Source organism: Balaenoptera musculus, chromosome 1 (assembly GCF_009873245.2).
Source record: "Balaenoptera musculus isolate JJ_BM4_2016_0621 chromosome 1, mBalMus1.pri.v3, whole genome shotgun sequence".
Classification (NCBI taxonomy): domain Eukaryota; kingdom Metazoa; phylum Chordata; class Mammalia; order Artiodactyla; family Balaenopteridae; genus Balaenoptera; species Balaenoptera musculus.
The window spans coordinates 32,170,695-32,288,920 of NC_045785.1; the positions used below are offsets into that span (position 1 = coordinate 32,170,695).

At 48.0% G+C, this 118,226-nt stretch overlaps 4 protein-coding genes across 7 annotated transcripts; 2 read left to right on the forward strand and 2 right to left on the reverse strand.

Moving 5' to 3' along the window:
• The first annotated feature begins 24,172 nt into the window (after positions 1-24,172).
• On the forward strand, positions 24,173-24,894 carry LOC118879982 (polyadenylate-binding protein 4-like). The gene is made up of 3 exons (XM_036823305.1): positions 24,173-24,279; positions 24,394-24,524; positions 24,787-24,894. Exons 1-3 carry the CDS (start codon positions 24,237-24,239, stop codon positions 24,874-24,876), a joined length of 264 nt encoding a protein of 87 aa, XP_036679200.1. The 5' UTR covers positions 24,173-24,236; the 3' UTR covers positions 24,877-24,894.
• Positions 24,895-28,497: 3,603 nt separating this feature from the next.
• On the forward strand, positions 28,498-47,768 carry PPIE (peptidylprolyl isomerase E). 4 transcript variants are annotated; one of them, XM_036872868.1, is made up of 10 exons: positions 28,498-28,527; positions 29,582-29,680; positions 31,600-31,643; positions 32,344-32,370; positions 33,838-33,919; positions 34,398-34,498; positions 36,736-36,859; positions 43,044-43,229; positions 44,271-44,413; positions 44,589-47,768. In XM_036872868.1, exons 4-10 carry the CDS (start codon positions 32,368-32,370, stop codon positions 44,655-44,657), a joined length of 708 nt encoding a protein of 235 aa, XP_036728763.1. In that variant the 5' UTR covers positions 28,498-28,527; positions 29,582-29,680; positions 31,600-31,643; positions 32,344-32,367; the 3' UTR covers positions 44,658-47,768. The 4 variants fall into 4 exon arrangements, with proteins under 4 accessions (XP_036728763.1, XP_036728778.1, XP_036728754.1 ...); XM_036872859.1 differs by having other exon boundaries at positions 28,500-28,535; positions 44,589-44,742; XM_036872883.1 differs by lacking the exons at positions 31,600-31,643; positions 32,344-32,370; positions 33,838-33,919; positions 34,398-34,498 and having other exon boundaries at positions 44,589-44,742.
• Positions 47,769-51,197: 3,429 nt separating this feature from the next.
• Positions 51,198-78,777, reverse strand: BMP8B (bone morphogenetic protein 8b). The gene is made up of 7 exons (XM_036872844.1): positions 78,438-78,777; positions 63,294-63,483; positions 62,707-62,855; positions 54,800-54,994; positions 53,934-54,013; positions 53,266-53,376; positions 51,198-51,347 (listed from the first exon to the last, which is right to left on the reverse strand). The coding sequence occupies exons 1-7, from the start codon at positions 78,775-78,777 to the stop codon at positions 51,198-51,200; spliced, it is 1,215 nt and encodes a 404-aa protein (XP_036728739.1).
• OXCT2 (3-oxoacid CoA-transferase 2) lies at positions 59,174-61,031 on the reverse strand. Its single transcript, XM_036872831.1, is given in 4 exon segments — positions 59,174-59,289; positions 59,579-60,203; positions 60,205-60,752; positions 60,755-61,031. Coding segments are annotated over 4 exon segments (1,566 nt in total).
• Positions 78,778-118,226: the final 39,449 nt, after the last annotated feature.

A 118,226-nucleotide genomic window follows, 5' to 3' on the forward strand; every position in this document is an offset into this window, starting at 1 on the left:
CATCCCCTGCTCGCCCCTCCTACCTTCTGCCTTTTTCCCTTTAAGTTAGCCAGAGCTAGTTCCTATGGCTTGCAGCCAAACCACTCTCAACTAATGAAGGACATGTAAGGTGAGAGACAGGAGGTGCAATGAGAAGGAGTGCCAGCAGAGGACACTCTGGGCTCACTTTGAAGGGGCCTTTGAGTGGTCTCAAAGGTTCTGGAGGCCTTTGAAGGGAAGATGGGTGGCTCTTCCTTTATGTATTTATTCTAGCAAGGACAGGGAGGGTGCATGAGGAGATGGTGAAATGGAAGTTGGGGCCTCTGTTTCAATCACATCTACATCATTCACTTTACTCACTGTGTGACCTTGTGCAAGTCACCTAACCTCTCTGGTTTCCTCATTTGTAAAACTGAGATAAAACTAGAACCTACCTTACAAGGTTGTTGTGAGGATTAAACGCAACAATGCATCTTTTTAAAAAAAAATTTAAGTATAATTGATTTACAATATTGTATTAGTTTTAGTTATACAGCAAAGTGATTCAATTATACATTATATATATATATTTCAGATTCTTTTCCAGTATAGGTTATTACAAGATATTGTATATAGTTCCCTGTGCTATACAGTAAATCTTTATTGTTTATTTTATATATAGTGGTGTATATCTGTTAAGCCCATACTCCTAATTTATCCCTCCCCCCACCCCCTTTCTCTTTTGGTAACCATAAGTTTGTTTTCTATGTCTGTGAGTGTGCAACAATGCATCTTAAGTGCTTAGGAAAAGGCCAGAGATAGAGCCAGAAAATAACAAGTGACAACAAAAGAGGGTGACTGGACAGTGGTCACTGACTTCAGATGCTTCTAGAGAACAGAGATGTTATGCGGGGGGGTGGGTGCTTGGTGCAGAGGAGGAGGATGGGAAGAGGTGGAAGATTCTGAGGTCAAAGTTTGGTGGAACAATCTGGAAAAGAAAATGGGGACACCTTCTCCTTTGAGGTGATGGGAAGGGCAATTAGGACAAACACTGGAAAAATTATAGGTAGGCATGTAAGTCAAGAGACTTCCTCCCCTCACACAGGCCTCCAGTCTTTGTGAAGCAGCCCATCTGCTCAATGAGGGGCTGGATGAGGAAGGTTCAGCTCCTCCACATTCACAACCCTGGGCCTCCTTTTTCATGTGAGTCCTATGTCATTCTTCTCTTAACTTGCATCATTTATTCATTCATTTAATACATATTTTTGGATTAAATGTACTAATACTAAGTACTAAGCTCTGGGTATACAAATGTGAACCAGACTGTATTAGCCAGGGTTCTTGAGTGAGACAGAACTAAAAGCATTTATCTATCTGTCTATCTGTCTACCTACCTAGAGAGAGAGAGAGAAGGGAGAAGGAATGGCTCCCACCTTTATGCAGGCTGAGAAATCCCAAGATCTGCAGCCAGCAAGCTGGGGACCCACAAGAGCCTATGGTGTAAGTCCCAGTCCTAGTCTGAGCCTGAGGGCAGAAGCAGACCAATGTCCCAGCTCAGAGATAGTCAGGAGAGAGAGCAAATTCTCCCTCAGCTTTTTGTGCTATTCAAACCTTAGTGGATTGGATGAGGCCCACCACTATGGGGAGGGCAATCTGCTTTACTGAGTCCATTAAGTCAAATGCTAACCTCATCCAGAAACACCCTTGCAGACACACCCTATGGACCTGTCAAGTTGACACATGAAATTTACCATCATGAAGACCAACATGGCAACCCCTCTCACGGAGTTTACAGCCAAACAGACATAAAGTAACCAATAATTATGTAATTACACATTGTTGTCACAATATGCCATGAGGGAAATGACAGGATGCTTGACCCGAGTAAGGGGGTGCGGAATTCGGTGCCAGCCTGGAGGTGTGGGGAAGCGCCTCCACGAAGATGGCATCTAAAGGACTGGAAGTGGCCCGCTGCATGAGAGAAGAGGAAGCGTGTGCCAGGCAGAGGGACTGCATGGGCAGAGACCTTGAGGTGAGGAAGAGTGGCTTCCCACATGAGCTCAGAGGAGACCTTCATGGCTGGAGAGAAGTGACTTTGCTGAGAGAGGACCATGGCCAGGAGTTTGGATTTTATCCCAAGTGCCATCAGACTGTTTTGTGGCTGGGGGTGAGTAACACGAACAGCCTGAGTCACACTTTTAAGGATTACTTGGGCTTCTAGGTGTCGAGTGGGTTGGGGGCCTGAGAACTGGAGTGGTTGAGGGGATGGAGGTCTGGACCGGAAGTGCTGGCACCCGATGGAGACGGGTGAGCAGATAAGAGCTGTCGGGAGAAGAGTCTGCAGACCCGCTCCCGCGACCTCCCACACCTAGAACATGGGAGGTGACCGGGAGCCTGGCCCATCATTCCAGATATTGGGGGCATCTGGGTGCTGGGTGCAGGGAAGGTGCCTGTGCATTAGGGTTCTGGCGGTGAGTGGTGAAGCCTGAGGGGAGCCAACCCATGGAGAGTGAAGTGCTAAGCTCATTCCCCTCTTCCCGGTAGACAATAGGTAGCTAGACTGAGCTTCAAGGTCACTTCTGGATCTGAGTTCCAGCCCCTGCTCTTGGGTGAGCATGTAGGAAGGGGAAGAGCCGGCTTCAGAAGGCCTCAGCACAGGTCTGAATGGAGTCCCGACTCTGCCCTACACTCCCTACTGGGGCTTCACTGATGCCTGGTGTCCTCCTCTCAGAAGCAGGATTAATCATGGTCCCAGGACCCTCCTACACTGCTGGTGGAAATCTAAATTGGTGTAGCCACTATGGAAAACGCTATGGAGGTTCCTCAAAAAACTAAAAATAAAGTTGCCATATGGTCCTGCAATCCCACTCCTGGGCATAAACCCAGACAAAACTATAATTTGAAAAGATCTATGCACCCCTACATTCATAGAAGCACTGTTTACAATAGTCAAGACATGGAAACAACCTAAATGTCCATCAACAGATGAATGGATAAAGAAGATGTGGTACATACATACACACACACACACACACACACACACACACACACAATGGAATACTACTCAGCCATAAAAAAGAATGAAATAATGCCATTTGCAGCAACATGGATGGACGTAGAGATTGTCATACTAAGTGAAGTAAGTCAGAAAGAGAAAGACAAATACCATATGATATCACCTATATGTGGAATCTAAAATATGACACAAGTGAACTTATGTATGAAGCAGAACCAGACTCACAAACATAGAGAACAGACTTGTGGTTGCCAAGGGGAGAGGAGGGATGGATTGGGAGTTTGGGATTAGCAGGTGCAAACTATTAAATATTGGATGGATAAACAACAAGATCCTACTGTATAGCACAGGGAACTATATTCAATATCCTGTGATAAACCATAATGGAAAAGAATATGAAAAAGAATGTGTGTATATATATATATATATATATATATAAAACTGAATCACTTTGCTGCACAGTAGAAATTAACACAGCATTGTAAATCAACTATACTTCAATAAAATAAAATTTTAAAAAATTCCAGGCTCATAAGATTTGTTGTCAGGGGGACTTCCCTGGTGGCACAGTGGTTGGGAGTCCACCTGCCAATGCCGGGGACACGGGTTCGAGCCCTGATCCGGGAAGATCCCACATGCCACGGAGCAACTAAGCGCGTGCGCCACAACTACTGAGCCTGTGCTCTAGAGCCCGCGAGCCACAACTACTGAGGCCGCGTGCCACAACCACTGAAGCCTCTGCGCCTAGAGCCCGTGCTCTGCAACAAAAGAAGCCACTGCAATGAGAAGCCCGCGTGCCACAATGAAGAGTAGCCCCCGCTCACCGCAACTAGAGAAAGCCCGTGCACAGCAACGAAGACCCAACACAGCCAAATATATAAATAAAATTAATTAATTAATTAATAAAGAAAAAAAGAAAAAAAAAGATTTGTTGTCAGGATTAAGTGAGGTGATACATGAAAGAATACAGCATGGTATCAGGCACGTAGCAGGAGCTCCACAGATGGAGGTTGCTTCCCAGTGCCTAAAGAAAGTTCTAGTTTCTGGTTGAGACTAGGGGATGATCAGCCTGGGGCTGTGTGATCTGGGTTGGGTTTGCAGCCTCAGTCACCCTCTCTTATTTGCAAACAGAGCCTGGATACTTTGGGCCATCCAACCCTCCCAAATGGGGGTAAAGAATCGCCAGATCTGCAAGGCAGAGAGGTAGCCTAGGGCCAGAGAAGGGCAGGGCTCGAAGTGACCTGGAGAAAGTCTTACTGTCTCAAAATTGGAAACTCAGGAGTGACTCCTGGGAATCTGCATTTGTGTACCATAAAATTTGAGAATTGCTGACTTGTCCATCTTATTTATTTTCAGTTCAGGGAAACTGGAGGCCAAAGGAGGAGAAATAAAAGCAGGGTAGTTGGTGCCCTTGGGTGAGGAGCATTGGATGGGAAAGAAAGGGCCCCAGAATAAACCAGCTGTGCATGGGGTGAGGACACAGGGTTTGCCTGCATCCAGGAAGTGTTTTTCCCATTAAAAAGAACAAATGAAATGCTTCTACAATTTGAATTCTGAAAGGAGAATTTGCAGGTTGGAAGACCTCCAACTAAATCACCAGTTCACCCTGCCATCCGCCCCCCAAGATGGCAAACACTAACAGGACTGTGGGACAGGTATGCACTGTGAAGCCTGTGACAGTGGATGAAATATTGAAATACTAAGATACCAGTTGGCAAATGGTAAGCAGCAACTGAAATAAATAGTACAATTAATTATTTATAAATATGTTATAATATAAGCTCATCCGTTCATTGGATACCATCATGACCATTGATAAACGGGCCTCTTATATAGCCACTCTTGAGAAACACTGATGGCATTCTGCTGCTTCGCTCACGTCCCTGCCCACAGCACATGCCGCATCGCTCATTCTTTAGGAAGAACTCTGCTCTGTGCTTTACAGGAATCATCAGTTTATCTTTATCCTCAAATTACTCACTTGTTAGTGATCCTAAATAGTTTACCCTTTACTTTGGTTTTATTGTGGGTGTGTTCTTCTAACACTGGTATAAGTAGTAAGTTAGCAGGGTTTTGTTTTCTTAAAAGATCCAGAACCAACTAGTGTGTCACTTGTACCATTCAAAATGGCAATTATGTTCAGTTCAAATCCAGAGTTGATATTGATCATGGTTGGATCATACAAATGGAAACACGATGACTAATATAGGAAAAGGAATTTATTAAGGGATTAGAATTTATGCAATTGTTGGGATTCGTTCAGGGCAGAGTGGGGGAAAATGTATCTCTGTTCCTCAGTGTCTGGGGCCTCAGTTGGGAAATTTTGACAGCCGAGGGCTAAAGTCATCTGGAGACATCTTCACACACATGTTGGGTACTTGATGCCGGTGTTGATGGGGATCTCAGCTGGGGCTGTTGGGGGTGGACATGTGACTGAGAACTGGAAGTGATATGCCTCACTTCCTCATACAGACCTCCCAGGCATGATCCTTTCTCTTCTCCATCTATCAGATGAATGGAGAGGATTTCAAGGACCTAGAAGAAGGCAGAACCCTAAGGTGGGAGAAGTCTGGGTCTCTGAATGACTGTATAGAGCAAAGTCCTCACCATTCTACATCGGATGGTGACGTGAATGAGAAATATCTTTCTATTAAGTTCAGCCATTTACATTTGGAGATGTTTGTTCCCGCAGCTAATGTTACTCACCCTAACTAATAACCATCTCCGATCATTTATTGAAGTTCTGAATGACTGGAGATGTTCAGCTGGTGAGATCTGGTGTTGGGAACATCCATGGTGGTTTTTCTCACCATCACAACTGTTACATAAGCCCTGTTTATAGTCATAGGTTGGTCTTGTAGCTTGTATTACTTAAAATGTGTTTGATGGCATTTTAATGATCACATATGCCTTTTTTGACTAATGGTCACAGCTCATGAGGTCACTATATTGGCATTTTGTTAGGAAAAAAGAGGAATTCCATTGTCTTTCTATCACCAAGTTTACAAACCACTCATGTCTGGATCCATCTCTTCTGCCCCCATGAAAATGGAAAGTGTTCATCTCCTATCTAAAGGCAGTCCAGGGTACAAAAGCCCTCCACTCTACCAAATCCAATAGCAATTTTATATTCTTGTCCCTCTTAATCCCTTCAACAACTTTCAATGTGGTCGAACAAACTCCACCTTGAAAAACTTTCCTCATTGCCTTCTGTAACAAACCTTTCCTGTAACTCACTGGCCTCACCTTGGCCCCGTTTGCGGGCTCTTCAGTTAGGTATCTAATAGGAATCTCAAATCACACACATCCGTATTAGAACTCTTGATTAATCCTGCCATGTCCATGCCTCCCACAGACATCCCCATATAAATACATGGCACCACTATTTATCTGGTGGCTCAGGCCAACCACCTAGGAATCATTCTCTTCACTTCCCTCTAATACCTCCAAACTCTAATCAATCAACAAATCCTATCAAGTCTACCTTCAACTGATATATATTAGAATCAATCGATTTCTCTTCATCTCTGCTTTTACTACTCTAGTTCCAACAAGCGTCATCTTTTACATGGATGATGGCAATAGCCTTGGAATTGGTTTGCTTTCCTATACTCTTGTTCCTATATTGTCTATTCTCCACACAGAAATGAGAGTGATCTTTTAAAAGCCAAAATTGTGCTTTCACTTCCCCTAACGTACCAAGTTCTTTCCTGCCTCAGGGCCTTTGCACTTGTGGGTGTCTTTTCCTGGAACATCCTTCACCTGCTTGTTGAACGGCTGACTATTTCTAATCCTTCAGGTCCAGATCTAAATGTCACATCCTCAGAGAGCACTTATCTCCCTGTAGAAATTAGGTTCTCCCTCTCTACTATTCTCTATCACAGCACCCTGTTTACTTTTTAATAGGACTTGTAATTATATTTTTGTTTACTTGTTTATATTGTTAAGTTGTCAATCTTCATGAGACCATAATCTCCATGAGGGCAGGGGCCGTGGACTGAATTTCATCCCCACAAAATTGATAAGTTGAAATCTTAACACCCAATATGACTGTTTTTGGAGACAGGGTCTTTAGAAAGTAATTAAGATTAAATAAAGTCATAAGGGTGGGACTCTAATCCTTTGATAGGTCTGGTGACCTTAGAAAAGGAAGAGAGAGGGAATTCCCTGGCGACCCAGAGGTTAGGATTCCGCACTTTCACTGCTGAGGGCCCAGGTTCAATCCCTGGTCGGGGAACTAAGATCCCGCAAGTCGCATGGCCAAAAAAAAAAAAAAAAGAAAAGAAAAGGAAGAGAGGGATCTCTCTCTGTCTTCCCCCTCTGCCACAAAATGTACCCACAGAAGAAAGTCCACGCAAGAACATAGAAGAAGAGAGCACAGAGAAGGTGGCTGTCCAAAGCCAGGAAGGGAGCCTTCCCCAGGAACTGAACTGGACTTCCACCCTCCAGAACTGTGATAAATAAATTTCTGCTGCTTACACCACCCAGTCTGTGCTATTTTGTCATGGCAGCCCGAGCTGACTAAACAGCAGGCTTACAGAGTAGGCTTGTTTCCACTTTTTCATCCCCTACACTTAGCATAGTAACTGCTACGTGTAGGCAGGTAAAAATTATTTGCTGAATAAGTGAATGGGCTGCACACAGGCTTCTCCCTACTTGCACCACTGCTTCAGCTGTCTCTACCACCCCCAGGCCAATCCTCAGATACTCCACCTGGGCTGCTTTGAGGGAAAGACAGAGCTAAATGTCACACTCATGTCACAGGTATTTGAAGAGCAGCTCTTCCTTTCCCCTGCCCCACCCACCGATGCTGTCTGAGAGATTCCAGATGGATGACCACACTCCTTCCCTCATGTTAAGACAGCTCTATCCAGAGCCAAGTTTAATTAATCAAGATTGGCACATGAGATGAAACCTGTTTGCCTTCCCTGGACTAACAGAAACCAGCTCTGCTGAGAAAACCAGGCCTGTCTGCTTGGTCCTCACTCAGGGCTGGGTTAATAGAACACTGGGTTTGGGGTTTTCCAGGCTTGTTCCTATTTTCTGTGAAGAGCCGTGGCCTGCAGTGCAATGACCTGTGAACAGCGGGGAGGAGGCCTGGTGTTACCCACCCCGCCTCGGGCATGGAGGTTGGTGCTTCTGTTGGGAGCCCCCGTGTGGGGAGCTGGGGGCGCTGCAGCAGCCTCCCTAGGACACAGGCCACGCTTGAGGTGCTGAGTAGAGAACTCAGGCCCTGGCCCTGGGCAGAGCTCCGCGGCCTCCCTGTGTGGTCATGGGTGAGGCCGGCTCAAAGCTGCCAGAGTTACATCTCCAGCCCAGACCGCTGAAGTCCAGATCCGGAAACCCAAGAGCCAAATGTCTCAGAGGTATCTCTCTACTTCTCACCACCTGCACTGCCACCCCCCTTTCCCCCTGACCCCTCCACGTCCTCACCAAGTGTCCATCCCTGCAGTGACCTCTCTGCCTCCGGCCTTGCCCCACAGTCCATTCTCCTCACAACAGCCAGGAGAAGCTTTGAACACACAAGTCAGATGATGTCACCCTTTTGCTCAGAACCCTCCAGTGACTTCCCAGCCCACGTAAAGGCCAAAGCCCTCCTGTTGGCTACAAGGCCCTACACCATGGGCTCTTCCCTCCCACTCCTCACCTCTGGCCCCATTTCATAGGACTCACCCCGCTGTTCACTCTCTTCTGCTACCCTGGCCTGTATTCGTCAGAGTACTTCAGAGAAACAGAACCAATAGGATGCATATTATAACTATGGTGAGAGAGATTGATTTTAAGGAATTGGCTCACACTGTTGTAGGTTCAGGCCAAGTCTGTAATCTACAGGGCAGGCCAGCAGGCTGGAAATTCAGGCAAGAGCTGATGTTGTAGTCTTGAGTCTGAGGGCTGAAAACTCAAGCAGAATTTCTGTGTAGTCTGGGGGCAGAATCCCCTGTTCTTCAGGGGCAACTCAATTTTTGCTCTTAAGGGCTTCAGCTGGTTGAATGAGGTCCCCCCACATTATAGAGAGTCATCTGCTCTACTCAAAGTTGACTGATTTAAGTGTTCATCACATCCCCCAAAATGCCTTCATAGCAACAACTAGACTGGTGTTTGACCAAAGAACTGAGCACCATGACCTAGCCAGTTGACACATAAAATGAACATCACGGGACTTCCCTGGTGGCACAGTGGTTAAGACTCCATGTTCCCAATGCAGGAGGCCTGGGTTCGATCCCTGGTCAGGGAACTAGATCCCACATGCACGCTGAAACTAAGAGTCCACAACTAAGGAGCCTGTCTGCCGCAACTAAGACCCGGTGCAACCAAATAAATAAATAAATATTAAAAAAAAAAAAAAGAACATCACACGGCCTCTTTGTCATTTCTTGAAGACAGGGTCATCCTTTCTCAGGGCCTTTGCCCTTACTATTTTCACTACCCAAATGATCTGCTCCCAGATATCCACATGGCTCCTAGACAACCCCATAGCTCATTCCCTCCCTTCCTTTGGATTTTGCTCAGTGTCACTTCTGGAAGCCTTCTTTGACAGCCCCATCTGAAGTTACAAGCCCTCCTCCGGCCCTAGCTCTCGCAGGCCTTCTCTGCTGGCCTTCCCTATGTGGTGGTCTCAGGTGAGGCACGTCTCTAAGGTGCAATTTTCTACTGTTACAGTCCAGTCATAAACAATTTTGTCATAGACTAGAAGCTCCTTCGTAAACAGACCTTATTTAACATGTACACTGGCCAGAGCGTCTGCTGTTATCTCTCTGCTTCAAACTCTCCTTTCTGTACTCTCCCTTGTGAGGCTGGAGCTGGGACTCTGACACCTACATTTCTGCTTTGTGAACTGGCTTCCTGTTAGGCTCTGTCATGAGGGAATGCTACAGGGTGTTTTAAGGGTACCTGGGATTTGGTTAATCTGTGTGACACACAGATATGGAATTGACCATCACGAAGGAAGAAGTTTGCTCAGTTCCCTAGAAACAGGAGGCATGGCACACCACTCAGGGTCACACGGCGAAGCACCAGGGTGGGTCAGGGGGCAAAAGGGGTGAGGAAAAAACATGGGCAAGAGTTTGTATTGTGGTTTTCACTGGAAGGAACAGGCAAGGCAGGGTAAGCAGGCTTAGGGTTGGCTAGTTTGAATAATTTCAGTGGTCTCTGGGGTATAGGGACTGTCCTTAGTTGTCTGGTACCCGGCCTTGGGGTGATTAGGGTGGATGGATAGTGGCCCAGAGTGTGAGAGCTCAACAGAGGAGATGGTTGGGATCATGGGCTCTGGATCAGTTGGTTTGCATATGAAAAGAACGCTCTAAGGCAAGTTGTTTGCCATCTCTAAAGGGGATGTTAGCTAGCCTTGGAAGAAGCAATCCCTCCAAGGTCAGTAAGGCCCCAGGATGCCCAAGCATCAAATAACAGGAAATTAAAAGGCATGATTAATACACAGGGAGAGAGAACATGCAAGGACGGTGGTAGCAGAAGAAACTTGCTTCTGGTTTCCTATGGGCTCTCTGATGGCTTACACTTTCTGAGTATCACCCCAGGGATGCTTCTAATCCCTGGTAACAGCAGTTCCTTCCTGTAGCAGCAGCTGCATCCAGTCACAATCTCCATCACTTGCAGAGACAGCTCCATGGTGCTCTTCTCTGAGATACCAGCATGAGCTGGCCAGTGCCCTGTCCCCGAGAGGTCTGGGTCTCAGCCCCGTGGGACCCTCTTCCAGGTTCAGAGACACCAACATCATCTAAGCAGTGACTCATCCTTAGGGGTCTGAGTTTCAGCTCTGCAGTGCCCCTCTTCCACGCTCAAGTGTTTTGATTATTCACACTTCTTCTCTTAGTTCCTTCAACCCTGGGGGTGGTAGCTGCTTCCTCCAATTGCTATGTCTATGATAAATTGGTGTATTTTTTATTGCTCTTTTACTTACCTCATTAACAACTCTATACCTAGTTTGCAATGATTTATAATCAGTTCTCTCTGTTCAAATAACTGGTGGGGTTCTGTCTCCCCATTGGACCCTAGCTGATTGAGAAATTGTTACCAGAAGAGGAATTTTTTGACAATGCTTTGGTTGTGTTCTTGGAGTTGAACTCAGTGCTGACCTCCTTGACGATGGGGAATACTAGCAATCCATGGTATGCAGTGACTTCATGATGGATCAAATTTTCACCTGTGGTTGGTTGTGATGAAGTGCCGATTGAAAGGGCCATTTGACAGAGTGGCTGTTTCACTTGGTCTTAGGGCAGTAATTACAAGGACTATGGTGTGGGATGAATCCTTCTGAATGCCCTAGAGTGCATATAGAGAGGAAATGACAAGCTCAAATGAATAATCAGTTGGGATTAAGGCTGAAGTTGAGGAGTAATTAACATGTTTTAGAAATGGATGGTGTGACTCACTCAAAGATGATTTGATTATACAATGATTATACAATGATTATTGCAACTTTGCATCTCCTCATTCAGGGTAGAGAATTAGATGTCTTCGTTTGAATGAAGGACAGTTGTAAATTGTTAGAAAGAAAAATAGAGTGTTTTTAATTTTCTTATGGAAGTTCAAATATGTGAAGAAGGTACGTAGGGATGCTGAATAGCCAAAGGGACGGATTGTGCCATTAAATAATCTGTTTTCTATTAGCTCCAACCCACCCTTCTATACTCTACATTGTGATGCTGGGGCAGGGACCAGAGTAACCATATTTCTGCTTTGCCAAAAGCAATTTCCTCTTAGGCATTATGAATAGGTGGTACGTGAGGGGGCTACAAGATTGGAGGAGGAAGAAGGAACTGGTTTCTTCCCTTGGGCTTCCTGAACTTGTGATCATCCTCCAGCAATGCTTCTTCACCCTGGCCGCAACACTTCCTTCCTGGGGAGGATGCTGAATCTAGTTTGCAGTATTTCCAGCACTTGCGTACCAACCTTATTGTGCTTCAACCAGAAAATCCAGCAACAGCTGAACAGTCCCCCCTCCTCAGAAATCTGAGTTTCAGCTCAGCAGGGCCACTCCGATAAGCTTGAGTTTTAATAATTTAAATACCTTCCATTTGTTCTCCCAGCCTAAGGGGCAGTAGAAGCTTCCTTAATTGCTGCCTCCAAGATACCTTACTGTTCTTTTCTTGAATTGTCAGTTAACCAGTTAATTACTTTATACCTAGGTAACAATTCTTTATATTGAAATCTCTGCTCAAATAACCAGTGTAATTTCTATCTCTTGATCAGACTCTTCCTGATACACACACACATTTCAAAGTGTCTTTCGATACTCTGGTTTCTCTTCAAAATGCATAAATTTTTCACTTTTTACAAAGTGTCTTTCGAATGGAAAATAGTGCCTGACACCGTAGGCACTCAAAAAAATATTTGTTGAACTAACAGCAATAGCACTTAATGAGTTCTTACCACCTCAGGCTTTGTTCGAAGTGCCCTACATGTATCATTTCATCATCAAAATAATCTCATGAGATAGGAACTCTAATTCCTAATAAAAAAATAAATACTGATATGTGTTAAACTGACTGTAAACTGACTGTTAAACTGACTGTACTGCTGGGTAAGGCAGGGAAACTGGATCTAGTACAGAAGTTAGACCATGTAAGATTGGGTCTTCGGATGAAACGTTAGCAAACAACTCAGGATGATTAGCTAAAGCATAGAGGGTTTACTCTCAGGTAGGTAATCTACAAGGAAGAACAGGGCCCATGAAGACTGACTCCCAGTCCAAAGACAAGGATGGGCTTCTAAGAGCAAAAGGCACTGTACAATATAAGGAGAGGTGACTGGCTGGTTAAATAAATCTTTAGCTTGTCGGCACAGGACTGCTTGGCTTGTAATGAAGCAGAGCCCCAATTCCATTTGTGGCTTTTAAGGACTTTATTGACCCAGTAGGTCCAGTAGGTTGAGTCCAAGTAGTACATCTGAGACACAGATCACAAACATAACAAGTTCATCATCAGGCTGGCTTTTGTTGTTGTTGTTGTTTTGTTTTCTGCTGATTCTGATCAGTTCTCCAAGAGGGGTGCACTTTGGTTCCTTCTTTTGGGACCCTGATTGATTGTTTTCTTGCATTTTATTAGCAATACAGGCTCAGAGTCACGCAGTATACCGCATATGCTCAAGACTCAGCAAAAATTTCCTTTATCACCTCATTTTTACTGATAAGGAGCCTGAGCCACAGAGCAAGTAAGTAACTTTCCCTTGGTCACACAGCTGGCAAGCAATAGAGCCAGAGGTTGGTAGGTTTGCTAGGTGACTTTTACTCTTCATGGGACTCAATTTCCTGATGCCATTCTGCCCTGCAGGTACTCACTGAGGCCCAGCCTTCCTAGTCAAGCAGACTGACTTTAGAATTGTTAAGAGTTGGTACATTTAACCAGTGTGGTATACTGTTTCTATTGGGAAGAGAGAGAGGTGAGGGGGGGTGGGAAGGAGGAAAGGAGAGAGAAAGAGAGAGAGAGAATGAAAGAGAGAATGAGAATACAGTGTGGTTAAGAGTATGGATTTTAGTGGTAAATAGATTGAGGTTAAAATCCCAGATCTGCTTTATGCTGCTTACAACTGCTGTGAAATAAGCAAATTACCTAGTTTTTCTAAGGCTCAGTTTCCTCATCTGTAAAGTGAGGGAAATAATACATACCAAAAGGGGCACTCAGTTTAATCTATTTTTAGGTAATGGTTTTTAATAACAGCCCTACCAATTTATGATCTGTGACTGCCCTCTAGAGGTAAAATTAAAACTTTGTCTCCATAACCATGCTAAATACAATCCCTGAAAGCCTTTTTCTTCCCAAATTGTCCAGCCAAAAAGCAGTAGTTTCTGCAAATCAAATTGCCCAATAACAACTGGTCTTTAGCAACTCCAATATTTTTGAACTGCAATATCAGACTTTCTTGAAGAGAAACAGGAAGGCTTGGCCCAGTTGGGTAATGCAGGGCAGAATGGCACCAAAGAATTAATTGCCATGAAAAATAAGTTACCCGCCACCACCAATAACACACACACACACACACACACACACACACACACACACGGCATGAAACCCAGCTGGCTTCACAAACAAGTTTTCCGCACTTTAAAGAAACAAATTATCCCTATCTTATGCGAACTATTTCAAATACACTGCTTCCCAAACACCCGCCAAAAAAAACCCCACAAAAAAACCAGGAAATCTGACCAGTTTATTACGGTAAAATGGTTCACTATCCTCATCTTAAACTTTTTGGGGTTTGGAAGTTTAGAAAGATGATGCAGTGTGTAACTTGTGTATAAACACCCTCAGCACAGATGGGACCAGTCCCCTACGATTAAATATGTTAATATTTCTGCCATAAAACATACTAAGTGGGACAAGTAAAAACTAAATAGTCTCACAGATGAAGTTTAGTGGCCAGGTGAGTTTGCTGAAAATGTACCCCCTCCCCCCAAAGAAAACCTGTTGCTAGTTTTCAGAACTTTTTGAATTTTGGAATTGCAGGTAAGAATTGTAGACTTATATAACTGATGCCAAACCAATCTGGGATGCTAGTATGAGAAAAGAAAATTTAGCCCAAACTCATGAATATATTTGCAAAAATCCTAAAATAAAATGCTAGCAAATAGATCTGGCAACTTATAAAAAATCATATATCACGACCACTGGAATGGAAGGTGCAGTGTCACCACTGTGATTATGGGTTCAAGTTGGTGATCAGACCCATGAGACACAAATAGATTTTTAAAAAATATTTATTTATTTATTTGGCTGCACTGGGTCTTAGTTGTGGCACATGGGACCCTCGTTGCCGCGTGCGGGATCTTCACTGCAGTATGCAGAATTTTTAGTTGCGGCATGCAGGATCTAATTCCCTGACCAGGGATGGAACCCGGGCCCCCTGCATTGGGAGCATGGAGTCTTAACCACTGGACCACCAGGGAAGTCCCACAAATAGATTTTAATCTAGAACACAAAGCAGGAGATATGGCAGACGCCATTTTCATCTTCCTGGGAGGCCCAGCAGCTACCCAAGTACACAGATTCTTTTGTCACTTACCCACAGGTCATGTACAGGAGAACCAAGGTGTGTGAGGGTCACCTTGACTTATAGAAGCTGCAGCCTCTATTTCCCACCAATAATTTACACCATTTTGGATGTGTAAGCCCATTGACAACCCCCCAAAACTTAAGCACACAACAAAGGAGGCGTACACTATAACCCCCTTTTATCTTAACTCTACTGTTTCTAAGGAAACATTATTGTGGAAGACCAAGTTCAGTGTCAGGCACATTTGCATCAGCCCAGGTCTGATATTAATTTTCATTTTACTCACAGAAAGATAATTTAACATTAGGAAATCTATCACTGTGATTTGCTAATTAACTGATAAAGGAGAAAATCAGATGATTCTTTCAAAAATTCAAAAATACCGCTCAACAAAATGAAACAGAGATTCCTTATAAAAATGCTTAGCAAATTGAGAATAGAAGGGAACTTTTAAAATGTATCTACCCCAAACCTAAACTTTATACTTAAGATGAAAGTTTGGAAGCATTTCCATTGAGTCAGGAACAAAGGAAGATTGCTGACTGTCACCTTACTAATCACCACTATCCCGACTTCCTAGCCAATGTAATAAGTGAAATAAATACGAGGGATAAGAATTAGGAGGAGACAACACTGTTTCTATTTTCAGGTTATATTACTGTCAATTTAGGAAATCTACAGAAAAACTATTTGAACTAATAAAAGAGTTTGGCAGGGCTACTAGATATAAGATCAACATACAAAAATCAACAGATTACCATACTGATTGTAATAGGAATAAGAAACTAGAAGATGTGATAGGCAAAAAGATACCATTCACAATGTCAGTAAAAACGATCATGTATCTAGGGATATATCTTTAAAAAAAAAAACATGCTAGACATTTACAGAGGAAAATACAAAGTATTTCCGAGTTATAAAACGAATATTTTAAAAATGGAGAGATATAACATGTTTATGCATGGGAATACTATCATAAAGATGTCACTTCTCCCTTAAAATAAATCTACAAATTCAATTCATTCCAGTAAAAATGTATGAGGATTTTTCATGTAACTTGATAGGTGGATTCTAAAATTCATATGAGGGCTTCCCTGGTGGTGCAGTGGTTAAGAATCTGCCTGCCAATGCAGGGGACACGGGTTTGAGCCCTGGTCCAGGAAGATTCCGCATGCTGCAAAGCAACTAAGCCCCTGCGCCGCAACTACTGAGCCTGTGCTCTAGAGTCTGCAACCCACAACTACTGAGCCCGTGTGCCACAACTACTGAAGCCCACGCACCTAGAGCCCATGTGCTCTAGGTGTGTTGTCCGCAACAAGAGAAGCCACCGCGATGAGAAGCCCACGCACCGCAATGAAGAGTAGCCCCCCTCGCCGCAACTAGAGAAAGCCCGTGCGCGCAATGAAGACCCAACATAGCCAAAAATAAACATAAAAATAAATTAATTAAATAATTTAAAAAATAAAATTCATACGAAAGAGTAAACACCCAAGAATATACAAGGTAATTCTGAAAAAAGAACAAGATACAAGATATAAAAATTTATCATTAAACTATATGTATTAAATAGGATAGAATTAATTCAGGATCATTCTAAAGCGGTAGGGAGCCCAGATACAGACCAAAAACACTGGAGACGATATATGACAGAAAGGGCACAATCCACCCTACAGGATGATAGAGTGGGGGCATTGGACCATGTTAATAAATAACATAAGAACTATAGTATGGGAAAAATCAGCTTTCCATCTGGAAAATCTCTATAGATCAACAGGAAGAAAACAACCTAACAGGGGGGAAAAAAAACCTAATGATATGTTCTAGCAAATCTCAATAGGAAAACACCATGGCCATCCTCAACATTATTAATATTCAGATAAATACAAATCAAAGCCACACAGAGATACCACTTCACACCAACTAAGTTGGCTATAATAAAAAAGACATACAATAACAAGTGTTGGCGAGGACGTGAGAAACTGGACCCCTCATACATTAATGGTGGGAATGTAAAATGGTGCAATTGCTTTGGAAACAGCAAAAATGTCCTTTATTGTCTCACTTTTACAGATGAGGAATCTGAGCCACAGAACAGTGAAACAATCTGCCCTTGGTCACACAGTCTGGTTGTGATACAACCAGACTTAGAGACAGTTCCTCAAAAAGCTGAATGCAGAGTTACCATAAGACCCAGAAATTCTATTCCTAGGTATATGCCCCAAAGAATTGAAAACATACATCCACACAAAACGTGTACAAGAATGTTCATAAAAGTATTATTCACAACAGCCCACAGTCCATCAACTGATGAGTGGATAAATAAAATGTATATTCATATAGCAGATTATTATGCAGCAGTAAAAGGAAATGAAGTACAGACACATGCTACAACATGGAGGACCCTTGAAAGAATTATGCATGTGAAAGAAGCCAATCACAAAAGACTACATATTATGCGATTCCACTTATATGAAATATGCAGCATAGGCAAATCCACAGAGTCAGAAGGTCAATTAGTGGTTGCCAGGGGCTGGGGGGCAGGGGTAACAGGAAGTGACTGATATGGGGCATCTTAGGGGGAGGGATGAAAATGTTCTAGAATTAGATAGTGATGATGATTGCACACCTTTGTGAATGTACCAGAAAACACTGATTGAGCACTTTAAAGTGGTGAATTTTATGGTACATGAATTATGTCTCAATAAAGAACATGTTAAGCACCTTTCAAGCAAAACAAAACAAAAACAAAAAACAGAATTGACCAAACTAACTACAGATGTCTGTCAGAAAATCCTGCCCAAGCATCTGGTTTGCCACCTCTGCCCAAGCCCTCCTCCTCCCCTGCTGGCCCTCTGCAGGCTCCTATCTTTTCTCCTCCTCCTCTGCTCGCCCATTAAATGCTGGCATTCCAGGGCTCCATCCTGCACCTTCTCCTCTCCCTCTGCTCACGCTCACCTGTCCACTTCCATGACGTCAGCTCCACAGACTCCCGAATTTCGGTCTCCATCTCCAACCAGCATCCATCCCTACTCCTGCACACCTGTTCCTTTACCACAGGAAATAGCACCGCCAGCCACCTAGTCATCAAGGCAAAAGCTGGGGAGTCGTCCTAGTGACCTCCCAGCCCCTTCTGTCCCACCTCCTGGCTCATTCGTCTCCACCTCTGCAGCCTCTGGCTTACTTCAGGTTGCATTGTCTCTTGCCTGCAAACAGGCAAGAGGCAGAGAGCAGAACTGTATACACATCATTCCCTCACCTCCATCTCACCAGTTCATTCACCACTCTGCAACCTGAGTGATTTTCTAAAAGACAAATCTAACCCTGTTACCTCCCAGTTTAGAACATAGCCTTTTCTTGACCAATAACAGCTAACAATAATTGAGATTCACTTGTTGCCATTTGCTAAGCATTTTGTATGAATTATTTAATGCTGCAAAGACCTTATGAGGTAGAAATGATTATTATTACTCCTCCATTATGGATAAGAAAACCAAAGCTGATTTTTCTGTACCTGTTGAATGCGATTAATGTTAAAACAACTTTATTGAGGTGTAATTTACATATCATGAAATATGCCCATTGTAAGTGTATAGTTTGAGGATTTTTAGTAAATTTACAGTTTGACAACTCTGTAAGTCACAATCCAGTTTTAGCACATTTCCATCATCCCCAAAAGTTCACTTGTGCCCATTTTCAGTCAGTCCCTTCTTCCACCCCCCGGCCCAGGCAAACAGCTGATCTACTTTGTGTCTATAAATTTGCTTTTTATGGACAGTTTATAAAAATGAATTCATACAATATGTAGCCTTTTGTGATTGTGTCTGCATTATGTTTTTGAAGTTCACCTATGTTGTAGCATGTAAGTTTTATCCTTTTATATAGCTGAATAGCATTCCATTGTATGGCTATACTATAGTTTGTTTATCCATTCACCAGTTGATATTCAATAGATTCCACTTTTTAGCTATTTATGAACAATGGTGCTACGAACACTTCATGTACAAATCTTTGTGTAGACATATGTTTTTACTTCTCTTGGATAGATACCTAGGAGGGGAATTGCTGGGTCATAAATAAAGTTTAAATTTTAGTAGTTGCCAAACTCTTCAAAGTGCTTGTACCATTTTACATTCCCATCAGAAATGTATGAGGACTCCAATTTCTTCACACCCTCACCAACATTTGTTATTATCTTTTTTTATAGCCATTCTAGTGACTGTGTGGTGGTATCTTATTTTTGTTTCAATTTGTGTATCTCAAGTGATTAATGATCTTGGCCATCTTTTCATGTGCTTGTTAGCTCTTTGTACCTTCATATCTTCTTCGGTGAAATGTCGACTCAAATTTTTGCCTATTTTTAAATTGGATAATATATTTTCTTATTATTGAGTTGTAGGAGTACATTTTATATTCTGGATATATATCCTTTATCAGTCATTGAGAGTGAGGTATTGAAACGCCAAAACTATAATTGTTTATTTCTCTTTTCAATTCTATCAGTTTTTGCTTCATGTAGTTTGGGACTTTGTTGTTAGGTATGTATAGATGTATAGTTGTTACATCTCCCTGATGTCTTGACTCTTTTATCATTATAAATATTCCTCTCATTGCCAGTAACATTTCTTATCTTAAAGCCTATTTTGTCATATTAACACAGCCACTTCAGCTCTTTTAGAGTTACAGTTTGCATGGTCTCTTTCCATCCCTTTACTTTCTACCTGCCTGTGTCTTTGAATCTGATTTGTGTCTCTAATAGATAGCATATAATTGAATCTTGCTTTTTTAAAAAAAATCCAATCTGACAATCTCTACTTTTTGATTGAATTGTTTAGTCTATTCACTTTTAGTGTAATTATTCATATGGCTGGCTTTATGCCTGTCATTTTGCTATTTATTTTCTATATTTATCCTGTTTTCTTTTGTTTCTCTTCCCTCTTTGACTGCCTACTTTTGTGCTAAAATATTTTTTAGAGTACCATTTACATTTATTTGTTGATTTTTTAAAAACGGTATTTTATTGAGTCATCCAAATTCACTCAAGAACTTCAGCCATTTTACTCACTCAAACTATATTCGTATGTAGAGTGGTTGCTCTGGGGACTGCAGTATTCATCCTGACTTACTATAATCTTCTTTAGGTTAATATTAGTTTAAAAATGGTTAAATATAGCAACTTTGCTCCAATATAGCTTAATTTCATACCCCCTCCTTTGTGTTATTATTGTTACATATATTACATCTATATATGTTATAAACCCAACATACAGTGTTATAATTAGTGGTTCATAAAATCTTATATTTTTTAAAGAAATTAACAGGAGAAAAGAGAATATGTATTTGTACAGTTTTTTTTAATTAATTGATTTATTTATTTTTGGCTGCATTGGGTCTTTCAGCATCTTGATTATGTTATTCAAATGCCTTCTGCCTCTATTGTTTCTGTCGAGAAATAAGGCTTGTCAGAACTGTACTTAAGAGTTCTTTTTTTTATTTTTTGGCCACACTGCTTGCAGGGTCTTAATTCCCTGACCAGGGATCGAACCTACCTCCTCAGCAGTGAAAGCACCAAGTCCTAACCACTGGACCGCCAGGGAATTCCCTTTTTTTACTTTTTTTTTTTTTTTTTTTGGCCTAGAACTCTACTTGTGAGTTCTGATGTGCTGTTTTTCTCTTGCTGCTTTCAAAATTTCCTGTGTTTTAGGCTTTCAACAGTTTGATGATAATGTGTCCAAATGTGGATTTCTTTATGTTTATCCTACTTGGAGTTCTTTGGATCTGTAAATGAATGTTTTTCCTTAAAATTAGGAAATTTTTGGCCATTATTTCTTCAAATATTTTTTCTTTCCCTCTCTCTCTCTTTTTTTCTTTCTGAATTGCTGGGTCATATAGTAATTTTATGTTTAACTTTTTGAAGAAGCACAAAACTGTTTCTAGAGTGGCTGTACCATTTTACATTCCACCAAGAATGTATGAGGTTTCCAGTTTCTCCACATATTTGCTGACACTTGTTTTCACTTTTATTTTCAATCATAGCCATCCTAGTGGGTATGAAGTGGTACCTCACTGTGGTTTGGTTTGTATTTCCCTAATGACTGATGACATAATGACATTGATTTTTTTTTAGCTTTATTGAGATATAACTGACCTATAACATTGTGTAAGTCCTAGGTCTACAACGTCTTGATTTAGTACACTTACATATTGCAAAATTATTACCACCATAGTTAACTAACACCTCCATCATGTCACATAATTGCCATTTCTTTTCTGTTGTGAAAACATTTAAGATCTACTCTTGGGACTTCCCTGGTGGTCCAGTGGTAAAGAATCTGCCTTACAACGCAGCGGACGCGGATTCGATCCCTGGTCAGGGAACTAAGATCCCACATGCCGCGGGGCAACTAAGCCCGCGTGGCACAACTACTGAGCTCGCGCGCCTCAACTAGAGAGAGAAAACCCGCACGCCACAACTAGAGAGAAGCCCGTGCGCCACAACAAAGAGCCCGGCACCGCAATGAGAGATCCCACGTGCCTCAATGAAGATGCTGTGACTAAGACCCGACACAGCCAAAAAGAAATTAAATAAATAAATAAATAATAAATAAATCTTTTTAAAAATCTACTCTCAGTAATCTTCAAGTATATAATACAGTATTATTAACAATGAATCCTCAGAACTTATTCATCTTATAACTGGAAGTTTGTACCTTTTGAACAATATCTCCCCATTTCCTCCACCCCCTCAACCCCTGAAAACCACCAATCTACATTCTGTTTCTATGAGTTCAGCTTTTTTAGATTCCACATGTAAGTGATATAATGACATTGATCTTGTCATGAACTTTTGATCATTTGTCTCTCTTCTTTGGAGAGAAGTCCTTTGCCCATTTGTTAATAGGGTTGTTTGCCTTTTTGTTGTTGGGTTTTAAGAGTGCTTTTCACATTCTGGACAGGAGACTCATCACCTATATCATTTGCAAGCATTTTCTCCCATTCTGTGGGTTATCATTTCACCCTCCTGATATTGTCCTTTGATGCACAATAATTTTTAATTTTGATGAAGTCTAATTTACCTATTTTTCTTCTGTTTCTTATACTTTTGGTGTCTTATCTAAGAAACTATTGCCAAATCCAAGGGACAATTTTTTTTGGACATTATCAATTGTTTATTTTTTATTGAAGTGTAGTTGATTTACAATGTTGTATTAGTTTCCAGTATATAGCAAAGTGATTCATATATATATATATTTTGTTCTTTTCCATTATAGGTTATTACCAGATACTGAATATACAGTATAATATTCCCTGTGCAATACAGTAGGAGACTTTGTTGTTTATTTTATATGTAGTAGTTTGTATCTGCTAATCCCAAACTCCTAATTTATCCCCCCCACTTTCCCCTTTGGTAACCATAAGTTTGTTTTCTATATCTGTGAATCTGTTTGTTTCATAAATAAGATCATTTGTACCATATTTTAGGTTCCACATACAAGTGATATCATATGGTATTTGTCTTTCTCTGTTTGACTTACCTCACTTAGTATGATAATCTCTAGGTCCATCCATGTTGCTGCAGATGGCATTATTTCTTTCTTTTTTATAGCTGAGTAGTATTCCATTGTATATATACTTGTATATATCTATATACTGCATCTTCTTTATCCATACATCTGTCGATGGACATTTAGGTTATTTCCATGTCTTGGCTATTGTAAATAGTGCTGCTATGAGCATTGAATCCAGTGTTATGAGATGATATTGAAAGGAAGGAAAAGTGGCCACAAGTTCTAGGTTCTGGCATACCTGGACATCTGTCCCTCCTGCTGCCAGTGAAGAAAAGAGTCCATGGCTAGCAGAGAGAATGTTTTAACTTTTAGTCCTTCAAACAGTCTCCATGGTGTAAACACTGACTCAAAGGAAGACTCCTGGAGAGCGTGGTTGCCAAGAGTGGTGGGATCTAAGTTGGCTTGTTCTTTTCCTTAGGGGTTCCCACTGCACCTGAGCCACCACTCATGCCCGTGCTCCTCCTTGGGCTTTTGCTCCACGGAAATGCACCCCAGTGTCAGCAGCCCACATCCCATGCTTCATTCATCAGATATTAAAACTCCACTAAATGCCAAGGAATTGTGAGTGGGATGGTGTCACAGTGGTAAACAAACTGACATGGACTCTGCTCTCAAAATGCTCTTTCTGTAGTAGGAGAAAGGTGATTTTAAAAAGTAGACACACACACAAAAAATTAAATACAACTTGTGCTAAATGTGAGCACAGTGTCTAACTGCTCCCTTCAGAAATGCAGGAGAGAAACGGATGTGGCCCACTGTCTCAATCACTTCACCTACCTAACGCTCTCTAAATATGGGAGTTCCAAAATGTAATGCCCTATTGAAAAGATACGAATCCTTTCTTTTTTTTACACCTTTCCTTTGGATTTATTCTTCTTCACAAGTGAAGCGATTACTATTAGAATTCTTTTAATTGGGTTCAAACATTGCAATGCATGAATCCTTTCTATAGCCTGCAAGGCCCTGTTTCTATGCCCCAGATCATCACTGACCCCACAGAAGCATCTAGACATTGATGTCTAGAAACATCTCATGTTTCTAAAGAGCATTTTATGAGAGAGGGCGTATGGTATATAATAATTATAACTGGTCTGAAATGCATGCCCTTGGGCCCAGTCCTTTCTGGGAGTCCCTCCAAAGGAAATAACGGGGTCTTTAGAAAAAAGCTGTACTGCTAAAGATAGTTACTGTAACTTTGTATGTTCAATAAACAAATTCAATACTCAGTTTTTATTTTGCTAATGTGAGCAAATGACTTGACCTCATTGGGCATCATGGGTAAAATTGGGTGATAATCTCTACCTGAAAAAGTTTATGAGGACTAAATATCTGAGGAAATAGCTGCCTAGCACTAGGCCTGACACAGAGCAGGTGTGTTCTCTATGGGTTCATTTCACCTCCTCTTTCTGACTGTATTGCATTGTATTACATACCTGAATATGTACACAGGAATCTATATAGTTTTTATATTCCCACCACTCCCCTCTCAGTGGACTGAATTTGCCCAGGGACCTCTCATCCTCCTCTCCTGGCATGCTGAATAGTAGCATTCAGGTGTTGAATGGTTGGACTGTCCTAACCTCGACCACTGTCAAGTGTCCTTTCCCTGGTGCTAGCCCACCGCCTCTCCTGGTTCCCAGGCACCCCAGCCTGCGGTCCACGTGCAGGGGCAGGAGCCGCTGACCGCCTCCATGCTGGCCGCAGCACCCCCCCAGGAACAGAAACAGATGCTGGGTGAGTGACCCACGTGCTTGCAGAAGAGGGGGCCAGAGCTGCTACTGACCTGGACACCAGCGTCCGTTCTCTACTGGGATGCCACTGGGTTTTTCACGGAATACCTTCCCACAGGTGAACGTTTGTTCCCGCTCATCCAGACGATGCACTCAAACCTGGCTGGGAAGATTACGGGGATGCTGCTGGAGATTGACAACTCGGAGCTGCTGCACATGCTGGAGTCCCCAGAGTCTCTCCGCTCCAAGGTGAGCAGGTTCCCAGACCCCCGCGGCTTCCGCTCACTCGGCTCAGGGGGACAAGGGGTGGCCTTGGACACCCAGGGGAGGCAGAGAGAAGGGTCTGCTGCCCCGTGACCTCCTCGTGCCTCGCCTGTGACCTGAGGGCTGCTGGCGCGTGGGTATCTGGGAAGGCGGTCAGCACCAGGAGAGGCCACCGCTGGGCCCGGGCGCCAGGGAGGGGCGGAGGGGCTCTCCTCAGATGTCACTGACCACCTGGAGTTTCTCACAGGTGGATGAAGCTGTGGCGGTCCTACAGGCTCATCATGCCAAGAAAGAAGCTGCCCAGAAGGTGGGCGCTGTTGCTGCTGCTACCTCTTAGACAAGGACAAACCGTATGTTTGGCTATTTCATTTCCTGCGATGGTTCTGATTTACGATCATCATCCTAAAAAGGCAGAAGGAGGAGGGCACGGAGAGAGCCCTGCTTCTGTTACTGCTTATCCTGCCCACTTATCCTGTCACCTTTGTGCCTTATCTGTCATCTGAAGTTAGAGAAAGGAGGGGATAAGCTGTGAATTATAAAGGGCAAACAACAGTTTCCACTGTGGTTTTCTTCTGACACCAACCAATTCTACAATTCTCTGACAACAGCGGGGACCCACCATTTCAATTCAATTCTGATACCACGGACCCCACAGGTTAAGGGCTCAGTCCCACAAGACTGCCCCTACTTCAGACACCAGCCACAAATGGGGTCCCTATGTTACCCACACTTATGCTCAGCCAACTACAAATTTGGGTTCCCATGAACCGCACCCCCAGGTTTGAAAATTTGCAAGAATAACTCACAGAACTCAGGAAAGAGGTATACCTATGATTATAGATTATTATAAAGGACACAACTCAGGAAGAGCCAAATGGAAGAGAAGAATAGGGCAAGGTGTCAGAGGAAGGAGATGCGGAGCTTCTTTGCCTTCTCCAGGCACACCATGCTCCCAGCACAGCCATGTGTTCACCAACCCAGAAGCTCCCCAAACAAACCGCATTTAGAATTTTGACATGTGGTTTCACTATCTAGGCATGATTGATTAAATCATTGGCCATTGGTGATTGAACACAATTTCCATCCCTTTTCCCCTCCCTGAAGGTCAAGGGTTGGAGCTGAAAGTTCCAACCCTCTAATCATGTGGTTGGTTCCTCTGCTGACCAGCCCCCATCTGGAAGCTATCTAGGGGCCTGTGATGGATAATTTTATGTATCTACTAGACTATGTCATAAGGTGCCCAGATATTTGGCTAAACATTGTTTCTGAGTGTGTCTGGGAGGGTGTTTCGAGATGAGATTAGCAGTTGAATAAGTGGACCCAGTAATGCTATTGCCCTCTGTAAGGTGGGTGGGCCTCATCCAGTCCACGGAGGGCCTGAATAGAACAAAAGGTGGAGGAGAGGAGAATTAGCCCTTTCATCTGCCTATATGACTGAGCTGGGACATCTCAATTCATCTTTTCCTGCCCTTGAACTGGGATTTATACAATTGGCTCCCCTGGTTCTCATAGTAAGTCTCTCCATATGTATCTATATGATGTATACATATTTCTCCTATTGGTTCTATTTCTCTGAAGATCCCTAACTAATACAGGACCCCACTATGCGTCACCTCCTTAGGGTAAATTCCGGTATGGTCAAAAGGGTTCATTATGAATTTAAAAAGGCCCTCCTACGGCTTCCCTGGTGGTGCAGTGGTTGAGAATCCGTCTGCCAAGGCAGGGGACACGGGTTTGAGCCCTGATCTGGGAAGATCCCACATGCTGTGGAGCAACTAAGCCCGTGCGCCACAGCTACTGAGTCTGTGCTCCAGAGCCTGCGAGCCACAACTACTGAACCTGTGTGCCACAACTACTGAAGCCCGTATGCCTAGAGCCCATGCTCCACAACAAGAGAAGCCACCGCAATGAGAAGCCCGTGCACCGCCACAAAGAGTAGCCCCCGCTCACCACAACTAGAGAAAGCCCGTGAGCAGCAGTGAAGACCCAACACAGCCAAAAATAAATAAATAAATAAATTTATTAACAACAACAACAACAACAAAAAGGCCCTCCTATCATTCAGGAAATTTCAGGGGTTTTAGGGGCTCTGTGCTAGGTACTGGGGACAAAGACCAAATATATATATATTATACCACACTCACATAAAGGACACCTGGTCAGGTTCCTCTCAAGAGTGACCTTGTTGGTCTGGAGTAGTGACAGGTTCACAAGGGGATCTTGTAATCAGATCTCACAGCCTCATTTCTATGAGTGGTACCCCTCTGGTTTGGCCTGAGGATGCTGAGGTTGGCTGTGTGTGCATCCACTGCTTAGCTCTGGGAACACAGCAGGCACAGGCCTTGTTGTCAAAGAGGGAGACAGACACACACATGACTACAGTCACAGAGTGTGTTTCAGTCAACTGTTGGACTTTGAGGCCATGGCACCTCTCTGAGGGGTAAGTAGGACCTCCAACAAGGACAGGTGGACGCCTCCAGACAGAGAAAGGAGAGAACCAAATGAGCAGAGGCAGAGGCAAGAGAATCAAGCACATGGTAAGGGCCAGGGCTTCTGTGTTGGTAGGGCTCGACTTGACGTGGCCAGGGCCCCTTGTGAAGGGCTCTAGGAGCCTTGTCATCAGTAGCACTGATTTAAGAAGGGAACTCTAGAGAGTTGAGGTTTGTTCTGAAGAAAGATCATCCTGGGAACAAGTCAGAGGGCGGACCGGAGGGAGAGAGCCACCATCAACTCTTCCTTAGTCTCGACTGCATTAACCTCCTGGTCTCCAGGTTTCCATCCAAATCATTCTGGGCAGAGTGGTCAGGGCACAGTTTTATTTTTTTATTTATTATTTATTTATTTGGCTGCGTCGGGTCTTAGTTGTGGTATGCGGGATCTTTCGTTGTGGCACACGGGCTCTGTGTTGCGGCGCAGGCTCTTTGTTCGAAGCCGTGTCCCCTGCATTGGAAGGTGAATTCTTAACCACTGGACCACAAGGGAAGTCCCCCAGAGCACTGTTTTAAAACATAAATGTGACCATGTAACTCCCCATCACAACCTTCAGTAGCTTCTCAAAGCCCCCAAATCCTCCACATGGTTTACAGGGCCCTGCATCAAGCAGCCCCTGCCCACCTTTCCTGCCTGATGTTTCATGCCCTTCCCCTCCCCAACTCCCACACCTGGCCTTTCAGTTCCTTTAACCCGCAGAAGTGGTCTCCTCTCCCTGAAACCCTTTTCCCTGCTCCATCCTCTCTCTGGCTCCTCTTCCTCCAGGTTTCAGCTTAAATGTGGCCTCAGGGAGGTCTTAACCAACTGCTGTATCTAAAATAAGTGGTCCCATTATTTTGTACCACTTAAGTCAATCAATGATTTATGTATTAGTTGATTTATTTCAAGAGTCAGCAAACGCTTTTCCCAAAGAGCCAGATGGTAAATATTTCAAGCTGTGTAGGTCCTGGGTTTGCCCTTGCATCCTGAAAGCACCCACAGATCAATACTAAAATGAATGATCAAGACTGGATTCCAATAAAATTTTTTTGGAATTTTTTAAATGAAAATTGAATTACATATAATTTTCACGTGTCACGAAATATTATTCGTGTTTCATCTTTTTCTTACCTTTTTTTTTTTTTTTTTTTCCCAGCTCTTTAAAAATGTAAAAACCATTCGTAGCTCCCGGGTTGTCCAAAAACAGACGGGCGGGATGGCCCGCGGACCGTAGTTTGTTGGTAGTTTATTACTTGCGGACCCCGGCTGACTCCTCAGAGGATTGTTTTCAGCACGACGGAACACGGGCAGCGCCGGGACCACGTCTGTTCACCCACCGAGATACACCTGCTCGGCGCCCGCCGCTCAAAGGGATCGGAGGCGGGCTCGGCCTAGGCGGGAGTGGGCGGGGTCTGCGAGAGCGGTACCCGGGGGCGGGGCCTTGGAGAAGGGGGCGGGCTGAGAGTAGGCTTCCGGCGGAAGAGTGCGGGAGCAAGATGGCTACTACCAAGCGAGTGCTGTACGTGGGTGAGCAGGCGCGGGCTCTGGGTGGAGTCTGGGCGAACCGGGCCGCTAGTGGGTCGTGGCGTGGAGCTGGACAGGTCTCCGGGCGCGGAGGGCGGCGAGCAGCTGTCTAGGCCGTATGTTTGGCAGTATTGCTTGGCCTCAGGGTGTGAGCCTGAGACGTAACGGTCATTGCAGCTCTTTCCAAGTCCGCCAAGCTCTAACAGGAATCTCTTCACCTCCTGGGCCTGGGGCAGTGGTGGAGGAATATTAGGGACCTCTGAATCCTCGCGCCCATTCACTTTATGTTCACAGCAGTGAGGGCTCAGCCCCCGCTGTTGCCCTACGCAAAAGAGTTCCCAGACTAGCCGGCTAAAAATGGGAATAACCTCAATAGCATAGTTTGATGAGCGCTTTGGTGGGGACGGACACTGGTGATATGGGCCTGGGTGGGGGGAGAAGTGACCCCTCCATCTGGAGAGGTGAGAGCAAGCTTTGAGGATGCGGTGACGCCGCAGATGAGCCGGAGTTAGCCAGGTAGCCGAAGTAGAAGCAAGTGTGTTTACTGAAAGGGAGCAAAATCCCAAAGGTGTAAAATAGCCTGACACTTGGAGGCAAGTATATCATTTTGCGGGGAAGCAAAGGGAAAGAGGCTGAAGAGGTGGGCAGGGGCTTATGAACAGCCTTGCGTATACTGCTAAGTTTATACTTTATCCTTAGGACAGTGGGAAACGTTTGAAGTAGCTTAACCAGGGAAGTGATGGGTTAAAATCTGCACGTTCCCGGGATCTTTCTGGTTGGCTTTGTGGAGGAGAGGAAGGTCAGTTATGAAGCTCTTGCAGTAATCCTGGGGCTAGATGAGGGTCTGAAAGAAGGGTGAAGAGAGGGGTTTGCATCATAAGTAGGTGTGAGGGAGCATATGAGGGGATGTTATGAACCCAAAGGACTGGATGGAAAGACCCCTCCCCTTGGTGGTAGCGTGCTAACTTTACAGCAGGGACTTCTCAAGATGGGCGGGGTCTTGAGAGAATAGAGGACAGTGTCTCAGAAGGCCCTTGGCTTCTTTGCAGGCGGGCTGGCAGAGGAGGTGGATGACAAAGTTCTTCATGCTGCTTTTATCCCTTTTGGAGACATCACAGATATCCAGATTCCTCTGGATTATGAAACGGGTAAGTCTTTTTAGTGTCTCTCCTGCTCAGAATCCTCCTGCAAGGAAAAGAACTTAAAAAAATTTTTTTAAGTCATATCATAGTGCATTATAAATATGCATTGGGCAGCATGACAGTGATCTTGATGCAGAAGGACTGTTCTGAGGCTTGTGGTTGTGAGCTGTAACATGCTTTGCAGAGAGTCCCATCTGTTGCATTTGAGCAAAGACAAACTTTTCAGTTAGCCAGTAGGAAGATAGGTTTTGAGCTACATGGAGATCTGTTGTTTCGAACTACCTGCCAGGCACTCTACCGCACCTGCTCCCTTCTTGGCGGCTGTGCTATTAAACAGGGTAGCAGGAAAGCCCAGCTTCAACAGTGGGGCCTTAGCCTCTGTGTACCTGGGGGTAAGCTTTCCATCAATTAGTATCACAGTTGTAGTTCAGTTTTCTATTTTAACCTTTGTTGTCATTTTTAAGATTGGAGTTTTAGGCCCAGCTCTGATAGGGATAAGAGTACGCAGCTAGTTTAGAAATCCCACTAGGGGATCATAGATAGAGAGGGAACTTTGGGAGACCCCTGTAAGTTAATGATCACTCAAGAAAGCAGGCTTGCTTAGCAACAAAACCAAGCAGGCTTGCTTAACTCGTGAAACCAAGCAGGCTTGCTTAGCTCGTGAAACCAAGCAGGCTTGCTTAGCTCGTGAAACCAAGCAGGCTTGCTTAGCTCGTGAAACCAAGCAGGCTTGCTTAGCTCGTGAAACCAAGCAGGCTTGCTTAACTCGTGAAACCAAGCAGGCTTTGCTTAACAACAAAACTATACGTCAAGTCAGTGATGCCTGCATCCTGCTGGTTGAGATCAGTAAGTTAATGATCCCTAGGACATGCTTCTCTGCACACACTAAAAACAAAAACATAGGGGAAAGGTGACATTATGCTGAAACCTGAGGTGATTTACCATATTTTAGTGTATATTACCGCCTTTTTGCTCATTTCCATAGCGCCATGACAGTCCAGGTTGGACCAGATAGGGCCAAAAACTCCCTTGCCCAACCTGTAGGAGGAGTTACTTATGGAAGACTCGAAGAATGAGGAAGAAGGTGGTCTTCTCCCCCTCCCCACTTTTCCTTTAATTATAAAACTGTATGTAGCCCACTGAGTTCTCTGTGGGGCACTCTCTTTCCTGCCCCCTTGTATCTCTCACAAGCGTCCTATACTAATAAATCACTTCTTGCCTGTCACTTTGCTTCTCACTGAATTCTTTCTGGGCCAAGACAAAAGAACCTGAGCTTCATTAAGTCCTAAGATGTGTTTTGAGGTTTTAGCAACCTATGCTCTACTGAGTCCCGAGTCGAGTTGTGCGTTTCAGCTCTATCATCAACCTTGCATATAATTTTAACCTCCCTGGGATCTTTATATGTTATAAAAATGATAAGGTTATATTGACTCTCTAAGGTTAATTGGTTAATTAAACTAGTGTTGTTGTGCGCTTGGCCTTTCTGCTTAGATTAGCGTTTTGCTGAGGATAAAGACAGCGTCCTTACCCAGGTTTTAGGATTCATGGTTTATGCACGGTTGATGTTCAAAATGTATGCTTGGAATGAATAATTGATAGGTTAAATGACTTCATTTTTCTAGCTCCTGCACGCAAAGGTTAAGGTTTTAATTTGGCTTTGGTAAAAGAATTGAATGCTGCTTTTAGAGATTAAAACTATAGTTGATTATTCAGCTATGTTCACTACAAAACAGTTTACTATTGCTTGAAATGTTATTTAAACTAGAAAGAATCAAAGAGTAAGATTCCTTCTTCCTAAATAGTTATTGTGTAGAATTTCGAATGAATGGATAAGGCATGCAACTGACTTCACCTTCCTTTGTGACCACCTGCTTCTTCCCATTGCCCCACATGATAATTGCTTGGCTTTGTTTGCCTTTTTTCAGAAAAGCATCGAGGATTTGCTTTTGTTGAATTTGAGTTGGCAGAGGTGAGAAAATTCTGTTACCTATGTTAAGTCTTTGGCTTGTGTTATTATTGTTACTGATTACAAAGGGAGCTGTTCTCCATTTGGTTGGGTTTTGGGGCCTCGTGCTGATGCTTCCAGAGAGATAAGAAGTGCTATTTGAAGGAAAGTTTCCCTCACTTAATCAAACTGTAGGCTGTGGTTAACATCACAGACCTGCCAGATCCTGCGCCTCTTGCTTTGCAGAGCTCTTGCGGCACTGGTGATTATTTCTTTGTCTTCCACTAAATAGCCAATAGCTGAAGTCACCCAGGAAGTGCACTTTGTTAGACACATACAACCTGGGCAAGGAGTATAAATAGACCTTTTCCTGTTAGGTTGTTTTTTTTTTTTTGGCTACTGAGTATGTTTAGACACCACAAGAAGCATTTGACTGCAAGCCTAAACTTTTTTTTTAAATAAATTATTATTATTATTATTTGCTATACAGCAGGTTCTTATTAGTCATCCATTTTATACACATCAGTGTATACATGTCCATCCCAATCTCCCAATTCATCTCACCACCACCACCACTCCCTGCCGCTTTCCCCCCTTGGTGTCCATACATTTTTTCTCTACTTCTGTGTCTCAATTTCTGCCCTGCAAACCGGTTCATCTGTACCATTTTCTAGGTTCCACATATATTGCAAGCCTAAACTTGTACCTTGTCTTTCCTTGGCAGGATGCTGCAGCAGCTATCGACAACATGGTATGGCTAGGAATCCTCCTTCTTACAGAAGTTGCTTTTTGCTGGTACAGAGGGCACTTATTCATACATGAGTTTGCTGAACCGCCAAAGTTACAAGGTTGCATGGGGAAGTACAGATTATCATCATGTGAAAATATTCACTGTGAATCGATCGCTTTTGATCAATTTGATGATAATGTAAATGCTAACCATCCTTGTTGACCAGTCTCTCACTGGCTGCCCGTGTCTAGGATAGGAAATTGCAAACACAATGCAAATTGATTGCACAGTGAAGTTGCATACTTTACAAAAGAGGCAGGATTTCATGAAGTGTTAGACCAGTTAACAATTGAGAAGAGAAATTCGACAAGGATAAAGATAGGTTATGCTACTGATGCAAATGATTGGAATAGCCTGGAGAACTCCTTGGGGAAAATGATGTAGCTCTTGAGTATGTGTTCCCTCTTCAAGATGCTTATGATTTTCACATCAGATAAGAAATGCAAAAATATCATAATGTTGATAGTATTTTGTTGGAAAAATACTACAGATTAATCAGCATCCATTACATCTTTGTCCTATAAATAGCACATAAATTAAACCTGAATTTTAACTATAAGAAATTTATTTTCATTATTTTTAGTTTCATCACAGTAAATTCCCAATCAATCTTTTTTCCCTTCACTTTTTACCATGAAATTTTCTTCATTGCCTTAAGTGAATTCACATTAAGTGACCTTTCCTGGTACCAATTATCTTAGGATAATAAGGTTTTCCTTTATTCCTGTTCTCTGTTTCCCATTCACCAAACATATGCCCCAGCTCTCAGAGAGAGAGAGAGAGATCATTTCTCACCACTTAAAGCTGATCTTGACTTTTGAAGGTGAACTCGGGTACTTGGAAACTGCATTTATCCTTGTAATTTCAGAGTGCTCTGAACCCAGAGTCACCTTTGGAAGCACAGGTCATTGGTGGTATTGAAAGAAAGGTCAGATACACGCTACTATATATAAAGTAGATGTACAACAAGGACCTACTATATAACACAAGGAACCATATTCAATATCTTATAATAACCTACAATGGAAAAGAGTCTGAAAAAGAATATATATATATACATGTATATATATATGTGTGTGTATGTGTATATATATGTATATATATATACACACACACATATATATGTAAAGTATAACTGAATCACTTTGCTGTGCACCTGAAACATCGTAAATCAACTATGCTTCAACTTTAAAAAAAAAAAGAAAGAAAGAAAAGAAAGAAAGGAGGTATGTGATGGCTCCAGGGAGGAAATTCCCTGCAACCTACAGGCTACTTTGCAGCAGGTGCATAACTTGGGTGCTAGGGGCTCAGGGGTTAAGGGAGAACAAGTCATGCGCTTGTCTCGGATTTTTCAGAAGGATGTGGAAAGCTGTCTGACTTTGTTTTAACCTAACAGAGTTTAAGCAGCTGGATTTTCAATCTTTTCAGAATGAATCTGAGCTCTTTGGACGGACAATTCGTGTCAATTTGGCAAAACCCATGAGGATTAAGGAAGGCTCTTCCAGACCAGGCGAGTGGGAGCAATACAGATTCCCCATCACATCGTCCAGTTTGGCCTTGGTTGCCTTTCTGTCCCGATTTGCTTGGAAGTGGGAGCTGAATGCTACTCTGGTGGACAGGAATAGAGCGTGGTTTACACTGGCGAAGGACATGCGCCACCTTTGTGGGGAAATAAAAAGAGTTTGAGCTTCTCCGTTTTCCCCGTTTTCTGAACACTCCTGGCAGGTTCCGTCAAGGGCTGGGACTGGCAAAGGCTGCACCTTTCCCTGGGGCATAGCTTTTTCACTTAGTCCTGTTACTAAGAGCCGGGCTTCAGGGCTGGCAGTCCCTGAAAGGTGGGAACTTTCCTTACCCGTGGGAGTTCCCAAAGTGGAGTCCTCTGGCCGAGAGGGCCACAGAGTATGTTCTGCTTTGCTGACCAAAGCAGCTACTTAGCAACTGGCTGATAGCTTGAATTTGTTCTCATTTCCCTGCCTCTTTCCTTTCAGTTTGGTCCGATGACGACTGGTTGAAGAAGTTTTCTGGGAAGACTCTTGAGGAAAATAAAGAGGAAGAAGGGTCAGAGCCTCCCAAAGTGGAAACCCAGGAGGTAAGATTGAAGGCTGGCACTTCCCACAGGAGACTTCGTTTTTTAGGTTTCTATGGGAGTTTGCAAACATATATACAAAAGCAGAGAGAATGAAAAATGAACTTGTAGTGTTTTGGTGGAGGTGCTAATGAGTGAACTAAAGGGAAGCTTTAGGCCTCTTGTCCTTGTGCTCTGCATGAGGAGCTTCTCAGCTCTGCTCGGGTTCTGTTCTGTGATTGCCGCCGACGAGGAGGAAGCCTGAGGTGAGGAGGGGTGGTGAGCGCACCACTGCAGCCCTCCTCATCAGTCCCCCTTCACTGGAGCTTCCTGTCCTGACGCAGGGGAGGTAGGGCTGGGTGGGGGTACCTTCCCGGCAGCCTGGGCACAGGTTTGCGGTTCTTCCTTCCAGAGAACCCGCCTTGGCACTTCCTCCTGATTCTCGGCGTACCTCTCTAACCATTGCCTCTCAGGCTGCCTCTCCCCTTCTTGTAAACGTTGTTCTTCTGAATTTCTTGACTCACAGCAGCCCTCTCCCCTCTTTGCCAGAACAGTGGCAGTCACTCTGATTTTTCACAGCCTCTCCTGTGCTGTTGACTTTCCTGGCCTCTGTTTTTAGTCCTGAGCTTCAGATGTTTCTGCTGCAAGTCTCGCCCTCCTTTCTCTAATCCCGTTCTTCCTGTGTTCTCAAACTCACCAACTTGCCACCATCCATCCACATTGACCTAAGCCAGATACCCAGATGCAAAGCAGAGCACATAAATGGCCCTTAGTCAGTGGAGTAACCCTAGGTCACTCTAGACCCCTATTTAAAATAGAACCAGAACATCATATTCTGCCAAGTTTTTCTCTTAAATCTTCCTTGAATCCATCCTCCCCTGATTACTCCATCGTCCCAATGTAACTTCTCGTCTCATTTGGATAATTGCAATAGCTTCCTAACTAGCCTTCTGGCTGCAGTCTTGCTCTCCTCCCGTCTTTCATAAAGGCAGCTAGAATGATCTTTTTAAAGCATATCATGGATCATCTGACTCTCCTGCTGAGAACTTTTCAGTGGCTGCCCATCACCTGTCCCGGGAGATAAAGTCGCGGGGGACTCTCCCGACCTTGACCCTGCCCACCTCTCACCTTGCAGTCCCCACTTTACGCTCTTGGTAAAACCATTCTTTGTATTTCTCTGTATGTCTTTGCTTTTGTAAAGGCTATGCAAGTGCTTATTGCCTTTCCCTTTCTAGTCAGTAAATTCTGTGAGGATAGGGGCCTCATATTAATAAAGGCCTTGTTAATAAAAATGTGGAATGTGAGGTGGGGTAATGTGATTAAGAACATGGACTTGGTTGGGGGGGGGAGGGGCTTAGGTGTGAATTCCAGCCTTACCACTTAGCACCTCTGTGACCTTGGGCAAGTTACTGAACTTCATTGCACCTCAGTTTCCCCGTCTATGAAATGGGAATGATGGTAGCACTGATCTCACAGGTGGTTGTAAAGATTAAATGAGCTGATTACCTAAAACGTTCAGAATAGTACCCTGTACATGGCAAGTGCTATGTGAGTATTTGCTGTTACAACTATGCTACTACTGTTGTTAACAGCAAATAATAGTCACAGTATCCTCAGTGCCCAGCGTGATACCTCAGCGAGTTTGTTAAACTGAAGCACAAACAAGAACACTTGAGTTTTCTCTTTGGAGCAAATGTGACAGCTGTAATAAATATCTCCTCTGCCCAGCCTCGTCTACTTGGAGTATAAAGCAAGGTCTCAACCACCTCCATTCTGAACACTTAGGCCCTCCTTGCTTCCACTGCAGCCAGCCTGTGGATATGCAGGACCAAGCATAGAGGAAGGGGGTGGTGTTGCAGAAATGGGTCTGTTTAACTGACTAGGGTGGGTGGGCTTGAACTGGGGTTGAAGTTGTTGAGAGTTGTGTGTTTTGGGCCAGAAAAGCGTTGTTCTGTGACTGCAGGGGAGGGTGAAGGCGAAGCGAGCTGACGTGTCTGAGGCAGTGAGATGAGATAAAATGCCTGAGGGGTGGGGCTCCGGGTAGAGGGTGCGGAGGTCTCCTGTCACTGGGTGTCCAGCTGGGGGCCGTGGCCGTGGCCTCCGCCTTCTGCAGCCCCATCGGGGCCCAAGGCCTTCCCTGTCGGTGCCTTGCTCAGCCCGCTCGCTGCAGTGGGTTCTGGGGTGTCTTCAGAAGAACACTCGCTCTCCTAGTCGGGGAGTCAGGCTGTTCTCTCTAACCTGGCCATTTCTCCTGCGTCTAGGGAGAGCCCGCCGTAAAAAAGGCCCGGTCAAACCCTCAGGTGTACATGGACATCAAGATTGGGAACAAGCCAGCAGGCCGCATCCAGATGCTCCTGCGTTCAGACGTCGTTCCCATGACAGCAGGTGAGCAGGACTCCGGTCAGGATGGCCGGGAAGCTGGGAGCTGAGCAGTGAGCCTTTCCAAGGTTCTCAGTGCCTTAGCTCTTGTGTCCTTGACGTTGTTTCTGACCTGAGTTGATTTGCGGCATCTCAGATCCTGGGATCTATTAACAGATGAGTCAGAGCATGCATTTTTGAAGCTTTAGAGGTGCTGGTTTACTACCTTTTTTTAATATAAATTTATTTATTTTATTTATTTATTTTTGGCTGCGTTGGGTCTTCATTGCTGCACGCGGGCTTTCTCTAGTTGCAGCGAGCAGGGGCTACTCTTCATTGCGGTGCCTGGGCATCTCATTGCGGTGGCTTCTCTGGTTGTGGAGCACGGGCTCTAGGCACACGGGCTTCAGTAGTTGTAGCATGTGGGCTCAGTAGTTGTGGTGCACGGGCTTAGTTGCTCCACAACATGTGGGATCTTCCCAGACCAGGGCTCGAAACCATGTCCCCTGCATTGGCAGGTGGATTCTTTTTTTTTAATAAATGTATGTATGTATGTATGTATGTATGTATTTATTTATTTATTTATTTTTGGCTGTGTTGGGTCTTCGTTTCTGTGCGAGGGCTTTCTCTAGTTGCAGCAAGCGGGGGCCACTCTTCATCGCGGTGCGCGGGCCTCTCACTATCGTGGCCTCTCTTGTTGCGGAGCACAGGCTCCAGACACGCAGGCTCAGTAGTTGTGGCTCACGGGCCTAGTTGCTCTGCGGCATGTGGGATCTTCCCAGACCAGGGCTCGAACCCGTGTCCCCTGCATTAGCAGGCAGATTCTCAACCACTGCACCACCAGGGAAGCCCGGCAGATGGATTCTTAACCACTGTGCCACCAGGGCAGTCCCTGGTTTACTACTTTTTAATAATAGTTTTTTCTTTAATACAAGTAAATGTGTATTCATGGTTTAAAAAAAAAAGTATACTCACATAAATATATTCCAACAATATTGAAGGCAATGAATTGAAAACCTAAGTCTTTCTTTCTTCTCCACATCTAGTCCTACTCTTCAGAAGTAACTACTGTTAACTAACAGTTTCTTGAGTATTTTTCATTTGCTAAATACTGACTTCTATTTATTCTTCTTTTAATTTAAATTTTATTATATAGACATATAGTTTAGAATGTTAATTCCACAAAGCTTGTTTTGAAATACAGCAGTGCCCCCATGCTGTCCTCCCATCCTGCCCCATCCCCCCCTTTGCTGCTTCTCAGAGGCAGCCAATTTCAACTCTTAGCTGATTCTTTAGGTTTTTACCTCCATGTTGGTAGATAACAGATTTATGTTGCTACTTTCTGGGTTTTTTTCATTTTAGACATCTATTGGCTTCCCACTTCAGAAGATAAGGAATTAGCTTTTTAAATCACCTTCCCTGCTCCTTCATCCTCCTGACATTGTTACCATAATTTTGTTGAGGTCATAGGTTATTCTAACTGTGTAAGCATCATACTGTGATAACTTCCTTTCATACAGAGCACTTTGTTTTCCCTGGAATTCATAATTGTCTTGTTTTCACATTTGCTTAGTCTTCTGTGCATATATTCCTGAGTCTCTCCGAAATTCTCCTGCTTATATAAATCTCTCATCATGTTCAAATACATCAGATATTCTGTCAATTTCACTGTTCCTCCTTGGAGCCTTCTGACCTCCTCTGGCCTGGACCAGTTGCTTTCCAGGCGCCACTGCATAGCTATTGTCATGGGATCTCCTATTTTCGCTTATGTTGGAACCTCTGTTGTCTTTTTTGGTCTAGTCTCTTGTTTCGGTAGAAGACATAACTTCTGTAGCTTCTGGAGAAAAGAGCTTGGAGGGTAAGTTTTTTGAGACTGATGTGTGAAAATATCTACTTTCCCACTTGATGGTTTGGTTGTAAAATTGTAGAGGAGTCTAATATTCTGATTCTCGGTCCTTTATACAAAACCTTTTTAAAATTTTCTGCCTAGAGCTGAGCTGTTCAGTATGGTAGCCACTAGCCACGTGTGACTATTTAAGTTTAAATTAATTCAAGTTAAATAAAATTAAAATTCACTTCCTCAGTTACACTATCCAAATGCTTAATGGCTGTTAGATAACACTGGTCCAGAGGCTTGGAGGGTCTCTTTGTCCTGTGTTCTGAAACAGTGTGCCTTTGGAGTAGATCTCCTTCCATTCGTCATGCTGGATATTCAGTGGGCCCTATTGTGTTAGTTTTCTCTTGCTGCTGTAACAAATTATCACAGACTTAGCAGCTTATAAGAACATAAATTTATTAACTGTTATGAAGGCCAGAAGTCCAACACAGGTCTCAGCAGGCTAAAATGAAGATGATGGCTGGGTTGCTGCGTTCCTTGCTGGAAGCTCTAGGGGTGGATCTGTTTCCAGAGACAGTGAGGTTGTTGGCAGAATTCAGTTTCCTGCATCTGTAGACTGAGGTACCCATTTCCATGTGGGCTGCCAGCTGAGGGCTGTTCCCAGCTTCTAGAGGCTTGTGGTCCCCTTCTTCTATCATCGCAGCCAACAGTGGTAGATCCAGTCCCTCTCATGTTTCGATTCTCTCCTGCCTCCTCTTCTATCCACTTCTAACTCTCTTTCTGACTACAGATGGGAAAGGTTGTGATTGTATTAGGCCCACCTGGATAATCTAGGCTACTCTCCCCATCTCAACGTCCATAATCTTAATCACATCTGCAAAGTACCTTTTGCTGTGTACAGCATAACATAGTCTCAGGTTCCAGGGATTGGGACATAGATATCTTTGGGGAGCCATTATTCCGCACACCACACCCATCAATCAGGGCAGTCCTATCTTTTGGTTTGGGAAAATTTCCTTGGATTATTTCTTTGCATTTGTCCCTTCTGATTTCTCTCTTCTCTCATTCTGGAACCTTCCTAAATGTCCTTTTTCATAGCATCCTGTGCTTATTTCATGCACGTACTGCCATTTCATCTTGGGAGATTACTAAAGCTTCTTTTTCCTATACAGCTTATGTTTCAGGTTACTTTTTTCGGAGTTTTAAAATTTTGTTTTTGCTTTGTTTGTTATTGGTCTGTTTGCTTGTTTTGGTCTTTGCTTTTCACATTAGATGCCTTTAAGACTAGGGCCCTAAAAATCTGCTTGGAAACTCCCTAGATATCGGTAAGGCTTGCTGACTGAGGCTTCCACTGCAAGGTGATTCTCTCTCTCTCTTGGACCCTGGATGGTAAGTATTCCTGAGTTGTAGTCTCTTGGACAAAGCAGAGTCCACAGAGAAGACTCTAGTCTCTTGCTAGTGGTCCTGTTTCCAGCTCTTTGCCATCATGGTTGGGGGGGTGGGAACAGTATATAAACTTCACTTGATCTCCATTTGTCATTATGGTACCTCAACCCTCGGCTATGTGTAGTGCATCCCAGAGCATAGGCCCTCTGCTTTAACATACCAGAAGGTAGACCTCCAGCCGGCAGCCAGGGCCAGGGAAGAGAGAGGATCTGGAGGCTAGCTAATTTTTTAAACAGGCTTTCAACCACACTTACTGTTTTTAGAGCCATCTTCATTCTTGTCTCTGAGCTTTTGGCATTTCTGCAGCATAAATCGAATTGCTCTCGGCTTTACCAGCTTAAGCTTCTGGTTTGTTAGGTCTGCTATATCAGTTATGGCTCATCTATTTGTCTTCTAGGTTTCAAAGATTTTTTTTTTTTAATGCTGATGCCCAGGCCTTACTCCCAGGGATTCTGATTTAGTTGGTCTGGGCTGTGGCCTGGACATCAGGATTGTTTTTTTTTTTCTTATTTATTTATTTATTTGTTTGTTTGTTTGTTTGTTTGTTTATGGCTGTGTTGGGTCTTCGTTTCTGTGCGAGGGCTTTCTCTAGTTGCGGCAAGTGGGGGCCGCTCTTCATCGCGGTGCGTGGGCCTCTCACTATCGTGGCCTCTCTTGTTGCGGAGCACAGACTCCAGACGCGCAGGCTCAGTAGTTGTGGCTCATGGGCCTAGTTGCTCCGCGGCATGTGGAATCTTCCCAGACCAGGGCTTGAACCCGTGTCCCCTGCATTGGCAGGCAGATTCTCAACCACTGCGCCACCAGGGAAGCCCGGTTTCAAAGATTTTTGTTGCTTTTGTCTTTTCTCTTGCTCCTTTTTTTTTTTTTTTTTTTGGTCATTTTATCCATTTTTTTAAGTGTATAATTTACTGGCATTAATTGCATTCATAATGTTGTACAACTATCACCACTATTTTCAAAACTTTTTCACCACTCCAAACAGAAACTCAGTACCCATTAAACAACAACTCCCCATTCTCCTCTCCCCTTAGCCCCTGGAACATTTAATCTATTTTCTGTCTCTCAGAATTTGCTATTCTAGACATTTCATATAAATGGAATCATACAGTAGTTGTCCTTTTGTGTCTGGCTTATTTCACTTAGCATCTATGTATCAATGTTTTGTTCATTTTTATGACTGGATAATATTCCATTGTCTGGATAGTCCACATTTTGTTTATCCGTTCATGTGTTGATGGACACTTGAGTGTTGTTTCCACTTTCCAGATATTGTGAATAATGCTGCTGTGAACGTTTGTGTACAAATATGTGTGTGTTTTTTTTTTAATATAAATTTATTTATTTATTTATTTTGGCTGCGTTGGGTCTTCGTTGGTGTGCACGGGCTTTTTCTAGTTGCAGCGAGCGGGGGCTGCTCTTCATTGCAGTGCGTGGGCTTCTCATTGCAGTAGCTTCTCTTGTTGCAGAGCATGGGCTCTAGGCTGCAGGCTTCAGTAGTTGTGGCATGTGGGCTCAGTAGTTGTGGCACGTGGGCTCAGTAGTTGTGGCTCGTGGGCTCTAGAGCACAGGCTCAGTAGTTGTGGTGCACGGGTTTAGTTGTTCCGTGGCATGTGCGATCTTCCCGGACCAAGGCTCGAACCCGTGTCCCCTGCATTGGCAGGCAGATTCTTAACCACTGTGCCACCAGGGAAGTCCCCAAATATGTGTTTAAATCCCTGTTTTCAATTGTTTTGGGTGCCTACCTAAGAGTGGAAATGCTGTGTCATATGGTAATTCTAGTTTGACTTTTTGAGGAACTGCCAAACTGTTTTCTACAGTGGCTACACCATTTTACATTCCCACCAGCAATGTATTAGGGTTCTAATTTCTCCACATCCTCACCAAAACTTGTTTTCTGTTTATTATAGCCATCCTAGTAGATGTGAAATGGATCTCATTGTGGTTTTGATTTGCATTTCCTTAAGGACTAATGATGTGGAGCATCTTTTCATGTGCTTAGGGGAAGGAGCCATTTGTGTATCTTCTTTGGAGGAATGTCTATTCAAGTCTTTCGCCTATTCATTTACTGGGTTGTTGTCTTTTGTTGTTGAGTTTGTAGGAGTTCATTATGTATTCTGGATGTTAAATGGCTTAAGAGATAATGATTTGCAAATATTTTCTCCCATTCCCTGAGTTGCCTTTTTACTTTGTTGAGAGTGTCCTTTGATGCACAAAGTTTTCATTTTGGGTGAAGTCTAATTTGCTTATTTTTTCTTTTGTTACCTACACTTTCGGTATCACAATTAAGAAACCATTGCTGGGACTTCCCTGGTGGCGCAGTGGTTGGGAATCCGCCTGGCAGTGCAGGGAACATGGATTCGAGCCCTGGTCCGGGAGGATCCCACATGTTGCGGAGCAACTAGGCCAGTGCACCAAAACTGCTGAGCCTGTGCTCTGGGGCCCGTGAGCCACAACTACTGAGCTCGTGTGCCACAACTGCTGAAGCCTGCATGCCTAGAGCCCGTGCTCTGCAGCGGCAGAGGCCACCGCAATGAGAGGCCCGCGCGCAGCAATGAAGACCCAACGCAGCCAAAAACAAATAAATAAATTTATAAAAAAAAAAAAAAAAGAAACCATTGCCAAATCCAGAGTCACAAAGAGTTGCTCCTGTGTTTTTTTTCTAAGATCCTGTTTGGTTTTTCTTTTAAAAAATTGCTTTACTGCCAGTTTAGTGGGGAACAGAGCTAGAATGCATGTGTTCACTCCTTCTTTAACTAGAATTCCCTCTAATCCTTCAAGATGTCAATATCTCAAAGGTTTATAATGAGCATGTCATATTTTGAAGTGAAAATGTGAACATTAAACAAATACAACAGTTTTTCAGAGCCTAGTTAGAGGTTTCATTGGTTTGTTTTTTAACCCGGGTACCTTTTCCTTTCTCGGCGCCAGAGAATTTCCGCTGCCTGTGCACCCACGAGAAGGGCTTTGGCTTCAAGGGCAGCAGCTTCCACCGCATCATCCCCCAGTTCATGTGCCAGGGCGGCGATTTCACCAACCACAATGGCACTGGGGGCAAGTCCATCTACGGGAAGAAGTTTGACGATGAAAACTTTATTCTCAAACACACGGCACCAGGTGGGACCCGATCAGTGGCTGGTGATCGGTGGGCTGGGCTGGGCAGGATGACTGTGTCGGGGGAGTGATGGGCTGAGGTTCTGGCTGACAGGTTGGGGGTCTGGAGGAGACCCACCCAGTGAACAGAGGAGAGGCGTTCGGCCTGGCTAAGCAGAGTGAGCTTGTTTTCATTCATGTACTGCCCGTCCCCCCACCATGTCCTCACTCCCTGTCGACCTAGCTTACATTCTGTGGTCGGCCAGTGTAAGCCCTTGTCTTCCCTCAGCCCCACTACCCGCCTCGCTCTGTCAGACTCTTCCAGTAAAAAATTTCAGTGGTTGGTCCCCCAGCAACTAGAAAAAACACAGAACTGTACTGAAATTTATGACCGAAGCTCTGCAGGAGGCCCTCGGCAGCCGTACTAGATAGAGCTCCCTAGTTAACACTCAGTCCTGGTCAGAGATAACAATTCCATCCCTTCCTTCATTCCCAAAGCCTTCACGTCACCCTCTGCCTCAGCTGATGCTTGGCCTCCTGCATCTGTCCACACATGCCCGCTCTGACTTCCCTCCAAGTACAGGGGCTGAGCTGTCTTTCCTCTGCTCGTGGCCTGGCCCCCTACTCCTCTCCCCTACTTCAGAACCTGGCTTCTGTGGATGTGCCCCTGCAGCCTTGTGTAATGCATTTCCCCTGCTCTGCTAGATCAGTCCATCAGCACAAAAGTGCGCGGCGTCAGTCTTTCCAAAAATCTTTGACTCGTGTACCCCCTCAGCTGTCACCCATGCCTCTGGTCCCCTTTGTAAGCAAAACTTCTTGAAAAAGTTATGTAGACTCCCTGCCTTCCATTCTCTCTGTCCCCCTCTAGACACACTTCTAGTGCCCCCTGTCCACTGAAGCCACTCTTCTCAAAGATGCTGGCAGCCTCCATCGTGCCAATAGTCAGCTCCGGGTCCTCATTCCACTCCCCCTCCCAGCAGCATTTACGCTCCTCCCTCTACTCCCAGACATCCTGAGGGCCGGGAGCAGGGTGGAGGGGGCCGACGTGGTCGTTCTCTCCCCCAGGCCTGCTCTCCATGGCCAACTCTGGCCCAAACACCAATGGCTCCCAGTTCTTCCTGACATGTGACAAGACGGATTGGCTGGATGGCAAGCATGTGGTATTTGGGGAGATCACGGAAGGCCTGGATGTTTTGCGGCAGATTGAGGTGGGCGGCCGCCCGGGCCCCCGGGGCACAGCCGTGTGGGAGGGCAGGAGCGGGGGCTCCAGGGCCTGGAGAGAGAGGCCACGGCTGCTGCTGGGGGGCGGGTATCCTGAGCTGCCCTTTCCTTTCCACCCTCCCTCCCTCCCCTGATTCCTCCTCTTCTGTTTTGCCTGCAAAGGCCCAGGGCAGCAAGGATGGGAAACCCAAGCAGAAGGTCATCATCTCCGACTGTGGGGAGTACGTGTGAGAGGGGAGCTGTCAGCCCGGGGAAACCGGCAGCCAAGGTGTCCCGTTTGCAGCAAGCAGTGCTTTGTGTCCTGCCCGCACTTGGGTCAGCGTGGGGCAGCTCCTCTGCAGGCACAGCCTGGGCCGCCTCTGGCTCTTCCCCAAGTGGGGCCGTGGGCCAGGATGCTGCCCTCCCCACCGTGACGGCTGTGCGTGCCCTTTCCAGGCCAGGGCCTCTCCTGGGCCCACTTGTGTGGATCCTAGACCGTTTCCTTCTGGTAAAATAAATTCTAGTTTTGTACTGCTGCCTCCAGCTAGTTCCTGGGAGTTTGTCAGAGGTTACATCTAAGCTAAACTGTCCCCCAAGACAGGTTGGTGAAGGATAGGAAATAGTGGTCTTCCCCACAGCTTTCTTTCTTCCTCCGACAATTCCCTGAGATGTCGGGTGATATATCGTCAAGCCAGATACCCTTGTCAGACCATTGTCAAGAACCGTGGTATTTGGGGAGATCACGGAAGGCCTGGATGTCTTGCGGCAGATTGAGGTGGGTGGCTGCCCGGGCCCCCGGGGAATCAAAGACAGTGGAAAGTTCCTATCTATAGTGCCTCCACTCCCAAATCATTCTGCCAGTCTCGTAGCCAGTGGGTGTACTGCTCAGTCTCCGTGATTCATTTGCTTATTTGCTCACTTTCATTCTACAGGTTTTTAAATGATATTTTATTACTCAAAATGCCTTCTCCATGCAGGTGCTGTACCTATTTGTCAGGAGACAAGAGGTCAGCAACCCGTTGGGTTCTAATCCAGCCCACTACCTGTTTTTGTGAATCAAGTTTTATTGGGTCATAGCCACACCCATTTGTTTACATATTGTCTGTGGCTGCTTGCTCACTGCAGTGACAGAGTTGAGTAATTGGTGACAGATACTGTATGGTCCCTGTATTAGAGTTCCCAGAGAAACGGAACCAATAGGGTGTGCGTGTGTGTTCATAGAGAAAGAGATTTATTTCACGGAATTGGCTCTGCAGTCATGCTGGCTGAGAAGTCTGATAGCTGCAGGGCAGGCCAGCAGGCTGGAGCCCCAGGAAATAGTTGATGTTGAAGCTTGAGTCCAAAGGCCGTCTGGAGGCAGAATTCCTCTTTCCTCAGGTGATCCCAGCCTTTCTGTCTTAAGGCCTTCAATTCATTGGATGAGGACCACCCACGTTATGAGGCAGTCATCTGCTTTACTCCAAGTCTACTGATGTAAATGTCAATCACATCTGAAAAATACCTTCACAGCAACATCCAGACTGGTGTTTGGCTAAAAAGTTAATACCATGGCCTAGCTATAGACACAAAATTAACCAACACCGTCCCAAAGCCTAAAATTTTTACTATCTGAACCTTTGCAGAAAGTTTGCTGACCACTGATGAGACAAGTGGTCTCACCCATGCCGAGCTCACAGTCTGGTCCCTGTGTCCAGCCACTTCCTGGAGCTCAAGTCAGGCTGGCTTCTCTCTGCTCCCCCTCCATGGACTGGTCAGCCAAGCGCCTTTAAAGAAATCCTGACCTACTGAAGGCACTGAGCAGAGACTGAGCCCTGTAGCCACTAGATACCTCCCTGTGGGGTGGGTTACTCAGACCATTCAGAGTCTACCCGGCTGGGCTTTTACATGTTGAGTAGAAATCTGGACGAGGCAGGAGTGTGGCCTGTTGTCCCCTGGCCCTGGTGGCCCCAGGAGAGCTCCTGCTGAGGGATGATGGCACTCTGGCTCTACCTCTGGCTCCCATGTGCCGAGTGGACTCCTGGCCCTCAGCTGAGCCCCCTTTGCTGCAGTTGACCAGGTTTCTGTCTGCTCGGGCCTCAGATGTACCACAGTGACCCCTGATCCTTATGGAGCTGCCGAAAGAGACCCCCCACCTCAAGGCCCAGGCGCCCCCTCTGAGTGCAGACTGTGGCCGTCACAGGTCAGTCTGCCTGACTGCCCACAGCGTTAGGGCAGGCTTTAGTGAAGCAGGGTGATGGCAGTGACTTCAGGGCTTTTATAAGAGCCAAGAAAGGATATGTATGAGGAGCTTAGTACAGCCAGCCCTCCAAGAGAGGACCGACTCCTGATAGCCTAGGGAGGTTGAGACCAGCCAGCAGCTTGGGAAGCTCAGTGGGTTTGGAGCTACAGTGGCCTTCCCAGTGCCCCTCTGGGTGTCCACAGGTGTTAACTCACTGTTTCCACACCAGAACCTTGTGCAGAGGTCAACCAAGGCTCAGGTGACATGACTGTTCAGGTCACCCAGGATGACGTGGCAGAGCTGGGGTCGGAAGCGTGGCCATCTCCCCATCGGTCGTAATGGAGTCCTGGGGTGTTTCCTGAGCTCTAGCCTCAGTCTACAGCAGGACAACCCCAGGCCTGTGGGAGACAGTCATGGTCTCCATGGTTGGTCTGGGCCCTACTCTGCCAGGCAGGACGGGGAGCCCAGAGTCTGGGGAGCAGTGGCCTAGCCACCTCGCTCAACCAGTCACAGCACAGCACTGACCCTCTGTTGCTCAGGAGGGCTCTGGCCTGTGGGAAGTGGACCCAGGGCGCTGTGGGGCCTTTGCTGCAGGCTGAAGGTCAAAGCTGCCTTCCTGGGACTGCCTGGCCTCCCCGTCCTCGTTTCCATTGCTCTGTTGCTCCAGCACCAGGACTGAGAACACGGGGCTTGGCTTTGCTCATGCATCCCCTCACTAGCTCCTCCAGGGCCGGGCCCCATCTGTGCAGGCCCTGTGACAGCTGCATGGAGGAACAGACCCGGGGGTGTAGCCCCGGGACCAGTCCTGTGACTGCTGGACTTCCTCACAGCGTGTCTGCTCCAGATGCTGCCAGCACAAGAAAGAGGTTGTGGGACCTACTTTTTAGTGGTGAAAACTGAGTCTTAACGGAGTTCAGGTGATGGAAAACTAGACAGCCATATTTTCAAAAAATATTTATTAACGGGGAAAATTACACCATATAATAAAGTGGGAAAAGCACATCTAAAGCAGTTTATATAATACAGTATGATCCCAATTTTGTACAAATACCTATCTGTAATATGTAAACATCTATGTTTTATATGTATTCTAAGAAAAAAGCCTAGAAATAAATTTAACAAAATATTTCTAGCATGTTTATCTGACTTGGAGGATTATAGTGATTTGAATTGTTTTATTTTTTGTTTTTTCCAAACTTTTCTCCAAAACTGCATTACTTTTGTAATAAATGAAAAGCACATTTTTTAAAAAGTGGGTCAAGTGCTCACAAAAGGCCTCTCCATAAGGAATAACACTTGGGATGGACAACCCCTGTTTAAACTGCCAAAAGGGTACCTGGTGGTGCTGAGTGCCCTCAGCAGGCCACTGGGATCCCCGTGTCTCTGGGAACACAGAGCACAGTGTCACAGCCCTGGCCACTGCCGGCATAACCGGGCATTTGTCCCAGGCCTTTAAAGCAGGTGAGAACACAAGTCCTGCCCTCAAAAGGATTGCAGTTGGAAAAGCACAGCTCTGAAATAAAACACCACAGAATACATTCTGGGAGGAGAAAAGGTTTAGTGGACAAGCACGGAAGGGGCTCAAAACTAGCAAATTCATTTATAATAATACCAACGGGTACCAGTTGTTAAGCATTTATATGCCAGATGTTGTCCTAAATGTTTGTGTCCATATATGATCTTTTTAAATAGCTTGGAAGGAAAGCCAGTATCCTGCTCTACAGAGGAAGAAGAACCAGGATTCAAATCCATTTGGCTCCAAAAATCTGTACTCTTGCTGTGCTGCCTTTTTTCCTATTTCTCAGGGATTTTTCCAGAACATGTTACTACCCTATCTTAGTTTGAAGACAGTGAACCTCACATTATGATGACTTGGTCTTGAGGCCGGGATTGCACTGCAAACACCAAAACTGTTGTGCATTTCACCTTAGCCTTTTTTCCTATGTGTCCTCCCTGCCTATCAACTGTCACTGATTTCTTATTGCTGTCAGTGGGTCTGAATTGACCACCCTTATTTATTCTAGTCTGGCCAGGTAAACAAGCCAGGCCCTGAGCAAGAGTACTGCAGCTGCATTGCTTGGCTAAGCAAACATAACTCTCGGGATAACATACATGGGCTTCGTGTCCATTCACAACTCTTCCACTCCTCAGGGCTTTTCCTATTTGATTTCATTTGGTAACTGGATGGCAAAAGTTGCTGAAAGTCTGATGGCCAGGTACATAAGCAATAACTTACTGTTTTTCAGTTGTTCTGCTTGAAAAAGGATTGTAACTCCACTCCTGCTGTGCACAGCTTGATTGGTAGGTGAGGTGTACTCCACATCTACCAACCTTTGGATAATATGACAGACATTCCTGGTGTACCCGGCCAAACTAATCATTGGCTGGGCCTAAAAATACCAAATTAAAAAATTGTCAAAAAAATAAAAAATAAAATAAAAAATTAGTTGTCAATTCTTCCGTTTTAATGGTAGTCATTGATGAAACTACCATTTTTTTTGGTAATTTGTAGCTGGTGAGCTAACATGTTTTGATTTTTCCACTTCCGCAATAAAAAAAAATTTGAAATTCAGAAAATTACAAGTAAAAATTTTCAAGTGAAAAATGTTAGTTCTCAAAATAATCTGCTAATTTAAGATTTATATTTACCTAAGAGACAATCCTCCATGTTGGGAAGAGAACTGGTAGGTAAGTACTAGAATAACAAACAGGTTCCATGTTATGTGCAAGCTCTGATTCGTGATGGCCACCTGAGCTCCGTGTTCAGGGTTAGCAAGCTGCCTCTGGGCTCAGTGTGAGACAAGGTTGGCAGACAGATTCCCTGGCTGAAGGGCCTTTTCGGATCAAAAAGTCCATGCTTCATGTTACAGATGGGAAATAGACGCAGAGGAGGAAGCCACCAAGTCATGTCCCCTAACATGTAGGCCAGAGCTTAGATCCCTACACTGATGGGGAGCTCACCACTTACCAGTCTCCTGTGTCCATGGGGAGGGTCTCTTCCTGTGCACTGGCTCCCAGAGGCCCTCCCAGGTCCAGGCGGAGGGGCTGCTGTCCTGCAGCAAGGCCCCAGCCTCCACCCCTGCTGCCAGACCTGCGCTCCCGGAGCCCCTCCTTGGGGCGCAGAGTGAATTCCAGGGCTGCACGTCCTGGGCTGTGCCCGTGGGTTGGGGCGGGCCCAGGCTCTGCTTTTAATGACACAGTATTTCAGGGTTCGGGCAGCTGGACGCAGTCTGCTCCACCAGGTAAATTACAGGCTTACCAAGTCAGAAATCAAATAAACACTCCAACTGCCGGCGGCCGCTCCAAGGAGAGCAGTGGTTTCCGGGAACCTCCCCACCCAGCTCAGCTTAACTGCTGCCTGTCATTCCCCTGGGACAGGGGCCTTTTCTCTGGCTCACAGGCCCCAAGAAACAGGACAGGGTGACACAGACTTGGGTGACCAGTCTGTTTTTGACAGCTTCTGGACATGGGCAGGTGCTAACAAGCCTTGCCCTCGCTCCACGCCTGGCCCCAGGCTGCCCAGTGTCCCAGAGCACTGGGGGCAGTGGATCGCTCCTTAGCAGGAGATGGCAGGTAGTTTTCACTCCACATGCCAACTCTAATCTGTTGGTGGTGGCCACCTGGAGTTCTGTGCTGGTCATTTTGAAATTCTATCCAGATTTGAAAGAAAAAATATCAAGGTTGATTATTGATGACTGCTGTGCAGAAGGTTAAGGGAAACTATGTCACCCGTGCTGGGCATTGTCATCCTGGGCCACCCGACGTATCCACCGTACTTGGCTCAGCAAAAAGATAACTTTTCCACAGAGCTGAACTCCTGATGGTTCAACATGGTGACCAGATGGGGTCAATAAAGCCCCCAAGATTTTTTGTTTCCCTAAAGTGTCCGTGCACTGCACGTCTTCCCCAGACAGCAGAGGCAGGTCAAGGGAGGAAGACAGGGAAGATGAATGCCATCGGCCTTGGCCCTAAATCATGCTGTTCATTTAGCTCTTTCTGGAGGTGACCCACATGCCTCCTTGTGGCCAGCGGTTTGGTCATTCAGATCCACAAATATAGCACACCGAGGGCAACTCCACACTCTAACAGAAGTGCCCAGAAATGCCCACTTTTGCACCTGGGAAGGGCAGGCAACTGGAGATGGACCAGGACCTGTCTACACATCCCCAGACCCCGTCGTGGACGGTGAAGGCCCTGGGGTGGCCATCCTGGGCTCCAGGTGCCTCTGAGCTCGTCCCACATCCGCCCACAGCTGGGTCAGCAGTGGACAAGGGCAGGTCCTCAGACAGGACACTCTGCCAACCGCAAAGAACGGTCAGCCCGTGCCTCTGGGGAGGGGGCTGGGGTAGGACCCTGCTGCGGACGCAGACCACCAGGCCAGAGTTCCACCACCGCCTCAGGCGCCGGGCGGGGGCGGGGCAGAGGGGCCTGGGGAGGACCAGCCCCTGGCAGGATGTGGGCAGCGGAGGGGCGCCCTGGCTGCCGCCCTGCCTGAGCTGTGAGGGCGTTGGGGGTGCCCCCTGCGGAGGGCTGAGCTGACCCGGGAGGGGCGGCGCAGCAGGCGGGGCGGGGCCTTAGTGGCAGCCGCAGGCGCGGACCACCATGTTGCGGTGCTTGCGCAGGATGACGTTGTTGCTGCTGTCGTAGTAGAGCACGGAGGTGGCGCTCAGCTTGGTGGGCGCGCAGCACGCCTTGGGGACCGCGTCAGGCTTCATCAGGTGCACCTGGCGGGGAGGGGGCGGCAGGCAGACGCGTGAGAGCCGCGGGGACCCCGTCCCAGCCCCCAGCTCCTGCCGCCCGGGCTCCAGCCGCTCGCCCCTCCTCGGCTCCATCTCGCCCCGCAGCCCGGCAGGTGCTGGCGCGAACTCTGCCCCAGCCCCGCCCCCCTTGGCCACCCCGCCGCTGCGCTCAGGCCCAGCCTGGGCACCTGTGGCTCCTGTCACAGCCCCTTCCCTCAGACAGGACGACCCTGACCCTGCTGGTCCCCGGCACGTGTGCCAGTTCCTGCCTGCGCCCCTGCAGCGCCGCCCCCGGGTCCCCTCTGCTCCTCTCTCCTCCCTGCGCTTCTGCAACGTCCCTGATCGTGTCTTGTTCGCATGAGCTGTTTCTGGTCCGTCTCCCCCTCCAGACTGGGAGCCGGTGAAGGTCCGTGTTACACCTGCTAGCGGCCAGACTTCCAGGCTCACCCTTGGGGTGTCCGACACTGTTGTTTCTGAAAGCACCTCCACCCCTCCTAACAATTTCTAGGCAGGGATTGTTCTGGGCAGATGACCACTGAGGGCACTGGGACCGAGTCACCTGCCCAGTTCCATGGCTGAGGCCGAGGCCGTGGCACGACTGGGACCTGGCACGGGGATCCCGCTACCCTCCTCCAAACAGCTCTACCCCTAAAGGCAGCCCGACTGAGTGAGCTCTTGCAGCCTCTACAAAAATATTTATCTGGAGACTCGGCAGGATGAGCTGCCGTTCACCCTGGACTCTTCATCGGGGCCCCACGTGGAAGGGCCCGGAAGGCAGCTCCCCAGCCTGTCAGGGGCTGGAGGGAAAAGGGAACCTGCTTCCATCCACCGGGACCTCCCAGGCCTCACGGAGGCCGCTGAGCAGGATCTGGGCGAAGCCGTCTCATGGGGGGCCCTGTCCGGCAGCCTGGCCCCCGGTCCCCAGAGCCCAGCCTTACCCCAGAAGCCCCAGCTCTGAGCAGCCTGCTGCCAGGACAGGCTCCATCACCCCTGACCTTCTTCAAGGAAGGCAGCTCCCCAGGGGTCCAGCAAATCCCATGTGACCATTGGGAAAGGAGGCATTATCCTGGGGTCCATGCTGCCTTCTTAACTCATTTGCTCTAGGGCATCACCTTGAACAACCTGTAACTAGAGTGTCCAGGTCAATGTTCTAGAAAGAAGCCTCAGCACAAAAAAACATTTAAAACACTTAGCAATAAGCAGCAGCAACAGTGTTCCTATTAGAAACTTTTTCAGCATTTAAAGTTTCCCCAGACATCGGGGCATCAAAAGCCTCTAGAGACACAAAGAGCCGAGAGGGACCCAGAAAAAAGAGCCAACGGGAAAGGAACGGGAGGGGAAACCAGAAGGGCACGGGGTACCTGGTGACTCCTGCACAGGAAGAGGGGGCAGAACCCACACGTGTGTCACCCCCCACCTCGACCCTGAGGGCGTGTGTGACACACAGGAGGCCGAACGCGCCAGTGAACATGGTGCACGTGTGTGTTCCGAGGGCACAAGTAGCCGTGTGGGATGCCCGCCTATCATGCACGGGCTATGCCTCTGACCACCAGCCGGCAGGCCTTTATAAGTCTGGTACCCACCGCATGGATGTGAAAGTCCCCCACGTGTACGTGTGTACGTGTGCACACCGATCAGCAAGAGTCTAGTGCACGTGTGTTCAGGTGCACGGGTTGGGGGTGCCCCACACGGGGACCAGTTGCTGCACAGCTGTGGGATTTCACTGCACATGCACACAGAAAGGTTTCCATGTAGAGAAACCTCCCTGACACAGCAGTGCTGACCTCCCATGTAGAGATAGCTCCCTGACACAGCAGTGCTGCCATCACCTGCTGGCTGCACGCGCCCCTCTTCTCCGCAAGCCCCTCCCCTGGGCGTCCAGGCAGAGGGATGCGGTACTGACCAGGGACTGCAGGATGGCGTGGTTGGTGGCGTTCATGCAGGAGTCCAGTGGGAAGGAGCACTCCCCTTCACAGTAATAGGCTGAGTAGCCTTGGGGGGCGATGACCCAGTCCTGGGGGCAGGTAATGGGAGAAGGTGAGTCCCACCCATGTGCCCCCCCCGAGCCCCCCAGTCCAGCACCTGTCACAGCACAACTCAGGGCTGCCCCTTAACCTCCCTCAGCCTCAGGGCCCATCAACCCACCCTCGGGCCCCTCCCAGGGCAGTTTCCCCCAGAGGCCTGACATCCACCCGAAGACCCTCAGCAGACAGGGCTGGGCACGATCTCCGTCCCCTTCATGCGCCGTCAGCGCTCAGCTTCGTCCTCCCCAGCCCACCCCCAGTCACAGCAGAGGCCAGAGGCACTGCCCACCCTGGCCTCAGTTTTCCTGCTGCAGCTCTGACATTTTATGGCTAAGGATTCAGACAGTCTCCATTTTCATGGTTTTCACAAAAAAGCACTTTTCACTACAAAAGCAACACATTCTCCCTTTAGAGAACTTGGAAAAACACAGAGGAAAAGAAACCAAGAAAATCCAAATCCCCCATGATTCTACCTCCTCTTGGACATACACTTGCCATCTTCAAGGTGGGGACTGTCATTTAGGAAAGAAGGAGAGTCAGGAATTACCAGCCAGCCAAGGTCCTGGAAACTGACATAGAGCTCATGCCGACGGCACACCTGTCGGCCGTGGGAGCCGTGGACGTCGTCTGCGGGGGACAGAAGGGACAAGGTCTTTTCTGGGGTTCCTGCTCTGTGCACCTACCACGGGGAGCTCCCGGGGCGGGGGACGCCCTGATGGGCTCATTTGTTGAATAAATGAATGATGGGCAACTAACCCATTTGGTCTCATAAAGCCCATCTCTGCAGCTCTGCTGGCGCCGTGACCCAGGTCAAGAACCTTCGATGGCTCCAGATGATTCCCCGTGGTCACAGTCACCCCACGCTCAGCCCAGCCTCCCCTGACTTTCAGCCTGTGACTCCCGATGGTCCAATAAACAGCCCGGGGACCCTCTGCCGTCCAGCAGCCCCTCCTCCTTTCCTCCGGAGACACCCCTGACCTCATCCGCCTCTCCAGCCACGCCCATTTCACAGGACAAGTGGCTCCCAATGAGGCCAAGCAAAGCCTGGCTCCCTGTGAAAGAAAGGAGGGCGCCAGGGGGCTCTGGTCCCAAGGGGCTTGGTCTGGTGGGGACACCTTCACACAAACGCTTGGATCCTGCAGGGCACCCGGGGCAGCACCGAGGACCACCAGGGGCACCTGATTTTGACCAGGGGGATGAGGGGGCCGTGGTGAGCCAGGGAGGGCAGGAAGGGACTTCAGGGCGGCAGGGGCGCGAGGGCAGATGCTCAGAGCCCTGATGACCGTGCAGTGGCTGGTCCCCAGGGTGCAGGGGCAAAGTGGTGTCAGGAAAGGTGGCTGGGTGACTGACCATCAGCCTGACCCCACTGAGGCCGGGAGGGTTCTGTCCCCACCACCTGGTCCCCAACCTCACCGAAGATCCCCGGCAGTTTGTTTGGGGGCGGCAGCTCGTTGGTTCTTTTCGGCAGCCTCCTCTTCAGTGGCCTCACCGCCCGAGGGGCTCGGACGGGGCCGGGGCTCGCCCTGAAAAAGGTGACCACGAAAGGCTGTTTGGAGCGCGGTGCCTGTTGCCCCAGCAGACCGGCCAGGCCAGAATCCACGCTGCGCCCTGAGACGGAGAGAACAGAGAGGGCGGTCACTCGAGGGTGGGGCCCTGCACAGGGACACAGCAGGGACCTCTCTGTGGGCGGGCCAGGAGCACGGAGCCTGAGGCTGCAGGGGACCCACTGGGCCTCGGTTTCCTCCTCTGAAGACCCGAGTCCCAAGTCCAGCCCCAGGCCCCAGCGGGCAGGTTTGCAGGGGAGGGGGAGGGTCCTCGTGAGCACAGACTCGGGATTAGTGACGGTCCAGGGCACTGCCAGTGGTGACAGTGCTTTACAGCTTTCAGTCAGTTCACGTGATGATCTCAACCAGTCTTCATGGTGACGCCAGACCCATCATTTCCCTGAGAAACATCAGAGCCCCTCGGTGACGGCTCAGAGCTCCACTACCGGACACTCTCAGAACCAGGGTTCCCACCCATCTCGGGGCTCCGAGGCCCGAGTTCTACCTTCCACCCCATCCTTTCTGGGGATCAGTGTAGGATTTACAACACCCGGTTTGCGGGAGCGGCTGCCAGGACTCAGTGCTTGCTCTGCTGAGTACCGCCCAAGAGCAGGCCACTCACCGTCCCGATGCCCCCAAAAGAGACCCCAGACTCCGCGGCCAGAAACATTTACCCCAAGTCCACGTTCAAACACCTGCATCTAATTCCAGAGCCCTTCTTATCCATTTAAGTTCTTAACCAGCGGGTTTGTGGTTTGAAAAGGAAGAAAGAGAGAAAAGGCTGTGGGCAGAGACATGACTGGGGCCTCAGCCTAGGAGTAGGGATGCTTGTAAAACTGGGATTTTACCCGCAGCTGCTTAAAGCCTGAGGACGCCGGAGAAACACACTGGTTATCCCTGGAAGTCACCTCCACCGATAAAACTATCCTCCTGTACCTCTTTGTAGTTCCAATGACCTCTTGTTTTTTAATTGTCAAAGTGAAATATAACAACAACTGTAAAGAAACTTAGAAAAAATATCACCCATAAAACCCCTCCCCTGCTACAACACACCATTTTCATTTTTCTGTGATATTTTCATATGTTAATTTAAATTGTGAGCGTAAGAAAGAAGTCTGTATATTTCCCAATTTTTCCACATAAACATTTTCTCGGTTGTTAAGTCTCAACTATGAACATTTCAAATGTATAAAATTCCTTTGAGTAGATACATCTGCATATTTAGATATTAGTTCATCTTTAGACATTTAAGTTATTTCCTGGCTTTCATCATAAAGATGAGAATGTGATAGAACCTCTTTATTTCCTTTCCCTGTGGAATTTTCTCAGACTAAACAACAGGGGATGACTACAAGCTCACTGTTAATGTTTCTTATAACACTGGGCGGAACATCCCACTTCCATGTACATTTCACCCCAATGTTGCAACAGTGATGCACAGGCATATACACACATGCACATATATGTATGTGTACACACACGTGTGCATTTATATAGCTAGTGTACACATGTGCACATACATAAACATATGTGTTCTATTAGTGGGTCTCATGATCCTCCACCGCACATTACAGGTCAAGGACATCGCCGGCCCTTACACAGCTGTGCTTTAGCCCTGAGTCCATGCGCCAGAGTTGACTAAACAACTAATCGACCAGAGACTAACCTTTGACCTATGACATCACCTGCCACAAACATGCACTGGGCCCATCAGAGGTGTCACTCAGGGATGACCCTGCTGAGACAGGAGCTGACACTGGAAGGGGCCCAGGGAGAAGCCGTTCGGGGAGTTTGGGTCATGGCAGGTTGGGGTCACGAGGAAGAGCAGCAGGCCCGTGAGGACGCAGAGCCACAAGACACACAGCAGCCCCGCCACAGAGGGAAAGGCCCGTGAGCGCACCAGGAGGAGGCCGTGGAGCGACGGGGGCAGGGGGGCGGCTGTCGTCCACGCGGCACTGGAGCGGAGCCCCACACCTGGTGGGCACGTGGGGCGGCCTTGGCCCAGCAGCCCTCCGGGCCTGTGTGTGCAGCCGCCGTGTCCTGTGAGTCCCTGGAGAGCCCGGTCCACGGAGAGGCCAGGGGGACCCTCGGTGCTCCCGAGGCCGTGTTCACTGTAGGCTTTTCTTTGTGCAACTGTCTGGTCAAGGATCGTGTTGGGGTCTCCTGGGCACAGAGAGATTGGGTCACAGGGCAGGCCCCGGCTGTCCAGGTGGTGGCCCCCAGGCCGCCTGGCTCTGGCAGCACCCTTTCCAGAAAGCAGAGGCAGGAACTTCGGGAACCTCTGAGGCCCAGCGTCCCTGCCTCTAGACCTGACCTGTGAGGGTGCTGGCAGGCATGCTGTCCCCTTGTGAGAGACGTGGGATGTGTGGCCACACCTCGAGGTGGGGGCCACACTGTGGCCTCCCCCCGCACGCAGGTCCAGGTGAAGATGCTGCTCCTCTGGGCCAGGAAGGCCCCCGACACCTCCAGCCTCCCCCCATTTCTGAGACCACCCCATCAGGGCCCGGATGTCTTGGCAGCTCCCCTGACCTATCCCATCCCTGGGGATTCATGCCCCCTCCCCCTGGGCCAGGCCAAGATTGCTCCCATCTCTCCCCAAGGCCTCTTTCTGCTCTGGGTGCCACCTGCCCCTTCCCTGCAGCCCCTGCCCCACCTCAGCCTGAGGTCATGGATGTGACCCTAGTGCCACGTTGAAGGACAATCAGGACGCCTGGCTGAAACCCTTGGAGGGGATCCAGCTGTGACCAGGTGTGCTTTTGTCCCACAGGTTATTTATTTCCTCACCGCATGAGAAGTAGGAACTCAGTGCTTTTCCTTCTTTCTACTGTTTAACAGCCCTGTAACTCGCCTGCTTCTAGAACCTCTGCCTGTCCCAGACTGCTGCTGGAAGACGTCTCCCACCATGCAGGGCAGATCAGGTCCTCCTCCCCAGAAGCCCCAGAAGGTGCTGCACAGTCCACTCAATGACGTCCATCCACTGCCCGCCTGGTCACGGTCCCCTGACACTCTGTGGCTGTCCCCTCAGGTACACTGTCTCTCCACTCCAGGATCCGGGCCTCCCGTCAGGGTGAGGCTTCAGGGAGACCTCTCTGAAAGGCCTTCCTTGACTAGCTGGAGCTTCCTGTTCTTACCTATGAGCTCCCATCCATTTTGTGCAGCCCTAGAGCCGCATTGAGAAAACGTGGACTCCACAGCAGGCCTGGGTTTGAAACCTACACACACACACACGCACGCACACACACATGCAAACGGAAACTCATTTTTTTCTGTTTAGTTTGTGAGACTGTGGATTCAGGATGAAGTACCTCACTGCCCCTCATGAGTTTCAAGGGAGTATGAACAAGAGGCTGGTTTAGGCTCCGTAACAGAGAAGAAGGGTCTAAGTGTCTGATCTGGATGACACAGGAACGCTATGATTTAAGAAGAGAAAACCCATCTAAGTCCATCGCTCGGGTTTCTAGAACTCCTCCCATCCTAAGCCGCAGCCTTTGGCCACACACAGGTGAGCTGTTTATTCACAGAGAAGACTCCCTGGTGGAACATCGGCACCAAACAGTCTCTCCCGCTTCAGTTGCCCCTATTACCAGTTTACTGGCCGCCTAGACGGTCTTGCTTCCCTTCTAGAGACATCTATTTAGCTACGAGGAGGAGAAATGTGAGAGGCAGAGGAGGTGAGGCTACAAGGAAACAAAACTTAGCAACAAAATGAAAGGCCCCAGAAGGAAGGTCAATAGGGCCAAAGGAAAAAATCTTTCATTTAGACAGCGTTTCTCCTGGTTACAAATTCACATTTATGTGTGTATGTTTTCATTGTTCCAGTACACTAAAACGGTGCCTTCCGCAGACTCTGGGTGGAGTTGTTCCTCCCCCATCACTTTTCCCTACATTTCATGATTCATTCACAAGAGCAGGCACTTCAGTAAAACCTTTCCCATGGGATCATCTCAAGCTGCATAGAATTTAATGTAAATATCACAGACAGGGAGGAGGGTGATTGGAGCAGAGCTTTCTCAGAACTCACAGGACATATAAGGTCAATGCCTCTGTTTTCCTTTTGTTTTTAATTAAAGGCATGTCCCTCTTGAGAGAACAAAGCCTATCCAGTGGCAGCCAGTCTGGGACGGCAGGAGAAAGCCGGCCAGATGCTGGTGAAATGTAGAAATGTGATTGCGGCTTTCTCGGGATGCAATCCAGGAGGTTAAAGGGAGAAGCACACGGTCTGGGACCAAGGTTCACTTTCTGGCTAGGTTTCGACCTGTTGCATGGGTCTGAGATTCGGGGAGATGGCAAAGGTGCTCCTCGTGCTCTTTTTGATGTCCTCCACCATCAGGCCACCCCAGAGCTTGATCAGGGTCAGTCCTCTCTTTTTTTTCAAATTTATTTATTTATTTATTTATTTATTTATTTATTTATTTATTTATTTATTTATGGCTACGTTGGGGTGGGCTTTTCTCTAGTTGCGGTGAGTGGGGGCTACTCTTCGTTGTGGCACGCGGGCTCAGTAGTTGTGGCTCGCGGGCTCTAGAGTGCAGGCTCAGTTGTTGTGGCGCACGGGCTTAGTTGCTCTGCTGCATGTGGGATCTTCCCGGACCAGGGCTCGAACCCGTGTCCCCTGCATTGGCAGGCGCATTCTCAACCACTGTGCCACCAGGGAAGCCCAGTCCTCTCTTCTTGTGCATGTCAAACACGGCCTTCTCGGTGATGATTCAGTCCACACACTGCTTTCCATTCAGCGGCATGGTGCATATCTCCAAAATTTTGGGTTCATTAGCCTTGGTGCAGTGCTCCATGGTGACCACAACTCTGGTCTTGGTACTGGACACCAGATCCATCGCATCCCCCACTCCTTTCACCTTCTTGCCGGGTATCATCCAGTGAGCCAGGTCACCGTATTTGGAAACCTGCATGGCTCCCAGCAAGGTTAGGTCGATGTGTCCGCCTCGAATCATGGCAAATGATTCATCGTTGGAGAAAAAACAGCCCCCAGGAAGAAGGGTGACTCTTTGCTTGCCCACATTGTTGAGATCTGCATCCACCTTCTCTTCCAGTGGAAACGGACCCAAGCCCAAGATTCCATTTTCACTGTGAAGATGAACGGTTATACTAGGGCTGATGTAGTTGGTGGCCAGAAGAGGGATTCCTATGCCCAAATTGGCATACAGGCCGTCCTCAAATTCAAGAGCTGCCCCCTTGATGATCCGTGTCCTTATACTATCTGCAGACTTGCATATTTCATCATCCTCTTTCCGGATCGTTAAACGCTCATTTTTTTTTCTCATATTTTCCCCCCTGTATTCCTCGATCTAAGTAAGTGTTAGGAACATGTATGTCCTCTGGGGCAAACGACCCCAGGTCCACAATTTCTTCAATCTCCACCACTGAGGTTCTCGCAGCTTTGCACATGGGCACGTTGAAGTTCCTGGCACTGGCCCTGAAGATGGCGTTTCCTGCCCGGTCGGCCTTCCACCCTTTCACCAAAGCAACATCGGCCGTGACGGCGTGCTCCAGAAGGTAGTGCTGTCCGTGGATCTCCCTCACCTCCCTGGGCTGACTCAGGATGGCGATGTGGCCGTCCTCTAAGTACTTGCTGGGTGCACCTCCTTCCTGGGCCAGGGTCCCGTAGGCCGTGGGGGCGTGGAAGGCGGGCACGCCGGCGCCCCCCGCGCGGATGCGCTCGGCCAGGGTGCCCCGGGGCGTGATCTCCAGCTCCAGCTCGCCCGCCAGGTACTGGTGTTCGCAGAGCGAGTTCTCCCCCAGGTACGAGCAGACGATGCGGGTGATCTGATTGGTCCCCAGGGAAAGGCCGAGCCCGAAGTTCCCTCCCCCACGTTGCTGCTGACCACGGTCAAGTCCTTCACGCGGGTCTTGAGCAGCGCCCCTATCAGGTTCTCCGGGATCGCACAGAGGCCGAAGCCCCGGACCATGATCCTCGCGCCGTCCGGGATGTCTTTCACGGCCTCCACGGGGTCCGCATAGGACTTGGCACGCGCGCGGGCGCTGCTGGCGAAGCCGCACACACCGCCCGTCGCCAGCGCGGGCACCCAGCGGCCGTCGGGGACCCGGCGCCGGAGCGCAGACTCCAGGAGCCGCAGGGCTGCCATCGTCCGCTCCGCTCCGGCTGGGGCTCCGGCTCCGGGCCCAGCGGGGACAGGCGGCGGCCGTGCGCGCCCCGCCCGCGCGTCACAGGGCAGGGGACCCCCGGCGGTGACGCGCCAGCCCGGCTGGCTCCCCGCCGCCCCGCTCCGTCTCCGCGCTCCGAGGGCTCGAGGTGCCGAGCTTCCCGGGCCGCGAAGGCGGGAGGAGGGATCGGTCCGGACCCTCAGGCAGGACTGGAGGGACCCGGGGACTGGCGCACGGAGGCCCCGAGGCGACGTCCCTCCGGGGAAGCCTGGGAGCCGTCTCCTTCCTCTCCATTGTCACCCTTCCTCCCAGGCGCGCTACTCCCGTCCCGCCGCCCCCAGATACACCTCCATGTCAGCGGTTCCCACACGCGTGTCCCCAGCACGTACTGTCCTGGAACCACATTTGTCACAACTAATCAACCAATACTGGTATCTTATTATTTACTAAACATCACGATCTACTCAGATTTCATTAGTTTTCTCCAGTGTCTTTTTTCCAGGATCCCACCCAGGGTCCCACATTGGCATATAGTCATCACAACTCCTTAGGCACCTCTGGGCTGTTACAGTTTCTCAGACCTCCCGTGTTTTTTGATGACCTTGACAGTTTTGAGAAGTACTTGTCAGGTATTCTGTAGAATGTCCTTCAGTTTCAGGTTGTCTGATGTTTTTCTCATGGTGAGACTGGGGTTCTGGGTTTTGGGGACGAAGACCATGGAGGTGAAGTGCTGTTCCCATCCCGTCAGATCAAGGGTGTCTGGGAGCTACATGACGTGCTCATGGGACCTGAGCACCAGCTGAGGGGTGCCGCTCGGGTTGCCCCTGCAAAGGTACTGCCCCAGCCCACGGCATACTTTGGGAAGCAAGTCTCTAAGCGTAGCCCACACTGAAGGAGGGGGAGATGCTACACCCCCTTGAGGGGGAGTGTCTCAGAGGGTTGTTTGATAAAAAGCTGAATCAGATCCTGTCCTCCTCCACTGCTGTTAAATAAAATAACGTTTATTTCATAGTTAATATTTTGCCCACTTCTCTCAACCTCCTCACAGTCGCTGCCTAGTCCCCTGTGCTCCAGCCATGGTGGCCCCTTGCTGCACCGCAGACACACCAACCCTGGGCCCACCAGGAGGCTCTCCCCCAGACACCTGCTAAAGGAATGAAGGTGTGAATCCCCATTCTACAGATGAGGAAACCGAGGCTTAGAAGGGTAAGTAACCTGCCAAGGTCACCGAGTTAGAAAGCTGCAGAGCCGAGATTCACACCCAGGCCTCTGCCTCAGAGCCTGAGGGTGTGAGCGCTTCCCCTCGCCCAGCCCAGGACGGAAACTCCTGGTGCAGAAGGCAGCTCCGTAGAGTAGAAAGAATCTCCCATTTCTTGGGGAGGGAAAACATGGACTCACTCTGAGCAACACAACTGTTGGTCCTGCAGAAGGAGAGGAGGGACTCTCGGCTGGTAGGGGGTCGCCTGCTGTCCCGCACTGCGGGAACCTCACTCTCTACCCACTGAGCCCCTGCGGAGGGGTGGAGGTATGCCCCAGCATCACAGGTGGAAAAGGCCAGGCCTCCAGGGCCACGTGAGGGGCTCCAGCTGCGCCTGCCGCCAGCAGCTTCCTCGGAGGAGCCCCCAGGGGAAGGTTCGCTGCTGACCGGAGTCTTACCATCATCTGTTTCCACATAGAGGCGGAGTCCCAGGTCCTTGTTACGGTTCAAGAGCCAGCGGTCACTGGCTGCTGTCACGTCCAACACCAGCCAGCCCTCGTCCCCAGATCGGAGCGTCTGAAGATCCAAAAAGAACAAGTCAGACTCCCTGTGGACACGAAAGAACAATTAACCAAGGGCCGGCACAGCTGCCTTTGTTTCCAGTGCCCTCCTGGGGGACCATTAGTGGGGCATCTACCCCGCCCGGCTCTGACCTGAGTGCCTTACATGCCTTTTCTCACTGTGTCTACCGTACAAAGGTGTTACTGTGCCCGTGTACAGGTGCAGAAACTGAGGCTCAGGAGCTCAGTGACCTGTCCATGGTCCCACAGCTAGGACAGTAGGATGGGGACTTGAATCCAGGACTGATGCTGGGCCTCTCCCCACGGTGACACGAGGCCTCCGGCCAACCATCTTTCTTCTCTGAGGGTGGGCTGCCCAGGAAGGTCCCCTTCTGTCCTCTGGGAAATGTCCCCCCCGGCACCCAGGGCTGGGCCGGACACTCCGACAGAGGCTTGAGCGGGCCTGTGGGGCACAGGGCAGGCACCTGTTGGACTGCTCCAGGACCACCTCAAACATGCTGACGTGGAGGGTCCAGTTGAGCAGGTGGGTACTGGGCAGCTTGTAAATCCGGAACTCCGCGGCGGTGACGGCCTCCCCCGCCGGGATCTGGGTCAGGTCAAAGCGGAACTCCTTCCACTGGGGCTCCTGGTGGCCCAGGGTGCGGTCCCGCTCCACTGCAAGACAAAGTGGGACTGGCGGTCACTTGTGGTTCCAGCTCGGGTTCTGGGGTGGGCAGGGCTGGGTGGGATCTGGGGGCCTGGGCAGTCTGGGTGGGACCGCTCCCTCCTCGAGAACAGGCTTGTCCCAGCTCTGCCTCCTGGGTGCCGAGAGGGCTCCGGGAGCTGTGTCATGAGGCGCCTGGCATGGCACCTGGCACACGGCGGTGCCACAAGGGCAGTGTCCATGTCTGGTCCAAGCCCCAAACCCAGCCTGCCCTGCTCAGCACCCTGCTGGCTCTGGGACCCACAGATGAGGCACAGGACAGGTTCTTCCTCTGGGGAGATGGACATCAGACCCAAGGCAGAAAAGGACCACAGTGGCAGCAGGGACATAGCTGAGTGCACTTGAGCAGGATGGGGCTCCTGGAGTCAGCCGGTGTGTGGATGGGAGTTGAGGGGAGAGAGGGCTTTGGAGCTGGGCCTTGAGGGGTGAGAGTGAATTTGCCACGATGTCAAGGGGGAAGGACAGTGCAGAGGCAGGGTCCAGCCTGAGCAAAGGCCTAAAGCCGAGGAACGACAGCACCAGCAGGGAAAACAACAGCCATAAAACCCAGCAAAGGGTGAAAGGATGGCAGGACCCTTTTTGGAACAAGGGGAAGCAGGAAGGGGGGCCGGAGAGAGACATGGAAAGAACCAGGAAGAGGCGAGGTACGATGACAGCTCCTGGAGATGCTGGGTCAAGTGCTGGGGAAGCTGCAGGGTCCCATGGCATGATCTGAGCAGGCTTTCCGGAGGAGGTGACACCTGAACTGGCCTTGAAGGATGGGACTGAGTCTTGGTAGGTGGATAAGGTGGGGGAGAAGACATTCTAGGCAGAGGTCCTGCACAGGTGCGGGGTGCTGGGGCCGCCCACCATCCAGCAATGTGCGGCTCAGGGCATAAGTCTGGCTGTGGCCTGACTGCGGAGAGCTGGAATTCTGGCCTCGGAGCGTGGGCTGTGCTCTGGCCAGTGGGGGGTCAGGGCTCTGGGCAGCAAGGGAGTGTGGTTTAAGGGTAGAGTGGAAGCTATGTGTGGAGGCGAGGGTAAAGCCCAGGCTGGAGGGGACCCGAGGCAGGCCCGTGGCAGGGCTGCTCTAACAGTCTGGGCAAGAGACCACAGGAGCAGAATAAACCCCATATTTCCCCAGCTGCCCGGAAATGCCCAGGACAGTATATTTAGAGCGTTTCACTTTAGCCTCCTGTCACTTTCAAACACTAAAAATCTGTGTTTCCGCAAAGCAGGGGCGGGAGCCTCCCAGAGCCTTCCCCCAAAACCAACACTGAGATTTTAATTACATGTCTGTGAGTCTTTTTTAAAATTCTCTCTCTGGCTACTGGACTCAGAGACCACAAGTCACCAGGCTGGTGGCAGAGGCGGATGTGGGAGCACTTCCTGTCCTTGCGGTGGAGGCCTGGTCCGGTGATGGATAGGCAAACAGCTGTGCTGGGCGGGGCCAGTGGACACATGTTTGGGCAGGAGATGGGCGTTTCATCCCCTGACCAGGGAGGAGAGGAAATAGAACCTCCATTGTCTGACAGGGTGCTGGACCCGCAGTAAATGCCCAGCCACGAGCCAGGCTGTTTCAGGGGCAGCGTGACACAGGAGGATCTGGGTCCTCCCATACAGGCAGGGCACGGAGGTCAGGGTTCTGGACCTTTGACGAGTGATGCTTGCCATGATTATCACCACACGAGTCCCCTCCTCCCTGCAGACACACTCACACACACAGCTTTAGGGACAATTTCTGTGGATTCGGTAACTGCAGAGACCACCTCAGTTACATGGCTGTGTAAGCATCCCTGATCTGCAGGATGAAATAGGTCCAGGCTGTTGGCTGTCACAGGGTGTGGCCCCGAGAATAAGGAGGGGTCACTCAGCCATGCCCTGAGCCCGACCCCTCTCAAAGCATTCTTAAGTATATCTGCCCCCAAGGCACAGTGGGTGACCCTTGGTGGGTCACTGGGAACCTCTGTCTGCAGGCCTGACGCTGACTCATTCATGTTGTATCCAGGACTGAGGGAACAACCACAAACCTGCCAGCTCCTGCGGGCACCAAACTCTGTGGCCTCTCTCCCTTGCTGAGCTGGGGGCCCGCGTGCGGTCAAGACAGCCCTGTTCACCTGGGCTGACCCCAGTTCCAAACTTCCATCCTGTGGGTTTGTGAAATTGATGCCCAACCCCCACCCCACCCCCGCAATAGTTCCAGCACAGGAAACTGCCCACCCCAGCAAGCACTAGAGGTGGGACATTTTTAGGAAAATGATTTTCATCAGAAATTGGTGAAATGTCCTGAGTGTGGAACTGGGTAAAGAGAGTAACTCTGTTATCTGACAGTCAATGGGGAGGGTAGGGCGAGGCCACCTGTGGATTTGCAGGTTTTTCAGTGCCTGTGGCTTTGAATTGGAAGAGAGAGTTCCCAAAAGCTGGTGTTCTGGGAAAGCATTTTCTGGCACCTCTATTTCCCCCTTGTTAACTGTGCAGACTGAGCCTGCTTTAGCCAGAGAGGCAGCTTAGGGCAGCCCGGAGGGTTCTGGCCAGTGGTCAGGGCCTCACTGCAGGCCTGTCCCTGCACTAACCAGGTATGGAAATCCCCTCTGGGCCTGGTCTTCTCCTGTGTAAACTGAGAATGAGGAGACACCCAGCTTTCCTCACAAGCCCATGAAAGTACTTTGTAAATAGTCAGGCAATGGACTGGGAGGGATGGCTGTTCAGCAGGAGTTTGGGATGGGCCTGACTTGCAATCTCCCAGCTTTGAGCCAAGATGAGATACCCTCCGAAGGCCGTGTCTGCAACTCCAAGGCCATGGGTGGAGGGGAAGGGGAGATTTTGAGTGATTGTTTTCTAAATAAGTGTACTCATCATTCATTTATTTATTCATTCATTTATCAAGTTCAATTTATAAACAAATTTATCAAGTTCTTACGGTATGTAAGAGTCTGTTCTGAGCACTGGGAACACAGCAGTGAACAGACAGAACAAGACAGTGCATTCACAGTGTTTACAGTCTAACAGGGGAGACAGAATAGAAACAAACAAGACAAATAAAATAGGGGATGTCATTTCTATTGTAAGTAAAATACAGAGCATGATGGTTTCAAGAGGATTGGAAGGGATGGGGGGCTTGTCCTTGGGTGCTCAGTATGGCTTGTGAGAAGGAAATAGGTAAGCGCAGATGTGCGTATTCTCACATGGTGCTGGTAGGGATACCATGGAGAGGAATTTGGCAACATCCTTTTGCAATACCCTGGCAAAATTACATATGAATTTATCCTTTGACACAAGATTCCCAAAGACACACTGGCAAAGATATGAAAAGACAGGCACAATGCACTTCATTCGGCACAGGGAGCAGACAAAGGTATGTCTGGATCCATAGGCACCTTGACATGTTTAGTTTCCACAAAACTATAAAGAGCTGCCCAAAATGTTCAATCACTGAACCAGCTTTTCTGTCTGGAGAAGCAGCAGCAAATTAATTTACCTTCTGGATCGCCTTAATGCGGCCCCCAGAACAATAAACAGTCACGATTCACCAGTGAGTGCTAACTGGACCCTCGGCCTTCTCCTCCAGCCCCTGATAAACCACCTCCAGATCCCACGGTTGAGGGGAGGGCCCACAAGAGGAGACGGCCTCCACCACCACGTCTGTGGCCCTCATTCTGCTTTCCCATGTCTGAGGCCCTGCACCCACAGCTCAGGCTAGACCTCCAGATGCCACCCGCCCAACACCTACATTGGCTTTGGCTATTTTTGTGCCCTCAGCAAAATGTAGAGTCACCCGGACAACCTAAATCTGTCTTCTTCCTGACCAAAAAGTAAGACTTCAAAAGACACCCCCTTCCTCCAGTCCAGTGTGGCTATTAAGAGAATGGCATCTTCTGACCTGACAGTCCTTCCTGCCCTCAAACCCTTCCCCAGCCCCTCAGGGCCCATGGGAGGGTCTGACGCTTGGCTCTGCTGTCCAGTCACCACCCCTCACCCACACAGGCTGGCCCTGCCCATCCTCACGGCCTCCTGGGCCTTCTGGTGCAAACACCCTCCCCCTGGAGTCCCTACTCGAAGCCGCTCTCTCCGGGGTTGCCCCGTCCCACCAAGTATAAAGGCTACTTTCTTCTCGGTCCAGCTGTGAAAGCCCCCTTGCCCGCCTCTGACCCCACACACATCAGCCTGCCGGTCTCTCCCTTTCCCTGTCCCGGGGGTCCCCGTCACTGGTTCATCTCCCCTCTGGACGGTGACCAATTTGAGGACAGAGACTGAACAATGTGGGGTGGAAACGGGAGGCCTCAGCGGTCTGCCCCTGGGGCTGCTCATCCAGCCCCTCGTGTCCCGGGGGCCCAGAGAGGGGATGCCCGGCCCCTCATCCCAAGGGCTCCTGGTCCCCAGGACAGCGGCTCAGCATCCAGCAGCGCAGCCCCTGGGCTGGGCGTCCTGCTGGTCTGGGAGTGGCTTCCTCGCCACCGAGGGTTTCCAACCCAAGCCATCCATGTTCTCACTTTACTGTGGGACTCGCCTCCATTCACGGCCTGGCCCCAAGGTGGAGGACCGGCTCCCTCGGGGCCCCGGAGGCGGATGGGGTGGGCCCGTCTGGCTGGTCCTGCCGGTAACAAGGCCGAGGGGGACCCCAGACCTAAGGAAACACCCGGGTCTCCGCGGCCCGTGCGGGTCCCGAGTGAGCTGCAGAATCCATCACCTCCTGGTTCTGCCTCTTCAGGGCTTCCTCCCGCCCAGGAATCTCAGCGCTGCCCAGAGCAGGCCCCCCGCTTCACTTCTGGGGGTATTTTTAGCCAGTTCTCATTACTGACTTTTTCAAGAGCTGTTTCCATAAATGGCTCTGTGCTTATAATTACCGGTCCAGGCCTCAGCCGGCTTCACAGCCCAAATTAAAAGGGAACAACCTGCCCACTGCACCACATCAAGCCCGCCAAGGCCAAAAATAGATCCAAGGAGATGTGAGCAAGAAGGATGTGGTTCCTCCAGTTCAAACCCAGGAAAGACCTGAACTGTGGGGCTTTCCAGAAAGACGTGGTCACGGTGACACATCCCCTCTCTCCCGTGGGGAGTGGGTGCCCGTGAGGAGTGGTGGGTGTCCTCCCGCCCTGTGCCTCAGCCCTGGAGGAGCCCCATCAGTGGGCAGGGAGGGTGGGGGACACATTCTTTTGTGGGAGCTGCAAAGGCCTTCGTGGCAACCCTGCATAGATGGGAAACTGAGGCCCAGGGGAGCAGAGACTTGCTGGGGGTCACGTGTCAGGTTAGGGGCCCTTCACGTGGACTTGCAGACTTGGAGCCCATGTAAAATGAGTGGCCCTGGACTTTCTGGGTGGCGATACTGGTATGGGGGAATCACCTCTCCACAAGATTCTTCCATCAACAGGTGCCTGAGAGGTGGCCTGCTGAGGCCACTGTCCTCCAGGCAGCGCCCTGCGGGGACTCGGGTCCCAGAGGAGGGACAGGGTGATCTGAAAAGATGAGGAGGCTGGAGGGACCTCCCTGGCGGTCCAGTGGTTAAGACTGCGTTTCCAATGCAGAGGGCGTCGGTTCCATCCCTGGTCAGGGAACTAAGATCCCACATGCCGTGCGGCGTGGCCAAATTAAAAAAAAAAAAGCAATAATAAAAAAAAAGACGGGAGGCTGGCCCTGCTTATGTGTCACCCATCCAGGCCCAGAGTCAGATTTGGTCCCCGGTCTGAGGTTATTCATAGTTTCTTAGTAGGGTCGGGGGGTGGGTAGGAGAAAAAGGGACTAGACGTGCTCCCAAATCAGACAGGCAGAAAGCAACTCCATTCCTAAGAGAAATACAGATGATCAAGGTGGAGGGCGCTCGTAGAGGTGCCTTAGGGAGGAGTGGTCAGAGAACACTTTTCTAGGAAACATAGTTGAGAGTGGTGGAAGAATTCTGACAAGCAGAAATGGAGTAAAGTATTTGAGGCAAAGCACGGAGGTGGGAAATAATGTGTCAGCTCCCATTTTTTGAGCACTGAACTGTATGTCAGGCACCATCCTGGGCACATTACGCAGGCCATATTTGTTACTGTTTACCTAACTGTGTTAGTTATCTATTGCTGTGTAACAAATTAGCCCAAATATAGCAGCTGAAAACAACCAACACTTATTATTTCCCATGGTTTCTGAGGGTCAGGAATCCAGGTGCTTAGCTGGGTGGCTCTGTCTCAGGGTCTCTCATGAGGTGACAGTCAAGCTGTCAGGTGGGGCTGTGGTCTCTGGAGACTTGACTGGGATGAACAGATCCACTTCTAAGCTCACGCTTGTGGCTGAGGGTAGAAGGTTCCCCATGTGGACCTCTCACGACATGACCTTTCCTCAGAATGAGTCATCTTGGGGGGTGGCGGGTAGAGCCCAAGACGGAAGCTGCAGTGTTTTTATAACCTAATCTTGGAAGTGACACAGCATCCCTATTGTCACATCCTATTGGTCACATAGACCAGCGCTGGCCCAGTGTGGGAGGACACAAGGGTGTGAAAACCAGGAGGCAGGGATCATTGAGAACTATACTGGAGGCTGGCAACCACAGCAACCCTGTGAAAGAGGCATTCTTCACCCCATTTTATAGCTGAGAACACCGAAGATCAGGGAAGTTAACTGATTTGCACAAGACCACACCCAGAAGCCCCCAAGGTGGGATTAGAGTCTAGGTGTGTCTGTCTCCAAAGTCTACATTCTTTCTCCCCATCCACAGCCTCATCAGGTTGGGGACATGTCAAGGGAACACCGCAGGGTTCCACTGGACTATAATGTCAAACGCCAAGTGCCAGGCTGGCAAGAAGGAACACGCAGAAGGATCCCAAGCAGGAGAAGCCGTGAGTGGATTTTCACTTGAGGAACTAGAGTTCCAAGAACAGGCTGAGAGCTTTTTCATCTCCATGCCTCCCCTCTGCCTGGACACCTTCTCCTTTCACCTGCTTCTGACTAAGTTCTACCCTTCTTTCAAGGTCCAGCACAGTGCCACCTCCTTCAAAGCCTTCTCTGTCCCCTAGCCAGGAGGCCATTCATTCCTCCCCCTCTTCTGGCCTAGTTCATCCCTTGCAAATGAGAGAGGGACTTGGTCTGTCTTCTGCAGCGCTGAACCTTCATGCTCATATCTGAGTGGGGGAATGGCCATTTCTCCCACTTTGTGATCATTTACATTGAGTTGTCTGTGGGCCTATCTTTCCCACTGTAATAAGCAGATCTTGGGCTGGGGCTTGTGCTTTGGAGTGGGCACCAAGATAACCAGGGAGGGCAACAGCACACAGTAGGTTCCCAGGAGTGTTTGTGAAACAATGACCTCAGACTGAAGGATCCAACCTTCTCCATACCTGGGTCTTGCAGCCTTTGGCTTCCCCAGAACCCTTCCTGTATTCAGAGCCCTAGACTGTTCTGAAGGAATGGCTGCTGCTCAGGGGGCAGAGCCAGCAGTTAAAGGAAATAAACTGGGTTTACTTCTGGTCTTGTCCCTGACCAGCTGGACTTAGGTTAAAAACAAACAAACAATCAAATCAGGCTAACACTTACTTTGCATTACAGGCACTGTTTCAGCCCTTTACATAGAGTAAGTCATTAATGCTCATAGCCATCCTCGGAGGCAGGAACTATTATCGCTCCCATTTTACAGATGCGGAACGAAGGCACCACAGCAGTAACTAACTTACACAAAAATCAGATAAATATATCTTAGGTCAGACTTCCTGGGCAACAGGCTGGGTGGGTAGGTTTAGTGGAGAGTGTTCTTGCAGGGGAACGAAGGAGCAGGAGTGGGCACAGTTGAACAGTGACGCAATCACAAAAGGGCCAGGCCCATCCCATCTGCACGGGGAGCTCTGGTGCTGATGGCCCTTCACAGTTGTCCCTCCTTGAGGCAAAGGGGGCTGGGCATTTATACCCCAATAAGCCAGTCATTGGATGTGGGGTGCCCTCAAGTTGGGTTGCCCAACCTTGAGCAAGAAGCTGGTGGGCTGATGCCGAGAGAAGGACCCAGCTGTCAGCAGCCACTCTCCCAAGCAGCTGGGGAACAAGTGACCCAGTCCCAAAGAGAATATATGGGGAGCACCATAGATCCACTAAAAACAAGTGGTAGCATGGGGGATCTGCTCCTGGAACCGTGCTGCTTTACCCCTCAGCTCCAGGTCCCAAGTAAATGATGGGGGCGGGGAGGGTAGACAAACACCAGCAGGCTCTTCCTCAAATTCTGGCTGCTGTTTATTGAGCGGTGGCCCAGGCACTTGCTAAGTTTTTCAATGCCTTAACCCTATGTAACCATTGCACTATGATACAGGTATTATTATCCTGATTTAAAGATGAGGAAACTGAGATGCTGAGACTTTAAGTAACCTGCTCAAAATCTTACAAATCTCAAGTAGCAGACCCTGAACTAAAAACCTGGTCTTCCCACTGTGCTCTCCACCCCCAAGGCCAACCCTCCTCACGGCTGGACCCAGTTTTATATCTGCTCCTTTGGATCTGGGTACCCAGGACCTTGGGCCAGTCACTTATACTCTTTGAGACTAAACTTCTCCCCTGTCACTAGGGGGCAATAGTTAGTCATTTACCTCAGAAGGGTGAGGAAAAGACTGAGAAGATGGGGGCGGGGAGGAGTAGTCAGTCATCAGGGATTCATAGGGCACACCATTCTGATGGCCAAACAGGGTTTTGGAGAAAAGAGACCCATCTTCAACTCTTGGAAAGAGAAATACCTCTGGAAACCATCAACAGAATGAAAAGGCAACCTACTGAATGGGAGAAAATATTTGCAAACCATATTTCTGATATGGGGTTAATATCCAAAATATATAAAGAACACATACAACTCAATAGAAAAAAACCCAAACAATCCAATTTTTAAAATGAGCAGAGGAACTGAATAGACATTTTTCCGAAAAAGACATACAAATGTCCAAAAGGTACATGAAAAGGTGCTCAACATCACTAATCATCAGGGAAATGCAAACCAAAACCACAATGAGCTATCACCTCACACTTGTTAGAATGGCTATTATCAAAAAGACAAGCGATAACAAGTATTCGTGAGAATGTGGGAAAACGGGAACTCTTGTGCACTGTTAGTGGGAATGTAAATTGGTGCAGCCACTATGGAAAATAATATGGAGGTTCTTCAAAAAATTAAAAATAGAACCACCATATGATCCGGCAATCCCACTTCTGGATATATATCCAAAGGAAATAAAAACAGGGTATCAAAGAGAAAAAAGTGTAAGTATGGTAGTGGTCATTTTGCAGTATGTACAAGTATTGAATCATTATGTTGCACACCTGAAACAGATATAATATTATATGTCAATTATATCTCAATTAAAAAAAAGAGATATCTGCACTCCCATGTTCATTGCAGCATTATTCACAACAGCCGAGATGCGGAAATAACCTCAGTGTCCATCTACAGATGAACAGATAAAGAAGATAAGGCGCATGCGCGCGTGCACACACACACGCGCGCACGCACACACACACACGGGAATGCTATTCAACTATGAGAAAGAAGGAAATCCTGCCATTTACGACAACATGGATGAAACTTGAAGGTATTATGCTAAGTGAAGTAAGCCAGAGAAAGACAAATACTTCATGATACCACTTATATGTGGATTTTAAAAAGTTAAAAAGTCAGAAGAGTAGAAAAGTGGTTGCCAGGAGGTGGGGGTGGGGGAAATAGGGAGAGGTTGGTAAAGGGTACAAACTTTCAGCCATAAGTTGAATAAGGTCTGAGAAGCTAATGTAAAACACGGCGACTATAGTTGATAACACAGTTATATAATTTTGAAATTTGCTAAAAGAGTAGAAATTAAATGTTCTCACACACAAAAAAGAATACATATGTGAAGTGATGACTGTGTTAATTAACTAGGTGGGGGGAATGTTATATGTATATGCATAGCAAATCATCCTGATGTACACTTTAAATAACTTACAATTTTATATGTCAATTATACTTCAATAAAGTTGAAATAAAAATAAATGAATAAAAGGTAGATAGATAAAAAGAAAAATAATGTGGTCACTTAATAGTCGACTTTCAAGACAGATAAAGGATTTATTGTTAAGCGAAAGACAAAATGGCAAAACAGTGGGCATTTAGATTCCACTTTGTAAAAAAGAATAACACAAATTGATAAAATATCAGCGCTGGTTGCTGGGGAAGGGCTAAGCTAAAGGATTAAACATTGGTTCTAACTGAGGTAGACAGAGGATTACTAGGAGCTTCCATATTATATGTCTCTAGATATAGGGTCTGAATTTTCTATCATGAAATTCTATAATGAATCTATACGGTATGAATTTTCTACAACGAATATGCATCAGTTCTATAAATCCCAAAACAAAGATATTTTGAAAATCACGTTCCTAGTTTACAACACACGCTCACATTGAATACAGTCCAATTCAGCAGCACGTACTGCACCTAATGATGGGCCCTGGGCCGGGGGGAGAGGCAGCTTCTGTGTAGGACAAGAGCAAAGGAAGTGCAGGCAGGGAGACAACCTGCTGTGTACCTTGGGAAAACCACCGAACTACCCTGAACCTCTCTGTCCTCTTTTTAAACAAAGATGTGACAGTAAATGTGAGATGAGATGAAAGCACAGACATGGAGGTTCTGGGCATGTGGTCATCACTGGGTGTCATCTCACACAATCGCTGTACAGCCCCTAGGGTGGGTACCGTGAGTATATCTGTTTTATAGAGGAGACTGAGGTTCTGAGAGGTGGACTGAAAATCCAGATCACACCGAGAGTAGTGGGTGGAGTCAAGATGCAAATTCTGTTGAGTCCCAGGTCAGAACCCCCAGCCCAGTCCTGCCTGCCCGCCCACTGTCCTTCCCCTCTCGGTTTCCAGAGAGAGGCGGCACTGTCTAGACCACGTGACAATCACCTTGTGGTTGATGTACTGTTATCTGTCTCTCCCACTGGAAGGTCAGCTCCACAAGGGGGGACTTAGTTTCATTCCCTGTTATAATCCAGGAACTAGAACAGAGCCTGGCACAGAGCAGGTACTACATGACTATTTGTGGAGTGAATTCAGGAAAATATGCAAGAATTGCCTACTAAAGAACCAAAGAAAGTGACCCTGGGGCTCACGGAGGTGAGGTCAGGGGGCTGAGCAGGACCCGGGCCAGGTCCCTCGCGCGCACTGAGCCCGGCGCCTCCCGAATCCAACAGCCCCAGCTCATCCCCACCCCCGTCCTCAGCCCCCCAGGATCGCGGGAGTGAATTAGTCCAGTCCAGGGAAGGGGCAGGACAAAAGTGAACATGGCCCATCCAGTTCTGACTACACTTCTGCCTGCAGTGCCGTTTGTGCCTCAGTTTCTCACTCTGGAGCCTGGGCACCTGGTGCTCCCAGGACAGGAGGCGGAGAAGGGCTCAGGAGGAACATGCAGAGGTGGTCTCTCCTGCCTCATTCCTCCCTCAGGACTGGCTGGGCCGGCTCAGGCACTCGGGGGTCCCGCCAGTCACACGGAGCTGGGCGGAGGGATGGGTGGTGGTGTGAGAAGCTGCCTCCGGGGAGCCACAGGGCCGGAGCTGGGAGGCACCTCATTTTTCTGACACCATCGCTGTGGACTGGACAGGAAAGCAGGGGCCCAGAGAAGGGAAGGGGTGTGGCTCGGGACGTGCAGGAGTCCACGGCAGGCCCAGGAGGGACGAGAACCTGGGCGCTGCCTCCCAGATCAGGGCCTCCTCCCCTGAGCTCAGGCGGCACCAGGGACAGGCTCCGTCTGCTCCTCGAGGGCAGCGGCCCCGTCACTGTGTCCTGGCCAAGGGGAGCCAAGAGTCCACAGGCGGAGATCGACAGGCAGGCCAGGCAGGGCCCAGCTCTGACCGCGGCCCTGGCCCCCAACACAGGCCCTGTCAGTCACGACACGGCTCCTAAAGCATCTGCGCAAAAGCAGAGGCCTGACCCCTGGACGGCAGGCCCAGGCCTCTGGGTCCTACAGGTGCCACTGACGGTCAGGGGCCCGGCAAGCACCAGGCCCGCTGGCTTCTCAGGAGCTGATGAGGCCAATAGCAGAGGTGGAGCTGGAGCCAACAGGTGTGGGAGCCTCGGCGTGGGCACTGATGCCACGGCGACTCTGCTATTAGACTCCACGGTGGTTCAGGGGCCGCTGACCTTCAGGGGCCTGGAGCCGGGGCCTCCAACGGAGGAAACAATCCTGGTAGGTTCTAATCCCCCACATCAGCCTAGGTAATTACCAGTTAAAACTACTCGAACTGAAGGAGTTTTACTAGTGCAATTAGTACATGAGAATAAAGAAGGCCCTCAGACAGCTGGCTGGACTGCCCACAGGCCAGGCTTCCACTGAACAAAGATCTGCTTGTTAATCCACAGCGTCAGAGGCCTTAGACCTTCATGAAACACACAGAGGTGGTGTGGGAAGAAACTGGGATTTGGAATCCACAGCCTGGATGATGCCACGGACGTGCTGTGTGGCCCTGGGTCGGTTATTTAACCTCTCTGAGCCCATGAAATAAGGCTGGAAAAACAGCTTCACAAGTTGCTGCATGGATGAAATGAGTATTTATAGGACTACGGAACTTCAAATGTTAGTTTTTATTCAAAAACAGATAGAGGGCTTCCCTGGTGGCGCAGTGGTTGAGAATCTGCCTGCCAATGCAGGGGACACGGGTTCGAGCCCTGGTCTGGGAAGATCCCACATGCCGCGGAGCAACTGGGCCCGTGAGCCACAACTACTGAGCCTGCGCGTCTGGAGCCTGTGCTCCGCAACAAGAGAGGCCGCGATAATGAGAGGCCCGCGCACCGCGATGAAGAGTGGCCCCCACTTGCCGCAACTAGAGAAGGCCCTCGCACAGAAACGAAGACCCAACACAGCCATAAATAAATAAATAAATAAACCCAAAGTTTAAAAAAAAAAAAAAAAAACAGAAACACCTTTGGTTGGCTTTAAACATCTGTTTCTGGGTTTCACATGTCTATAAGACATGTGGGGACATTTCCATCACATCCACACCAAGGCTGAGCAACAGCTGGGAGGGTCTGGGATAAGCACTGACCAGGGCCAGGTTCACCCTAAAAAGGGGGCTGACTTTCCGCCCCTCCCCCTCTGTCAACCTATCACACAACAACTCTGAGGATAGATCACTAGGAGCCCCATTTTACAAGGAGAGATCTGAGGCTCAGAGAGGGCAAGGGACTTGCCTAAGATCACAGAGCAGAAGCAGGAGGGCAACCAGCTCCTCCTGAGCTCAGGGTGCTGCTCGACTCACAGCAGCAGCTCCCACCAGGGCTGTGCACCCCTTGCCCCAGGGGATGCTGGGGGAAGAGGGACATGGGCTAGGCGGTGACTCACTCAGATGGATGGCTCCCCTGGAGGCATTCTCAGGGTGACTGCATCCACAGCTCTTCTTGGTCCTGAGCCCGGGGTCAGCTTGCCCCCAGCACAGAGCTCCAGCCTCAGTTCCACATGTGGTCGCTTCTGTCCCAAGTCCCCACCCCTGCCCTCTAACCAGGAAGGTGGCATCTAGAACCCGCCAGCCCAAGTCCTGGGCCTGGCACTGGGCTCTCAGCACAGGTTAACGGCTGCCTCCTGCTGCTCGCTCACCCACCTGAGCCCATCACGAGCTCTGGTTTGGGGGGGACGGGCCTCCTTGAGGCAAGTGGCTGAAGACCCACAAAACTTACTGTCACTCTGACCCCTGGGTTCCTCTGCCGAAATCTCTCTGAAAGCTCTCTCCACCTTGAAAGCCTGCCCTCCTGACACAGAAATGTCACCTCCTTGAGCACTGGATGGAGGGCCAAACAACCTGGGCCTGTCCTGGCTTGGCCACATAGAGGCCACGTGGTCCTGAGCAAGACACTGCCTCTCTGAGCCTCACTGTCCTCACCTGGGAGATGGGGATGAATATCATGTCGCTCACAGGGCTGTTGGGAGGGTTAAGAGCGGTGCTGTAGGTGAAGGGAGGCGGTGGCCACGGCAAGGGTCCTCTCCCTGCTCTGGGTCCCACAGCTCTCCCCACCTGGGGCTGAGCTGTAGTCCTTGGGTCCCCAGGTCCAGCCTAGTGTCTGCCTCAGCCCAGACTCCTGCCCCTCACTGGCCACAGACAGGAGGCAAAGCAGGTGGGGGACATATGTTCATGAATGTAGATTAAAGAGAGTTTAGTAATGGAAAACGTTATCTCTGAGAACTTTAAGGGTAAATGACTCCACGATTTGGAGTATAATTTCTGCAGAGAGGAAAAGCTGGGCTTTACCTGGGAGAACAAAGAGGGTCCAAGCTGCCCATCAGGTCATTCAATGGCCTGGACACTCATTCCATGACAAGCCAAGTCCCGGGTGTGAGCCCAGGGTGGCAAGACCACAGTCCCTGCCCCGCCGAGCTCAGAGTCTACTCCTTCCCCACCGCCCCACCCCCCAGCAGCACCTCGCCCCCAGGTGGCCCGGGGAAGAGGCTGCTGTGGACTCAGAACATCCGGGTCCTCATCGCTACCTGGTGCTTTGATGATGTGACCAGGGTTTTCCACGCTGAACTTTGTCCCTCTCTTCAGTATCGCCCTTATCACCGTGACAGTATCACAGCCTCTGTTTACTCATCTGCCTCCCCAGGACCAGACTGTCTTCCTGGCACTGCCCGCGTCCACCCGACACTACATGAATCTTACCGTCGGGTGTGTTTGGCCGCGGGTGAATGTACGCCTCTGGGACTCACATCCCTCATCTGTCCCTGCCGGATCGGCAGCTCACCGACCCCCACCCCGCTGAGACTTCGCTGCCCTGACCTGGTCGGTTTTCCCTCCCGCGGTTCCTCGTACACGACAAGGTGATTCCCCGCTCCCAGCAGGGCGCTCGCCCTGCCTGAAGTGGCGCACACGACCCTGCAGCCCGCGCTCAGCCCCCGAGGGGCCCCTCGGCCCGCCGTCCCCCACTCGCCTTCTCGCGGGGTCGCCGCCGCCCACCCCGAGCCCGCTCTCACCCATGTTGACGAAGCTCATGACCAGGTCGGCGCGGCCCAGGCGCCGCTCGGGGGTCCCGCCGTCCTCGTCGTCGTCGCCGGCCATGGCGCGATACAGGTCCAGCATGAAGAGCGGCGCGGACGCGGGCAGCCGGGGGGCGGCGGAGGGCGGCGCGCGGGGCCGGGGCCGCCCGGGCAGCCCGAGCACCGCCAGGATCTCGCGCTGCAGGTCGCGGCGCTCGCGCGGGCCCAGGCGCCGTTGCGGGCAGCCGGGCGAGGGGCGCGGGCCAGAGGCGCCGCCGCCGCTCAGCGCGCACAGCGCCAGGCCCAGCAGCCAGAGCGGCCCGGGGCGCGCGGCCATGGCGGGACCCGGGCGGCCTCACCGCGCGCGCATCCGCTCCCGGCCGGGCCCGGGGCCGGGGCCGCCCCGACGGCGAGCGGCGGGCCGGGCTTGGGGCCGGCGGGACGGGGCGGGCGTCGCCCGCGAACGCAGCGCGGTCCCTAGAGCGTCCGGCCCGCGGCGCCTGTCGCGGCTCCGGGTAGTCGGATGCGGCCGCACCTCCTCGGGCAAGGGCTCCTCCGGGGACCGGGGACCGTCGGCTAGTCTGTCTGTGCCGCCGCGCCAGACAGTCCGGCTGCTGCCGAGGCAGCTCAGCTCAGAGGCGGAGGGCGAGCTCCCGCCGGGCTCCGGGAGGCGCGGACCCTCAGACTGTGCCGCGCGCCCCGGGCCGAGGTGGCCTCTCTCAGTCCAGCTCGCAGCCGTCGGGTCCCGCCCCCTCCGGACCCAACCAATGGGGGCACAGGGGCGGGGCCAAGTCCACGGAACAGACGCCCCAGGAAGGGTTGCTGGGGGGCGGTTGCTGATGCCCCAGAGATACTACCCACTTGTGGGTGGCGGGCGGGACTGGCGAGGAGTCCGCAGCCCTGCCGTCGGGGGCCTCGCGGTTGTCCTGGGCTCCCCTCCCGCCGCTGGCCACGCTATCGGGCAGCCGCGGGGACTCGGCCTGGGGACCCAGGGTAGCGGTGCGGTCCGGGGAGATCAGACCCTACGCTCCAGCGGGGCGTGTCCTTGATCGCCCTGCCAGAGCTGGATCCCAACTCTCCGTCCGGCCCGCAGAGTGACCTTGCAGCCCAACCTGGTGCGCGGAGTGTCGCCGCAGGACCCGAAACGCCTCAGGTGGGTGCCAGCCAGGCCCGAGAGTGGGGCGCATCCCTGTGCGAGCAGCTGGGCCCGGGTTCCCGGCCACCGCAGCTCCTCGCCGGCCTCTTGGCGCCTTCCCCGCAGTCCCCTTGCGTGCGCCTCTGGGAGCTCTTTCCCGGACACCTGACGCCGGCTCCGTCACTGCTCCTGGCGCGCCCACCCGCCTGGCTCCCGCGCGCTCCCGGCTGGCGCCTCCGGCGGGCCGCCCCAGCAGCTCCAGCAGCCGCACTGACACCACTAGGTCTGGCTGGGCGCCCTTCGGACCCCGGTGCCGGTCTAGCCGCGCGCGGGATATGCGCACCCGCTTCCCGCCTCCCGCCGGTCAAGGAGCCCTGGTGCCCTTCCTGAGCCTCTGCGCATCTGAATTGTCACGGCCCTCAGCGGCTTGCGAGGGAAGGCTCCTCACGGAAACCCCTCCATTGACTAGCCCCCTTCTGCACACCCTGCTGTTCCCTAGGTGCCTTCTCACCGCATTTATTCGTTTATGGTTGAGGCGCTGCGCTGAGAGGAAAAGACCCTTAGACTGAACTCTGAAGGCCGGAAGGAATTGGCTGGGATGAAGGAAAGGTCAGTGGGAGGGGAATGTTCCAGGCAGAGGAAATAGCTTGTGCGAAGGCCGAGACTCCAAGGAGCGTAACAGTGGCAGGTGACAATCAGCACTGTCCATGTGCCAGCCATGTTCTGTACCATTTCTTTCACGCTCACACGTTGTCACAGGGTAGATACCTAACCGCCCCTCCTCCACCTCATTTAAACAGACGAAGGAGACCGGCACACAAGGGTTAAGGGACTTCCCTCAGGTCACACAACACTGGAGGCTGGGCTGCAGCAGGTGGGGCACGTGCAGGTGAGCTGTGGCAGTGGAGGCTGGAGAGCCTGGGGGGGCAAAATTGGCCAGCTGAGGGTAGGTCTGGAGGCACGGACAAGGACAGACCACAAGGGCCTTGGAGGCTAGAAGAGGGCTCTGGGCCGCCTGAACCATAATGGTGCCCTAATGTAAAATTAAAGATTAAACGTTAAAATTATGTCCCAATAAAATTCACATTTTTCCATGATCACTTCAAAAAAAATTTTAAATATCAAATAAATCCTTAAATAATCATCTGCTGTTGCCTTAGCAACATGCCTAGTCTGTCTTACCCACAAACAGACCACGTGTAGGCAGATAAGAATGCTGAACTTTATCATAAGGATAATGGAGATAAGCCATTGAAAGTGCCCAGACAAGACCAGAGCCTGGATGCAGAAGGGACCCCAGGTTGTAAGGAGGAGAGACTGGAGTCAGGGGCCCACATCTGGGGCAGGTACAGTAATGGGAGGCAGGAAGGAAGACAGTAGCAATGGTGGAAGGCAGAGGAGAAGGCTGTTTAGGAGGCTGAATCCACAGGGCTTGGTGACTGCATCAGAGGCAGGGGGCAGAGTCAAAGGGGTGTCCCTTGTCACCTTTGTCAGGGTCTCTGAATCTCCTGCCCCTTCACTGTCCCTGTCTATGTCCCTGGCATCCCTCTGCATTCCCCTTTGAGTCCACACCACATCACTGGGGTCTCAGATCGAGCCTGTAATTCTCTGGTTGTGTATTGTACAATGCTGGCCTCCCAGCAAGACTGCAAGCAGCCCAGTACCAGTATTCTTGTAATAGCCGAGATCATTTATCTCAATTTTGGATGAGTGGAAATAACTGTGATCTTTAAACAATAGGCTCACATTCCCATAAACCTAAACAGCAGGTTATAGCCAGTCCAAAGGGCATCACCCCACAGTTCAGTTTAGCAACAACCACAGGGGGCACTCTGTGCTGTGCTCCAAGCCAGAGATGAAGCGGACCAGCTCCCTGCCCTCAAGAGGCCCCCACTCTAACAGGGGTGGCCATCAGGTGAACTTACAATCTTTTCCAAAAGCAGAATGCGCTCTGACAGAGGGGCCGGCAAAGTGCCTGGAAAGACAGAGGAAGTGGGGACAGGTGATCCTGGAACTCCTGAACTGGAGGGGAACTGAAAATGAGAAAGGTTTTTCTTGGAGAAAGTAGTGTCAAACAAGGGCTTCCCCAGTCACCCCGCAACTCTGTGACCTTGGGCAAGTTACTGAACCTCTCTCAGGTTGTCTCTCATCTATCAGCGAGGCTCATGATTGTAGGATTGTGATGGGAATTACATGAGAATGTACATAGAGCACTTAGCACAGTGACTGGCACACGGGAAGCACTCAATACATGTTAGCTATTGTTATTGTTACTATTATTAACATATTATTATTACACTATTCAAAGCACTAAAAAAACCTTTTTCCTGATTACGAAAACAGGTTGCTTATTGCAGAAACGTTTTAAATACAGAAAGATTAAAAAAAAGAACAAAATCACCAAACCATGTTCAAGAGATAATCACTGGTAATATTGGTGTATTTTTTTAAACACATCTGTACATTTTTAATGCAAAAAAAAAAAAAAAAACAAACCAAGATCACACTTGCTCTATTGACTTACAATATATTGCAATATTTCACCGTGCTGTTGATTATTTTGCATGTGTTTTTGTTTGTCTTCATGGTATTTTTTGTCATCATATGCTATCATAACTTTTATTAACCAAGTATACATGATTGATAATATGTTTTTTTAACATTATCACATTGCTGTTACAATCTTGTCGAATAATCTGTGCTCACCCGTAGTGACTTCTTTAGGATAAATGTCTAGAAATGGAATATTTGGGTCAAAGAGCACACACAGTTTTTAAAGGTTTTTGCTACGTATTATCTGCTGCCCAAATAGTATGAGGGTGCCCATTTTCTTTCACCCTTGCCGACACTAGGTGTTATTGTTAAATATGTAATAAATAAGTCTCTGCCAATTTGGCAGGTACAAACACCTCTCTACTAAAACCGCTGTCATTTGCACGGAGGGGAGTTTACTGACTGTTTCTCTTCTTGAAGCACTCTCCGCCCTCAGCTTCCAGGACCTGCGCTCTCCTGCCTCTCTCCCCCCTTCTCTCCCGACTACTCCATCCTACCTACGTCTTTTTTTTCTTTTTAAATACTTATTTATTTATTTTATTTTTGGTTGCATTGGGTCTTCGTTGCTGCATGCGGGCTTTCTCTAGTTGTGGCGAGCAGGGTCTACCATTCGTTGCGGTGCACGGGCTTCTCATTGCGGTGGCTTCTCTTGTTGTGGAGCACGGGCTCTGGGCGTGCGGGCTTCAGTAGTTGTGGCACGTGGGCTCAGTAGTTGTGGCTTGCGGGCTCTAGAGCGCAGGCTCAGTGGTTATGGCGCACGGGATTAGTTGCTCCGTGGCATGTGGGATCCTCCGGGACAGGGCTCGAACTTGTGTCCCCTGCATTGGCAGCTGGATTCTACCACTGCGCCACCAGGGAAGTCCCAGGCTCATGTTTAAGATTTCAATAAATACCTGTGAATTTACTAGTCTCTGACAAAAGAGTAGCCTCCAACCTTCATGAATCTTCCACTAAGACTTGCTCACTAGTGCGTGGAGCGATGAACAGAACAAAGCTGTGTTGGAATGTGGGGGTCGGTGTCCAGTAAGCCTTCCTCTCTTGCTGTGTGTCTGGCTTCTTGCACGCCAACCACAAAATGCAAATCCATGAACTTTCATTTCTGAAACCACAAGGTTAAATTCATGATCGCCAAGACCTACTCTATATAGAATATGAAAAAGAGACAGCAATTTAAAAGAGCAGAGGGAGGGGCTTCCCTGGTGGCACAGTGGTTAAGAATCCACCTGCCAATGCAGGGGACACGGGTCCGAGCCCTGGCCCAGGAAGATCCCACATGCGGCGGAGCAACTAAGCCCGGGCGCCACAACTACTGAGCCTGTGCTCTAAAGCCTGTGAGCCACAGCTACTGAGCCCACGTGTCACAACTACAGAAGCCAGCGCACCTAGAGCCCATACTCCGCAACAAGAGAAACCACTGCGATGAGAAGCCCGCGCAGCCCAACGAAGAGTAGCCCCCGCTCGCCGCAACTAGAGAAAGCCCGCACACAGCAACGAAGACCCGGCGCAGCCAAAAATAAAAAAAAAAAAAAAAAAAAAAAAAAAAAAAAGCAGAGGGAGTAGCTTGGTGGCCTAGTGATTAGGATTCCTGGCTTTCACTGCCATGGCCTGGGTTCAATCCCTGATCACAGAACTGAGATCCCACAAGCTGCGCCAGGCAGCCTAAATAAATAAATAATAAAAAAGCAGAGACAAGTTTCCCATAAGAAATACTACAGGAGTGGAGATTATCCGATGTTATCACCAATACATGTAATCTTTGCATTTTGTGATCTGAGGACCTATCATAGATATGAATACAATCACAGGATCCTGTCCTGAGCTCCTATGTCATGATCATGTCAGACCCACAGGCTGCCTTGGTGTAGGCGCACTATAATGCCTCATTAAATGACCAATGAGGGGCCTCAGAGGTGCCTCACTCACCCTCCTGACTGCATCCATGATGCTGGGAAAATCCAGTTTATCATGCTCCCAAGGTGTGATTACATGGCAAGAATAAACATATAGACATAATGAAACAGTCTTGTCTTCATGGGGAATCTCCAGCCAGTGGGTAAGGTCACCTCCTGTTAATGGACTAAATGCTCCAATTAAAAGTCAGAAACTGTCAGATGAGTTAAGGGAGAAAAAAAAAGCAAGAACAAATGATAAGCTGTCTATGAAAGATGAACTGTAAATACAAAACACAGTTTGGAAGTAAATGGATGGAAGAAATATATCATGCAAATAAAAAAGTAAGAAGGCTAGAGGGACTGTATTAATATCAAGTAGACACTAGACTTCAAGATAAAGAATGTTAGCAGAGATAATGATAAAAGTGTCACTTCATCAGAATCCATCCTACTGAAACAGGAGGGTATTATGCACCTGAACATGACAGGCTCAGGCTACACTAAATATTGATGAGTATGGTTCCAAAGTGGTTAAAAAGTCCTCACGTTTATTTTGGGAGTCAGTGGAAATGGGTGTCTTTCCACCTGAAATTAAATCCATTTTGTGACCCAAATGACACCAATGGATGATTGGATTGGGGATCGGGGTGGAGGTGGGGGAAACCTCTCAAAGTGACGTTTACACATCGCCAAATCTGAATCAAACCAACTTTGGTAAATGCTTTGTGGCTGATGCAGAATCCTGGCAACAGTTTGTTTAAACACACAGAGCAAGGAGCTGCCTCTCTGACAAGCAGAGATACAGACATTTTGAGACTTCCTTTCTCCCCTAGGAGGGTACTGTGAGCCAAAGGCACACACAGGTGGAGGACCCAACAGCTTTGCCCTCTACACAGCCCAGATCTCATCCCTCACCTTATGGGCATCCATGAGGTTCATGATGAGGTTGAGATCCCCATACACAGGCTGGTCCTCAAGCCAGCTTCGGCTCCACCTTGTACAACCAGTTGACCACGGCCAGCAAAGTGTCCATAAACTGGCCTGAAAACAGCAAGACCTCCATCAACTTGTGCTGCCTGAGAAAAGCATACAAACCTTACCAATTCAGGGGATCTCCTTTTTATGAATAGCCCAACTGAAGGGGAATATTGATTGAACTCTATATAGAGAAGGACCTCCATATTGGAGGTTAGAATGGTTAGAAATGCAGTTAAAAGTTATCAAGACGATGGGAATTCCCTGGCGGTCCAGTGGTTAGGACTTGGAGCTTTCACTGCAGTGGCCTGGGTTCCATCCCTGCTCGGGGAACTAAGATCCCGCAAGCTGTGCAGCAAGTTATCAAGATGACAACAAACCCACAGACAACAAAAGAAAAAATAGATCAATTGGACTTTTGGACATTAACAAAATTTAAAACTTTTGTGCATCAAAGGACACTATCAATAGAGTAAAAGGATAAAAGGCAACCCACAGAATGTAAGAAAATATTTGCAAATCATACATCTGATAAGGAATTAATATCCAGAATACATAAAGAACTCCTAAAACTCAGCAACAATAAAACAAACAACCAATTTAGAAATGGGCAAGGGACTTAATAGACATTTCTCCAAAGAAGATGTATAGATGGCCAATAAGCACATGAGAAGATGTTCAACATTACTAATCATTAGGGAAATGCAAATCAAAACCACAATGAGATACCACCTTATATCCATTAGAATGGCTATTATCAAAAAAACAGAAAATAACAACTGTTGGTGAGGATGTGGAGAAGTTGGAACCCTTGTGTATTGCCAGCAAGAATGTAAAATGGTGCAGCCAATGCAGAAAACAGTAAGGAAGTTTCTCAAAAAATTAAACATAGAGGGGCTTCCCTGGTGGCGCAGTGGTTGAGAATCCGCCTGCCAATGCAGGGGACGCGGGTTCGAGCCCTGGTCCGGGAAGATCCCACATGCCGCGGAGCAACTAAGCCCATGCGCCACAGCTACTGAGCCTGTGCTCTAGAGCCCGCAAGCCACAACTACTGAGCCTGCGAGCCACAACTACTGAAGCCCGCGTGCCTAGAGCCCGTGCTCTGCAACAAGAGAGGCCACCGCCATGAGAAGCCCGCGCACCACAACGAAGAGTAGCCCCCGCTCGCCGCAACAAGAGAAAGCCCACGCGCAGCAGCGAAGACCCAGCAACAAAGACCCAACGCAGCCAAAAATAAAATACTAAATAAAATAAATAAATTTATAAAAAAAAAAAAAAAAAAAAAAAAAATTAAACATAGAAATACCATATGATCCAGCAGTTTCACTACTGGATATATATCCCCAAAATTGAAAGTCATGAGTTGAATAAATATTTGTACACCAATGTTCACGGCAGCATTATTCACAATAACCAAAATGTGGAAACAATTCAAATGCCCATCAACAGATGAACAGACAAACTGTGGAGTATACATACAATAGACTATTATTCAGCCTTTACAGGGAAGGAAATTCTGACACATGCTACAACATGGACAAACCTTGAAGACCTTATGCTTTATTAAAGCTAGACACAAAAGGACAGATATTATGATTCCACTTATGTGAGATATCTAGAGTAGTCAAACTCATAGAGACAGAAAGTAAAAGAGTGGTTTCCAGGAGGTGGGGGAGAGGGGAGTTTTTTGTTTTTTTAAAATTAATTAACTAATTAATTTATTTATTTATTTTTGGTTGCGTTGGATCTTTGTTGCTGCACACAGGCTTTCTCTAGTTGCAGCGAGCAGGGGCTACTCTTTGTTGCAGTGTGTGGGCTTCTCATCACGGTGGCTTCTCTTGTTGCTGAGCACGGGCTCTAGGTGCGTGGGCTTCAGTAGTTGTGGCTCGCGGGCTCAGGAGTTGTGGCTCTCGGGCTCTAGAGCACAGGCTCAGTCGTTGTGGCACACGGGCTTAGTTGCTCTGCGGCATGTGGGATCTTCCTGGGCCAGGGCTCGAACCCGTGTCCCCTGCATTGGCAGGCGGATTCTTAACCACTGTGCCACCAGGGAAGTCCCAGGAGTTATTTTTTTAATGGTTATGGAGTTTCACTGTGGGATGCTGAAAAAGTTCTGGAGATGGTTGGCAGTGATGGTTGGAAAACATTATGAATACACTTAATGCCACTGAACCGTGCACCTAAAAATGGTTCAAATGGTAACTTTTGGGACTTCCTTGGTGGCGCAGTGGTTGGGAATCCGTCTGCCAATGCAGGGGATATGGGTTCGAGCCCTGGTCCAGGAAGATCCCATATACCGCAGAACAGCTAAGCCCGTGCACCACAACTACTGAACCTGCATTCTAGAGCCCACGAGCCACAACTACTGAGGCCGTGGGCCACAACTACTGAAGCCAGTGCGCCTAGGGCCCGTGCTTCGCAACAAGAGAAGCCACAGTGATGAGAAGCCCACACACCGCAACGAAGAGTAGTTCCCGCTCGCCGCAACCAGAGAAAGCCTGTGTGCAGCAACGAAGACCCAATGCAGCCAAAAATAAATAAATAAATAAACTTTTTTAAAAAAGCAACCCCAAAAAATGTTTTAAAAAAAAAGATATCCAGTCCACTGAATCTTCCAATTTCTCCCTATCTATCAACTCTTTTCTGCCTTTATTTTGCTCTTTAACCAACTTAAGTTTCACGTTCCATTGTTTTTTTTGAAATCATGTTCTATTGTTTTAATCACTTCCTGCAAACGTCCTGAACACAATTGCCCTCAGCACTTACCTATCAAAACTCCAAACTCTAGATGAACCTAACTACCCATCTCCTTTGTGCCGGCATCCAGGCTGCTCAGCACTGCTGAAGAACACAAACAACTGGGCATAAGTGACACTATAAATTCATAGTCACCAGCCTCAAGGCTGCTAAACACTTCTATTATGTTTTGTTGTTTAGATACACTGTTCTCAGACTTCTATCTTCCTTCTACCCTGCTCATGCTCAGCAGATGACCTAATGTTCTACTTGACAGAGAAAATAGAAGCTATCATACAGCTGCCTTCTCCTCCCTTCCTTCCCTCCTATCCAAGGACTCCTTTTGTGCGCAGAATTCCATCCCTCCAGATTCCTGGGAACTTTGCACTATTCTTTGGAGGGAAGTGATATAGTGTGAAGGGAGAAGAATTAAGAGAGCTGCAGAGGTGCTTGTTTTAAAATGCAAATCTGGGTATATTCATTCCCAACAGGTAACCCTACAGCACCTTCCTATTGCTCTCAGGAATTAAAAAAAAATGCTTGGGCTTCCCTGGTGGCGCAGTGGTTGAGAATCTGCCTGCCAATGCAGGGGACACGGGTTCGAGCCCTGGTCTGGGAAGATCTCACATGCTGCGGAGCAACTAGGCCCGTGAGCCACAACTACTGAGCCTGCGCGTCTGGAGCCTGTGCTCCACAACAAGAGAGGCCGCGACAGTGAGAGGCCCGCGCACCGCGATGAAGAGTGGCCCCCGCTTGCCGCAACTAGAGAAAGCCCTTGCACAGAAACGAAGACCCAACACAGCCAAAAAGAAAATATAAATAAATAAATAAATTTATTAAAAAAAAAAAAATGCTTGACATGGCTCTCATCAATACATAGTTCACAAGAGAAGAGATGCAAGCAACCTTTAAATATATTGAAATATGCCAACTTCACTCATAATAAGAAAAGTACAAATTTAAATAACACTGAGCTAAAATTTCTCACCTATCAAAAGAACAAAAAAAATCAAAAATTTATCAACACAGACATGATGAAGCTGTGAGGAAATAGGTACTCGTAAATTCCTGATGGGAGTACAAAAATAGTACAGTCTCTACAGAGGGCAATTTGACGGTATCTATCAAAATTTCAAACACATTTACACTTAGACCCAGCAATCCCTCTTCTGAGAATTTATTTTATAGACATATCTCTGCACTGAGAAATGACATATGTAAAAAGGTGATATTCAATATATTTAACAAGTGGATATGATCATTAAAATGTATATATATATATATATGTGTCTATATATATGTATATCAATAATTTAAAAATATTCCCTCTTATTCTCTAATTTATCTAAACTATATCTTATATGACTGTCTAACAAGTGATACAAATTGTAGGTGCTAACCTATTCATCAAATTATTCTAATGATTTCCAAATCATATATTGGTTTTTAGAAGTTGCGGGCATATTGTTCGTATAATGCAGTTGTCACTAGCTAAGTGATATCATTGTCTGAGCCATGATTTGACATTAAACTCTTCCAACGCTTTCTCCGCTAAATTGATCATCTTTAGGTGACGTGTCCTCTCAATCAATAGAGAATTAATTCTTAAAAGCAGTCATATTATTCATAGGGCTGAAACTTTTCTTCTGTTATAATTGCTGTTAGTTCTTCTGAAGTAACAGCAATTATATTCAAAGTTCTTCTAACAATTAATAGTACTGTGTGAGATTTTTAAAAAATATTTCAGGGTTGTTTACTGGACTAGGTAACATGAAAAGTCTTACATTTGTATATCAAATCATTGAAATTGTGTAGAAAAATATATATACAGTGAATGAAATTGAGCGCCCCTTTAGAAATTTTACTACTGATATTCTCCAGTTTAGGTGTGTGAGATTTGTATGTATCATACAATATCTCTATTACCAATCAAGTCATGAAGGTCATTAATTTGAATGTCATATTTAAATAGTTGGCTTAAGGTTGTTGATCTTTTTTTACCTTCAACTCACATAACTTTGCAAGCATCCTTTGACCAAGTTTCAGGATTCAATAAGAAGTTAGGAGAATTTAAAGTTCATTGTATATTTTACTTTTGTTCAAATAACCACTTTGGCTTGCTACAACAAAACGTGCTGGGCCCTTGGCCCTGAGTTCCTCAGCTATGGTGCAACCCACTGCCTGTATAGGTTCCAAACTGGCCCCACTATATCACCACAAAGGTCTTGGAGGCATATGTTTGTACGTGGGGGAGAGTGAGCCATTAAAGTCTTTCCATTAAGGATGGGTTTGCTTTCTGGCTTCCCTATCATCCTCTGTAGTTATTGACAATTGCCCTCCCCTTGGGTCACATTCCTTTTGTTGGGTCCCCAGATAAAGAGGATAGTTCTAGGAACCGGGAGCATACACTGACTCCTGGTTCTATATAAGCAGTATGAGTCTTATACCTTGTCAAAAGAGACCATGCTCCAAAGACCATAATCAAAGACCCACCGGGAATTCCCTGGCGGTCCAGTGGTTAGGACTCCACACTTCCACTGCAGGGGGGCTAGGCTCCCACAAGCCGCACGGTGCGGCAAAAAAAAAAAAAAAAATCAAAGACCCACCTTTTACTTTAGCCACTAAGCCACAGAGATGGCACAAGTCCCAGGTCAACAGATTAGTCTAAGCTCTCTTGTGTGGTTGCAATGGGTATGATTGTATGCACGTATGGTTGTCAACACCTCCTGTTAAATTTGAATTAATGCCGTAGTTTAAGCAGAACAATCCACCTACAGCACAAGAAAGGAAGCTCAAGGGTTATCTGAAACAACCCCTACCGATCCCTCTGGGACTTACTCATTTGCCTGAGTCAGGGATGCTGGGGTGCATGAATGAGGTCACTACTGCAGCCTGGCCTCATACTGCTGATTGGGATTCTGCTGATGGTGTCTAATCTGAGTTTCTGATAGGATGGCCTATTCATGTGAAAATTTGAACTCATTTAAAAATGTGTAGGGCTGAGTGGTTGGATTGTTGAGAAAGGCAGCCACCATGGGCCCTGAGAGCCCCTGTCTATCCTTGCTGGGCTAAACCAAACTACCTGACACTGAGCAGTCTCTGCAGCTTTTCACAAAGTTGATGGGACAGGTCAAGGAGACCACAGGAGACTGATGTGCCCATTCACTCTCCAGAGCATGAGACTGGTTTGCTGCTCGCTTCAAAAAGTTCTGGGCGCTTGCAGCCACCGTGGAAAATAGTATGGAGGCTTCTCAAAAAACTAAAAATAGAACTACCATATGACCCAGCAATTCAATCCTGGGTATATATCTGAAAGAAAACAGAAACACTAATTTGAAAAGATACATGCACCCCAGTGTTATAGCAGCATTATTTACAATTGCCTAGATATGGAAACAACCTAAGTGTCCATCAACAGAGCAATGGATAAAGAAGATGTGGTACATATATACAATGGAGTACTACTCAGCCATTAAAAAGAACAAAATTTTGCCATTTATAGCAACATGGATGGACTTGGAGGACATTATGCTAAGTGAAATAAGTCAGACAGAGAAAGACAAATACTGGGGGACTTCCCTGGCAGTCCAGTGGTTAGGGCTCCGCGCTTCCATTGCAGAGGGCGTGGGTTCGATGCCTGGTCAGGGAACTAAGATCAACACGGCGTGCCGAAAAAAAAAAAAAAAAAAGACAAATACTGTATGTTATCACTTATATGTGGAATCGAAAAATTACAACAAACTAGTGAATATAACAAAAAAGATGCAGACTCACAGATACAGAGAACAAACTAGTGATTGCCAGTGGGGAGAGGGGTGAGGAGAGGGGCAAGATAGAGGTTGGGGATTAAGGTATATAACTATTAGGTATAAAATAAGCTACAAGGATATATTGTACAACATGGGGAATATAGCCAATGTTTTATAATAACTATAAATGGAGCATAACCTTTAAAAATTGAGAATCACTATATTGTACACCTGTAACTTATATAATATTGTACAGCAACTACACTACAATTAAAAAAAAAAAAGGCTCGAGGGACTTCCCTGGCAGTCCGGTGGTTAAGACTTCACCTTCCAGTGCAGGGGTTGCTGGTTCAATCCCTGGTCAGGGAGCTAGGCTCCCACATGCCTTGCGGCCAAAAAAACAAAACATAAAACAGAAGCAATATTGTAACAAATTCAATAAAGACTTTAGAAATGGTCCACATCAAAAAAATCTTTAAAAAAAAAAAAAAAGGCTGGGCCCTTGGCTCTGGTTTCCTCTGGTGTAGCTGTGGCACAACCCATATTTCGTGCGCAGCCTCTATCCGGGCGCATCACGTCACCCGTGTGGGACTTGGAGGCAAGGAGATGGGCACCATTATACTGATAGTCCTGCCATTGCTGTGCTATGAGTAATAGCTCGCCTTGCTCAGCCTCTGTGGAGCTGTGGCAGCGTTGTTACCTGCCGTCCTCTATGAGGTTAGAGTTCTTCCCTGACGGTCTTTTTTTTTTTTTTTTTTTTAATTAATTAATTTATTTATTTTTGGCTGTGTTGGGTCTTCGTTTCTGTGCGAGGGCTTTCTCCAGCTGTGGCGAGCGGGGGCCACTCTTCATCGCGGTGCGCGGGCCTCTCACTGTCGCGGCCTCTCCCGTTGCGGAGCACAGGCTCCAGACGCGCAGGCTCAGTAGTTGTGGCTCACGGGCTTAGTTGCTCCGCGGCATGTGGGATCTTCCCAGACCAGGGCTCGAACCCGTGTCCCCTGCATTGGCAGGCAGATTCTTAACCACTGCGCCACCAGGGAAGCCCCCTGACGGTCTTTTACTCTCTGTTTTGTATTTCCCATCCCTTTGTCTCTCTGTGCCTGATTCTGGGTACTTTTTTCTGACCAGTCTTCTAGCTCACTAACTGTCATCCACTGAGTTTTTACTTTGAGTCATTGTATCTTTCAACTTGATTCTCTGTATTCATTTCTTAGGGCTGCAGGAACAGAGGTCCACAAACTGGGTGGCTTAAAACAACAGCAAGAAATTCGCTCACAGTTCTAGAGGTTGAAAGTCTAAAATCAAGGTGTCAACAGGGTTGGTTCCTTCTGGAGGCTGTGAGGGAGAATCTGGTCCACACCTCCATTCGGGTCATTGCCGGCTATCCTTGGTGTTCCTTGGCTTGTGACTGCATCGCTCCAATCTCTGCCTCCATCATCACATGGATTCTCTCCCTGTGTGTTTTCACATCATCTTTTTGTAAGGACACCAGTCATCTTGGATTAGGGACCCGCCCTACTCCGATACGGCCTCATCTAAACTTCTAATTACATCTACACTGACCCTATTTCCAAATCAGGTCACATTCTGAGGTATTGGGGGTTAGGACTTCAACACATCTTTTGGGGGGGACACAATGCAACCCGTAACACTTTGCTTATCGTTCTTTCTAGTTTCCGCTTCTCTGCTGAAATTCAAGCTTGCCTTTTATATCTTTGAATGTAGAAAGTTATTTAAAGGTCTGTCTATAGCTCCAATATCTGAAGCCTCTGAGAGTCGGTTTTTCTTATCTCTTGTTCTACTGGTCTTTTTCATGTTAACTCCTCATGTGCTTGTTGTGTGTTTGTGTGTGCACACATGCATGTGCTGGACAGTCACTGTATTTGGAAAATTCCTTGTAAGAATTTCAGGCTGAGGGTAGTGTTAGCTTCCTCCAGAGAGTAAGTCCAGAGAGGACTTACTTTTTTGCTTTTGCCCAGCACCTGGAGAAATTTGCAATCCGGGATCGCCTTAGTACAATTTCAGGGATTGTGATGGTACGGAGTGGAGGTGAATTTTTTTTTTTGGCTGCACCCTGTGACATGCGGGATCTTAGTTCCCTGACCAGGAATCAAACCCGGGCCCCCTGCATTGGGAGCATGGAGTCTTACCCACTGGACCACCAGGGACGTCCCTGAGGTGCATTCTTTATGAAGATCTATCTACTTCCCATTTGTCCTTACATACTCCCAGAGGTTAGCCTTTTAGTGTCCTAACTCAAAGGGAGGGGGGTTCACCAAGGAGCCCTCCTTGATGGTCTTTGACTCCAAATCCTGTCCCTCTTACCCTGCAAATTTGTGGAAGTACTACTCAGCCTCTAAGCCTCCCGCTCAGGGGAAAAGCAGCCCCAAACATAAGCTCACCTCCCTGAGCCTCTACACTCCCAAGAGTCTTGGCCCAGTCTTGGTAACTCTTCACTAACTTATTACCACTCCACTGCCTTTGTGTTAGTTATTGATTGCCAAATAACAAATAATTGCTAAACTTAGCAGCTTAAAATAATAAACATTTATTATCTTACACAGGTTCTGAGAGTCAGGATCCAGGATTGGCTTAGCTGAGTGGTTCTGGCTCAGGTTTTCTCATGAGGTTGCAGTAAAGCTGGTAGCCAGGGCTGTAGTCATCTGAAAGCTTGGCTGGGGCTGGAGGACCCATTTCCAAATGGTGCACTCACACCTGGCGAGATGGTGCTGGTTGTTGACAGGAAGCCTCTGTTTCTTCACCTCGTAGACCTCTCCCTAGGGATGCTTGAGTGTCCTCATAACATGGCAGTTGACTTCTCCCAGAGTGAGAGCAGGAGGAGACCACAGTCTCTTTAATGGCCCAGCTGTTCACGGTCACTTACACTCTATTTTATTCATTAGAAACAAGTCACAAAGTCCAATCCACACTCAAAGGAGGGGGAATTGGGCTCTACCTCTTGAAAAGAGGTATGTCATCAATAACTGGACACATTTTAAACCCATTCACTTGTTAAGCAGAATGATTTTTAAATGATTCTACTTTTTCCAACTTTTGTCCAACTTTTCTATTCCTCAAAAATAAGATTGATTAGAATTACCCCGTCCATAATAACCTGAAGCACAAGACTATCAATTTGTTTTTTATTCTAGAAATGCAAATTATTTGTCTTATTTTGTACTGATTCTTGCATGTTAATAAATATTCTAGGCTCTTCAGATTTGGACACAGCCATAAAAGATATCCCAGGCTGTGATGGATTATTATTGTTATTTCTTCTTTCTTCTTCTTCCCCGGAAAGAAAGATTCACATTTAAAATATTTAAAAGACGGACTTTCCTGGTGACGCAGTGGTTAAGAATCCACCTGCCAATGCAGGAGACACAAGTTCGAGCCCTGGTCCGGAAAGATCCCACATGCCATGGAGTAATAAGCCCGTGTGCCACAACTACTGAGCCTGCGTGCCACAACTACTGAAGCCCGCATGCCACAAGTACTGAAGCCCATGCATCTAGAGCCCATGCTCCACAACAAGAGAAGCCACCACAGTGAGAAACCCGTGCACCACAGCTAAGAGTAGCCCCTGCTCAACACAACTAGAGAAAGCCTGTGCACAGCAACAAAGACCCAATGCAACCAAAAAATAAATTAATTAATTAATTTTAAGAATAAAATATTTAAAAGAAATGTTAAGAAACATCCAACATTTCTTGTCTCTTTATTCTGGTGTTTGTTTTTAAAGTTTTACTATAAATCTTAAATTTACAAATATCAAAGCACTGCATTCATCCTACTGAACAAGAATGAGAATGAACCAGTAGAAGCTCAGTGAAAACTAAAATATTTACAAGCAGTAGCAGCTAGATAATTAGAAGAGAATGATAAACCGGTGATGGTTCTAAAATACAGAGTGTTCTGTAAAGACTGCTCAATACATCAACACAGTCACCCTGCAGCATGGGCTATAGTCCCAACTGGTCCTGACATTTCTTTTTTTTTTTTTTTTTTTTTTAATTAATTAATTTATTTTTGGTTGCGTTAGGTCTTCATTGCTGCACGCCGGCTTTCTCTAGTTGTGGTGAGCAGGGGCTACTCTATGTTGCCGTGTGTGGGCTTCTCATTGAGGTGGCTTCTCTTGTTGTGGAGCATGGGCTCTAGGCGCGCCGGCTTCAGTAGTTGTGGCACGCAGGCTCAGCAGTTGTGGCCCACAGGCTTAGTTGCTCCGCGGCGTGTGGGATCTTCCTGGACCAGGGATTGACAGGCAGATTCTTAACCACTGTGCCACCAGGGAAATCCCAGTCCTGACATTTCTAATCGTCCGGAAGGCCCATTGGGCAAGTCCTGACATCCTACAACCATAGCTTGAACTAAAGAGTTATAGCAGAATTATATTAAGTTATTGATTGTTACAGCTACAATTGTACTATTTACCAAACACTACAAAAGTATTTCAATACTTTAACAACTGGTACAGCCTTGCCCATGATACTCTTGCTTAATTATCAGCCCTGGGTAGGCAAGTTTGTTCACTGCAGTATTGTTTGTGATAGCAAAAGTCTGGAAACAACCCAAGTGTAATTAAGGAAGGAGCTAGCTAATAAATTCTGCTACATCCCATCATGTACTAGAAAGCTCATAGAAGAAAGCTCTCTATGGACTAATTAAACTACAAAACACCTTTTCAAGTGAAAAAGGTAAGATACAGAGCATGGTATGCCCTCCTTTGAGTAAAACAGGGGTGTGAATGAATAAGAATGCATATTCCTATTTGGTTGTATTTATTCACCTGAAAAGGATACATAAGAAACTAATAAAGTGGATTACTTATAGGGCATGGATGAGGTAAGTGAAAGAACACAGATAGAGGTAGCAGGAAGGCCTTGTAAAGTATATCGTGCTATATGTGGTTTCTTGGATGTTGTGATATATTACTTAACCAAAATATTAAATAGAATAAAAATGTGTTGAATTAATGAATGCTCCATATGACCCTAAGGAACTTCTTTACCCTAATCGAAATCTCAGTTTCCCCACGTGGCCTGGAGGACCACTGAGGGCCTTCCCATCACTGGTTCCCCTACTTTGTGTACAGGCTCTAGGACTCTGGTCTACTGCTCTGGCCCCAGACCTGGTAGAGGGTCGGAAGGGGTCTGCCTCATGTCAGGTGCCTCCCTCCTCTTAAGTCAGGCTCAGGGTTGTCAGCGCTCCAGTCCCAGTGCCGCTCCCTGGGGCCACTGAGCCAGAGGGACAGTTCTCCATTCGGTCCTCCAGTGGGGTGGGGCCAGCAGGATCACACTGAGGGGCCAACCAAGCTCTGTGCTTTACCTAGAAGCCGAGTCTGTGCTGACCTGCTCAGATGGTGCCCCTGCTGGGGTTGAGGGCCGTGGTGGGGTCTTGGAGCTCTCATCACATTGCATGCCTCTGTCCCCTCCCCACCCACAAATGTGACTCCCCACTGCACTGATGTTGGAACCCTCCTTCCCAACTGTAGGCACCTGGCTTCTGTCTGGTGGCTACTGTGGGCTATGTACTTCTGTATACTACCTCTTTGCATCCTCACAACAGTTCAGTTTGGCAGATAAGGAAACTGAGACCTAGAGAGGGTTCGGGGCTACAGCAGAGGTGGGGAAGGGGGAAGCAAAGACAGTTGAAGTAACTTTTCAATGAACTCACCTAAGTGAAGGGATGCTGGGAGCTGGGTGTGGTCAGAATACAGGGAGCAGAAAGGTACAGGGTGACTGCGGCTGCAGGGGCAGGCAGGGTCCCAGAGGGCCCGGCTGAGGGGCTTGGACAGCCGTCCAAGATGGGGCATTGGCAGATGGAGCAGGGTTGAGGCTTTGGGAGAAATCCAGATCATGAGGCCTGGTCTAAGAGGTACAGGGGATACAAGAGGAACCAGAATCAGCAGGACTTGGTGACTTGTAGGACGTGGAGGTGGGGGAGAAGAAGGGGTAATGATAATGATTGGCAGGTATGGGGCACATCCTGTGTGTGGCTCAGTAGCAAGTGTTTTATATTCACTGTTATACTTAATCCTCACAACATCCTGATGATGTTGGTACTATTATTATCCCCATTTAACAGATGGGGACTGGGGCTCCAAGGGATAGGATCCTTGGTGGAGGACACATAGCTAGTGCCCATGTCCTTGGGAGTTACTGTTTTCTGGCTGCCACTTCCCCCGGGTGCTAGGCTGCTGATGTCCACCAGGGAGCAGAGAGAAGCCAGGCATTCAGACTCAGGCCTCAAGTTTGTCTGAACTTCCTCTTGGCCTTTCTTTGTGGTAAGAGATCTTGGTGATCAGGGGACTGACCTCTGTTTCTCTCTTTACAATAGGATAAACCAAGGCCAGGGAGGGATAATGACCGACCCAGGTGGCAGAGCCGATCAGAAGCAGAAGTGGGACCAGAGCCCAGGACTCCAGCCTCCCAGCAGCTGTGACCTTGGCCCTAGACTCAGGTGACACTCAGCACCTGGGGGGAGACGGGGTGGGCATGGACCACAGACACCCGTGGCCCCAGGCACAACCCACGCTGCCCTACACACAGAAGGGATCCAGCTGCATCTCCTGAACAAGGCTCATCCTCACTACGTCATTACCAAGTTCTTTGTAAAATGGGGAGAGCACCTCGCTCACAGCACTATTGTGAGGATTCACGCAAAGCACTAACACAGAGCAAGTTCTCGAGAAGTGGTGGCTATATTATTGTTGCTGTTGCTGTTTTTATTATTAATAGGAAGTTGTCCAGCAGCCAAGGGAGACGGGCATCATTTAGGCCCGTTCTGTAGAAGAGGAGGTGAGGCTCAGGGAGTCCCACGGCAGCGAGGGGCGGGGTCCTGGCACCCCAGGCCCGGGCAGCCACACCTGCCCCAGGAGGGGCCTCTTCCTCTGGATGATTCTTTCACTCATTCATGTGTGCAGGACTCACCCCGAGCTGGCCCTGTCGTGGGTACAGGGTGCCATGCCCTGGGCCCTGTGGTGAATGATGGGGACTGAAGTGAGCAGAAACACGCTTGCAGGCCCCGAGCCTACGGGCTCCCTGGTCTGGGCACTGAGCAGTGAGCCCAGGGGCCAGAAAGCCAGGCCTGAGTGTGCCGGCTCCATGCCACCTCTGCCTGATCTTCCACAGACTGACACTTCGCAGGTCAGAGCATCTCCTGGGTAGCATTCTGCCCCCAGAAGAGCCTCGAGGCTACCAACAGAGCTGGGAGCTCCTCATCCAGGGGCTACTCCGGGGCCAGGGAGTGCTGCGTGGGAAGAAGTCTCCTCCCAACAGTGTTGGGAGCTTTTTCTAAGAGACCCCTCCTGAGTCCTTGCCCTGCTGTCTGGAGTTGGTTTGGGCCAGTGAAGAGGGACCACCTCTGGAATGGCCTCCTTTTGTCCAGCCCGGGGAATATCCAGGTCAGGGGAACAGGGTCTGGCCTGGGAATCAGGGGCCCAGGGTCATGGTTCGGGGATTATCCTCCCAGGCATTGTTGCCCCTGCATAAGACAACACAGCTTGGATCTGCGCACGCTCACATAAATGAGAAGCAAGCGGGGGTTGAAGGCCAGCTCCATGCCCTGCTCCGCTTAGCACAGCTGGGGGCCCTGGAGGAAGGCTGTGTCCACCTGGAGTAAAGAGCTTCCTTTTCTGAATCATCATTAAGCACCACACGGGCTGGCAGTGGCCCTGATGGCAGGGGTCACTAGAGCACGGTGGTGGCGTAAGCCTTGATGTCGGCCGGGGCTGGGAGTTGGGCCTGGGGCTCTGGGCCGGGCCCTATTTGAATGAAAGAGCTGCAGTGAGGTGGTCTCTTGCCCAGATTCGTGCTCCCGAAGTCTTGCTCACAAGAAGGAAGGAAGGAGAAGGAACAGGTCATAGGCTGGCCACCCCCTCAGGAGGCTGGACCTCCCCTTCGAGGAGCTTCTAGTGCTTTGCTCAAGATATGTCTAACACGAACCCCACCACCGCCCTCGGGGCTCCAGAGTCTTTTCCACTTTTCACTCTCCCGGGGCCCTAGTCCAGACTTACTCCCCCTGATGCCTGGTGGCATGTCCAAATTCCTCTGCAGGGCCATTGGTTCTCTACCACAGACTCACATCTGTCCGGTCTGCTCCTCTGAGCAGCCATGGCTGTTGAGACGGACCTCCTGGCTGGGGGGAACGCCAGGCCCTAGAGCCGTGAAGCCACCTGCCCTGTGAAGACACCTTGCGGGGGGGGGGGGGGGTGGCAGTAACAGGAGGTCCAGGCAGCCCAGCAGAGCCCCTGGGTGGAGATGGGGTGAGATGAAGGCCTCCCTCTGGGACGCCCACCCCAGACAGGCAGGCAGGCATTCCAGGCTGGGCACCAAGGCCTCCCTGTGGCCTCCTGAGGCCGTGTAAGGACCCGACCTGGCCTGGCCTGGAGGTCAGATTCCTCAGCCGAGGCGCTGCAGGCACAGGAGAGGCGGCCAGTGGAGGCGGGAGGACTCCTTTGTTCCAGGTATTTTCTCAACGTTGGGGCCGGGCTGCCTGCCAGGTGCCAGGGCGCGGCTCTGGCCCCCCGCGCACAAGCAGCTCTGCCGCCAAGCTCTGCGCCCGGCCCAGCAGCTCCTTCCCGCGCTTCGTCTGCCAGTGCCGGCAAAGCAAGAGGCAGGACCCGGGGTGGGCGGGAGGGCGGACAGAGCGGGCCCTCCAGCCTCCTGTCAGGACTCACTCAGGGCTCCTCGTGGTGTTCGGCATTGAGAACTACATTCTTCCAGGAGAATGGGTTAAAGATGTATAAAGATACCAACTTCGGCTCAAGAAAATATGATAAAACTGCAACGCTGGGCATGGGCTCTGTCTAGATGTGAATCCCAGCTCCACCACCTCGTAGCTGTGTGACCGTGGCAAGTTACTTACCCTCTCTGTACCTCAGTTTCCTCATCTGAAAATGAGGGATGATAGTTGTACCTACCTCGGAGGAATGTTGAGGATTTAACAAGTTATCACATGTAAAGCTCTCAGAACAAAGTCTTGGGCAGGGTAGGAGTCGTAGAAGTGTTTGCTGAGAGTGTGATGGTGACATCAGTGAGGTTAATGTTAGCCAAGACGCTTGATTGCACAAAACAAAAACCGCTCAAGCAAGTTGAGTAAAAGAGGAATTTAATACAAGTCTTCAGCGGTGTCACACGGAACCCAAGGGTAGGGGGCAAACAGACCTCAAGGGAATGAGGATCCTGATTAAAACCACGGAGCAGACAGCAAGCTTCTCTCCCTCTCCGGGCCTCACTGTGCACTTCCTAAACACACGGCCAAATGTGACCCGCTCTTGGTTCTCAGGGCAGGAGAGCAGCAGAAATGGACTGGCATCTCTGAATCCCAACAGCAAAATCAGGGGAGGGAGAACCCTCCCTGGGTTCTGCACGAAGAGCCCATCAGCTGTGGCTGAGGGCACAGCCAGGCACCGAGTCCTAGTGCCCAGAGACAGCAGCACGGGCTGGGCAGATGTTCCCCAGAGCATCTACCTGCCCCAGGGGTGCTCTGGAGTGGAGTTCAAAAAACCTGTGCACTAATCCTGGTGTTGCCTCGGGAAATCTTGACGTCTCTGGACCCTTTTCCTCTTCCATAGTCCTTTATCTCAGCACTTGGGTTGTATTATAATTATGTGTTTGTGTATCTGTCTTCCTCACTAGGCTGTGATTTTCATTCATTCTTTCAACCTAAGAAACGTCTACCAAGCACCACCCATACGTTAGGGATACAGAGATGAATCCAACTCAGGGCTTGCTCCTTCCCGGGGGCTCCTTCCTCAGTCTGGCGTGGGGTGTCATCATGTGAAACAGGTCAGCTTCAGTGTCCAGTTCTGCCCAAGTGCAGGTGCTGCAGACTTTCCCACACCACTGATACTCAGCGTCAGGATCCCACCCTTTGTTTTATGAGGCTTATAATGTCCCTGAGCTGTTGTGGAAAGTGGATGTCCACAGGAAATGGCTCAGTTGGGGCATGGCATGGGTGGGCATCAGTCCTGCTGGGTGATTCAAGGGCAACAGCAGGTAGCTGACAAGAGAAGGACTTCACCGGCAAGTAAGGGGCAGAAGAGGGATTGTGGCTCCTCAGCACAGGTGGTGCTGATGCAGGGGGCCGTGAATGCTTCCTGACGTTGGCTTGGCTGTCACAGCACAACCTGGCCCGGCTGCCGGGCAGTCTCTTGACACTGACTCTGCCCCTCTCCACATCTTTGCTTCCATCTCAGACCACCCTGATCTCCAAGATCAACTCCTGTCCCCATTCTCCACCTGAGTGACCCCTAACCGGCCTTCCCACTAGCAGGATGGGCTAGGCATCCTTCCACGCTCTTACCAGTCCATCACTGGGGACTGAAGAGCGGGTGGGTTATAAAGGTATAAACTTCACACCGTGCTTCCTTTAGGACCCCCTATTTGGGTTTCCATAAACCCACCACTTGGCTTTCAGTATTATTCACATTGTCCACATTGAAGCCTAGTTTGGAAGTTGAAAACCTAAACATAGGTTTTTTCCCCCCCTTTCTCTTTGTATTGTACTCTTGCTATAAAAATACTACTTCTTGAAGGCAATGTGAATGACTCTGAGGGACCAGGCGGAAGGTCACATACAAGGACGTGTGGAAAAGAAAAGCACAAAGATTTATATTTCAAGATGTTTTCCTCCTACACACATCATCAAATAATTGTAAAAACAATATGATAAGGTCTCTAGTTCAGGTCTGCAGAGTTTCCAGAGCGCTGGCACGTGGTGGGAGGAGACAGCAGGGAGGCCTGTGCAGAGGAGGTGATACTGAGCTGAGCATTGAAAGGATGAGTAAGAATTTCCAGGGACATAGAAGTGTCGGGAGAGCATTCCAGACAGCATCAATGGGTCTGAAAGAACGTGGAATGATGGAAGGAAAGACAACTGTGTGCCAAGCACTGTTTTAATAAGTACATTTAAAATATTAATTTAATCATCACAACAACCAGATTTTTTAAAAGATGAAACTAAGGCACAGAGTGGTTAAGTTATTGGCCCCAAAATTCATATGTGGCAAGTGGTAGAGCTGGGATTCAAGCCTGAGACACTTGGCCGCAGAAGCTCTATAACACACACTATTCTGTATATGGAGGCATCGAAAGTGGCTTTGTGAAGGCGGGAGGCAGATTCGGCTGAAGGACTGAGGGGAGAGACCACAGAAGACCTTGTACAGCATCTTAGGAGCTCAGGCTTTATCCTGAAAGTAAAGAGGGGTCCATAAAAACTTAACCAAGGAGAGAGGGGCATACAAGATGCAATTTCAACGATAATGGATCGGCGGGGGGGGGGGCAGGACCAGAGGCAGAGACCAATTAGGAAATGGTTTTATGAGTCTAAATGAGAGACGACATGACCTGAAGAACAGAGACAGAACAGTTAGAACAGGAATGTTAAGTGGGTAGAATGGTGTGAAAGAGCCACAGCCTAATGACTGGAACCTGTGGATGTCACCTTATGTGACAAAAAGGACTTTACAAATGTGATCAACGTAAGGACCCCCAGATGGGTAGATTATCTTGGGTCATGTGGGTGGGCCCTATGTAAATCACAAGGGTCCTTAAAAGAGGAAGACAGGAGATCAGAGTAGTAGGAGGAAGGCAATGGGAAAGGAAGGCAGAGACTGAAGTGATGCAGCTATAAGCCAAGGAATGTAGGCAGCCTCTAGAAGCTGAGACAAGAACAGATTTTCCCCTGGAGCCGCCAGAGGGAACCAGCCCCGCTACACCTTGATTCTACCCCTGTAATACTCATTTCTGACCTCCACTACTGTCAGATAGTAAAGTTGTGTTGTTTTGAGCCATTAAATTTGTAGTTATCTGTTATATAAGCAATAGGAAACAAATACACATGGTTAAGACCCAATGACCGCGTAGTTATGCAAGAAGGAAAGGGAGGGGACACAGAAAGGGTCGAGGATGACGGCCAGGATTTTGGCTTGGGTGATGAGGCTGGTAGTGGGACCATTATAATCAGGATTGAGAATAGTGAGAAAGGGGCGGTTTGGGGACCGGTGGGAGGGTGGGATGTTCAGTCTTGCACAGATCAAGATTGAAGTGCCCAGATGAAGTATCCAGGAGGAAGGTCTGGAGCCTATGACAGAGCTTGGAAACACCACCTGTGTGCACAGGCTCTGGTCTGAAACCATTGGGAGACCCCTGTGGCCAGAGACATGGGTTTCCTTTTCTAGCTCATACCCTGTGATACGGGGTCAAAAGGCTCTCCTAAATGCAGCCGTTGAGCACTTAAGCCCCCGTCCTAGCATCCTCCTCATACCCCTCTTTGGACTGGGTGGCAGACTTAGTCCATATGGCAAACAAACTCGACTCTTCCAAAGAGGTGCCCAGTATCACCTTTGGTGGCACAGGAAGCCTCACACCTGCCAGGGCCTTGCAGGGGGTGTGACCTTTACCCACAGGGCAAAGGTCCAAGTAGGTGAGCTCTGTTGAGCCACTTTTTTATTTATTTATTTATTTATTTTTATTTTTGGCTGCCTTGGGTCTTTGTTGCTGCGCGCAGGCTTTTCTCTAGTTGTGGCGAGCGGGGGCTACTCTTCGTTGTGGTTCCTGGGCTTCTCATTGGGTGGCTTCTCTTGCTGCAGAGCACAGGCTCTAGGTGCACAGGCTTCAGTAGTTGTGGCACTCAGGCTCAGTAGTTGTGATTCACGGGCTCTAGAGCGTAGGCTCAGTAGTTGTGGTGCATGGGCTTAGTTCCTCCGCGGCATGTGGGATCTGCCCGGACCAGCGCTCGAACCTGTGTTCCCTGCACTGGCAGGCGGATTCTCAACCACTGCACCACCAGGGAAGTCCCTGTTGAGCCACTTCTGGGTGAGCTCTACGGGATCCCACTGGTTCATTTGAAGACGCAGTGTAGTGCATGAGCCAGTTTACCTCAGGTGTACCTGGGGACAGCACCAAGGTGTTTCTGACAGGGACAAAAACATCTCAGTGGAGTTTCCCATGGGTCAAACTGAACATTCAGACTCTGAATACAAAGTGCGTAGGGTGAAAGTCATATATCATTGAAAAAACAAAACAAACCAAAAACCAAAGCCTGCTCATCCTGCAAAACAAGTGGGAGCTGAGGCCTGAGAGCAGATGAGATCATTGAGACCATTCAGGGACGGCTTGTGGCCCAAGAGGAGAAGAGGGCCAGGGAACCCAACTTCTAGAGGGTGGGCAAAAGAAGACGGTGGGGGGGGATCCCTGACATCCTCACCTTATATCCCCAGGGTTGACATCCAGTGGGAAGTCAACAGATGCTCGATGATTGGATTCATTTGTATTTTACGTTCTGTAGAATATAAAAAGGAAAGAAAGAGTATGTGGGGAAATATGTGTACCAATAAAAACAACAACACAAAAACCAAATGCACATTTATTTTCCAAATAATTGAATTAAGCATGTAAGTGTGAAACTGGATTCTACTCCGAAAGGGCTTAAACTATAAACAATATGAATATAAAGTGATCTCAGGAAAATGATGGTCTTACTGGTGAATAAAATAACTGCAAATCCAGTTGCCTTAAGACAACATTATAGGCCCATAAAACTAGAAAAAACAAAGATAGGTAACGAAGCCCCAAGTTGGTGAGGCTGTGGGAAACAAGGGCACCACCAGCCACAGGTGAGAGCTGCGTGGCCATCTGGACAGCAGCTATAATAGCGTGCATACCCTGGAACAGGGGTCCTTAAGTTGCACATAAAAGAAATCCATTTAAGCAAAACTGGGGTTTTAATAAGGAAGCGGAGGTGTCCAGAAACCCAAGGAAGCACCCGAGGCCTGGGCAGGGTCAGAAACCAGGAATTGGGAAGCCAGCAGGAACCTCTTTCTCCTTCTCATCTGGGTCTCCCTTGCACATCCCCTTCGTTTCTCCTTCTTGTAGATCTTTTTGCCATGCACCCATTCATACAACGAATATTTATTTTACGTATATGCCCAAACATTACATTTCTGCGTTCAAGTGTACCCAGCAAAGACCGAGTCGCAATTTGAAATTCTTGGGAGGAGGAGTCTGATTGGCTCAGCCTCGGGTCCTGCACTGCTCTAATCAGCTAGAACCCAGGGGTATTTCTTATCTCGAAGTGGGTTGGAAATCTCTGATTCCTTTTTCCACAGGAAGATCTCCATGTAAATTAGTGGATGTGATTAGATAAACTGGGCAGGGGATGTCCCAGGGCAGAGAGACAGCTGACATTAACCATTAACCCACCCAGAACTTCTGAACTCCAGGCCCTGCTTCCAGCCAGAACATCTTTTTCCTGCTTCCACATTCCAAATCCTTACAGTCCATTCTCCACATAGCAGCTAGATTTATCTTTTAACATGCAGATCAGACTATATTCTTCCACTGCTAAAATCAAACAGACAAAACAAGAAACAAACCAAAAAAAAAACCTCTCCAACTCCTTCCAATGGCAATTAGGATAACATCCTTACTTACCATCACTCTAATTTTAATTTAGCACCCCCCCTCCACCCCGTTACCTCCCTGACTTTATCTTTTATAAATCTCCCCCTCCTTCACTCTGCTACAGCCACTCTGACCTTGCTTGTCCTCGAATAAGCCAAATTCATTCCCATCTTAGGGCCTTTGCATTTGCTGTTCCCTCTCCCCCTCATTTTTGCACAGCTGACTCCATATCATTCCAGACTCAGGTGACACCACCGCCTCAGAGGGTCTTCCCCGACTGTCCCATCTAAACTAGTAACACCTACCTCAACACACATAACTCTAGTTACCCTCTAACCTGTTTTTTAGTTTTTTCTTCATAGGACTTAATACCTGTTGAACTTCCCTTGTTTGTTTACTAGTATATTTTCTTTCTCTCCGTATTAGAATGTAAGCTCTATTTGAGCAGGGACCTAGATATTCTCCCAGCAGCAGAACTGAGTCTGGTACATAGGAGACACCAAATAACACGGAATGAAGGCCTGAGTAACTTGGTTTCAGTGTGGGACCACCAGGCACGGCACTTCGCAGCCAAGGCTTTGGAGCTGGCCGCCTGGCTCACCAGCCCCCCACCAGCCCCTGCGCTTCCTTTGTAAACTTGCACAAGTTGCTGGACTTACCATATGCAAAATGGGGAGGATAATAGTACCGCTCCCATGGTATTGTTTGAGGACTGAATGAGTTCACACATGTAAAAAAGGGTTTACAATGTGCTTGCCACAGAGTAAGGCCTCAACGTGTTTTCACTTATTATTCATTATTAATCACTAGTCCATTCATTTTTGAATTCTTAAAATTCACCTTCCATTGTTCCGCCCTCCATATCTCCAATTTTATCTTCTTTTCATAGCTTTATCGGCGTCCTCTGGGTTCTGGGAGACAATCTGAAGTTGGTTTTCCGTACTAAATCAACCGACGGTGTTCAACCTGGCCGTCACTGCTTCTATGCAGTTTTTAATTCAACAGCCACATTTTTAATCTCCCCCCTAATCCTTCCTTATCCTTCCAACAAATGATTCCATTTGTTGGATTGCTAGCTCTGCATTACTTATGTACATCTTTTTGAAGCCTATTGAAACATCCATCAGGTACTGCCTACATTTTCTTCTGTTCCTTGCAACAGGTCTTTTTCTGAGGTAGGCAGCTCCTCTGAATCTTCAGAGAAGTGATAAACCACCCTCTTAGCAGCTGTAGAATATTTCTTACTTAGCCTTACGGAGGGAAGTCTGTATCCAGGGTAAACAACCATCCTGGTCTGCCTGGACCGAGGGGTTTCCCAGGACATGTCACTTTTTCGTGCTAACACCAGGAAAGTCCCAGACTAAACAGGACGAGTTGGCCACTCTACCTCCAGCTGTAGATGGCGTCAAGGAGGTGCTCTGTCACATTGGCACCGACGTTCCTCCAAATCTTTCACAAAAGGAGGAAACCATTTTCTAGTACTTAGAACTACTAGCCCTTCCAAGCAGCATTTAAACATGTGACAGTGTCTCGGAAATAAAGGAAAACACCATCAACCCCAAGTCTCCCACTGGCTCTCTCCGTCCTTTGGTAACTTAAAGATCAGACCACACTCACTATGGCCACTCTCTCTCCTCCTGTTTATTCCTCAAACTTCTGAGATATGGCTTCCACTTTCTAATCATCCACTGAAACTTCCCTTGCCAAGGTTATCACTGATGTTGTCACTAAAATCCACTGAAATGTTTCTCATTCCTTATCGTATGTGGCCTCTCTACACGTTCTCCCCTGCTGCCCACTCCCTTCTCAAACTCTTTCAGTGATCCCAGCCTCCTGGTTTCTCCCCTCTCACTACTCCTCAGTTTCCGATGCAAGCTCCTCTTACGCAATTGTCGACGTTCCTCAAGTTCTGTTCTGGACCTTTTCTCTTCTCACTACACCCCCTGCTCCAGTGACCTCATCTCGCACAGCTTCAAATACCATGAGTGCTGATGACTTAGAGATCCCTATCTCCCAGAATTCTCTCCGGGCTCAACCTGAATATCCAGTTCCTTACTGTACCTCCCATTAGGATTCTCCGCAGACACTTCAGTCTCAACAAGTCCTCAGTTGAACTCATCTGATGCCTCAGGCCTATCCTCAGGCATTCTCTTCCTCCAGTGCTCTCCATCTTGGCCAAAGGACCCACCATCAATCAACTGCTCGATTCTTGACCCCTTCTATCTCCTCACAATCATCAAGTGCTGTCAATTCTACTTGGTAAATACTAGAACCACCCCCCCCCCCCCCCCCCCCCCCCGGCCTCTATTGTCTCCAGGCTGTCTCCAGCCTACTAGAGTGATTTCTCCAGTAAACACATCTGAGGTTGCTCTCTTGGGGTTAATGGTTTACAGGGCCCTCTATGACCTGGTTCCTACAGACCTCTCCAGACTTTCTCCTAACACTTCCCTACCTGACTCACTCCTGTCACTTTTTCTGGTGTTTTCTTAGATGTCATTTCCTCAGAAAGTCTTCCCAGACTCCTCTGAACTGGGTCAGGTACAATCATGAGTATTCCCTGGACAGCTCTATTATAGCATTTACCACACCCACTGAAATAGCCTGAGAGACTTGAACTTCTTTGAAGACAGAAACTGTCTTGTTCACTGATATATCTCTAGCACCTAAAATGGTGAAGAGTAAGCATTAAGTCTGTCGAACAATTTAAACAGACATTCCTAATCATAAAGCTCTTATCTGTTTATTGGATTAGGCTCCCAAAGTTCTCTACTTGCCTTCGTGTTAGTCCAGTTCAAATTACTGTGAGCCTGAAGAAAAATACAACTACTCTGTTGGAGTGCTCATTCAAAATAGCTAGAAGCAGCATCATACAGTAGAAGGAACACAACTCCTAAGCCAGGAGACCAGGGTTCCAATCACAGCTCTGCTGCTCTTTGTGCTGTTGTGGGTGACCACTTAGCCTCTCTGAGCTTCAATTTCTCCATCTGTGAAATAAAATGGCTACTCTAGATCAGTGATTTTCAAAGTGTGTTCCACAGGGGAGGAGACTGAATCAGAGGGTCCAGAGGCCCGTGACCCACCAAGACCCCAAACCACTCTGCTCCTATCTATATCATATATTGGAATTCAGGTGAGGTTTTCCTTAGAGAAAGAAAAAAAGGATCCACAGCTAAACCAAGTTTGAAAACTGAACCATATGATCACTGAATTCCCTGCTCTCTTTACATGCTGACATTTAAAACAAATGAAAGGCAGGAGCGTCATTATCAAGAAGGTAGTGTCTAAAAAGCACGTGAGGACTCCGTGAACATCTGAAGAGGTGGGCTGGCACTTCTGTCTGCCATTAAGAACTCACTGGTGGTCATGCAACTCTACCTCATTATGCAGATCTAGTAGGATGCAGAGACATTTTTGAATCCACAAATAACATCTATATAATCATCTTTATCCCTCAATCCCCTTGATAATAACCAGGAAGCTCAGACCGAAAAGATACAGGCCTAAATCGTTCTCGTCCAAGTCTTGCTTTCGGGTGGCTCATCACTCCCAATCTGGTGACTCAAAGGCTGACCCCAGCCTCACAGGTGAGATGCACTGTCCTGGGGGCCTTGCACAGAGAAGGCCTTCCTTTTGCATGAAAAGTACTCAGCAGTCAGTGTGTGTGTGCCACTGAAGACTGCGGTCAGCAGACTTGGGCTTCTCTCCTCATCTGCCACTTACTTGCTCTGTGTCACCGCTGTGGACACGTATGGTTTGCTCTACTCAGCATCAATCCCATCGCCTCCTTTCTGAAAACTGTTTTCTTCCCCCAGCCCCATCCGAGTCCTACGGTTCTAGAGTGAGTTGCCAAGTTCTCGGGTGACTGTTCTCTTGATTAACCCAGGGTGGGGGGTGCACAACAGGATTCAGCTCTACTCACTAGTCCTTCCTTGGGATTTCTAAGTTTGGGACTCGGGTCCACTTCTGATGTGAGGCGTGGAAGCTTTCAGCGACCAGCTGGTTGGTGTGGAGGAAAAAGTGAAGTCAGCATACAGAGAAGAGAAAGGAGGGGCAGAGAGCGCTGGTGGTGCCTGAGTCCCTGGTGGCAGTTGTTCCTGATGCCCAGAGGCACCTGACCTGCCCTTCAGGAGGGGCTTGGTTGTTCAACTTGTCCATAGGTTCCATGAGCCAATAAATCCTTCTTTATACCTAAATTAGTTCAAACTGGATTTTAGTCCCTTACAACTGACACCAACCCTACATTAAGTCACTTAAATAGTATGAGTCTTGTTTCTTCATTTGTAGAAACTACTTCAAAGATTTTTGGCAAAGACTAATGAGATATGTAACTCTGTTAAAACCATACCGAGCTATAACTATGTAAGGAGTGACTACGACAGATGTCTGATGGTGAAGATAAACGCAAGTGCTACCCCAGTGGTCTGGACGTAGCATAAGATCACCCCTGCTGCTACAAGAACAAGTTGTCTTGCTGACCAGAAGGCAGTTACTCCACAGTGGATACCCGCTGCTTGTCTGTCCAGTTACCTTCCCTCCCAGCAACCCACACACCCTACCTCTGGAAATCACTCCACTTCCATTCCATCCACTTGGTTCCCATGGGAACTGCCCTATCCTTTCAAGACTCCATCCTAGTCTGGTTGATGGCCCTCAGGGTAAGCGCTAGACCCAAGCTGGGCTAATGAATCCCTTTCCTGGGACTCTTTTTTTTTTTTTAATTGTGGTAAAATACATATAACATAAAATATACAATCTTAACCATTTTTAAGTGAACAGTTCAGTAGTGTTAAACATTTCATATTGTTGTGCAACCAATCTCCAGAGCTTTTCCATCTTGCAAAACTGAAACTCTCTACCCATTAAACAACTCCGCATTTCCTTGCTCCAGGCCCTGGAAACCTCCATTCCACTTTCTGTCTCTACGAATTTGACTAGATACTTCATATAAGTGGAAACATACAGTATTTGTTGTTGTTTTTTTTATTTTTTAAAACAATTCATTTATTTATCTTTGGCTGCACTGGGTCTTTGTTGCTGCGCGCGGGCTTTCTCTAGTTGCGGCGAGAGGGGGCAACTCTTCGTTGCGGTGTGTGGGCTTCTCATCGCGGTGGCTTCTCTTGTTGTGGAGCACGGGCTCTAGGCATGCAGGCTTCAGTAGCTGTGGCTCACGGGCTCTAGAATGCAGGTTCAGTAGTTGTGGCACGCGGGCTTAGTTGCTCCGCGGCATGTGGGATCTTCCCAGACCAGGGCTCAAACCCGTGTCTCCTGCATTGGCAGGCGGATTCTTAACCACTGCGCCACCAGGGAAGCCCCAGTATTTGCTCTTTTTTTGACTGGTTTATTTCATCTAACATAATATCCTCAAGGTCTATCCATGTTGCAGCATGTGTCACAATTTCCTTCTTAAGGCTGAATAATGTTCCATTGTATGTATCTACCACATTTTGTTTATCCATTCACCTGTCGACAGACACTTGGGGGTTATTTCAACCTTCTGGACTACTGTGAATAATGCTATGAACGTGGGTGTACAAAAATCTCTTCAAGACCCTGCTTTCAGTTCTTTTGGGTACATATCCAGAAATGGAATTTTACTGGATCCTATGGCAATTCTATTTTTAAGTTTTTTTTTTTAAAATAAATTTATTTATTTATTTATATTTATTTTTTGGCTGTGTTGGGTCTTCGTTTCTGTGCGAGGGCTTTCTCTAGTTGCGGCGAGCAGGGGCCACTCTTCATCGCGGTGCGTGGGCCTCTCACTGTCGCGGCCTCTCTTGTTGCGGAGCACAGGCTCCAGATGCGCAGGCTCAGTGGTTGTGGCTCACGGGCCTAGTCTATCCGCGGCATGTGGGATCTTCCCAGACCAGGGCTCGAACCCGTGTCCCCTGCATTGGCAGGCAGATTCTCAACCACTGCGCCACCAGGGAAGCCCTATTTTTAAGTTTTTTAGGAACCACCAAACTGTTATCCATAGCAGCTGTACCATTTTACATTCCCACCAACACAAGGGTTCCAATCTCTCCATATCCTCATCAACACTTGGGTTTTTTTGGGGTTTTTTGTTTTTTGTTTTTAAATAGAGTCCATCCTAATGGGTGTGAGATATCCTGGCACTTTTGAACTTAGAACCAGAGAAAGCATCAGCACAATCTCTCTCAGATGTAAAAGCTGGAAGAGGTAAAGCTTAGGTGCTATGGGCAGTCCTGTCTCCCACCAAAGAGAAAACCTGTTTGCAGTGACAGAAACAAGAGAGGGAGACTCCACAGCACCAGGGTAGGTGGTACTGGTTGTACCTGGGGCCTTGATGCTTTCCTGTGCTTGAATTTGATGAGACACCTCAATAACCCTATCATAAGATCACCTTTTTGCTTAAGGTCATTTGAATCTGGCTTGTTTCATTTGTAACCATAAGTCTTACCTAACACAAACATCTTAGTAGAAGGGTTACTTCTTCAGGAATCTTTTTTTGCTTTTTCTTGTCTTGATTCCTTCTTATACATAGATGGGATATAAATAATTTGTACATTTGAAAACCCCTAAAGGAATGCCTTTGGAGAAGTACAGCTTAATGGTTACAGCATAGGTTTTAAGGCAGCCCAAACTGGCTTCACATCCCCCCTCAAGAAATGTTTAGGGACTTCCCTGGTGGTCCAGTGGGTAAGACTCCGTGCTCCCAATGCAGGGGGCCCGGGTTCGATCCCTGGTCAGGGAACTAGATCCTGCATGCATGCCGCAACTAAGATACCATGTGCCGCAACTGAGACCCAGCATAGCCTAAACAGATAAACACATAAATAAATAAATAAACAAATATTGAAAAAAAGAAAGAAAGAAATGTTTACCGAGTGCCTTTCAAGGAGCAGGCCCCTTGTAGGTGCCAGGGATAAAGCAGTTAACAGTGGACAAAAATTCCTGTCCTCACAGGACTTTCTCTCTAGTCCTCAGCAAATATTTGCAAGTCTACTCTGTGCCAACCATCGTTAAGCTCTCTGTATATATATGCCTGTTTATAAAATGGGAATAATAAATTACCTTGTCTGTTTGTTTAAAGAAATCATTATAAGGTATGCATGTACTTAACACAAAATGCCTGACACACAGCAAAACACCCAGTGAAGAGTAGCCATGTTTACATTTAGACATGGAGTCATGTCCTGTCTAAACCAGCCTTAATATCTATTGGGTACCCACTGTGTGCCTCACATTTGCCTTAAGATAGGACTCACGTCATGCCGGGACTTACTCGCCAACGAGAGCATGAGATAGTTACAGGTGAGATGTGCTGTAGCAGAGCAATGAGGGAAAAGAATATGCTGGCTCAGAACACAGACTTTGGAGCCACCCAGCTGGTTTCAAATCCCAGCTTGCTCTCCAGAAAATCACTTAACTCTTCTACTCGGTTTCTTCAACCGAAAAACAGAGCTAATAACAACAATGATGATGTAAGGACTAAATGAATTACATGTAAACTACTTAGAACATGCCTGGCACGTAGTATCATATGCTACTATTATGTAATAAACTGTTATAGGAACACGTAGGAAGGAAAAACTAAACCTCCCTAGAGGAGCCAAGGAAGCTTTGTCTAAGGAGAGGACATCAGATCTGGGCCTTGAAGGATATGCAGGAGTTCACTAAGTGAAGAGTAGGGGAAAGGGCATTTCAGGTGAATGAGACTGTTCAAGCAAATGAGCTAACTCATGAAGAAATCATATGCATTAAGAAACAACAACAGTAACGACTAACAGCTGAAGCCTGGTTGGATGACAGATAAAGCCTGAGGCACAATTTTTAGCCAGTAGCCCAGTGGACCACCAAACCAGTCAGTTTTAAGTCAGAGCTTGCCCTGATAACTTCTGGGAACTGACACCATACTATAAACCAACACTTTAGTAGCATTAACAATTTTTTCCCCAATGAAGCAAATAAATCCAATTTATACCTACCACTTACTAGGCACTACAGTGCCAAACACTATGCTGCTTTCAGAAGGACCTCATTTAATCCTTACAATGTCCCCTGGAATGGAGGTAATAACTCCATTTTATATACGAGGAAACTCAGGCTGCTTGAGCAACTTTCCCAGGGCCGCACAGACAGCATATTAGACAGGAAAGCCTTCAGCTGCAGGTACAAATAGCAGTTTCTTTTTTTTTTTCCCACATCAAAAGAAGTCTGGAGGTAGATGGTTACAGCTCTTAGTTCAGGTATTCTGCAATACCACCAAAATACCTTCCATCTTTCCTTTCCACCATCTTTAGAGCATTAGCCATTGGCCCCAAGGCTCACTCAGTCTCATGTTCACTGTAACGATTTTTAATTCTCATCTTAAAATCTCAGCAGCCAAGATTTTGTCAAGCTTTACTTTCTGAAATATTTCAGGTCAGCTCATGCAACTCACTGATTTCACAGATGGGGAAATAGAGAGATTTGCCCCTAGCGAGCTAGCAGAGCTAATTAGTTAAACCAGTGTTCTTTCCATGAGACTAATTTAGTGGAGACTCCAAGTTGCCCACCAAAATCTGTCCTCCCATTCTTTCTTGGCTTGACTACATTTCTCAGCCTCCTTTGCAGGTTAGGTGTGGCCACATAACTAAGTTCTTGCCAAAAGAAAGTGAGCAAAAGTATGTGTGCCACTGCAGGGTCCAGGCCTTAAGGCATCTGGCGTGCCTACTCCACGCTTTGTCTCCTTCCCACTGGCTGGAAGCAGAGATGAGCCAACTTTAACCAGGCAGGTGTTGACAATGCCCCCCAGAGGGTGGAGAGGCAACATGATACAGGGAATCTGTGTCCCTGAATGACCGCTTAGAGTGGAGCTGCCCCACTGACCTGGACCGCTCACTTCGGAAATGTTAACTCCCCTCAGAGTTGTTATGTGAGGAGGAAACAAACTTCTTTGTTCTTTAAGCCACTGTATTGTTGAGTCTCTCTGTTACAGCAGCTTAGCCTTTCACCCTGACTAATACAACCAGGCAGCGTCCTTTGTACGTATTCAAAATAGCTTTACCAATGACCCATTAGCCATCTTTTCACAGAACAGCCCTAACCACCCAAGTAGGTGATAATCAAATAATGAAACTCCTTCCTGTGGCTACTATCCCAAGATTTCTTCATCTTAGTTAAAAGCTATTTAACAATTAAAGCAGATTATTTATGTAGAAATCCACTTAACTGTGAGGCTTTCACGCAACTAATTCAACAAATATTTGACTTTCTAGATGCTGGGGATATAGAGACAGGTTACTGCATTCATAAAAGCTTACTTTCTAGTGTTTTTTTGTTTGTTTTTGTTGTTGTTGTTTTAATGTTGTGCTGAGTGTTTTAAGCAGAAAAATCTTCTTTGTAGAATATGGGACTGAGGCTAAGAACATAAATAATTACTGAGAATTACAAAGGCTCAAACCATGTACCTATAGATGAAATGTTTTGCTGAGCCCTAAAAAACAAGCAAAGTATTTTAAAGACTAAGAATCCACCTTGGGGCTTCCCTGGTGGCGCAGTGGTTGAGAATCTGCCTGCCAATGCAGGGGACACAGGTTAGAGCCCTGGTCTGGGAAGATCCCACATGCCGCGGAGCAACTAGGCCCATGAGCCACGGCTACTGAGCCTGCGCGTCTGGAGCCTGTGCTCCGCAACGGGAGAGGCCGCGATAGTGAGAGGCCCGCGCACAGCGATGAACAGTGGCCCCCGATTGCCGCAACTGGAGAAAGCCCTTGCACAGAAACGAAGACCCAACACAGCCATTAATTAATAAATTAATTCAAAAAAGAATCCACCTGTCTTTCCGGAGTCAAAGTATTTCCTACCTACTTAAAACAGCATTGTCCGAACTACAAGAAGTGTCTAAAGTCGAGTCAAGATGTCTGCTTTATCTGTCAATTATCTCTCAATAAAACTGAGGGGAAAAGGTTTTTACTGACAGAGGTAGATGGACCTAATAGCTTGCTGAGTGTTGGAATTAACTGCCAAAGCCATTTAGATAGCACTGCCATGGACTCTGGGTACCTGCACTGAAAGGCTCTGCTTGTCTAGGGATTATCTGGTACAAAATGGCATTCCTTATCCTCACTCCAGGCTGAACAAAATGCCCAAAGCTGGCCCCTTCCTGCTCTCAAATGAGATTTGGTATGAGATTGGGCAGTTGAGTGAGAGAGGAGACCTGAGGCTTGTGCTGGCTTTGTCACAACTTGCTCTGTGGCTGTGGAACGTCCACGTTTTGGGCCTCAGTTTCCCCATCGGTACAAGAAGGTGCTAAGGAGCCTTTCATCTCTACATATAGGAAAATCATTAGACAGAGCTACTCCCTTCCCTACGCGTGCAACAGCAAAGTCATTCAGAGGGCAGCAGGCAGAGAGGGGACATGTACCTCAAGGCAGTGCCTCAGGCCAGGGCACCAAGTAGATTCCTAGTGAGGGTTCTGCCTTCCTCAGGCCCTCTGCTGCTGGTAAAGGAATTCCATCCTGCTGAGTCTAAGAACAGGGGGAGCAGGCACAACCACAGTGCCTTAAACTTAGTTAAATATTGGGCACTTTGATTCTTCTTTTTCAAGAAATCCCTGATTTCCAACTGCCAAAGAGATAGCAGTGAGTTAGTTCAACGAGAAGTTACTCCTCCAGGTATTTCAGATGGACGGATTAAAGGTTTTTAAGGAAGGATTATTAAAACTAGTTTTTCCTGCTTCTCCACTGAAACTTTTTTAAGCTTTAAAACGTATTTAGCAACTTGTGTGAAGAGCATTTCAGAGACTAATGTTCCTCCTTAAAACCAGCCACCTTAACACAGGGCTCAACAGCTTGAACACTTAATTCTGTGGCCTCGCCTCAATTCTGGCTTTGCCACTTACTAGCTGGGTGCCTTTGCTGAGCCCGCTTCCCCATTGGTAAACATGTATAGAAACAGCATCTCTTTCGCAGGGCTGTATGAGAAGCTAATGTATATAAACTGCTTGGTCCCCCTTGGCTCACAATAAGTATTCACCTCCACTTCCAGTGGGAAGATGCCACTTCCCACCCCATTAGCGCCTGAAGTGGTGACTAAACTGATTGGGAAAATTACACATTTAATCTAAAGAATAAGATGATGTGGATTCAATGACAATTTCTTCTTTGACCAAAGAATACATTTATTCTTGAGATTCAAATCAGTTAACGTGGATAAGTCTCAATAAAACTCAAGGGGGCCAGGATATCCCACAGACTGGGGAAGGAGAAGCCACTGAAGTCAAGTTGAGAAGCTCAGCTTTCCAGATCACGGGGTACCACGTGCAGTCTTGGCTTCAGACTCCTGCCCCAGCATCCTGCTGTGTCACACCATGCACCTCGACACACACCTCCCAACACACACACACACACACACACACACACACTCCCACACACCAAGTGGGGGGAGGACTGTGGATTACCTGCACTCACCACGAGTGTCCTTTCTTTATAGCCCTTACTGCAGCTGTAATTATTTGATCAATGTGGATTTTTTTGATCATTGAATTCCCAGAGTCTAGCACAGCACCTGGCACATAGTAAGTTCTAAAATATCTGCTGGCTGAATGAAAGGACTGGCCATAGCTTAAGATTTCCTCAGAGGCTGGTTTTGGCCTAACCCTGGCATCTGAATGAAGTTCAGTATGCTTATGGCCTGTGCTCAACTGGGGGACCCTTGGGAGGGTGGTAAAGAACAGAAACGGAAGACCTACCAGAGGAGGCAGGGGAAACCCATGCACACCCAGGTACTGCCAACAGGTAAGGTAACGGGTAAAGACAGTATGTGCTATTTGTTATCTTTTGGGTAAGGGGAAGAAATAAGAATATATATTTGTATTTGTTCATATTTATTGATACTTAAAAAAACACTTGAGAGGTATGTAAAAAAACTAATAAGTGATTATCTATGGGAGGAGGAGGGGATGGAGGTAGGAGCGAGATTTCTCAATGAATGTCTTTGTCTTTTTATATCATTTTGATTTTTGAAAATTGAACTGTGTAAAAAAAATCTAGGGAAAAAATAAAACTTTTGCATAGCTAGCTCACATACATTCACAAAGAACTGCTTTTTCAGGTCCCGTGGAAATGCGCCTTCTCCCATGATCCCTCCCCTCCTCCCTCCAGAGTGAAATTCTATACAGCTCTTACGGTCTTTGATAGTCTCTTACCTAAATTTGTTGTCTGTGTATATATAAGATATTTACAAGCTCCCTGAAAGCAAGAACCACATTTCATTGTATCTCTGTATCCCTCTAGCCTACTCTAGGGCCTCTCATATAGTAGATTCCGAACAAATATAATACTGCTTGAGTGGGGAGTTACTGCTTAATGGGTGCAGAATTTCTGTTTGGGGTGATGAAAAAG

What these genes read in the sequence shown, in the direction of transcription:
- LOC118879982 (XM_036823305.1), top strand. Translation starts at nt 24,237, where the DNA reads ATGCTGGCCGCAGCACCCCCCCAGGAACAGAAACAGATGCTGG. An exon ending in GGAACAGAAACAGATGCTGG is followed by an intron (nt 24,280 to 24,393) that starts GTGAGTGACCCA and finishes ACCTTCCCACAG; the next exon opens with GTGAACGTTTGTTCCCGCTC. An exon ending in CAGAGTCTCTCCGCTCCAAG is followed by an intron (nt 24,525 to 24,786) that starts GTGAGCAGGTTC and finishes AGTTTCTCACAG; the next exon opens with GTGGATGAAGCTGTGGCGGT.
- PPIE (XM_036872859.1), top strand. Translation starts at nt 28,505, where the DNA reads ATGGCTACTACCAAGCGAGTGCTGTACGTGG. An exon ending in TCCTCTGGATTATGAAACGG is followed by an intron (nt 29,681 to 31,599) that starts GTAAGTCTTTTT and finishes GCCTTTTTTCAG; the next exon opens with AAAAGCATCGAGGATTTGCT. An exon ending in CAGCAGCTATCGACAACATG is followed by an intron (nt 32,371 to 33,837) that starts GTATGGCTAGGA and finishes CAATCTTTTCAG; the next exon opens with AATGAATCTGAGCTCTTTGG.
- BMP8B (XM_036872844.1), bottom strand. Translation starts at nt 78,777, where the DNA reads ATGGCCGCGCGCCCCGGGCCGCTCTGGCTGCTGGGCCTGGCGCTGTGC. An exon ending in CATGAGCTTCGTCAACATGG is followed by an intron (nt 63,484 to 78,437) that starts GTGAGAGCGGGC and finishes TTTGTCTTGCAG; the next exon opens with TGGAGCGGGACCGCACCCTG. An exon ending in GTCCTGGAGCAGTCCAACAG is followed by an intron (nt 62,856 to 63,293) that starts GTGCCTGCCCTG and finishes TCGTGTCCACAG; the next exon opens with GGAGTCTGACTTGTTCTTTT.